Genomic DNA, 144,179 nt, shown 5'->3' with positions numbered 1-144,179 from the left:
AGTCTGGGAAACCTTGGTCGGACTCTACCTTGCCCGGACAACATTGCACAATTCTGAGAAGGAAGGCTCCGCCTTCCTCCCAAAAAATGCGCAAATCTGGCAGGTCAGTGCCCTACAGTCTTGCTTTGTGCAATTATGAGAGGCAACGACTGTTGGCCCAGAAAATTGTGCAATGTAGTCCCTGGGCCTGCATCACTTGCCAACCTCCTGATAGTCTAGACTGCCTTTTGTGTAGTTCTGGCATTCACTCTCCCAACCTCCCAGTGAAAATTGCACAATCCTTGCTAGCAATTCCCTAAGTATGTTCCATATCAATCCTCAAATTTTCTTTGGTTTTAACTGACATATTTATTGCCATGTCTCCAAATATAGTAGGTGATCATCCGTCTCTCAGCAGTTTAGGATCAATGGCCTCCATGAGATCAGGGTCAAAGGACACTGATGGAAGCGCAACTGGAGCAGCAGTTGAGCAAGTGTCTATGAGTTTTCTGATATACAAACACACCAAGCTGATCATAGACAAAGACATCAAGTTGAAATGGCAAGAGGTCAATGATGCAATCTCGAGCATATTTGGGGAAGATCTCGAAGACCTCCAAGTCTATGTGAACATTCATAAGTCCGGCTTGTATCGGATTTCATGCAGGTCTCCCGTGTTTCCATGCGTAGACATGATACATTGGATCGTCTCGCTCACTAATCCTGAGACAATGACCTTGAGCAAGTAACAGATTGCTACCTTCAGGGCATAGGATTATCAACAGATGTACCACTTGTTGAATCCATTGATCACCATGGAGACACCCTTCAGCATACCCAGCAACAATGCCAACTCCAAGGATATCTTGAAGAACTGGGTGAAGGAGCAAGCCAAATTCAGGATGACACCCAACCATATTTAGAAGACAAAGATACTGCAGAAGGTGTATCAGTACTTGGTCGTCTTTGCATGCCGCTTGTATGGCCAAGAGAGCACAAAGACCTTCCCACAAAATTGGGTGATCGCATTGGACCAACTGGATAGTGAAGGCAAAGCATGCAATTGGTCTGACATGTTGGCTCACGGGTTGAAGGAACAGGTAACAGGAGCTTGGCAGCCGCCCAAAGGTCAACAAGCAAAAATCTACATGTTCGCTTACATATTGGATGCAATATGTTCCCGTTAGGAGTTCACGGGCTTGAAGTGGGCATGGACGCCAGCATAAACCTCTATGAACACTTATTGTAGACTATTTTCCGAATGCAACTTTCGAGGAGTCATCACACAACTGTCAGATAATTTTGTCACCCCAGTGTACAAGATGATATTTGAGCATGATCCACCTTGCATGTCGAAGGCAGCAATGGAGGCACTGATCGACATAACAGATTGGTATGCCTCACCCCTTGGCACCTTCATACAGATGTACAACGTGGAGAAGCCTCCACATGTTTTGCTGAATTTTTCCATGGACAAGCTCGTCATGCAAGAAGTATCATACCACATCTCGGCAGGACTATCAACTAGATTGCACCGGAAGAAGAAGGCACCTTGGCCCACTCTTTCATTGCGGATCAGGTTGTACGAGATATGAAATCTCAAGCATGTAGATGCCAAAATAGAAGAGCTCAAGAAATATCCTTTCGGCACCAGAAGCTTTAATCTGTATGACCCGCATTGTTTTGTGAAGGATCACTGCGCGAGAGTACAGTTTCCGTGGATCCACGGGGTGTGTCATTAGGCTGAGGAAGACCCACGGAGGTATTGTCACAGCCTCTCCATGACCAATGAACCGGTCAACATCACTTTGGAATGGTTAGCAAAGAAATGTGAAGCAGCATCCAGGAGAGCACCACCAGCAACAGCAGCAGAGGTAAACATATCGGTGTGCGACAAAGGCAAGATAAATATTATCTTCAACGTAGAGGCAGAACAAAGCTGCAAGTTTAGAGTAGACCCACTTGTGCAGAAAGAAACTTTGGCAATAGAGGCGAAGAGGCAACAACGCGACAAAAGGATCGCGCAAAAGTAGAGAGAAAAACAAAAGATGGAGGAAACAGTGAAGGAGTTGCATGAGTTGAAGGAGCAACTCCGGAAGGAATAGGAGCTGCTTAGATAGGAGAAGGAAGCACAGCAGGGACAGACATAGCAAGGGGCACAACATGCACATATAGATGAAATTGCGCCCGTATAGGTAGTAGACTCATCCAAACAGTTGGCACAAAGCAAATAGGGTGGGCAGTCGTAGGAGCAGGACTTCGCTCAAGAGATTGAATGAGCACTTGAACAGATGGATACGAAGATGGAGCAACCAGAGTTAGAGAAAGACATTGACCTCATGCCTTACCACCAAGAGGTTGACCCACCAGCTTCACCGGATCCAGAAGCAGAGCAAGTCCCAAGCGACCAAGGAGACACTGAGATCCTTGGAGACCATCTGAAAGAAGAGATGCACAACATATCATTTGACGAGTCACAAGATAGAGTTGTGCAATCATGCAGAGTGCCTACTTTAGATGACAACACATCTCCTGCACATTTTGAGAAACGAGTGGTCATTTCTAACTTGTGCAAGAATCCAACAACATTGGTTGATGATACCAGAGCATATGCTAAAGCCACTAGCTCGAGTGTTCACTTCTTGATAGTAGAGAACGAGTGAATGGCTAAGGAGTTACAAATGAAAAAGCAGGGAGGAGAACTGGTTACAACATCTGCCCGAGTAGAGTTGAAGAAGGCGATATTGGATGAAGTATCGTCCCTTGAGATAGTCATGCAGGCATTGTATTCCAGATTTGGTACCATGCATAAGGCAGTTGTCCATCTCAACGATTGGCAGCAATGATGTGCTAGGAGAGCACGTATCTTGTCAAACTTGCATATTGTTGTCGATCACATGCAAACATGGATAATGAGATATAATGTAGCCCCATTACACTTTCCCAAGATGATGAAGCCCAAAGCAGTCGAGCTGAAGGCACACATCCGGAGTCAAATATGGAACTATGAAGAACTCCTGCAACTCATCACTAGTTTGCAGTCTTCCCATGCACGGGTATTTAGAAGAATGGATGTTGTTGTGCGCACACATGCAATCCCATCTATTAGACTCTCGCCGAGGCAAAGACAAAGGCACAAGTCCGACTGGAGCTTGACTCGTACTTTGACGAGTTGATGCGCATAGCCACCAATGAAAACTTGGCGATCAGTGCAGACACCATGCATCAGTATGTCATTGGTCTGCCCTCACTCAAGACAATAATGCGCATGTTATTAGATGATTTGGACAGAGGAGCTAGAGAGTGTACCCAGATGCAACAAAGGCAAGAGTTTGTTTCCAGAAAGATGTCACCACAGAGTATATGGATACCATTGCAGACTACCGAGCTTGGCATCATTTCGCCACCATCAACCATCATGAGGATGTCGAAGAGATGGTCTTCCAACAGTTGTCCGAGTCATAGTGATGTCTTGCATGGCTTGATCAAGCCTATTTTGTCTCACATGGGTACATGTGCAGATTTTATGTAACGTCTTGTCAAGTGGAAGTTCAAGTGTCGATAGTTGGATGTAACAATGATAGAGTAGTTGAAGAGTCATGAGGGTATGTGAACAGTCACAAAGGGGAATGTCAAGGGTCACCCCACCCTTTTTTATATATAGTCCCTCATAACTCATTGTAGAGGCTTTTGGTCAGCCAAGCTTCCGATAGGAGTATCTTAGAGAAAGCTTGGAGAGTATTGTAACGAGCCTTGGCTTCTCCACAGTGTAGAGCTAGTATATCTCTTTGGAGGAGTAGGCGACAGTGACTGTAATGTTCCGTTGTCAGGACTAGTGGTTGGTTATGGTTGTATTGTATGATTGGAACTTTCACTTCTTAATATAATAGAGCTAACACGTTTCATGCATATGTTGTTATTGTATTTTAGCTAACTTGTTTACTCTAATGATATATGTATCTGTTTGCTTACGCATGCATGTATGGACTTTTTCTGTATAATTATGTATGAATCTTACTTAAATGTGTTGTTGGTTTAACCATCACTTTGGATTGCTAGCTTACTTGCTTTCCAGTTTGTGATGCATATTTTCTCATGTGTTCCCTTCTTAGCCACGTTCTTCCACAGGTTTCCAAGGGGCGCACTCACCTCACTCTTCATGTTGTTAGAATCGTTCATGCACCTTCCTTGAATTGTTGCATATGTCACACCCTTACTACCAACATGGATATATTCCCTGCCTCTGCGCGCAACTGCGGTCAAGGCGATACCGTACGACCCACTGCTGGGACTCCTACACCAAACAGTTTGAGGTCTACCTAGGACTTCTTATCAAGGAGATCCCATGACATATTGGCGGGTCTAGCACCATCAACACTTTCTCAAGGAACATGGAAGCTGGGTAAGGGGGATTTTTCTTAGGAAGTTGAGAGTCTTATGGGAGAAAAATCTCAAAAATTTGAGCTCTCTAAGGAAAGGTTAACTTATGATATAGGTCCATTAGAACAACTGCAGAAAAATGGCTAAGGGAGTCATTATGAGGAATCAACATCATCTGGTTTATGGTTTCTGGTGTAATGGAGACCAGAATGTCTCCATTTTGAGCCACAATGGTTCTTTGCAGTGGATTATACCTGGCTTGACACCACATGACCAGATCGGGGAAATAATGGGTCTGAGGAAAGATAAACATAGGCAATAATGATTCCCAAAGGTTAATGTCATCTTGTTGATCAAGATAATTTTGCTTTAACCAGTGATGTAATTCGAACAAGTCGAATTCACACTTGGTGTCAGCAATCTTAAAGTATTGGTCAGCTAAGGGCATATGATCTAAGTCTAGAGTAGCAAAAGTCTTAGGGTTGTCATCGGTTTTGGATTTACTACTAGAAGACTGGGCTTTTCCCTTTGGTGCCATGACTGTGGAATTTGAAAGAGAAAGAATGTCAGAGGACAAAATTTGGCTTTAACAGGTACCTGGATAGACAAATAAATCTATGTCAAGGGTGTCTGGGCTCTGTATTACCGAAATTTGATAGGTGTTGATAGCAAGAGTGTGGAAACTTTGAACAATACCTGCAAATTTAGAACAGTGATCAAAGTAGCTAGGGGAGCCACGCGAAATGTGTCAAAGTGTTTTTATAGGCCTTGATCGATTACCATTAGGATGGAACCATTACCAAACAGGATTTAGGAGCATTAATGGATAATAGGAACATGGTAACGAACAAGGGTGTAATGGGAAAATGATAACGGGAATGTAGTAATGGATATGGACAAGTGGCAGAATATGATTAGCGGAGGGAATGCACGGGAAGTGATGTGTTAACCGTTGGTGGGAGCGAAAGAGAAAATAATGGATTTTGTGGGGGGGGGGCAGAGGTGATGGGAAGTGGTTTAGAATGAAGGGGGTGCGAACTCATGAGAGAGTGCCACGTTGAGGGAGGCCCGCAAAAAGCAATGTCATTTTTCGAACCCCCCCCACCTCCCCCCCCCCTTGATGTTAACGTGAAATAGGATGGGTGGGTGCGAATTGGTTCATGGCCGTCAATAAGTGCACTTTGGATATCGCAAAATGACAAGACATCAAATCATTTCCCGACGGAAAATAAACTCAAGTTTAAAGCTTATTACATAGTGCTAATCATGTTTAAATGACATGATTAGTTTATTTTTAACTAAAATAAATCTATCAAAGCATAATTATAATCCTAAAGGCGCATTTGATCAAGCATGCCTTTTATTTCCTAAAGAAACTCCTAACCCTATTCTATTACAAATATACAATTGACCAAGATTAAATGCTTAGGTCACTTTTTCCTCTAATCTATCCTTTCTTCTAATTTCAACCAAGATTAAACAATTTGGTTGAATTATTTTCTAATCCTAAAACATAAATTTAAACATGTTTGATCATGATTTTACTGTATGATTCAAACAAGATTTATTTCAAGTGGCATTTAAGCTTGCTCACTTGTACATTTGTTTTTCTTTTGATGGGGTTTCTTTTCATATTTTTCACAAATTTTCATATTTTCATTCTTTTATTATATTTTTTGTCTTTTCATTTTTTCATACCTTATTTTATAAATATCTAACTTATCAGCACTATTTATGTTACAACACCTTACTCTAGAGACTCAGATATATTGGCATCTCGGTGACCCTATTGACAGCTATTATGAACCTATATGAGTCTATCCTTGGTCGTCTTCACATGGTTCATGGGATGTCTAATTTCATCCGAAGCACTATTGGGGTTAAACAGGGTTATCCAATGTCTCCTACCTTGTTTAGGATCTATATTGATGAGTTGGAGGTTTTTCTACACGAGCATATCCAGGATACTGATGGTTGCCTTATTCACTAGGTCATGATATCTATTCTACTCTTTGTTGACAATGTGGTCCTCCTCTCCTCATCTCCAGAAGGATTATAGGGGTAGTTAGATGCCTTAGCTCTATTTTGCGACCTTCGACAGTTGATGGTCAACCTGGGTAAAACCAAGGTTATGATCTTCAATCGAGTGAAGAAAACTTCGGACCTTCACTTCCTATTCATAGGGGATGAGGTTGAGATCACCAACATGTATACATACTTGGGGGTGCTATTCTCATGTCCCTACTTCAGTTTTCAACCAACGCTTTAGCCTTAGATCAACCAAGGATATGGATCCTTAGCCCTTCTCAAGAGACAATGCTTTCTACATCACTTCCAGGACATCTCATCCAAGATGATCCTGATGGACCCCTTGGTCCATCCCACTGTTTTATATGGCTTAGAGATTTGGGGACCGTCTTTACTTGAGTCGGATTGGGATTCAGTTGAGAGAGTCCAGACTCTTCTTCTCCACTGCATCATTAGATGAAAACAAACAATACCTCAGCACATCATCCTTGCAGAGTTTGGAGCTCAGCCCTTTCAGCTTGAGACAGTCTTCAGTTTGGTCTCATTCTTGCATTGTGTCTAGGGATTTTCAGACTCAATAAAGAGTAGGGACCATTACCCTTACTTGGCATATTACTCTTCTGAGACTATTGCTTGTTCTACTCCATCAAGTTGGGCTAGATGTTGGTTTACAAGAGTTTCAAATCTCTTAGAGTCAATGGGCATTCAATTGGATCGTCTCCCTCCTTTCTGATATTGCTTGGATGCTCCTGGTCACCTTCTACCTACTAGACAAGAGTTGAACAAGATCATCAAGGAGGACATCTACAGGCAGTTCGTCCAAGTCACCTGGGTCAATCCTCCGGGAGGGTTGCACCCAAAGATGGCCTTTTACACTAAGCACTTCTTGGATTTGAGAGACGGGCTCATTATTCGACCCCAGTATACGTTTCACCACTGGATGCATGCTCTTTGCATTCCTCTAGGCCAGTTTAAAGTACGTTCTCATAGACTTCGGGTAGAGACGAACCACCAAATTGATAGACCAGACAAAATCTACCAAGTATGTCATTTATAGGAAGTAAAGACCAAAGTGAACTTCATTTTTGGATTCCATATCTACTACGAGATCAGAGGAAGGTTCCATTGCTTGTTTAGAGACTCTAAGACCCTCACAAACTTTTTCAGGTGTCCCGATCAAAGATGTTTTTTTTTTATGTGCAAGAGGCTCTCAGGTTACAAGCGCATATTCTTCAACCTTCCATCAGACTAGACCCCACACAGAGGATCACGACATTTTTCAGGGTACTACCTTTAGACAGGGGCACAAAGAGAACGATTGATATCGTTTCATATCTAGACTCTAGACCAGTGAGAATCCATGGGACCTCAGCCTGCCACACGAAACCTCAACAGCTAAACCGTCTCAGATCCATCCCTGGGAGACGGACTAGGTCCTCCAGACCTTAGACCTTAACAGTGCACAAACTCCCCCAGACAACGAGTTAGTGGATAGTTCGCACCTCCCACTGACTCTTCATTAGGCTAGCAAACTTTGTGGAATTTTTTTCAGTGCTCTTCAGTCAGCCTTGGATGTTAGGAGAGATGGGTCTGATCCTCAAACCCATTAGCCCCTGGATATTCTTCTTCGGGGCATTCCACATAGTGTATCTATTATGTTCTTGCATTGTACCTTTTATATTCATGCATTGTATTTTTTATAGGAGACCGTTTGGTTCTCCCGCATTTTATGGACATCATTGTACTCAATAGTCCCTTTGACCCACTTTATGGTCATTAGTTGGACATAAATATAATTATCTTATCTTATCTTATACAGTAAAATTGAAGTAGATTGATATTTAGGAATTGATATTTATTTGAAGGTATTTATGCTTAGTATTTGGGTGTTTTTGCAGAAATGAAGAATGGGGAAGGAGTACAGTAGCTCTCTCAAGTTACACTAGTTAGAATCCAAGAAGAAACGTGTAACTTGGATCCTTGGAGTCATTGGGCTCTGTGCTCTTTTCTACCTCTTGGATGTCAAGAAGAACTCTTGGTCTCCACCATATGAAGCTTCTAGATTGAGCAAGGCCAATGTGGGTTGATTTTTTTTTCACTCTGATAGTTTCTTCCTCTATTTCATTCGACTATGAAGCTCGTCATGTAATTGGGGCAATGAAACTTAAAACGATAAATAACATTTGAGTTTGTCCTATGATATAAGTGTTGGGACAATACTCTCTGTTAGGATCCATTGACATCTTGTAAGTTCAATAGAACTAGGTTGATAGACAGAGAATGACGTTGGCCACACAAGGAGCAGGCGTTAGAAATGTAGAGGTTGCAGAACATATCAAATTAAAAAACACACTCAGAATTTGATAAAGTTTGGATGGTGCTTTTGTTAATAGAAAGATTTTCAATTTTTCTTAGGACTAATGAGACTATGTGCTTTGATTTATTTATATTTGGACACTGTGCTTCTATTTTCAAGTTTCTAGGCCATTTTATCCTCATGAGATGATGGTTTCTTTTTTGAAACTTATGATGCAATTAGAGTAACTATTGTAATTAAAGTAATTATTAATAATGCAATTAGAGTAATTATTAATGGCGATTTAAAGTCTTTAGGTCATTGTTGTAATTGACTGTAATAGTTGAATTGAAATTTACATGACAAGAATGCACAAAGAACAAAGTCATGTTTCCATGACAAGCAAGTATTGAGCTACAAATGTCAAAAATTAATAACCTTAGTCTAAAGAATCCACAAATTAGCCCAAAAAATAATAGAAAATTTGGCAGGATTATGACAAAATATAGTAGAAATTTTTTAAAATCTGGGTTACAGCTATCAAACTTCGGGATTTTGGGTACCTAGGGGTTTTTGATGGTGTTGAATCTATTTCCACCATCAAAAAAATGATTCAAACACTTCAACATTATGATTTTTATTTTGATTTTTTTTTACTAGATTCTGACAAGAAATCTATCACCAAGACAAATTTATGGAGTTGGTAACCAACGCCAAATTAATATACCCAAATGTCATCATCGCAAGTAGCAAAATACCCTTTTTATACTTCGAGGCAATGTATCCTTTCATAACGTTGGAATCTAATATAAGTTAACATATAAAATCCTCAACGCACTATTAATAAGCCTACACTTGGATGACATTGGTCCTTTATTATTCAATGCTTGTTGAGACGGAATGGTAGATTTGTGGTATGAGATTAATAGATCAACAAGGAAATCATAGCTAATAATGTATCAAAAATAGAAAGATGTTTGGGATTGGTTTCATCCAAGTCAGTAGTTTATAAGGTTTTAGTAACGACAACAGAAGATAATTGCCTTGATTTCTTCCAAATCACTAGTTTATGAGATTTTAGTAACGTCAACAGAAGATAAAAACTATAGTTAATTAAATTAATGTTATATAGAATAGTGTTGGTAAACTAAATTAGGGTATGTGAATTAATTAAATATTTTAAAAAAATATTTTGTAGTGTAGTAAGAGCCATTTATAATAATATTTATCATGTAGAAAAATAAATAAGAGAAAGAAATTGAGAAATTATTGGTGAAACTTAATCAAATATCAAAGAAAAAGAAATTGTAAAGTAACAAATTATTTCAAAGCATGTTATCTAGAAATATATGATTGTTTGTTGTAGTATTACTATATCAAGTGTGTGTGATTGGTTAATGAAGTACTATATCTAGAAAGTGTAATTGATTGTTGTGGGACAATTAGTTAGGGGAGGTGATGAGAACAAACATATGTTTTGATTGCGCTATATATGAAACTGTATTTCCATTATCATCCAATTTGTGGGAATTATGTAATATACGCTAAACTACACATTTTCAATAAATAAATGATAAATTAGAAATAATTATTATTATATTAGTTGGAATTATTTTCCAATTAATATTGATATGATAAAAATTGTTATTAATTGAGGTTGGATAACAATTAATTAAATTTGGGAGTATAAACTATTTCTATGTATATTTTGGTTATTTAATATAGTTCTATTAAGTTGAGATTATTTATGATTAAAATGGAACTAGATCTTATTTCTACTGTTAGATCTTATTTTTAGGAAAAAATAATTATGGAGTTTGTTGAATTAATCTCTTTGTAAAAGGAGAAGACTTAGTGTATTATAAATGTTTTTTTTGAGAAGTAGAAAACTAGAATCGGAGATTAATTAAAGAATGATGTATTGAAAACTTTTTTTTTAAATATCAATAACATTATTTCTCATTTTCATTTTAATTATTTAAAAATAAAATAATAATTTAATGTAACTTATATTAATTAATTTTTATTATGTAATGTACTCCTTATTTAAGTGGGGCATGGATATCTCCATATACATTAAAAAAACATTGGTTTGCTTTGCTTGTATAGAGGGTGTAGTGTCCTATCTAGGGTGCTAGACTAGGCTATATTTATTATCGACCAGGATGCGTAGACTTAGAGGCATGCGTCTAAAGTATATAGACATAAAGGATTATTAGCTAAGTGGTTATGATGGTAGGTCACAGGACTTCTTTATGGAAGACTGAGGTATGTTACCTATCACCCAAACACCTAGGTCACTCAGTTAATCTACCTAATTACCACACTGTCACTCAATTCATTTATCAAATTAAAACACTGTGTATCACTTCAAACCAAGATTTCAATCTCCTTACAGAGACACCATGCACGAAACCCCTGTTTAACAAATACTCAGCATTCACTAATATTCATGCAAGCTAAAGACATCTGGAAATTATAAACATACTTTGAAATGAAAGCAGAGTTCATAACATTGCTTTAGAGGACAACAGAGGATCGAATCCCTTACAGGATACGATTCACGATCCCAGTGATGAACTGTTCAAGCGATCTCATAAACATAAACCATACGCATTCGATTGAAATCAACAACCAATTCTAATTACTGTGCATGTCATGTAATACCCTAAGTTGCAAATGAAAAGGAAATAACAGTATACCAGTTTAACGCAGGGCCCGTCCGCGTTCCAGAGGTATACTGGACTGTGTTCAACCGATTATCAAATCAACGCAACAAGACAAAGATCGTAACTGTAACTGTGTTCAACCGATTATCAAATCAACGCAACAAGACAAAGATTGTAACTGTAATTGTGTTCTTGATATTAAGTTCAAACTCTGTTTCAAACGATATAACGATTACCCATGCATTGATTACACAGGACTGTATTTACATATGTGTTTACAACCCTTACATTTCGAAAATGAATGTACATTCATGATATGGTTGTTGCCGCTTTTATCATGTCGAGATTTTTAAAATGTTTCTATCCTAAACTGATTTCAAAAAGGAACAAAACTAAATCAATTTAGAATGCTTTGTTGTTGTTGCCTTTGTCGCCAACATGCTATACTTTGACCATTGTTGACCGCGCATGTAGGAAGGTCGATTCTGCTGTAGGATAGGTATTCGTCCATGCTTGGACATTCTACTTTTCATCCCTACCCTTCTTTCTAGCCCAACTGTCATGCCACATGTCAAACAATGAACCAATTACAGGATGTTGGAACTTCCTATAGCCATTTTACCAAAAATCCCTAATTCTTTAACATAAAACTCCTAAATCAATTTCAATGCATTTTAATAACTATAGGACTATTAACTAATCAATTTCCAAGGGTTCTAAGATATATATGATGGAAAGAAGTAGGCAAATGATACGTTTTAGGAGGAAAAAGGAGGTCATAGGATGGTACCAACATCTCTCCCCGACTTAATGAATTAGCATGTCCTCATGCTAACCCCGAAGTGCTTCCCTTGAACTCTGTCCCTGCCTGGATCTCTGCTGCCTTTAGCAATGTGTCCACATTCTTTTTCACCTGGGCATCTTTCTGACCATGGAGCTCCTGCTTTAATCTTTTGTATTTTTCTTTGAGGGTCTTCTTCTGGTTGTACCACTTGGTGGCCCATTTACAAATATCCGTTTGCTCAGCCTCAAGTTCACTGATTCGCTCCCTTAACTTTTCATTCTTCTGCTGAGTCTCTTTACTCTGCGCTCGGAGCATCTCATTTTCTTTCTTGATAACCTTTTCTAACATATTAGCCTCCATGAGTTCTTCTTTCAATTTCTCAATTTGTTTCTCCAGTTTCTTCTGTTTCTTAATGGGAGGTGGTGAACCTTTTTCTTGCCTGTTATGGCTTTCAACTTCTATATCAGCTCCTGGTCCTGGTGGTGAGTGGTCACTACTTTCAATATCCATTGGTATAGGTGCATTGGATTCAAGCTGGTCTTCTTGTAACTGGGCTTTCGGTGCTCTCCTTGTTCTTCTTGAATAAGTGGTGAAAATTTTATCTTGCTCTGCCTTCTGAGCATCTTCTTTTCTCATTTTCCTAGTCCTTATGCTGCTCATAGGTGGAGGTACCTTGCTGGCTTTGGATACTGGGATCTCTTCATCGATATCCTTCATGAAACCTGAGTTCTCCTACAGTTCTTCTTTGTCTTCCTCATCTTTAATTTGATTAGCAGCTAAGAACTCCTTCCACGGTTTCCCTCTTCTCTGCAATTCATGCTCAATAAGAATTTTAATTAAGCCAAAGTGATATAGGCTCTTGTCCTCATTTCCCTTCTGCTTTTGAATGGTCTTCGACATCTTGGTTAAGCTTTGTAATAGAAAATATGGCAAGCTGATAACACATTGCCTTTTCAAGTGTAGCAGTAACTTAATATGGTATAGATAGACAATACTATAACGGCCTTCGCAGGTTACGAATTTTTGGAGAATATAGACCATCTCATCCCAAGGATGCATCAACCAACTCCTTGGAACACCTTTCTTCCAGTTAACTGATGAGACTCTAGATCTAGACATAAATTGAGTCCACGATTTCTCTTTAAATTGCTTTGTTTTAAAGTACTTCTCCCCTTCTGGGCTAATCCCTATTGACTGGGCTATGGTGTCCTCTGAAACCCTGAATGAGAAGTTACCTATCAGGGATTTCTCTCCATTGAATGTGAAGGCGAATTGTTTGGTAACCTCTTCATTACTTCCATGAAATTTCTCTAAAAAGGGTAACCACTGTGTCTCTCTGAGAATCGAAATGCAATCTTCATGATATTGAGAACTGTCAAACATGCTCGGCTCGACCCTATTGGTCATTTTGGCAGAGGGTCGTGCTCTAGCAATTTCAACAAAGAAATTTCAATTTGTTACCTGGTGTGTCGCTCCCTTAATATCCAGTATGATGCTCGGTCGGTCGACTGTCTTGTGACTTTGGTGGGAGTCGAAACCGAATGGTTATATTCCCCTCTTGTGGCGCTCACTGCTTTCAATCCTTGTCGAAACCAAATGGTTATATTTCCCTCGTTGTGGCGCTCACTGCTTTCAATCCTTACTGTGGAAGTCACGGGAGTCAAATGCTAGCGTAAAATAACTGAGAATGATGGTGAAATAACCACTATACTTACTTCATAGCGTATTCATCCTTTGGAACAGAGGAATGGTTGTACCGCTTGTATAGATGTCATCATAGGAGCGCTGGAAGCGTATATGCAATACTAGGGTATGATTTCAGGGAGTCCTCTGAATCATTTGGCTACGTCGGGTGGTGGAATCATGATTCGGCCGTGTGGAAATAATGAATAGGCCCGCTTTAACATTTGTTTCCTTCCCTTCTTTTTTTTTTAAACACAATCCACCACGTGTCCTGTTTCTATTGGTACTCAGCCAAATGGAAGATGTTGGTATGACTGTAGGGTGCGGTTGGCATAACAAGGTTGATATGAAAAGGGGTAATGGATTTAGAAATATGAAATAAGTTGGGGTATGACAGTGAGATAAGGGATGATGGAAAATGTAGTGCCCTTGAAATCGATCATAACAGTCACAGTCATTAAAATTAACATTAAAAATTAATCTAAGAAATTAAATGTTAGGAATAAGGAACATATTACACTTTTGTTGGTTATTGTTGCATTGACATGCTGAGTAAGATTGGCATTGGTGTTGGCATTGCTGACTATTCTTTGTTGTTCATCACAGGTCGCCTGAATAGATTCGAATGCAACAGGTCCCTCTGAAATCTTGAAGATGTTCATGCAGCTCCTTATATGTATACAGGTTCCTTGAGCTTGGGTTTTTGATGGAGTCTTGGTGCCCAACAACCTGTGAATCCTTGTAGAAACTTGATGAAACTTTGTTGAAGTAGCCCTGAAGTAACAATCTCTTAACAGGTCCCTTCTATGTGTCTTTAAACAGGTCCCATTACTGCTGGTGTTGGTAGCATGTTCTTCTGGACAGAATAGGTCCCCCTGCATAATGTTTATAACCAGGTCCCTCTGAAATAAAACAATGACAAAACAACTTATTTATTGAAATCTGGAATGCTGGAACAAATTGCTTTGAAGATGTACAGTGAGGAGATGAGATAAGAAATCTTTAAGAATTTACAATGGAGAGATAAGAGAACAAAATTCTGATGTTTCTCTCCCCGACTAAAGTTTTGACTTGTCCTCAAGTCATTACTCAGTGGATAAATCAAACAGTGAACAAAAGAAAGAGAATTCTTACCCGCCAACGAATTGGTTTTCAAGTAAGAATTCGGGGTTAGAGTGTGCCAGAAGCTGGTTTTCACATCTAACCCATTGTTATTATATATATATTTTATATATATATATATATATATATTTTTAGTTTTTGTTTTGTGTTTTTGTTTTTGTTTTTGTTTTTTTTTTTTTTTTGAATTTCTAAATTGAAAGGAAATGAACTAAGGCAGGGATACTGCAGCTGAGGGCTGCAATATCTCAACCTCTCTTTGTTGAGATACTGTTTGGAGAAAATCTTGCTTGTTGATGGGCTTAGTGTATAGTTTCAGGCGATGACCATTGACAGTAAAGGAATGACCTTCTCCATCAATAGATTTGAGCTTGATTGAACCATTGTCGTAAGCCTGAATAATTTGGTATGGGCCCATCCAATGGGTGGTAAACTTGGCTTTATGATCTCTGAATTTAGAGTCAAAAAGTAAAGCCCAGTCACCTTCCTTGAACTGCTTCTTCTTGATATGTGCATCATGCCACTGCTTCCTTTGTTTTTGCATGAGGATTGTGGTTTCCTCTGCTTGCTGCCTCATTTCATCCAGCTGGTTTAACTGCTGAATTCTTTCTTGTTGTGCTTGGTCCAAGTCAATTTGCAAATCTGCAGCCAGTTTAAAAGTATGTATTTGAAACTCAATAGGAAGAATTACCTCTTTGCCATACACCAACTGATATGGTGTAAATCCTGTAGTATCCTTCCACGTAATTCTGTAAGCCCAGAGTGCATCTTTGAGCTTCTCTTCCCAATTCTTCCTGTTCATTGCCACAGTTTTAGTAATGATCCCTTCCAAAGTTTTGTTTGTGGATTCCACCTGCCCATTGGCTTGTGGATGGTAAGGGGTACTTTTCCTATGCTTGATTTGGTATTTGTCTGTGATGTCCTTCACTAGCTTTGAGGTGAATTGAGTACCTTGATCAGTCACTATTTCCCTTGGTACTCCATACCTTACAAAAATCTCTTCAAAAAGGAAATTTACCATTGTGTGTTCGGTGGCTCTAACCAGTGCTTTTGCTTCAGCCCACTTTGTGACGTAATCAGTACATACTAAGATGTACTTCTTACCATTGGAGGTTTGGTTAATGGGTCCTGTAAAGTCTAGAGCCCATTTGTCAAATGGCTCTAGGTGAACTTGGGGCTGAAGGGGCATCTCATCTGTAGCTGTTGGCCTGCCCATTCTTTGGCAGCTGTCACAACTCTTTACATACTTCTTGGCATCCTTGAAAATGGATGGCCAGTAGTATCCAAGAGTAAGAACTTTGAATGTTGTCCGCTTAGCTGCAAAATGCCCACCACACGGTTCATCATGGCAAGATTTTAAAATATCAATTACCTCATCATTTCTTACACATCTTCTAATGATCATATCATAACCAGTGTAAAATAAATCGCCATTAAGCCATGAATATCTAGCACTTTGTTTGACTAGTCTCTTCTTTTCCTTTGCAGTAAAGTGTGGAGGTGTCCTTCCTGTAGACAAATAATTGGCCAAATCAGCATACCAAGGATTTACTATAGAAATTGCAAATAAATTTTCATCTGGAAAAGAATCTTCAACCGGAACAACCTCACCTGGATTTTTCAGTCTAGAAAGAAAATCTGCCACCTGGTTCTCTTTGCCTGGTCTATCTAACACTGTGATGTTAAATTCCTGTAACAATAATAACCATCTAGTAACTCTGCCACTAGTTATTGGTTTATTCATTAAATGTCTAATGGCAGAATGATCAGTATGTACAAAGACCTCATAACCAGTTATATAATGTCGGAATTTATTCACAGCATATATGATGGCAAGTGTTTCCTTTTTTGTGACTGTGTAGTTTAACTCTGCAGGTGTTAGATTTTTGCTAATGAAATAAATGGCATAATTACAAGATTCTTCTTTTTTGCCTAATGAGGCACCCACTGCAGTGTCAGAGGCATCTGTAAAGATATGGAATGGTAGGCTCCAATTAGGTCCTCTCAAGACTGGTGCGGTTGATAACTTCTTTTTGAGTAGTTCGAATGCTTGTTGGCAGTTCTCATTCCAGTTGAAAAGTACATCTTTGGTTAGAAGTTTAAACAAAGGTAAAGCTAGTTTACTAAAATGTTCAATAAACCTTCTGTAATAGCTTGCATACCCAAGGAAACTTCTTACCTCTCTTTGATTCTGTGGAATTGGCAAATCAACAATGATCTGGATCTTTGCTGGGTCAACTTTGATGCCTTGAAAAGAAATATAGTGGCCTAATACTATCCCTTCGTTTAACATCATAAAGCACTTTTCATTGCTGAGGGACAGATTAGCTTCAATACATATTTTCAAAACTCTCTCAAGGTTCTCTAATGCATGATCAAATGAATTGCCATATACTGAAAAATCATCCATGTAAACTTCAACACAATCATGAATTAAATCAGCGAAAATAGCTAACACAACTCTCTGAAATGTAGCTGGAGCATTGCAAAGTCCAAATGGCAAAACATTGTAAGCATAAGTGCCCCAAGGACAGGTGAATGTGGTTTTGTCCTGGTCTTCTGAGGCTATCCTGATCTGGTTGTAGCCACTGAAACCATCAAGAAAAGAAAATGATGATTTCCCAGCTAGGGTGTCTAACACTTGGTCAATAAATGGTAGTGGGAAATAATCTTTAAGCGTTGCTTTGTTCAGCTGTCTGTAATCAACACAAATGCGCCACTTACCATTTTTCTTGGGCACTATAACCAATGGGGATACCCACTGACTGTCAGAAATAGGATATATGAAATTAACTCTCAAAAGTTTTTGCAATTCTTCTCTGACAATATCTTGGAGCATGGGGTTCATTCTTCTCTGTGGTTGCCTCACTGGTTTAATGGTGCTATCTGTATAAATATGGTGAGTGCATGTGTCGGGGTGAATCCCATGCATATCGGTGTAGTCCCAAGTAAAGGCTTTCTGGTATTTTCTCAATAGTCAAATCAATTTCTCTTGCTGAGATGAGTCTAGGTGATTGCCTATGATCAGAGTTTTCCCTGGACTAATCTCTATGATCTGACTCTGTGTGTTGGTGATGGATTGAACTGGAAAAATGTCGTGAAATGTGGTTTTCAAAGATTGAATGGTGCATGTTTCCTGAAAGTTTTAGGCCAAAAGTACATCTGCAGCATGATATTGGTCATTTCTCAAATTTTCGGACATATCAGGTTGAGAAAGGAATAATTCTACCAAATCATTATTGTCTTGCTCTTGGAAATCATAGATTTGGTCAATGCTAAAAACATATTGTACTTCTTCTTGATCATTGAATTTATCATCAAACCACAAATTGTGTGTTACTGTTGGTGATTGTGCCGATGGATAAAGAGTGAGTTGTTTTCTTTCGGTCCCTCTGGAAATGATCATGTTGCTCGATCGACATCCTATGAATGCATCAGCAGTCGCTAACCATGGTCTACCAAGGATGATAGGGTGACCTCCTAAATTGGATTTGGGTTGAAGAACTAAGAAATCCACTGGATACTCCCAAGAGTCCAGTGAGACAATTATGTCCTCCAAAATCCCTTCAGGAATCACTTTAGACCTATCAGCTAGTTCTAGAACAATCGTTGTATGTTGCAAATTTATGAGCTGGAGTGTTCTCATGGTTTCAAGAGTCATGACATTGATTGCGGCCCCAAGATCTATCAAAGTGTTTGGAATTTGTATGTTGTTAATGCTGGTGGTCACTTTGGGAATGCCAGGATCAACATACTTTTCCATGGAGATGGTATTGGTCATAAGGCCTGCTAAATGTCCTATAACATGAATGGTTTGAGGATCAATCCTTTTTCTAGCAGGCTTCTTGAGGCATATGTCTTTGATGGCTTTAGTATAGATGGGAATGTCTTTTATAGCTTGCAGCAGTGGAATTTTTATGTAGACATTCTTGAGTTCATCTAAGACATCAAACTGTGGTATAGACAGTGGAGGTTTTATTTGGACCAATCGGTCTGGAAAAGGTGGATGTAGTGGTTGAATCTGCTTATCTTTGGTATCATCGTTTGGTTTTCTTTGATTTGTCATTTCATTTTCATTTTGTGTGTTTTCTTCTTGCTTATCTGTTATTGGAGAATCTTTGTGGAGTACCCTACCAGACCTCAAGTTGATATTTTGCAAGGGTAGTGTGGAATATGAGGTTCCCTCTTCTACATTGTAGGCTGGCCTCTCTGCTCTATTATTTGGATTTGGGACAGTTTGAGCAGGAATTTGAGTGGGTCTGGGAGGTTGTGAGTTAGCTGGAAATTGCAGTTGTGGTGGATTTATTGGTGGAGGAGCAGGCAGTGCTTGTTGAGTAGGTTGAGGCTGATAAACAACTTGCTGAGGATACTGCTGATATGGTTGAGAATGTGATGAATACGACTGTTGGTATTGTTGATATGGTTGTGAATATGGTGGGTATGATTGAGGATATGTATGATAAGATTGAGAGTACTGTTGAGACGGTCTCCATTGTTGCTGTGGTTGGTTTTGGTGCTGCCATGGCATGGGTACATTCCATGAGTTCTGTGCATACATTTGATCATTTATAGGAAATTGCAAATTTTGATTTGGAAACATACCTTGAAGTGCTGGCCTTGGCTGCCATGGTCTCTTTGTGCCCATGTAATACACGTTTTCCATCTCTGAATTGGCTGCCATATTACAGTTCTGCAAAACCTTAACTTTAGGACAGTTAAACATATCATGATGTTGAGTACAGAAAGCACAAACTTGGATGTTTTCTAGTGGGCAGTCTTTTAATGCATGTTTCTTCCGGCATTTTGGGCAGAAGATAGCCATTATCTGATCTTCATCTTCTTGTTTCTTCTTAGCTTTTAAAGTGTCAATTTGGTTCCCTAGGGTGCTTAACAGATCTGTCTTAAACTCTTCTAAAAGATTCCCTATTTCAGCCCTTGTGACACTTGCAGAGGCAGATTTTGTGACTTTGGATGACAGGGTTCTTTTTCCCATTTTAGCTTTGCTCCTTGAATACTTTTCGCACAACTCAGTGATTTCTTCAAAGGGTAAGGCAGAAATGTCACCTTTGCCCATCAAGTTAAGATCATCCATGTATTCCTCTCGGATACCTTTCAAGAATATTGTGCGGATCATATCAAGAGGCATAGTTCGGTGTTTGGATTTTTGTAAGTTGTAGACAAACCGTTCTAAATATTCCTCTAAGGTTTCATCCTCTTGTTGGCTCATTCTAAAGATATCATCTTTAGAATCTTTGGATCTACAATAAGGCTGATATTTCCTTAGAAATATTCTCCTCATGCCATCCCAATCAACTATAGCATGCTCACCAAGCCTCATGAACCATCTTAAGGCTGATGCCTTTAATGTCGCTGGGAAGAGTCTAAGCCTATGGGCATCATCTGTATAGCCATATGTTCGACATACAATGTCAAACTCGAACAAGAATGAGTCTGGATCTTCCGAAGCCATACCATAGAAGTTTGGTAGCACGGATGGGGGTATGTTTTTCATTTTGATCTCATCATCTTCTTATGGTTCATGTATAGGAAACTTAAAATTTGACTCCTCTTCATCTCCCTGTCCTTGATGTGGTACTGATCCAGCTCCTTCCTCAGCCATTCTAATAGGTCTCTCTGTGTCAGTGTCACTTTTTTGAAAGAGGAGATTAAAGAAAGATTGTTCGGTCACTGTGCTACTTTCTCCTTGTGTGGAAGATCTAGGAAAGTGCTTCTTTTGTGATTTATGTGTGAATAAAGTTTGCCTTTCGATGAGAGTAAGTCTCTGTCCTGACTTTTGTTTTTCTTCTAATGCTTGGATGACTTCCTCAGCTGGTGTTGTATTCCCTAAAGAGTCTGCTCCTGATGATGATGGGTTAGTTTTTAGATGGTGGGGGGTTTTTACGAATCTACCCTGACTGTCTCTAAATCTAGGCATAAATGAACATGATTTCTAACTGTGTTTTTGTTTGTTTTTGTTTATTGAATTTTTTTTCTTTTTAAATCCTTTAAGTACGCCTCCCCGGCAACGGTGCCAAAATGTAGTGTCCTATCTAGGGTGCTAGACTAGGCTATATTTATTATCGACCAGGATGCGTAGACTTAGAGGCATGTGTCTAAAGTATATAGACATAAAGGATTATTAGCTAAGTGGTTATGATGGTAGGTCACAGGACTTCTTTACGGAAGACTGAGGTATGTTACCTATCACCCAAACACCTAGGTCACTCAGTTAATCTACCTAATTACCACGTTGTCACTCAATTCATTTATCAAATTAAAACACTGTGTATCACTTCAAACCAAGATTTCAATCTCCTTACAGAGACACCATGCACGAAACCCCTGTTTAACAAATACTCAGCATTCACTAATATTCATGCAAGCTAAAGACATCTGGAAATTATAAACATACTTTGAAATGAAAGCAGAGTTCATAACATTGCTTTAGAGGACAACAGAGGATCGAATCCCTTACAGGATACGATTCACGATCCCAGTGATGAACTGTTCAAGCGATCTCATAAACATAAACCATACGCATTCGATTGAAATCAACAACCAATTCTAATTACTGTGCATGTCATGTAATACCCTAAGTTGCAAATGAAAAGGAAATAACAGTATACCAGTTTAACACAGGGCCCGTCCGCGTTCCAGAGGTATACTGGACTATGTTCAACCGATTATCAAATCAACGCAACAAGACAAAGATCGTAACTGTAACTATGTTCAACCGATTATCAAATCAACGCAACAAGACAAAGATCGTAACTGTAACTGTGTTCTTGATATTAAGTTCAAACTCTGTTTCAAACGATACAACGATTACCCATGCATTGATTACACAGGACTGTATTTACATATGTGTTTACAACCCTTACATTTCGAAAACGAATGTACATTCATGATATGGTTGTTGCCTCTTTTATCATGTCGAGATTTTTAAAATGTTTCTATCCTAAACTGATTTCAAAAAGGAACAAAACTAAATCAATTTAGAATGCTTTGTTGTTGCTGCCTTTGTCGCCAACATGCTATACTTTGACCATTGTTGACCGCGCATGTAGGAAGGTCAATTCTGTTGTAGGATAGGTATTCGTCCATGCTTGGACATTCTACTTTTCATCCCTACCCTTCGTTCTAGCCTAGCTGTCATGCCACATGTCAAACAATGAACCAATTACAGGATGTTGGAACTTCCTGTAGCCATTTTACCAAAAATCCCTAATTCTTTAACATAAAACTCCTAAATCAATTTCAATGCATTTTAATAACTATAGGACTATTAACTAATCAATTTCCAAGGGTTCTAAGAGATATATGATGGAAAGAAGTAGGCAAATGATACGTTTTAGGAGGAAAAAGGAGGTCATAGGATGGTACCAACAGAGGGCCCATGACCCATTAGAGTAGAAGTAAAATATATGTATTTTAATTCATTTCATTTATGCTGATCTATTTTCATTTTGTTAAGTTTTATTTATAATCATTCAGTGGTGTGTAATTTTTGTTTCATAATCTATAGTTGGCATTCATCAAATTACATGATGAATTAGTGAAAATAGAGTACAATGGTTTTTAGTGACACAACTTTGGTTCGTGTGTGAACCATAAAAAAACAACATAGCTAATTTATGGACTAGTGTATGTTAGGTAAATAAGGCTCAATCTTGATGATAGAAGGTGGCATAATTGATAGAAAGTGGCATTTACCTACGATGATGGATCAAACCGAATGAGTTTCACCATGATTTCGTGAGCCCTCTACTACATGTGGCTGCCCAATTGTCCAGATTGGCCACCTGTTCTTCTCTTCAATTTTTGTCTGGTTTAGCTTCTTGCCTCCTATTGATGTTTCTCTCATATAGAAGCTAAAGCCAGCTAAGAGCGAGTCAAGTGACGCTGCTATAGACAACATTCCTATACATTATGCATTCAATTCTTGGAGAACAATCTTAGTTGTAGGCCTATCAAGTATGCTAAACATTTCATAATTTGAGGAGGCCTTACTTTGATTGGAGTCTTCTTTTTTGTTTTATTGCATTATTTAATCCATGCATGTTTATATGTTTTTTTTTTTTTATTTGCTATACAAGGTAGGCTTTTTACTTCATTCCTTTTTCATATTTGTTGTTTTGATAAATGTCTGCCTTATATTCTATGGTTTATAGACTATGTTGCTTTTACATTGAACTTCCTAATAATTTGTAATTGTGACGTTTGTAGACTTTGTGTCGCTTTTACACTGAACTTCCTAATAATATGTAATTGTGATGTTTATGTACTGTGTGTTGCTTTATGTTCATGAATATTATTTGAATTTCATTAATGTTGCTTATTATGTTTTACTATAATCTTCACAAAACTGGGTGGGAAGCGTTTCTGTAAATTGTCTCAAATATGAGGCACTATAACACAGATCAACAATGTTATTAACACCTCAACTATTGTCAGCCATGAATGAAAAACAATATTATTACAATTTGGAGATGTGATATTGGAGCTCTTGATGCAATATTGCATTTCAGATATCAATAAAACCCATTTTTCCTTAATTCTAGTTCATTATATTTTGATCCACACCCTTTTTTGCATCATTTATTGCTACAATTTTTTTCAAAAGAATCAATGGCTTACACGACTATGGAATAAAGGGCTAGACCGTGTTTATGTTGTTGATGATAGCATTGTTTCTTCAGGTGCCTTTGCCTGAAAGCCTCTTCTTTTACTTGATTAGGAGTTTCGAAGACGAAGTATAGAAAGCACCAGCAGTGTAGTATACTGGCCTACAAAATTAAGTTGGCCGGGATTTGCTTCCTCTGCAACCACTCTTGTTTTAATGTTGGAGAGTAAGCATAGAGTGTAGCACAAAACCCCAATGACATACATAGAGGATTTATTCTGGAGGACAATAGAAAAGAGGTTGGGATTTTCTTCCTTTTTACTAAAGAATTAAATGCCATTTTATCAAGTGTATAATCAATCATGCTGGGTTCTTTTGTTTCCTATAATATTTGAATACATGTCGACACATGTTCAAATTAGTAGATTTCATTGTTGGTTATTTTTTTGCTTATGATATTTACTTTTCCCACTATAATCCTATTCTCTATGGACCTTTTTGTTATTCCCCTAGATCTATTCTATAAAGGTAGAGGGGAGATGAAGTGTATTTTTGTATTGTGCAGTTCTTTTTGCTTTGATGTTCTTGTCTTTACACCCATTTTCTAGTTTACCTACTTATGGGAGGGCATAGTTACCATTAAGAGGTAGAGAGTGCTTTTCTTATATCCATGCAATTGCATCTATGGATACTTGTGCTTGGTGTGGATTTGGAAGTGTTTGAATGCCCCTTAGATATTTTGTTGGTGTAATGGATATTAGCCAAACTTTGTGTTTACAATTTTAACTTTTGTTTAGTGGTTACATTTTAGGATCATTGTTATTGATCATTGTATTTTGAAATCTTGAATTAATTAATAATGAGAAGCACACCCTACTAATTTTCTAGACCCCATAGATAGTGGGATTCAAGTATATAGCTCATTATTCATAATTGCATCATATATACTCACAATTTTCTACTTTTTGGCATGCAAATCAGTCTTTTAGAGGCAGATTCTTATGCCGTCACAATAGATTTACATGATCACAAGGTGGGAAATCAATTTTTGGTGTGGATGTGGATTTTAGGTTTGATAATTATAGGTCATTTATAAACTATAAATGTCTTCAAAGTTTCACTTCTAATTGAATATTCAACTGAACATATTGAGTATCTTATACGTAACTATTTTTCCCTCCACCCACTTTTCATAACTTCCATAACCATTAGGTAGGGACCTGCAACTTTGATGTTATTTTGCTTGTTTAGTAAAAGATTTGCCAAGACTTTACAAAGTTTTATAATTTATTGAAAGTTGTATAATTTACAATTTATAAAGTTTCAAGGTTTAATTTTTTTAAGTCTAATTATTTAAAGGGTGCTAGCTCAATGGAAGAGCACTTGCTTTACAAGCAGGAGGTTGGTGGTTCGATTCCATTGTGCCCTGATATTCATATCGAATGGTTATGACCATTTTTTGGTGATGGAAGCTCTTTGACGATCACCAATGATTTTATGGTGATATTTATCGACCCTCACCAAAATATGAAATGGTGGCAGTCGTTGATGAATTTATGGTGATATTTATCGACCCTCACCAAAATATGAAATGGTGACGGTCAACGACCACCACCATATATATGCATCAATAATGACGACCATGAAAGGCCCATTGCCATAAATCGTCGTTGTTCATATGAAATGGTGACAATCACTATCTGTCATTATAATCATTATTCATGACAAACCTTGAATGTCACCACAACACCTATACTCTTGGTGATGCATCCTTTGGTGACATTCAATTTTTGGTGACGTTGACTCTTTTAACTATCACCAATGAGCTTTTGATGACATTTTTTGACCCTCTTCAAAATATGAAAGGGTGACGATCAACAAAATTCGCCATATATATATAGTGACAATCATGAAAGTTCCTGATCCGGATTTAGATAGGAACGCAACAAGTTACAGAGACAACCATAAATACAGTGATGCAAAGGAAATAATACTATTTCATTACTGTAAAATATTGAAATATGCTTACAAACAGAAATGGAAATAAACCAGCTAGGGCGATGGTAGCTTTATCTCTGAGAAGAGATGTGGCGGCTACATGCCTCTGAACTGTATTACAATGAGGCTCGAAGGCCTATTTATTGTCGAGAAACAATGGAAAATTCTAAACATCCAAAAACCTAACCCTAGGAGATGAAATGTCAAACTGTGGGCCCCATTTTGGGTAAATTGGTACATCAAATTCCCGGGGTCGTAACATTGGCATACGATCTTCGTTTGACGCGTATCTGAGCAGTACAACTTTGGGAAGAGCAACATCAGTCCATTCCCCTTGTTTCTCTTGGTTTTCCAAAAAAAACGTCGTTTAGGGCCTCAAAATGGCTCCAGAAGTTTAGGACCATAAAAAACTACTAAAAATAGTAAATTGTGCTACAATTAAGGAAACTGAAAGAGACAGTTGTGGGGGTCCAAGTGGGATAGGTGGGTGGCCACCAACATCCACCTGGATCATTCCTCCCCCCTTAGGAAGCAATGGTCAACATTGCATTGAGTTCCTCCATCTGTTGAACTTAGTCCCTAGTGAGCTGTTCTGCAATCTCGAATGTGTCCAGTAATGGTGGAAAGCATGGTCGAGGGCGGTACACATTGAACACTTGGTGTAGGCAAAGGAATGAGGGAATGTTGTGCTCCAAAGCATTTTTCCCCACAGCCTTGGTATTGGTGTAAGGACCATGTCGAAGTGGTTTGAGCTTCTGATGGGTTTCGGTAAGGCGTTCTTTCTGCCGATGCAACCAGACTTTGTTGCCCACCTGAAACTTGTGTGGTACCCCTGTGGGTGAGGAGAGGGTGTTCCTCTCTACTTTCATGAATGTATCCATCTGCTGTTACTGCTGCGTGGAGGAACCCTTCACGGGTGTCATGGATGTGGCGACGATCTTCCCCTTACTTTGGGAGCGAATTAGACAGAAAATGAATTTCCTAGTCTAGGAGATGAGTTTGTTGCAATTCTTAGCAATGATCAAAGAGGTGGCGATAGGTGGGGCTACCTCTAGTATCCTATATAATGAATTACCCAAATAAATAATGACAGTGCGAGGCCTTGACCCATACATAGCATGTCACCTCCACAAGTATGGTTGGCCTAATAGTACATCACAAACATCCAGAGGTGCAACATCACACAATACCTCATCTGTGAAGGGCTTGATACTGTAGGGAAAGGGGCATTGCTGGTGGACTTGGAGATCTCGTCCTTTGTGAAGCCACCCGATACTGTACGACTGCGGGTGTGGTGTAGTCGGTAGGCCCAACCGCTTCATGACCTCTTCTGAAATGAGGTTCTTTTGGATCCCACTGTCAACAATGAATTGAAGCGGCGAACCCTTCACCCACATCTGTGAGTGGAAAAGACGCTCTCCCTCCCCTGGATCTTCGGGCTCATTCTTCTAGATCTTAGTGGTGGAAACAGTGGCGCTAGGCTCCACGTCAATAATCTGTCTCCATGTAAATGATCTGCCTCCCTTTGCCTTAGGGTCGGAACATGCATCTAATTTGGAAGCCTTCAACTCAGCCACCAACGACTGCTTGTTCTGACACTCACTTGTGTTGTGAGTGGGGCTCTTATGGAACTCACACCACTTTCTTGTGTCTTCTTCGACTTCGTGGTGTTTCTCTTTTCTTGCGGCTTTGACGGGCTGTCTTGGGTCATCCCGCCTTGGCTTTGTCCTTTGGTCTTCGGATTCGTAGATCCAAAGTCTCGCTTCTTCTGTTTAAAATTCTGCTCGATTTTGACAACGTATCGGTATGTCATGCCGAGCGAGGAGATGTTCAGGAACTCCATCTCTTCCTCGACGTATCTATGTAGGTAGCCACGTATTTGAGTAACAAATGTAGCTAAGAATCCTTGATACCCAACTGTGTGCAAAGGGTATGAAAAATGTTTGTGAACTCTGGCACATTTTGGTCCCTTCCCTGCCACAGCATGGTCCACTTTATGTATTTGTCCTCATAACTTTTGACAGGGTATGTTGGGTCCCTATAATATTAGTGATTACCCCATTACTATTGTAGTTATACCCCTTATTTATATTGTTGTGCCCCTATTACCCCCATGTTGTTATTTCTGTGCCCCAAAGAATCCCTCTTTTGTTATTTTTGTGGCTTTATATTATTATTGTTAGGTCGGCTGGATTATATTGTGACTCCTTAGACTCCTATATATAGAAAGGAGGTTTTGTCATTTGTATCATCCAAGAATTGTTCATTTATGTAATGTAAAGGAGGTTTCCCCCTTGAAGAGGCTGAATTCTAAGGCATTGATCTATCTTTTCTATCTTTTCTTGAGCTGGTTTCATAACATTTGGTATCAAAGCTTTGGATTCTAGGGTTTCGCTGCTCCAAACAGGTCATCGTGGAATTTTCGCTATAACTTTTTTTCTGTGACGTTTCAAAAGTCGCAAAAAAAACCCATTTGAGAATAAATCGCGCTGAACCTTGGGTCCGAATTTCAGAGCTTTTCGCGCGATATTTGCGGAGATATGATCTGAGGAAGTTGGTCTTTTTGCAGACTCCTGAATTACATTCAAAACAGGTGACCTAGGGAAAATCGTCATAACTTTCTCTCTGGGGATCAGATTGAAATTTCCTAAGAAGTTACAGAAAGAGGACGGACTGTAGTTTCTTGTATGTGTGTTTCAGATTCAAAGGTTGAAACAGTGACTCGTGGCATGTCGTACAAGTTCGCTCTATTGAACCAGTCTAAAAGCAAGTCACTGTGGGAGATTTCACATAACTCTTCCTTGGAGAATCCAATTTGGCTCAGACTTGTTTCATTGGAAAGAGGACGCAGAAGGCTACTACAGGCAGCAATTTCAGAACTGGATGATCCGAAATTACAGAGATACATCAGATTCAATATCAGGCTTCTATAAAGTGAAAAAAGGTGTGTAGTTTTTTTTTTAATTTTTGCTTAAGCTTGGTTTGAAAATTTATTTTGAAGGAATTCAAAGGGCATAGTAGAGCATTATTATCGGTAACTGATTCCCCGAAAGAAAATGAAAACACCTAGTAAGGAACCTGAAAGCTCTAGCATGACTCATGAAGAAGAGGAAGAAATGCTACATGATATATCAAAATTACAAGAACAAGTGCAACACATGTCACGCTCACAAAAGCTAACAGAAGCTAAGATAAATGGCGTAGAATCTAAGATAAATGGCGTGGAATCTAAGATAAAGGGCATGGAAGCTAAGATGGATGATTCGAAGAGAGACATGGCAGATTTGAAGACAGATTTGAAGACAGACATGGACGAATTGAAGATAAATATGAATAAGTTGCTACAAGAAATGGGCACTAAGGGTGAAAGGGTACTAAAGGAAACTCATGATGAGAACAAAAGAAATGTTAATCATGATTCCATAGACACTAATGTTGGATCGAAGACTCACCATATTCCAAAAATCGATATGAGGAAGTTTGATGGCAAGGATCCTGCCACATGGATATTACAGATGGAGCAATTCTTCGATCTCAATAATGTGCAAAACACACAAAAGGTACGTATGGCAACTTTATATTTGGAACCAAATCAGTTTGTATGGTATCAATGGCTTTGCTCTCGTAAACAATTTATCACTTGGGCAATTTTTACGGAAGAATTGATAGCACATTATGAGGATACAAAAAGAAACACTTTTTTTAGCCAATTGATAAGTCTCAAACAAAAGGGTTCAATAATGGAGCACATTGAGGAGTTCCAAAAATTGAACATAAGGGTAAAAGATATTCCAGAGGAGCATAGGATTGATGTGTTCATAGGGTCTTTAAAGGATAATATCCAACATGATGTTCGCCTTTGGGAACCTGATTCATTAGAGAAGGCATTCAGGTTAGCAAGAAAAATGGAAAGCAAAATTATGGCAACTAGGAAGCATACCACTCACAACTATAAAGACGGAAGTGTTGTTGCTCCTAGTCTTCCACAACCTATAAGGTTGACACCACAACAATTGGAAGAAAAAAGAGCAAAAGGGCTTTGTTACAGTTGTGATAGCAAATACACTAAAGGTCATAAGTGTGCTGAGAAGAAATTATTCTACATAGATTGTGAAGAGGAAGAAGAAAAGGAGCAAGAAAGGTCAAAAGAAGAGGATATACTCCAGGAACAAAGCCTAGATGAAGAAAAAATAAATCCAACCATATCTTGTAATGCATTGGCAGGAATTACCACTCCTCAAACCATCAAGATAGAAGGACAAATCAAGAAGAAAAAGGTAATAGTTTTGATTGATTCAGGAAGCACCCACAATTTTATTCATTGTAAGGTAGCAAAAGAATTGAATTGCTTCCTATATCCAGCACCAGAGTGTCAAGTGATGATTGCAAATGGAGGAACAATAAATTGCTCTGGAAAGTGCCATAATATCAAGCTATCCATGGGAGAATATGTATTGACTAGCCCAATGCTTTCCATTCCAATGGGAGGTGCTGATGTTGTACTAGGAGTCCAATGGCTACAATCCTTGGGTACAATAGCTTTTAATTTTCAAGAACTTTTCATCAAATTTTCTACGGAAGGAAAGGAAGTTGAATTAAGGGGTATTGCAGGGAAACCAGGAAAGATAATCAGCTCTAATGGTATGACAAAGCTTCTAAAAAAGGAGCAAAGAGGTGTAATTGCACAATTATGTTCGCTAGATGTTTCCACATTGGAATCATCTATTTCTCCAGATCTCCAAAAAGTCCTGGACAATCATTCCAAGGTATTTGAGACTCCCAAAGGTCTCCCACCTATGCGTGATCATGATCATGCTATTCATCTGATTCCAGGAAGTGTTCCTCCAAACATCAGGCCGTACAGATATCCCTATGTCCAAAAAAGTGAAATTGAACGTATGGTTGCAGAAATGCTAGAGGCTGGTATAATTCAACCAAGTCAAAGTTCTTTCTCTGCTCCAGTAGTATTGGTGCACAAGAAGGATGGATCATGGCGCATGTGTCCAGATTATAGGGAGCTCAACAAGCTCACTATTAAAGATAAGTTTCCCATTCCTGTCATTGATGAATTACTGGATGAATTGCATGGATCAATTTACTTCACCAAGTTGGATCTTCGTTCGGGATATCATCAAATCAGAATGAAGATTGAAGACATTCCGAAAACGGCATTTAGAACTCATGAGGGTCATTATGAATTTTTGGTCATGCCTTTTGGCCTTACCAATGCACCTTCAACATTTCAAGGTTTGATGAATTCAATTTTCAAACCATTCCTTAGAAAATTTGTGTTAGTATTTTTTGATGATATACTAATCTACAACAAGTCTTGGAAGGATCATGTTGAACATGTTGACAAGGTGCTACAACTATTGGAGGAGAAACAATTATATGCAAAAAGATCCAAATGTTTCTTTGGAGTCCAGGAGGTGGAATATTTGGGTCATATTGTATCTCATGAAGGAGTTAAGGTAGACCCTAGCAAAATTAAAGCCATTAAGGAATGGAAAATCCCCACATCCATAAAGCATCTGCGAGGATTTCTTGGGTTGACAGGGTATTATCGCAAGTTTGTTAAGAATTATGGGAGAATAGCAGCACCTCTAACAACATTATTGAAGAAAGATGCATTTTCATGGACTCCGGAAGCAACAAAGGCCTTTGAACATCTTAAAGAGGCAATGTGCCAAGCACCGGTCTTAGCTACACCGGACTTCACAAAAACCTTTATTGTGGAATGTGATGCTTCAGGAAATGGAATTGGTGATGTTCTAATGCAAGATGAAAGACCCATTGCTTTTGAAAGTCGTCCAATCAAGGGAAAGTTTTTAAGCAAAGCTATTTATGAGAAGGAAATGTTGGCAATACTCCATGCACTTAAGAAATGGCGACCCTACCTAATGGGAAGACACTTCAAGGTAAAAACGGATCATGATAGCCTTAAATACTTTTTAGAACAAAGATTATCCTCTGAAGAGCAACAAAAGTGGGTCACAAAGATGTTGGGTTATGACTTTGAAATCATCTACAAAAAAGGGAAGCAAAATGTGGTGGCAGATGCACTCTCAAGAAAGGATGAGGATGTGGAAGCATTGTTGTGCGCCATTTCTATTATCCAACCAGATTGGATAAATGAAGCAAGGGAGGAATGGAAGAATGATGAAGAAGTGTGGGCACTTATTCGAAAGCTACAACAAGATTCCAGTACGTCTGATACATTTAGCTGGAAAAATGATTCGTTATGGTACAAAGATCGCTTATACCTCTGTAAGAATTCCCAGCTAAAACAAAAGATTCTTATGGAATTGCACACTTCTCCCTTAGGAGGGCACTCAGGATTTTTAAAAACTTACCACAGGGTTAAAAAGGAATTTTTTTGGGATGGCCTTAAATCAGATATTCAAAAGTTTGTGGCGGAATGTTTGGTTTGCCAACAAAATAAAGTTGAAACAATTAAGACACCAGGTCTATTACAACCTTTATCCATTCCAAGCCAACATTGGGAGGAGGTTTCAATGGATTTTATCACAGGTTTACCCAAGTCTGAGGGAAAGAGTGTCATCATGGTGGTAGTTGACAGACTTACCAAGTATGCACACTTTTGTGCATTATCACATCCATTTAAAGCCAGTACAGTTTCTACTGCATTTATGGAAACAATTCAAAAGCTACATGGAAACCCAAAGATTATTGTAAGTGACAGAGATCCCATTTTCACTGGAAATTTTTGGACAGAATTATTTTCTTGTCTTGGTACTCAGTTAGCTCATAGCTCATCTTATCATCCTCAATCTGATGGGCAAACTGAGATAGTAAACAAATGTTTGGAAGGATATCTTCGTTGCTTTGTATCTGATAAACAGACACAATGGGTCAAATGGTTGCCTCTGGCTGAATGGTGGTATAACACTTCCTTCCATACAGCAACAAAAATGACCCCATTTATGGCACTTTATGGGTATCAACCACCATCCATCACATCATATTTAAGAGAAAATTCTAAGGTTCAGGCAGTGGAACATCACATCGAACATCAACAACAAGTCCTCCAACTCTTAAAGGATAACCTCGTGTTGGCACAAAATAGAATGAAACAACAGGCAGATCAACATCGCAGTGAAAGAAGTTTTGATGTAGGTGATTGGGTATTCCTACGGCTACAACCATATAAGCAAATGTCCCTAAAGCAAGCTAAGAAGGATAATAAATTATCACCAAAGTATTATGGTCCATACAAGGTGTTGCAAAAGATTGGTACTATGGCATACAAATTGGAGCTTCCTGCAGCTTCTCGATTGCACCCAGTTTTCCATGTTTCATGTTTAAAGAAGGTTATAGGTGACAAGCTCCCAGTTCAAACAATATTTCCAGAACTTGACGAGGAAGGAAAAATTATATTGGAACCGGAAGCAGTCACAGAAACAAGAACTCGACAGCTACGAAATCGATCAATTTCAGAGTATATTATCAAGTGGAAGAACTTATCCGCTAAAGATTCCACATGGGAGGATGAGAATTTTATGCAGAAGTATCCGGAACTACTCAAGCGTTGAGGACAACACTTTTTTGAAGGAGAGGGGCATGTTGGGTCCCTATAATATTAGTGATTACCCCATTACTATTGTAGTTATACCCCTTATTTATATTGTTGTGCCCCTATTACCCCCATGTTGTTATTTCTGTGCCCCAAAGAATCCCTCTTTTGTTATTTTTGTGGCTTTATATTATTATTGTTAGGTCGGCTGGATTATATTGTGACTCCTTAGACTCCTATATATAGAAAGGAGGTTTTGTCATTTGTATCATCCAAGAATTGTTCATTTATGTAATGTAAAGGAGGTTGCCCCCTCGAAGAGGCTGAATTCTAAGGCGTTGATCTATCTTTTCTATCTTTTCTTGAGCTGGTTTCATAACAGGGTAGTACTGCTCCTTGATGGCATCCCGAAATGAATTCCAAGTGGGTGCGGCTGAAAATAGTGAGCCCATACTTTCATCCTTCTGCTCGCAGTAGGTTTTCCACCAGTCCTTGATGTGCGAGGCTACTTTGAGAAGAGAGAAAATAATGTTTTCCTGACTGGAAAAATCATGAACATAAAAATACCCTTCTATTAGATTTAACCATTTATCTACGACATCTGCATTTATCTGACCTTCGAATATGGGAATTTCAAAATTAACTTGCACCTTAAAGGGTGTGGCGTTTCCAGAGTAGGTGTTGGAAGCCGATGCGTCGCCCCTGGGTAGCCGCTGAAGGATCTGGGCAAAGTTGTCCATCATCGCGTTCCTTTGTCGCTCGAGGGCTTCTTCGAGCAAGATTTTGATAGGATCTCCTGCCCCCTCATATTTATTTTCATCCACCATGGGAGGTCATCGGGATTTGCGAGGCTGGTCTTACAAATGTTCGACCAGTTCAAGCCCTAACTCCTTATATCCCAACTTTGTTGGGGACATGCAAAGAAAAACAGAGAAAGAGCAGACCGCTATGATACCACTTATCCGGATTTAAATAGGAATGTAAAAAATTATAGAGACAACCATAAATACAACGATGCAGCGGAAATAATACTTCGTTTCATTATTGTAAAATACTGAAATATGCTTACAAACAAAAATGGAAATAAACCAGCTAGGGTGATGGTAGCTTTATCTCTGAGAAAAGATGTGGCGGCTACATGCCTCTGAACTATGTTACGATGAGGCTCGAAGGCCAATTTATTGTTGAGAAACAATGGAAAATCCTAAACATCCAAAAACCTAACCTTAGGAGATGAAACGCCAAACTGTGGGCCCCATTTTGGGTAAATTTTTACATCAACTTCCCGGGGTTGTAACTTTGGCATACGATCTTCGTTTGAGACCCACGATAGCTCGTTAAAAAGATATATCTGAGGACTACAACTTTGGGGAGAGCTAAATTGTTGCAACTTCCTTATTTTTCTTGGCTTTCCCAAAAAACGTCACTTAGGGCCTCAAAACGGCCCTGAAAGTTCAGAAAAGACTGCTAAAAATAGTAAATTGTGCTACAATTAAGGAAACTGAAAAACTAAAAGAGACAGTTGTGGGGGTCCAAGTGGGATAGGTGGGTGGCCACCAACATCCACCTAGATCATTCCTCTCCCCGTAGGAAGTAATGGTCACCATTGTGTTGAGTTCCTCCATTTGTTGAACTTGGTCCCTAGTGAGTTGTTCTGCAATCTCGGATGTGTCCAGTAATGGTGGGAAGCATGGTCGAGGGCGGTACAGATTGAACACTTGGTGAAACCGAAGGAGTGAGGGAATGTTGTGCTCCAATGCATTGTTTCCCACAACCTTGGTATTGGTGGAAGGACCATGTCGAAGTAGTCTAAGCTTCTGACAGTTTCTGGTAAGGCATTCTTTCTGCCAATGCAACCAGACTTTGTTGCCCACTTGAAACTTGTGTGGTACCCCTGTGGGTGAGGATAATGTGCTCCTGTCTGCTTTCATGAACATATCCATTTGTTGTTGCTGTTGCATGGAGGAACCCTTTTCGGGGGTCATGGATGTCGCGACAATATTCCACTTACTTTGGGAGTGAACCAGACAGAAAATGAATTTCCTAGTCTGGGAGATGAGTTTGCTGCATTTCTTAGCAGTGATCAAAGAGGTGGCAGTAGGTGGGGCTACCTCTGGTATCCTGTATAATGAATCACCCAAAGAAATAATGACAGCGCAAGGCCTTGACTCATACACAGCATGTCGCCTCCACAAGTATGGCTAGCCTAATAGTACATCACAAACATCCAGAGGTGCAACATCACACAATACCTCATATGTGAAGGGCTTGATTGTGTAGGGAAAGTGGCACTCCTGGCGAACTCGGAGATCTCATCCTTGGTGAGGCCACCAAATACTGTACGGCTGCAGGTGTGGTGTCGTCAGTAGGCCCAACCACTTCACGACCTCTGCTGAAATGTTCTTCTGGCTCCCGCTGTCAACAATGAATTGAAGCGGCGAACCCTTCACCCACATCTATGAGTGGAAAAGACACTCTCCCTCCTCTGGATCTTCAGGCTCAATCTTCTCGATCTTGGAAGTGGCAACAATGGCACTGGGCTCCGCGTCAATGATCTGCATCCCTTTTCCATTACCCTTGTTGGGTTCTAACTCAGGGTTGGAACATGCATCTGATTCGGAAGCCTTCAACTCGGCCACCAGCGACTGCTTGGTTCGACACTCACTTGTGTTGTGATTGGGGCTCTTATGGAACTCACACCACTTTCCTATGTCCTTCTTCAACTTTGTGGTGTTGCTTTTTTCTTGCGGCTTCGGTGAGTTGCCTTGGGTCACCCCGCCTTGGCTTTGTCCTTTGGTCTTCAGATTCGCAGATCCAAAGTCTCGCTTCTTCTGTTTGAACTTTTACTCGATTTTGACTGCGTATCAGTACGTCATGCCAAGCGAGGAGATGTTCAAGAACTGCATCTCTTCCTGGATGTATCTGTGTAGGCAGCCACGGTATTTGAGTACCAAATGTAGCTAAGAATCCTTGATACCCAACTATGTGCAAAGGGTTTGAAAAATGTTTGTGAACTCCGGCACATCTTGGTCCCTTCCCTGCTGTAGCGTGGTCCACTTTATGTATTTGTCCTCATAGCTTTTGACAGGGTAGTACTGCTCCTTAATGGCATCCCAAAATGAATTCCAAGTGGGTGCGACTAAAAATAGTGAGTCCGTACTTTCATCCTTCTGCTCACAGTAGGTTTCCCACCAGTCCTTGACGTGGGGGGTTGCTTTGAGAAGAGCGAAAATAATCTTTTCCTGACTGGAAAAATCATGAATAGAAAAATACCATTTTAGTAGATTTAACCATTTATCTACGACATCTGCATCTATCTGACCCTCGAATATGGGGATTTCAAAATTAACTTATACCTTAAAGGGTGTGGCATTACAGAGTAGTTGTTGGAAGCCGATGCATCACCCCTGGGTAGTTGCCGAAGGATCTATGCAAAGTTGTCCATCATCGCGTTCCTTTGTCACTCAAGGGCTTCTTCGAGCAAGATTTTGATAGGATCTCCTGCCCCCTCGTCTTTATTTTCATCCGCCGTGGGGGGCTGTCGTGATTTGTGAGGCTGGTCTTGCAAAGGTTCGACCAGTTCAAGCCCTAACTCCTTATATCCCGACCTCGTTGGGGACATGCAAAGGAAAGTAGAGAAAGAGTAGACCACTCTGATACCACTGATCCAGATTTAAACATGAATGCAACAAATTATAGAGAAAACCATAAATACAGTGATGCAGTAGAAATAATACTTCATTTCATTACTGTAAAATACTGAAATATGCTTACAAACATAAATGGAAATAAACCAGCTAGGGCGATGGTAGCTTTATCTCTGAGAAGAGATGTGGTGACTATATGCCTCTAAACTGTGTTACAATGAGGCTCAAAGGCCTATTAATTGTTGAGAAACAATGGAAAACCATAAACATCCAAAAACCTAACCCTAGGAGATGAAACGCCAAACTATGGGCCCCATTTTGGGTAAATTGGTAAATCAACTTCCCAAGGTTGTAACTTTAGCATACGATCTCTATTTGACGCGCACAATAGCTCGTGAGAAAGATCTATCCGAGGACTACAAATTTGGGTATAGAAACATCAGTCCATGCCCTAGTTGCCCCTGGTTTTCCCAAAAAACATCGTTTAGGGCCTCAAAACGGCTCCAAAGTCCAAGGCCCGAAAATTGCTAAAAATAGTAAATTGTGCTACAATTAAGGAAATTGAAAAACTGAAAGAGACAGTTGTGGGGGTCCAAGTGGGATAGGTGGGTGGCCACCAACATCTACCTGGATCATTCCTGACCCCTTAGGAAGCAATGGTCACCATTGCGTAGAGTTCCTCCATCTGCTGAACTTAGTCCCTAGTGAGTTGTTCTGCAATCTCGAATGTGTCCAGTAATGGTGGGAAGCATGGTCGAGGGCGGTACACATTGAACACTTGGTGCAGGTGAATGAGGGAATGTTGTGCTCCAAAGCATTTTTTCCCACAACCTTGGTATAGGTGTAAGGACCATGTCGGAGTGGTTTGAGCTTCTGATGGGTTTCAGTAAGGCGTTCTTTCTGCCGATGCAACCAGACTTTGTTGCCCACCTGAAACTTGTGTGGTACCCCTGTGGGTGAGGAGAGGGTGTTCCTCTCTACTTTCATGAACGTATCCATCTGTTGTTGCTGTTGCATGGAAGAACCCTTCATAGGGGTCATGGATGTGGCGACGATCTTCCCCTTACTTTTGGAGCGAACCAGACAGAAAATGAATTTCCTAGTCTAGGAGATGAGTTTGCTGCATTTCTTAGCAGTGATCGAAGAGGTGGCGGTAGGTGGGGCTACCTCTGGTATCCTGTATAATGAATTACCCAAAGAAATAATGACAGCGGGAGGCCTTGACTCATACACGGCATGTCGCATCAGAAATATGGCTGGCCTAATAGTACATCACAAACATCCAGAGGTGCAACATCACACAATACCTCCTCTGTGAAGGGCTTGATTCTGTAGGGAAGGCAGCACTACTAGCGGACTCGGAGATCTCATCCTTCGTGAAGCCACCCTTTACTATATAGCCACGGGTGTGGTGTAGTCGGTAGGCCCAACTGCTTCACGACCTCTTCTAAAATGAGGTTCTTTTGGCTCCCACTGTCAACAATGAATTGAAGCGTCTAACCCTTCACCCACATCTATGAGTAGAAAAGACGCTCTCCTTCCTTTGGATCTTTGGGCTCATTCTTCTCGATCTTGGTGGTGGCAATAGTGGCACTGGGCTCCGAGTCAATGATCTACTTCCCTTTTCCATTCCCCTTGTTAGGTTTTGACTCAGGGTTGGAACATGCATCTGATTCAGAAGCCTTCAACTCTGCCACCAGTGACTACTTGGTCCGACACTCACTTGTGTTGTGAGTTGGGTTCTTATGGAACTCACACCACTTTCCTGTGTCCTTCTTCGACTTCTTGGTGTTGTTGTTTTCTTGTGGCTTCGAAGGATTGTCTTGGGTCACCACGCCTTGGCTTTGTCCTTTGGTCTTTGGATTTGCAGATTCAAAGTCTCGCTTCTTCTATTTAAACTTCTGCTTGATTTTGACAACGTATCGGTACGCCGTGCCGGGCGAGGAGATGTTCAGGAACTCCATCTCTTCCTTGATGTATCTATGTAAGCAGCTGCGGTATTTGAGTACCAAATGTAGCTTAGAATCCTTGATACCCAACTATGTGTGAAGGGTATAAAAATGTTTGCGAACTCCAATACATCTTGGTCCCTTCCCTGTCGCAGCGTGGTCCAATTTATGTATTTTTCCTCATAGCTTTTGACAGGGTAGTATTGTGCCTTGATGGCATCCCAAAATGAATTCCAAGTGGGTGTGGCTGAAAATAGTGAGACCATACTTTCATCCTTCTGCTCGCAGTAGGTTTCCCACCAATCCTTCATGTGGGGGGTTACTTTGAGAAGATCGAAAATAATCTTTTCCCAACTGGAAAAATCATGAACAGAAAAATACCCTTCTAGTAGATTTAACCATTTATCTACGGCATCTGCATCTATCTGACTGTCAAATATGGGAATTTCAAAATTAACTTGTACCTTAAAGGGTGTGGCGTTTCCAGAGTAGCTGATGGAAGCTGATGCATCGTCCCTGGGTAGCTGCTAAAGGATCTAGGAAAAGTTGTCCATCATCGTGTTCCTTTGTCGCTCAAGGGCTTCTTCGAGCAAGATTTTAATAGGATCTTCTGCCCCCTCGTCTTTCTTTTCTTCCATCATGGGAGGTCGTCGGGATTTGCGAGGCTGGTCTTGCAAAGGTTCGACCAGTTCAAGCCCTAACTCCTTATATCTCGACTTCGTTGGGGACATGCAAATAAAAACAGAGAAAGAGCAGACCGTTTTGATACCACTGATCCAAATTTAAACAGGAATGCAGTAATTTACAAAGACAACCATAAATATAGTGATGCAGTGGAAATAATACTTCATTTCATTACTGTAAAATATTGAAATATGCTTACAAACATAAATGGAAATAAATCAGCTAGGGCGATGGTAGCTTTATCTCTAAGAAGAGATGTGGCAGCTACATCACTCTGAATTGTGTTACAATGAGGCTCGAAGGCCTATTTATTGTTTAGAAACAATGGAAAACTCTAAATAGCCAAAAACCTAACCCTAGGAGATGAAACGCCAAACTATGGGCCCCGTTTTGGGTAAATTGGTACATCAACTTCCCGGGGTCGTAACTTTGGCATACAATCTCCATTTGATACCCACAATAGCTCGTTAGAAAGATCTATCCGAGGACTACAACTTTAGGGAGAGCAACATCAATATAAGAATCTTGTTGCTCTCAGTTTTCCCAAAAAACGTCGTTTAGGGCCTCAAAATGGCTCCGGAAGTTCAGGACCCAAAAAACTGCTAAAAATAGTAAATTGTGCTACAATTAAGGAAAATTAAAGACTGAAAGAGATAGTTGTCGGGGTCCAAGTGGGATAGGTGGGTGGCGACCAACATCCACCTGGATCATTCCTCCCCCCTTAGGAAGATATGGTCACCATTGCATTGAGTTCCTCCATCTGCTGAACTTGGTCCCTAGTGAGTTGTTCTGCAATCTCGGATGTGTCTAGTAATGGTGGGAAGCATGGTCGAGGGCGGTACACATTAAACACTTGGTGCAGGAGAAGGAATGAGGGAATGATGTGCTCCAAAGCATTTTTTCCCACATCCTTGGTACTGGTGTAAGGACCATGTCGCAGTGGTCTAAGCTTCTGATGGGTTCTGGCAAGGCTTTCTTTCTGCCGATGCAACCAAACTATGTTGCCCACCTGAAACTTGTGTGGTACCCCTGTGGGTGAGGAGAAGGTGTTCCTGTCTGATTTCATGACTGTATCCATCTGCTTCTGTGTGGAGGAACCCTTCACAGGTTCATGGATGTGGCGACGATCTTCCCCTTACTTTCGGAGCAAACTAGACAAAAAATCAATGTCCTAGTCTGGGAGATGAGTTTGTCGCATTTCTTAGCAGTGATCAAAGAGATGGCGATAGGTGGGGCTACCTCTGGTATCCTATATAATGAATTACCCAAAGAAATAATGACAGCATGAGGCCTTGACTCATACACAGCATGTCGCCTCCACAAGTACGGTTGGCCTAATAGTACATCACAAACATCCAGAGGTGCAACATCACACAATACCTCATTTGTGAAGGGCTTGATGGTGTAGGGAAGGCGACACTGCTGGAAGACTCGGAGATCTCGTCCTTGGTGAAGCCACCTGATATTGTATGGCTGTGAGTGTGGTGTAGTTAGTATGCCCAACCGCTTCACAACCTCTGCTGAAATGAGGTTCTTTTGGCTCCCACTGTCAACAATGAATTGAAGTGGTGAACCCTTCACCCACATATGTGAGTGGAAAAGGCGCTCTCCCTCCTCTGGATCTTCGGACTCATTGTTCTGGATCTTGGCGGTGGTAACAATGGCGCTAGGCTCTACGTCAATGATTTTCTTCCCTTTGCCATTCCCCTTGTCGGGTTTTGACTCAGGGTAAGAACATGCATCTCATTCGGAAGCCTTCAACTCGGCCACCAATGACTGCTTGGTCCGACACTCACTTGTGTTGTGACTGGGGCTCTTATGGAACTCACACCACTTTCCTGTGTCCTTCTTCAACTTCGTGGTGTTGCTATTTTCTTGCGGCTTCAACGAGTTGTCTTGGGTCACCCCGCCTTGGCTTTGTCCTTTGGTCTTCGGATTCACAGATCCAACATCTCGCTTCTTCTATTTAAACTTCTGCTCAATTTTGACAGCATATCGGTACACTGTGGCAAGTGAGGAGATGTTCAGGAACTCCATTTCTTCCTGGCTGTATCTATGTAGGCAGCCGCAGTATTTGATTACCAAATGTAGCTTGTAATCCTTGATACCCAACTGTGTGGGAAGGGTATGAAAAATTTTTGTGAACTTTGGCACATCTTGTTCCCTTCCCTGCCACAGCGTGGTCCACTTTATGTATTTGTCCTCATATATTTTACCAGGGTAGTACTGCTCCTTGAAGCCATCTCAAAATGAATACGAAGTGGGTGTGGTTCAAAATAGTGAGCCCATACTTTCATCCTTCTGCTTGCAGTAGGGTTCCCACCAGTCCTTGACGTGGGGAGCTGCTTTGACAAGAGCGAAAATAATCTTTTCCCGACTGGAAAAATCATGAACAGAAAAATACCCTTCTAGCAGATTTAACCATTTATCTACGGCATCTGCATCTACCTGGCCCTCGAATATGGGGATTTCAAAATTAACCTGTACCTTAAAGGGTGTGGCATTTCCATAGTAGCTGTTGGAAGCCGATACGTCGCCCCTGGGTAGCCGCTGAAGGATCTGGGCAAAGTTGTCCATCATCACGTTCCTTTGTCGCTCGAGGGCTTCTTCGAGCAATATTTTGGTAGGATCTCCTACCCCCTCATCCTTATTTTCATCCGCCATGGGAGGCCATCAGGATTTGTGAGGCTGGTCTTGCAAAGGTTCGACCAGTTCAAGCCCTAAATCATTATATCCTGACCTCGTTGGGGACATGCAAAGAAAAATAGAGAAAGAGCAGATTGATCTGATACCATTGATCTGGATTTAAACGAGAACGTAACAAATTACAGAGACAACCATAAAAACAGCAATGCAGTGGAAATAATACTTCATTTCATTACTGTAAAATACTGAAATATGCTTACAAACAAAAATGGAAATAAACCAGGTAGGGCGATGGTAGCTTTATCTCTGAGAAGAAATGTGGCAACTACATGCCTCTGAATTGTGTTACAATGAGGCTCAAAGACCTATTTATTGTTGAGAAACAATGGAAAACCCTAAACATCCAAAAACCTAACCCTAGGAGATGAAACGCCAAACTGTGGGCCCCATTTTGGGTAAATTGGTACATCAACTTCCCGAGGTCATAACTTTGGCATATGATCTTCGTTTGACATGCACAATAGCTCGTTAGAAAGATCTATCCTAGGACTAAAACTTTGGAAAGAGAAACATTAGTCAAAATTTCATGTTGCTCCCGATTTTCCCAAGAAACGTCATTCAGGGCCTCAAAAAGGCTCTGGAAGTTCACGACCTGAAAAACTGCTAAAAATAATAAATTGTGCTACAATTATGGAAACTGAAAAACTGAAAGAGACAGTTGTGGGGGTCCAAGTGGGATAGGTGGGTGGCCACCAACATCCACCTGGATCATTCCTCCCCCCTTAAGAAGCAATGGTCACCATTGCGTTGAGTTCCTCTATCTGCTGAACTTGGTCCTTCGTGAGTTGTTTTGCAATCTCGGATGTGTCCAATAATGGTGGGAAGCATGGTCGAGGGCAGTACACATTGAAAACTTGGTGCAGGTGAAGGAATGAGGGAATGTTGTGCTCCAAAGAATTGTTTCCCATAGCCTTGGTACTAGTGTAAGGACCATGTCGGAGTGGTCTAAGCTTCTAATGGGTTCTGTTAAGGCGTTCTTTTTGCCGATGCAACTAGACTTTGTTGCCCACCTGAAACTTGTGTGGTACCCCTGTGGGTGAGGTGAAGGTGTTCATGTTTGCTTTCATGATCATATCCATCTGCTGTTGTTGATGCGTGGAGGAACCCTTCGCGGGGTTCATGGATGTGGCAACGATCTTCCCCTTACTTTCAAAGAGAACCGGACATAAAATGAATTTCCTAGTCTGGGAGATTATTTTGCTGCATTTCTTAGGAGTGATCAAAGGGGTGGTGGTAGGTGCGGCTACCTCTGGTATCCTATATAATGAATTACCCAAAGAAATAGTGACAACCCAAGGCCTTGACTCATACACAACATGTCACCTCCAAAAGTATGGTTGGCTTAATACTACATCACAAACATCCAGAGGTGCAACATCACACAATACCTCATCTGTGAAGGGTTTGATGTTGTAGGGAAGGCGGCACTGCTAGCGGACTCGGAGATCTCATCCTTGGTGAAGCCAGTTGATACTATACGATTGTGGGTGTGGTGTAGTCAGTAGGCCCAACCACTTCATGACCTCTGCTGAAATGAGGTTCTTTTGGCTCCCACTGTCAACAATGAATTGAAGCGGTGAACCCTTCACCCACATCTGTGAGTGGAAAATACGCTCTTCCTCCTCTGGAGCTTCGGGCTCATTCTTTTGGATATTGGCGTTGGAAACAGTGGCGCTGGGCTCCACGTCAATCATCTGCTTCCCTTTTCCATTCCCCTTATTGTGTTCTAACTCAGGGTTGGAACATGCATCTGATTCAGAAGCCTTCAACTCGGCCACGAGTGACTGCTTGGTCCGACACTCACTTGTGTTGTGAGTGGGGCTCTTATGGAAATCACACCATTTTCCCGTGTCCTTCTTCAACTTCGTGGTGTTGCTCTTTTCTTGCAGCTTCGATGGGTTGTCTTGGGTCACCCTACCTTGGCTTTGTCCTTTGGTCTTCAGATTCGCAGATCCAAAATCTCGCTTCTTCTGTTTAAACTTCTGCTCGATTTGACAGCGTATCGGTACATCGTGCCTAGCGAGGAGATGTTCAGGACCTCCATCTCTTCCTGGATGTATCTGTGTAGGCTGCTGTGGTATTTGAGTACCAAATGTAGCTCAGAATCCTTGATATCCAACTATGTGCGAAGGGTATGAAAAATGTTTGTGAACTCCAACACATCTTGGTCCCTTCCCTGCCTCAGTGTGGTCCACTTTATGTATTTGTCCTCATAGTTTTTGACAGGGTAGTACTGCTCCTTGATGGTATCCCAAAATGAATTCCAAGTGGGTGTGGCTGAAAATATTTAGCTTGTAATTTCATCCTTCTGCTCCCAGTAGGTTTCCCACCAGTCCTTGACGTGGGCGACTGCTTTGAGAAGAACGAAAATAATCTTTTCCCAACTGGAAAAATCATGATTAGAAAAATACCCTTCTATTAGATTTAACCATTTATCTACGGCATCTGCATCTATCTGACCTTCGAATATGGGGATATCAAAATTGACTTGTACCTTAAAGGGTGTGGCATTTCTAGAGTAGTTGTTGGAAGCCGATGCGTTGCCCCTGGGTAGCCATTGAAGGATATGGGCAAAGTTGTCCATCATCACGTTCCTTTGTCGCTCAAGGGCTTCTTCGAGCAAGATTTTGATAGGATCTCCTGCTCCCTCATCTTTCTTTTCATACGCCATGGGAGGCCGTCGCTATTTGCGAGGCTGGTCTTGCAAAGGTTCGACCAGTTCAAGCCCTAACTCCTTATATCTCGACCTCGTTGGGGACATGCAAAGAAAAACAAAGAAAGAGCAGACCGCTCTGGTACCATTGATCCATATTTAAATGGGAACGCAAAAAATTGCATAGACAACCATAAATACAGCGATGCAGTGGAAATAATACTTCATTTCATTACTGTAAAATACCGAAATATGCTTACAAACAGAAATGGAAATAAACTAGCTAGGGCGATGGTAGCTTTGTCTCTGAGAAGAGATATGGCAGCTACATGCCTTTGAACTATGTTACAATGAGGCTCGAAGGCCTATTTATTGTTTAGAAACAATGGAAAACCCTAAACATCCAAAAACCTAACCCTAAGAGATGAAACGCCAAATTGTGGGCCCTGTTTTGGGTAAATTGGTACATCAACTTCCTAGGGTCGTAACTTTAGCATACAATCTCCATTTGACACGTACAATAGCTCGTTAGAATGGTCTATCCAAGGACTACAACTTTGTGATGAGAAGCATCGATCATCGTCCAAAGTTGATACGGTTTTTCCCAAAAAAACTTCATTTAGGGCCTCAAAACAGCTTCGAAAGTTCAGGACCGGAAAAACTGCTAAAAATAGTAAATTGTGCTACAATTAAGGAAACTGAAAAATTGAAAGAGACAGTTGTGGTTTTCCAAGTGGGATAGGTGCATGGCCACCAACATCCACCTGGATCATTCCTCCCCTCTTAGGAAGCAATGGTCACCATTGCGTTGAGTTCTTCCATCCGCTGAACTTGGTCCCCAGTTAGTTGTTCTGCAATCTCAAATGTGTGTAGTAATGGTGGGAAGCATGGTCGAGGCGGTACACATCGAACACTTAGTGCAGGCGAAGGAATGAGGGAATGTTTTTCTCTAAAGCATTGTTTCCCACAGCCTTGGTACTGGTGTAAGGACAATGTTGGAGTGGTCTAAGCTTCTGATGGGTTCTGGTAAGGCTTTCTTTCTTCCGATGCAACTAGACTTTGTTGCCCACCTGAAACTTGTGAGGTACCCCTGTGGGTGAGGAGAAAGTGTTCCTGTCTGCTTTCATGACCGTATCCATCTGCTACTGCGTGGAGGAACCCTTCACAGGGGTCATGGATGTGGCGACGATCTTCCCCTTACTTTGGGAGCGAACTACACATAAAATGGATTTCCTAGTCTGGGAGATGAGTTTGTTGCATTTCTTAGCAGTGATCAAAGAGGTGGAAATAGGTGGGGCTACCTCTAGTATCATGTATAATGAATTACCCAAATAAATAATGATAGTGTGAAGCCTTGACTCATACACAGCATGTCGCCTCCACAAGTATGGCTGGCCTAATAGTACATCACAAACATCCAGAGGTGCAACATCACAAAATACCTCATCTTTGAAGGGCTTGATGCTGTAGGGAAGGCAGCACTGCTGGCAGACTCAGAGATCTCGTCCTTGGTGAAGCCACCCGATACTGTACCTCTATAGGTGTGGTGTAGTCGGTAGGCCCAACTGCTTCACGACCTCTGCTGAAATGAGGTTCTTTTGGCTCCCACTGTCAACAATGAATTGAAGCGGCGAACCCTTCACCCACATCTTTGAGTGGAAAAGACGCTCTCCCTCCTCTGGATCTTCAAGCTCATTCTTCTGGATCTTGGCGGTGGCAACAGTGGCACTGGGCTACGCGTCAATGATCTTCTTCCCTTTCTGACTCAGGGTCGGAACATGCATCTGATTCGGAAGCCTTCAACTCGGCCACCAGCGACTGCTTGGTTCGACACTCAATTTTTTTTATGAGTGGGGCTCTTATGCAACTCACACCACTTTCATGTGTCCTTCAACTTCGTGGTGTTGCTCTTTTCTTGCGGCTTCGACGGGTTGTCTTGCATCACCCTGCCTTGGCTTTGTCCTTTGGTCTTCGGATTTGCAAATCCAAATTCTCGCTTCTTCTGTTTAAACTTCTACTTGATTTTGACAGCGTATCAGTACGTCGTGCCAAGCGAGGATATGTTCAGGAACTCCATATCTTCCTGGATGTATCTGTGTAGGCAGCCATGGTATTTGAGTACCAAATGTAGCTAAGAATCCTTAATACCCAACTGTGTGCGAAGGGTACGAAAAATGTTTGTGAACTCCGGCACATCTTGGTCCCTTCCCTGCCACAACGTGGTCCACTTTATGTATTTGTCCTCATAGATTTTGACAGGTTAGTACTGCTCCTTGATGGCATCCCAAAATGAATTCCAAGTGGGTGCGGCAAAAAATAGTGAGCCCGTACTTTCATCCTTCTGCTCGCAGTAGGTTTCCCACTGGTCCTTGACGTGGGGGGCTGCTTTGAGAAGAGCGAAAATAATATTTTCCTGACTGGAAAAATTATGAACAGAAAAATACCCTTCTAGCATATTTAACCATTTATCTATGGCATCTGCATCTATCTAACCCTTGAATATGGGGATTTCAAAATTAACTTGTACATTAAAGGGTGTGGCGTTTCCAGAGTAGGTGTTGGAAGCCGATGCATCACCCCTGGGTAGCCGTTGAAGGATCTGGGCAAAGTTGTCCATCATCGCGTTCCTTTGTCGCTTAAGGGCTTCTTCGAGCAATATTTTGATAGGATCTCCTACCCCCTTGTATTTCTTTTCATCCGCCATGGGATACCATTGGGATTTGCGAGGCTAGTCTTGCAAAGGTTCGACCAGTTCAAGCCCTAACTCCTTATATCCTGACCTTGTTGGGTACATGCAAAGAAAAACAAAGAAAGAGCAAACCGCTCTGATACCACTGATCCAGATTTAAACAAGAACACAACAAATGACAGAGAAAACCATAAATACAGCAATGCAGTGGAAATAATACTTCATTTCATTACTGTAAAATACTGAAATATGTTTACAAACAGAAATGGAAATAAATCAGCTAGGGCGATGGTAGCTTTATCTCTAAGAAGAGATGTGGCGGCTACATGCCTCTGAACTGTGTTACAATGAGGCTCAAAGGTCTATTTATTGTTGAGAAACAATGGAAAACCCTAGACATCCAAAAACATAACCCTAGGAGATGAAACGTGAAACTGTGGGCCCCGTTTTGGGTAAATTGGTACATCAACTTCCCAGGGTCGTAACTTTGGCATACGATCTTTGTTTGATGCGCACAATAGCTCGTTAGAAAAAATCTATCCGAGGACTACAACTTTGGGAAGAGCATCATCGGTGCACAGTCCATGTTGCTACCGGTTTTCCCAAAAAACATCGTTTAGGGCCTCAAAATGGCTCCGGAAGTTCAGACCCCGAAAAATTGCTAAAAATAGTAAATTGTGTTGCAATTAAGGAAACTGAAAAACTGAAAGAGACAGTTGTGGGGGTATAATTGGGATAGGTGGGTGCCCACCAACATCCACGTGGATTAGTTCCATCAGAATAAATCGTTTTTGTTCATATGAAATGGTGACGGTCATTATCTATCATTATGATCATTATTTGTGACAAACCTTGAATGTCACCACAAAATCTATACTTTTGGCGACGCCACCTTTGGTGATGGTCAATGTTTTGGTGACGAAGGCTAAGGTCTATCACCATTTTTCATATGAAATGGTGACGGTCACTATTTGTCATTATAAATCATAATTGGTGACGAACCTTGAATGTCACGATAACACCTATACCTTGGTGACGTTCAGTTTTTGGTGACGGAGACTCTTTTGACTGTCACCAATGAGCTTATAGTGACATTTCCCAACCCTCACCAATGTCCTTTTTTCTTGTAGTGTAACACCAAATTTTGGTCTATGTAGGCTTGTCATGGAAATGCCAAACTTTGTTCAAGGAAGAACCACCAAATTTCATTCTAAGGAATCACCAAAATTTCGTTCCAAAGAAAACACCAAATTTCATTCGTGGCCTCCGCCAAGGAATCACCATAACTTTGACAATTATGTATCCATATGGAATTCTCACTAACCTTGACATTAATGAAAACACATTCAAATTATATAGTTTCATTTTTATTTATCTGTAAATATAAAATTTTCTCCGGATAGGAGTATTATGGTTGCACTAATGCAGATTGGTTTTGAAATAATGGGCCCTCCCACCGCCCAATTTTCATGCATGCCACCTTCTCATGACACACTAATGGGATCTCACCCTACAAAGAGGGCGGTAAATCCCCCTTGACACGTCTTATGTTTCATCTCTCAAGCCAAGCTTGTATGCTCTTTTTCTTGGGTAACTTGTTGGTGTTCTTGTTGCTCCTTCGATGCCTCCTCCTGATGTTGCCTTTGTATGCCATGAGTTTTGATTATCATTTGGTTTCCTGAGTGTGGGTTCACTCTCCTACCCCGTTGTCTTTCCCTCCTCCCCTGGTGTATTTTTCAGATGGAGAGGGACTCTCCCTAAGCCCGCCACTAGTGTAACCTACTTGGCATGACATTATGGTTAAATTATTCCATACTAGGCTCTTACAAATTCCCACCGAGCTCCATCCCAGTGTCTATGAAGTTTTTTTTCCTCTAACAACCATGACACACTAGAAAACTCGATGTTGATGCAACGGTGGAGGTTGTGATGCTTCAAAAGGCTCGAGAGTGAGACTATGTGTCAAGTCCTCGACCCATAGCTTTCATGAACACCCCCTCACCCCTCAACTTCCAAGGGGAAATTTGACTTGTAGAGGCAGAAATTCAGCAGGAAAGGCAGGTCACCTTGCATTGATAGGTCATGGTAAGCATAATCTCTTGGGGTACCTAAACAAGTAACTCCAAAGGTCGTAAGAACCATTATCTTCATATAGTGGACATGTACTGGCATGTTAAGTTGTTGCTGGAAAATATTCTTGTGGATAGGAGACAAATTCACGTAAACCTCATGCACAAACTAGACAAGCTTAGGAATCCCATCTTGGATGTGGAAGGGAGGCTTCCCAAGCTTGAGATGGGATCATCACCCAACTCTCCAATTCCATCATCGTGGAAGGTTGAGCATCCCCTCAACCTCGACACTTCATTTTCTTCCCGATGCTCAAGTTTTTTATATTTCATGGTTTCAATCCTTGTTTGTCACATTTTCCCATTTGGGTCGCTAATATCTTATTTTTAGAGTATATGTCTAGTTTCCTTTCCTTGTTAACCTAGATGCCATAGATTCTAAAGGCTGCCCATTTTGGTTCTTGTTGTTGGTTCCTCCAATGGTGGGGCAACATTATCTCTATGCACCTTATAGTTTTGGATTACCAATTATGGTTAAAATTACCCAAGACTCCATATTCTTCTACCTTTGGCCTCATTTCCTAGGTGGCAAGCTAGAGATAGTAAGAATAGTATTTCAAATGTAATCATTTGATATTTGCAATGAAAAATTATATATATATATATATAGAGAGAGAGAGAGAGAGAGAGAGAATAAATTTAATAAATGATTTTATTTTACCTTTTTGAGATAAAATAATTTAAAACTTCATATATACAACTGTAAAATAAACAAATTGTTGCGCCGAGAGGTGCCCTCTAGCCCAATATGGAAGAGATGTTATAATATCCCATAGTGTTATGTAAACATTTTGACTCGGTCAAATTACATAAAAGTAGAAATATAAATTAAATTAAATGAAAGTAATAGTTAAAATAAATCAATTTACCGTTAGGGGTTTTTGGGCTCTAGGTTTTGACAACACACAATTTCCAATGGTATTATTACGTACCATTCAACTTATTTAAGCAAGCACAATATGAAATTGATATGTTTAAAATAAACAAAGTATTAGTATTTCATAATTTATATATTCAACTTCTTTAATCAAACATAATTATAATTTACAAAATATTGGTGTTTGAAAGTTTACCTATTTAATGAAACAAAATATAATTTTATTTTTTATTAGTTTTTTTTACCGAAGGTGGCAAAACCTATCAAACTCAGGTGTCAAACCAACAGTGAGGACAACCATCTCTGGCTGCTATCCGCGAATGTCGATTTGACTCATCACCGTTATCAAGGAAAACCACGCCATCTGTAATAACCCGCTGGTGGTCCGTAAGGGAGCAGGCTTTCACTCCTGCCAGATGCCTCTGGGTCTTGGGCCGTTAACCTGTTTCCTTACGTCCGAGGAAGACGAGCTCTTAGCCAAGCAGAAGCAGTTATTTTATTTTTTATTAGTTATTTGAAAAAACATTATAAAAATTTAAGAGAAAAAGTGTTTAAAATATTAAAATTTTAAACTAGCCAAAATCCATCTTAACTTTGGATCTATTTAAATCTCTTGAGCTGCAATCCTTTCCTCAAGTATTATACTAAAAAAGGTATGGAGCTTGAGACATTTGATCCTACTTGACCCTTGATACATCTCGAGTTAAGATGGATCTAGATTGGTTTATGTGATTTGGTCGTACTCCTTAAGCATGACTCTAGCAATCGATTTTCCTATTGACCATTATTAGTTTAACATTGACTATTGTAATTATAATGTTTAACTTTAGAAATGAATAAAGTATTTTTTATTATTATCCAAAAAATAATTTGTTAACTTTTAATTGAAAAAAAAATTGGATCCCTTATTTCAAACTTCTTGTCATCTCTCCATGTCATCGATAAAGTTTTCCAACCTTGAACACTCCATGTATTCATGGCAGTCATGCTTTTGGCAACAACCTTTTCAAGATGATCATGTAACCCATAGATATCACACATGAAAATTAATAAAATTTACTAACTCTCTTGATTGAAATTGATAAAATTTGCTAACCCTCTTGGTTGAATAAATTTTTAGTTGAGTTCGTTTAGATATCACAAATGAAAATTGATAAAATTTAATAACCCTATTGGTTGTGTAAATGTTCAGTTGAATTCGTTAATATAACTATTTAATTTTATTTTTAGAGGTCTGAATAACCCTGTTAAATCTTTGTTATTGTTCAAAATTATAATCCATCCGATCAAATGTTATCAACTGTTTTTCAAGAATTTTATTTAAAAATTGTTGAGTTTTACATGAAATTTGTTCATATTAAATATCATGGTCAAAATCTCGTTAAAAAATATTTATAGGCTTAATTTACTTTTTGTATTATATTGTCAGGTTTTGTTGTTTTCTTTAGAGTGAATAAACTCAAAATTTGAATACATTCTTAAATTTAAATGGGACGAATGTTTGTTCCATGTGAATTTATTTTATAGTTTTTCCCATTTACACTTTAATTTCTTATCAATCAAAACTTTTTTTAAGAAAGAAAATCATAATATTATATTGAGAATATATAAACAAAATGTTCAGATAGTTCTGAAAGAGTTGGATGAACTCCTGAATACTACCGATAAGCAGCATCTCAAACCAAGAAGAGCAGATTACCATCATGTAATATGAATATGTTCACAACATTATCAGAAGGAAGCAAAATCCATTGCACCATTCAGCTGATTGGAAGATAAAGAGCAGAGATGGAAGAGAGAACAAATTTGGCAGATAAAGAAGAATCCTCAAAAAAATTTAGGTTCCTCCACCTCCAAAGTGACCATAAGGTGATGGGAAGAATGGGCCGGAGAGTCTTTTGGCGCCCCCACCAGGCAAACGCTGCATCAACAGAGATGAAGTTAAGATGTTGAAAAGAAAAAAACTGAGCAAGGTCATACCAGATTTGTTGAGAGACAGAGCATTTGAAGAAGAGGTGGTAGTTTGTCTCCTCCTCCATATTGCAGAGAGCACATCTATTGGGGCCATGCCATGATCGCCTCCTCAAGGAGTCCTAAGATAAATTCTTGTTGAAAAGCACCAACCAGGAGAATAAGATAACTTTGAGGGGGCATCCAAGCTTCCACCAGAAGACTGGAAAGCGATGTTTGGAGGAAATGTTTGTAGAAATGAGATCAGAGTAGATATCCATTACATTTGCATGAGAGACAGAGAAGGGAAGGGACCAGATCAGGTGGTCATCATTTGAGGATCGCTGTATGCCTCCCTGCTGGAGAGAGGAAGATAGATCGGTCCAAAGAGGGAGCAGGTCTATTGGAAGACCAATATCATCAGCATCCTGAAGCATGGGCGAAGGGCCACACCAATCCTTTATGGTACGGTTCCATGTGAAGTAGCAAGATCTGCGGAGGAAAAAAAGAAGTGGGGGAGGAAACTGTAACGTTCCCCTGAATCCAACGAAGGAGTCCAAGCCTATGATAATATTTCTGCCTGTGAAGATTTTCCATTTTAGATTGCTGAGAAAATATCGCTGGACCCTTCTAAAACTGAGCCATATGGCGGAGCCCTGTTGGATGCCAATAGAATCAAATCTGAACCAGACTTAGCACTTTAATCAACGGGTTTAATCTATTTCCTTCCGATCATAATCATGCCTAGCATCTTCCACTCTAATTTCTTATAAATTCTCTTAAAGAACTTTACATGGTATATTTTCTTCAACCGGCTTCGCATTTCTTCTTTATATTACTTTGGATAATTCTTTCAAATAATTTTACATTGTATATTTTTTTCAACTAGCTTAACCTTTTACCTTTGTTTTACTTTGTACTTTTCTTCAACAGACTTTGGCTTGTTTCTTTTGTATTAGGTTGCAAAGTGTTGAAAAATCATATATATATATATAAATATATAAATGTAATGTTTGAATTTAAATATTATTTTTTATATTTTATTGTTAATTTTTTATATTATATATATTTTGTATATATACTTTTATTAAAATTTAAGAATTTATATTATATTGCTCTCTATTTAAGCCTTTGTCATGGTTTGTCTCTTCATCTGGTCCTGATGATGAACCACACTTGTTGGTTCGAAACGGGTTGGCCAAAAAATTCTCTTGTGATTTCTACCGAGAAATTTCGTTTAATTTATATGTGTATAATCATGTAAATAATTAAATAATTTCATGAGAGATTAACAAATTTATCATGTGTAATTAACAAATTTACATATGTGTAAAGAGTATTTTTATAACGGACATAAGATTAAATAATTTAGTAATTTAAATTTTAGTTTTATTTACATATTTAAAAGGCTCATGTAATTATTAACTAGAAAAGTATCAACATTTTTGTTTAATAAAGAAAATAAAATTTCATAAATTTTTAAAGAATTTTAAACATTTCATGATTTGTCATTGTAAAAGAGTTTTTCAGAAATTTATCTTAGAAATAGACACACATTTAAAGTCTTTAATCCAGTAGTATTTAAATTTGTTTTACAGATTTATTAGTTATATTTTTCTATTAGTATTTTGAAGAATTAGATAGATAGGTATGTAGAGGTGAGAGGTTTTTGGTTGTAAGGTATGAGCACTCATTTTCGAGCCGATTAAGATTTGTAAGCAGGTATTCATATCGCATAATTTGTTCGTTGATGATGTCCTTCTTTTTGCAATGTTATCCAGAGCATCATGGATTTGCCTGAAAAATATCCTCGAGAGATTTCAAAGAGCGACGGGGCTCAATATAAATAAGGCAAAATCCTTTCTTTACCACAATGATTCCAACAGGGATATGATTATTTGGATATCTCAGCTCTTTAGTATCGAATCAAGATCTTTGAAAGACGGAATTAAATATTTGGGGTTTCGCCTTAAAGCGAAAGCTTATTCAAAGAATAACTGGTATTGGCTAACTGATAGATTTTTTAAGAAGGTCTCGATGTGGGAACACAGGTCTTTATCTATGGGAGGCAGAGTTATCCTCACTCAATCTGTCTTAATGCAATTAGCGGTCTACTGGGCTCATCTGTATACTATTCCGGCTAGCATAATTCACTCCATGAACAGAATCTCTGCTAAATTTATTTGGGGTGCCAAGGCTGATTGCAGCAAAATACACCTGTCCAAAATGGAAAGCATTTTGATGCCAAAAAAGCTCGGGGGTTGGGGTCTAATGGATCAAAGATTGTTCGGCAAGGCTCTGGTCTGCAAAGCTATGTGGAGAGGCATCTTTGGAGATGGACATTGGAGTGCTATCATCCACCAGAAGTATTTGAAAGGAAGAAGTTTGGAATACTGGTTCAGAACCGGCTCAATGGGAATAAAACAGGGCTCCGCCATTTGGTACAGCTTCAGGAAAAATGGGCCATACTTCTTAAAGAACCTAAAATGGAGGATATACTCTGGTAGGAACATCTTTATTGGCATCGATCCTTTTGCAGGCTACAGGGGGATCCTCCCAATCACACACAATCTTCTTTCCGTTCTTCACAGAATGGGCCTTTTCACTTGGGATAAGATCATTGCGGAATGGCGGGGCTCTCTGCCTATTTTGAAGAATGCGGATGATATTGGACTTCCTGTTGCTCTGCTTTCAACTTGGGATAACGTCAAGGATGCTATTAGGAAAGGAGGGATCAGTCGTGATGGGCAAGAAGATCACCTAGTTTGGTCTTTATCCCCTTCTCATTCAACAGCAAAAGTAAAAGATATCTATTTCGATCTTGTTTCCAAAAAGAATATGCCTGCAAGACAGATATTTCCGATGGTGTTCTGGAAACAGCGATGCCCTCTCAAAATGATAATTTTCTCATGGTTAGTTTTCTACAATAAAAACTTAACATGGGAAAACCTGAGGAAGAGATGGTGGCACGGCCCTAGTAGATGTGTGATTTGTGAAGCTGATGAGGAGTCAAACTTTCATATGTTCTTCAAATGCGAGGCAACCCAACAAATATGGTATGATTTGGCTTTTTCCTTTCATTTTCCTCACCTTGGTTTTATTTCTACTCGTGCAGCTTTCGCGTGGTGGGGAAGGCAGGAAGAATCTAAGCGAATCATTCTTCCCATTGCTTTATGGAGTGTTTGGAATTGGAGGAATCACGAGATTTTCGATGACTCTAAGCTTCCTTTCAAGTCCGTTATGATGAACATCTATGCTCTTTATGAGTCGATCCCGAGGAGGCTGCAGTGTTCTTGAGTGCTCGCAGGCTTTGGTATCATCTATGCAGTTTTGGTTTTTTGTATGCCTTCTTCTGATTTTCTAGATATTAGACTTCCTTGTAGCATGGATCTTTGTATTTCTTTGTGCTTAATGGGTCAATTTGGTTGTCTCTATGTTTTATGGTGAGGTTCACTCACAATATCTGTAAAATTTTGACCCTCCACAGTCTGGCTTCCGACTCTTGGAACCATATGTTATTGTATCCCAACAGAGTTGCTTATATTGCCTCAATATAAATATATTGCTTTTTCTTCGAAAAAAAGAAAAAAAAAAATCCATTTACAATTTTTCTGAAAGCATAATTTCCACTTGAATGACAGGGATTATTTATGTGATTTTGTTAAAAACTTTAAATCATTGGGTCAATGGACTCTTTAAATAGTTTTAGAATTACATAAAAGAATTGAAAATAAAAACATATTTCTCCTCTTAAAAATCTTGCCATCAATTTCAAGATTACGATCCTTTGATTTTTTCAATTTTTTCTATAGCATTTGGTAAAAAAACAAGCAGCTTTGTCTTCATGGCATTTTGTAAACAAAAGTGAATCAACTTTCTCCTCTATTGATTTGATTTTTTCTATTTCTATTTAAATCTAATAATTTATAGTTTAAAAATGAAATATAAACTATAGCTAATAAATCTACAAATGAAAATACAAAATATTGAATACTTAAAAGCTTAGCACCATCAATTGATAGCATTTTTATATTCATATCAACTTTACTGGGAAATTATGACTACAATTTTATCATATCAATTTATCAATGAATAATAATGATTTTTATTTTTTATTTTTTTCGGAGTGGTTCATGGACACCCACGGTCACTGACTGTTACATCCACCGAAATATCTAGGTTGATCAAATATCTGGTTTAATCAACCCCGAAAGGAATCAAGCCCCATGGCCAATAGCTAGGCCTAACCCTAAGGGCTTTGGGGAGAATTGACCCTGTGACCCCCTGATTGGCGAGGCACTGATTTGATCAGTTAAGCTAACCCTTGGGACTAATAACAATGAAATATAACTTCCAAGTTTTCCAATTTATAAAAACAATGAGTAACCTAAATTTTTATTTACACAAGTATTGAAATATATATATATATATATATATAATTTTACTATTTTGAATTATTATAAAATGTTAAGCTATTTTGAAAAAATAAATAAATGAGAGTTATAATTTTTTCGTTTAATTTTTAACAAATTCAAATTTAAGATAGATTTATGTAGGCTAACATATAGCGCAAAGGTTATTGGGTTTATTTTGACAATCTTTAACACTTTATGGACTCAACTAGTAATAATTATCAAAGACATAATGAAGTATTGTACCTAAATTGATGCCTGCCTATTCTTTAACTTAGTTGACTAGAGCATTAGCTTTATAGCTTAAGCAATCTAAGTTATTTCACTCAATTCGTAATACTTGAATGTAATTTTTTTCCATGAAAAAAGTGATTTTTTATTATATTATAAAAAGAAATCATATTCTTTCTCACTATGTGCAGAGTAGTCAATGAATGGGTGCACTATTAAGAGTTTTTTGTGTAATGGTCATCGATTTGAAACCCGTGGGTGTCTCACTAATCTAACTATCAACAAGAGGTTATAGAGGTAGTAGTCGGAATGTCACGTGAGTATGAGATTGACCTAGTTGTTAATTCTTCTAATAAAAAAAATCACATTTTTTTTGCCCAAAGCACAATAACAAAAAAAAGTAAGTACAAGTGCATACAATGTTTTTTTAGAAGAAAAAAAAGACAACTTTTTATTAGATATAAAGATGTTACATAGTCATGCTTATAGCATATATGCCAAAATAACTCTGAAATACATTGCACATGCCCACAAGTATACAATCCAAAGTGACAACCATAGCCGAAGACATTACAAGAACCAACCAATATGCCAAAATCCTCGCCATAGAAGTTGCTGAAACAAAATAGGGCACTCAAGCCCACCATGAAAAAACCCAACATGGAACATACACATATAAGTCCAAAATGTGCCACGAAAATCAAAAGGGGTTTGAAAAAACCCCAAGAAGGTAAAAACCCACAATATATAATGCCTGAGGACAAACTGCCCAGGTACCCTAGGTTGCATAGAAACCCATCACGCCCAGAAACAGGGCTGCATAGAAACAGGGGCAGAAAACCCCATAGGAACCCCAGTTGCAGGGGAGAGGCCTGAGAAACCCTTGTTGTGTGTAACAACGACCAGCACATGCAAGGAGAAACACCTGTGTGTAGTGCCCGCTAGAGAAAAGGAGATTGCACCACCGCTCCTTAATGAAGGACCACAGTCGCGATGACCTCCAACTTCCCACTTGCTTTTATAAGGCAATCATTTTTTCTTGCACCTTCGAGCTCCTTGTCGGCTGCCACAACAGACCCCCCCAACATATGATATCTTTGCCTCGGCTAGAGCAGCAACCAATTCAACAACCTCTAACCAGGTTGCATCAGAGAAACCCCCCTGAACCGCCATTCTAATAAGTCAACACCTTAGAAAAACTCGGTGTTCGCAGAAAACCCACGAAGCCTCCATTTACAAAGACCCTTGGCGCCCTCAAGTCCCCTCACTCTCACAGAAAACTCTCCCACGTCTACATCAAATCCCACAAATTCTCCGGCAACTGACCGAAATGCAAGGGGAAATGGATCAGGCAACCACCCTCAAATGCCAAGGGGCGAGCACATTAAGAACAACAAGAAAATGGTGAGATCAGCCTGCTGCACATTCCCCATTTCCTCTCACAGAAGGCAGTCCCAGGCCACACCGTACCCGCCCTCGAGTCCCTCAAGTGCATACAATGCTTACAAGAGTATAGGTGTAGATTATGTTGTAGTATTTTCTCGTCCTGTGAATTTAATGAAAATGCTTTGAAATTGGTTAGTTTGTTCCTTAGCTAGACTCTCGAGCATATACAAATTTTCTTGGTAAAATGGTTCTTATACATCTTTATCGGCCATGTTTAATAATAATCTTGATTTTAAATAAAGTTTAATTTAAAAAAGAATATATATATATATATATATATATATATATATATTTTTATAAAATTATTTATCTAATTTATTTAAAAAGTTTTTGTTAAAAAAATAATGGTCATCAATTTGAAACCCGTGAGTGTCTCACTAGCCTAACTACAACTAGAGGTTATAGAGGTAGTAGTCTGAATGTCACGTGAGTATGAGACTGACCTAATTATCAATTCTTCTAATATAAAAAAAAATCACATTCTTTTTGTCCAAAGCACAATAACAAAAAAAAATAAGTAGAAATACATACAATGCTTACAAAAATATAGGTATAAATTATGTTATAGCATTTTCTTGTCTTGTGAATTCAATGAAAATGCTTTGAAATTGGTTAGTTTGTTCCTTAGCTAGACTCTGAAGCATATACAAAATTTCTTGGCAAAATGGTTCTTATACATGTTTAATAATAGTTTTGTTTTTAAATAAAGTTTATTTTTATAAAAATATTATTATTTATATTTTTATAAAATTATTTATCTAATTTATTTAAAAAAAAATAAAATCTAATTTTATAAAAATATTATTATTAAAAAAGAAATTATTTAATTTATGTTAAGTTTATTTTTATTTATATTTTTATAAAGTTATTAAAAATTGTCAAATTAATTTCTAATTTTTCTATCCATATATGTTATCGAATGAAGGCAATGCTTTATACACAAGCACCAAGCCGAATGGCGGAGCCCAAAAGAATCCGTACAAGTTGCACAACGAATCGAAATATCAACAATATAAATGTAATATTTATATTTTCTTGTTGCATGCGGGATAAAGGCCATGCGAATACCCAAGTGCCAATTTACATAGAGAATGGTAGCGTTGCTGGCAAGGTGAAGTGACTGCTTATTTGACAATTTCAAAGGCAATGTGTGTCAAAACCCTGTTCCAATTGTGAAATCAATGGTTGTTGTTCCATTGCGGACCTCAGGCATGATTGAATTTTAATATGGAGAGGGCTTCCACAATTAGCTGTTTTCCAAAACCCAATTTTTCTAACGTGGCAACTTCGAGTGAATTGCCACACCCCCCATGAAAACCAGATCCCCTCTGCAATTCAGCTTATGGATTTAAGCAGCATCTGCTTCCGTTCCTCCATTAGCTTCATCATCACAACAACAAAGGCAATCAGTGAAATCTCAACAGGTTGTTCTCCTAAACCTTTCGCCTCGTCAAACATAATTTGAAGCTAGAATAAAACCATCCCCTCAGCTGAGCAAAGGTTGAGTGCAACAATAGGATTAGGCTACTTTTCAACTGCAATTTTGTAGCACCAATCACCACAACAATCTGTGATTTCATACTTGACTTCATTTATGTCGCAAAATGCACAAAAGCGACAACTAAGACACCTGAACCTTTAAAATGATTATGTCTATGATCTACACAAGCAACTTATCTTATTTGACAATTTTAACAGGAAAAATCATAATTCCAAGAATATGATACCGCTTCAAGATCCAAGGCCACTAGTTTCTGCAAGGCAAATAAATGCTAGCGAAGGAGGTCATGCACCATGTCATTCGAGAGATCCACTGGCAAGTGAAAGTCTTGGTATGAATAGCTAGAAAGCTCATTCAGGCAGAGGTATGTGTAATTCATTTTCAAAGGACAGTGACAATTGGACATATAGCTACAGATCTAAAGGCATGGGATCTAACATTATTTCTAGAAATCAATAATATTAATACAGTGACAGGAGAAGTGTTACAAAAATGAAAAAAGCTATAGATGGAAAGGATTTATTGGAATGCTATTTTGCAGAACATAAACAAGGGAAATTTGTTAGAATGAGGGCATCAAATGCTAGTGTGATTCTAATTGCAGGTTAAAAAGATGTGCATAACAAAGATTTGCTACAACAGGGTATCCTTTGCGGATCAAAATTATGCAAGAAAATTAACTTAGATCCAACTTAGTTTTTCTTTCCATAATATCTCAATACACTTGTCAATTGCAGGCACAAATGGTGAGTTCATAATGAACATTGTTTGATCTGATCCATTACAGAAGAAGTTTTAAAAAAAATCTCTTCAAAGGTCGAGAGAACTACAGAGGTTTATGTTGCAGCATGCACTCGTCTAACAAAAGCAATATGAGGACATTATCTATTGGGTTCTCAACAGGTCTTTCAGGAAGAAATATTTTTGCAAGAAAATGGGATTTCATGTTTGAACTCAGGGATTTTGTTAACTTTAATTTGTGTATATTTTGGTAATTATGGACACAATGTAAAGTTGTACAGCAGGTTGTGGTTGCCACATCGCTATTGATTGGCATTATTTGCATGGTTATAGTTCTTCTTATGATGAAATTTTTTTCCATGCTACTACAATAGCCCGAAGAAATTGTTCCCAAGGAAATATGTGGCTTATAAACAACGCATTAACTGTTGGTCAAAATTTCGTAGCAATTTTCGCACAATGAACTTCGACCATGAGGAAGAATTTCCAAAATCTGGAACATGGGTTTTGTTCAAAACGATGTCAATTAGGTGTACCATGATAATTTCTGTGAAGTTTTAAGCTAACAAGAAGATTTTGATGGTTTTATGGTGAGTATATAACCAAAATTCATGACAAAGCATGAGCATTGTTACAGACATTTCGGCACACGAAATTATTGTCTAAATTTTAAACTGAGAAGCAAGTTGTTGATGATATGTTATGGTAGTTTTGATCTATACAAGTATTTTGGGCACTAAGCTAGAGAATGAGCTTCGTTAGAGTCAAATGTGCTTCAAAAAATGGTTTGAAACCCAAAGAGCTTATGCACAAACATTAAATGGTGACTTAAATTTCTAGTTAATTTTTTTAGGCTTATAAGTCCATCAACATCAAAGGAAACTATCACATTCATTGATCTAGAACATAGGTCATCGAATGACATGTTTGTCATTTTTTCTAATGTTTGGGTTGACAAAACAACGATTACAGAAAATCTAACTGCAGTCTTGAATGGATACAAATCAGAGATAAATTGTACCCTTTTTTTAATTCTTCTGGGCAACTTTTGCTTTTAACTATGCAATCTTGCTTTCATACTTTTCTGGACCTGTGAACACAATTTGGCGTCCTTTGCCAAAATATTTTTTTGAAGAGAATATTAATTATGTTAAAAATTTGTTTTGTTTCACCAAAATATGTTATATCTGGTAATGAAGTGTGAGATGTTGGAGATGGGATTAGAGGTTTATTAAGAGAAATTTCTAAGTTGAGTCAGAATTCAATCACAGGATTAAATAATTATGCTTATCAGATATCAAGAAGAAAAGACTCAATAGGTGGCTTAATTGGTTTGTCACAGGATTTCTTTTCCAATTTAACAATTAGCAACTACAGGTTATCTAAGATTAGAAGGCAACATTGAATCTCTCCAAGATGCACTTGGACAATTCACGGCTCCTGAAAGTTGGATAGCTCAAATAAGTATTAATGTGATAGGTGCAAGTGCTATGTGAAGGCTAGAAAACAATTGATTGTTCATGAAGCTCCCAACATTTTTACCATTGCTCTCAAGAGTTTTCAGTTTGGAAAGTTTGGCAAACTTAACAAGCGTGTTATTTTTCTTGAAGTCCTAAACATGAAGCGATACATGAGTGGAATGGGTGACAAACCGCCATCATACCATCTTGTGACAATCGTAAGGTAGCTAAGTTGATTGCAAAATGACAAAGACAGAGTGCACAAAATTGATTTTCAGATTACTCAAGGTAGACAGTGGATATCAGTGACTCAAGCATTTGCAGTAAGAATAGGTGGCTCACTTCATTTTGAAATTACTAATATGGATGACTGATACAAAGGATGCTTAAGGCCAGAATTCTTGTAATTTACAGTTAATAGTTTAGACATAACAATGTTACATAAGTTGAACTATACTGAATGCAAGCCAATTTGGAAAGCTCGAAATCATGTTCATTTTTTAACAAAAGCATTAGCCTCGTTTCCATTCTCCAATCAAGCATTAGAGAATAAAACTTTGTGCATTAAAAAGTTGGATGAGGACGTAATAATGGTTCTTTATTATCTGGTGGTGCATCTATCTTTTGCATACCCTGGGCATCGAGTTTAGTTCACCAAATCCACATTTGCAGCAATAGTAGTGACTAGACAAATGAAACATTTGTTTTGGCACAAATGATATTCAAATGAGAAAATGTAAAGAAACATGTGATGTTGCTCATATATTATCAAGTGTTGCAGTCCATAAGGAAGGGTTGGATCTTATTGAGATGCATGGGAGGAAGTAAAAGTGTTTATCAAGGTCAACCCATAAATGGAAGAAATATTGATGTTAATAAATTTGTCTATTGAAATAGACCTAATACAAACAACGAATTCCTAGTTGAGCTTTTATCCAGGCTTCATCATTTTCGCATGTGGTTACTCATTGGCTATTGCACAAAATACAATGGGTAGGAAGTTCAAAGGCTACCAAAATATGAAAATATGCCTAATGGTAATATTAGGGATTATTTGAATGAAATTGGCAAAAGAATGCAAATGAAAGAAGTGAGTCGGACTCTTTACTAAACACTACTTTAGATATCATTAACTCTGGTAAAAATAGAACAATGTTTGACCATGGATAATAAAAGAATAGTTAGAGGATATAAGTGGCAAAATATCCAGGTTTAAAGGGAGATAAGTGGCAAATAGTTGAACAAAACTAGTAGGTTGAAGATTATTCTCACCCGTTATTGCAAGTAGTTAAGGCTTCATATCAACAATCCATTAAGTTCGAAATTTGAGGGAACAAAATTAGCAGCCAATGAACTAATTTCTAGATATCAAGGCAAAGGATTTTCCAACAGTCCAAGGTTTCGTACAACAAATTAAATATTTTATTTTCTGTTAGAATATTTGTTGAGGATTTTCTTCCTAAAAGTCTGTAACTGTTTTAGGATTGAAATTTTCCTATATATTGTTTTGTTTGTAATGTAAAAGGGTTGCCTTTTGAGGCCAAAACCATGAAATTTTTGTCAAGCTTGAATATTTCATAATTTTATCAAAGGGTTCTGGGTTCAGTTAATGACAGAAATTGTTTACTGTTTTAGTGCTTACTTGTGATTACATATCTCTTTCTACATATGTTTGAGGTTGTATGGGACACTTTGAGTATCAACCTCCCTGGTAGCCTACAACAGAGTTATGTCCTTTATTGAGTGGATCAGGGTAACAGTGTGTCGCTGTAGATCCCTCTAAATCAATAAATTGTTGCTTCTATACAAATTCTTAAATGTATTGTTGTTTGTTGTGGAGATCCTTCCACACACTTTAGTTATTAATTAGATGATTAGATATTTAGGGAGGATATTTACTTGTCTAACTTCTCCATTCCTCCATCAAAATATTTCAAGCTATGTTATTCTGTCATAGTTGAACGTTGGCACTTTGATAAGGCCTCTGCAAGAGAGGGATTTATTTGTTAAGTAGGGATTGGAAACCTGAAGCAACCACCCTATACAACAACCTCTAAATCTAGCCCTTGTTCTTCATAAGTTGTTGTCCAATGACAATGAATAGAAAAAAGCCTCGTAACATTAAGGGAGCCCCTTCTTGTTCGAGGGACAGCGTGAACCTAAACATTGGTTGAATTGGTTTCTCGATGCAGTTTCACAACCAAAAACTGCCTTCGAGAAATGATACAACAGATTGCATTTACAATAATATAATTACAAAATTAATGTTTATGCATTTTATGGCCCTTTAGAAAATAATCTTCAAGTAACCCATTTTTCCCTTTCTTCTTTTTAATCTATTATCACCATGTGATGAAGGAGCCATAGTAACTAACTATAAGTCACCAGAAGAGTGATAAATATTTATAGAGGGAATCAGTTCCTTTTGTAGATCAAAGGTATTAGTATAGTGTGGTCTATTAGTTCCACCTAGAAATATTTCGAGTATAATGATCTCCCTTTGGGAGGAAATATTCACATCTATATATTTTATTATATCCCTCAAGGAAGGATGAAACTCCCCAATCAAACATTTATAATTGATCAATTATTTTCCATACAACTTATAATTATGAAGTATAGTATTTTAAAACCCAATATAATATCACATATAATTTCTTACTTTATTGAAATATACATATAAATAACTTTTTCTTGTTTTTTGTTTTTCTTTTTGAAGAACTGAGAATAACTACTATATTAAAAGACATTAAGCTAAAGCTCATTTTAGATACATGATTTACATGAGAAAATCGAAACCAGTGGACATGGTCGGAATGGAGGGAACAAAATGCTACAACATCTATGGTAATCTTGTACATTGGGTTATATTCATTACAATGGGGTCTCTTATTCCTAATCCCCTCCATGGCTTTTGGAAACCTAACCACCTTCCAATTCACTAGATGAATTTTTTTAGAGTTTTTCTTGCATCCTTTCCAAAGAAACCACCTATGTTCATGAGCCATTTGTTGCATGACTAAGATGGGGGCCAACATAGCTGACAACAGGAATATAGTAATGGATGAAAGGATAAATTGAACTAGAATTAATCTTCTAACTGGATTTAGCTAATGAGACCCCCATTACTCAAATTTGGATTTAAACTTGCCAATAGCATGACACCAAGAAGGATGATGAAATGTTTTGAGACATATGGGTAAGGACCAAATATCTAAAATTGGTTCACTCATCCATTCCTATTATCCCCAAAATTCTTAATATCCTTCCATGTAATAGTTTGTTGACATTTCAAGAATACAAATGGCTTTTACCCTCATTTATCAATCCTCTTGAGACTCAAAAAAAAACATCAAATACATATTTGAAAGATCTTGTTATAATACAAGAATAACAACCAAGAAATATCATGTCATCGACTCACTGGGTATGATTTATGCTCTTTATACCTTTTGAGAATCAGATTATAGGGAGGGAGTGGCATCTTCATTCAGATTCCAGCTTCCTACTTAAGGATTCAACCATGAGAATGTAAATAATGGGGGAGAGGCAGCACCCCTTCGTGAGGCACCTAGAAGCGTCAAAGAAACCGATCATAGATCCATTAAGAAGAGAAGCATTCTGAGTCCCATAAATACAAGCATTGATTCAAGATATAAAAATAGAAGAGAAACCCATTTTTGTTAAAATAGCAAAGAGAAAAGAATGATGTAGAAAATCAAAGGCATTGGCCATATCTAACTTTATGAGCATGCCTTTGTCTCCTCTAGAATTGCTTGAGTGTATGGCCTCATGTACTAAGACCCTCTTATTAATGAACCCTCCTTGATTTTCAAGGATCGGATTAGGAAGAATAGGCATGAATCTCTGAGCATTAATCTTTGTAATAATCTTATATGAGAAATTACAAAGAGAAATAAGTTGGAAGCGAGAGAAATAATAGTGACTTACATGTCTTGGAACCACAACAAGGAATGATGAATTGAGAGCACCCCCATTCGAACAAATGTTTAGATGAAGTCCACGATTTTGATAAGATCATATTTAATTATGTTCCAAAAATTATAACGAAAGTGTCCCGTGAATCCATCAAGATCATAAGCTTCTTCCAGGTCGAAGGACCAAACCACCTTCCAAATTTCTTCTTTTGTGATAGGGAGAAAAAGCTTGGCATTGTCTGATTATAAAATTAGATGGGGAATATGGCCTAAAAATATTCCACTATATCTGGAGGAGTGTCTCCATCTTCTTTATAGAAGGACTCAAAGTGATTAAAAATTATATCATTTATTCCATCCAGATATAAAATAATTGCTCCATTAAGCTCCATATACTTGATTTTATTTTTCCATTCCCTTATTTTTGATTGTTTGTGGAAGAAACTAGTATTTTTATCTCCCTATTCAGCCACAAACTTCTTGATTTTAGTCTCCAAATTTCCTCTTCTCCCTTTAATTTACTATGCAATTATTCAAAGTATTTTTACTCCTTGGCAAGAAAATCCTTAGTGACCATAAACTCCTCCATTTCTAAAAGGATTTCCTCCAGATTAGATCTAATCCACCTCATTCTCCCTTTCTGAGATTTGGACCTTTCCTATGCCCATTTTTTTATTTCCTCTTTTAAGCCCTTAATTTTCTGCTCTCGTATGAAGATAGGAGAATCGTTAACCAACCTCGACCATGCCTAATGCACTAGTGGCTTAAAATCATTACAACTCACCCACAAAGGGTTAAAATATAATGGGATGGGACCCTTCAAATCTTCCAACTCTAAAAGAAACTTGACTAGGTGATCATTTGAACCACCCCACACCAAATGAAAGGAAGAGGGACAATTTTTATGAATCAAAAGACCGCTCCCTACTAGTAAATGATTCGTTCATGCAACAATGTGTCCATAACTAACCCTTTATTGCTCCAAGTAAATTTGGAGAGTATAGGCTTGATATCAACTAGATCCAACTAGAAATCAAATCCTCCATTTGTCTTGAAATTGAGTTCTTACAATACTGCCACCTTTCTTCTCCCACTAGTGAATTCTAACATTAAAGTCTCTTTCTAAAATGAATTTGGAGCTCAGAAGGGTTTCCCTTTGTCCTAAAAGAGAATTCCAACTTTCTATCTTGTCATGATACATATTTGGCTCATAAATGTTTACTATGTTGCAAATTTTCCTAGATGAGAGGTTAATCAATAGATTGACGATCCAATGCTAAGATTTTTATTCCTATATAATATTGAATAAGGACGATCCTCACACAGGGAAAACTCCCCCTAAAGTTCCCTTTTAACCTACCACCACTACTTTACTCCCTTTCCAAATTATTCTGCATTTTGTTAGAGCTTCACGCTCCCCTAATTTCGTCTCTTGGAGGAGGAGGACATGGGGATTATCTTATCTAATTAAGATTTTGATTTCATATTTCCTTTTCCCACTACCCATCCCACTCCAATTCCAAGACATGATATTCATTATTTGCTATAAGCTTTAGAGCCCCACCAGAATGAGGGCCATAGGAACCATATTTCTTTTGATTTTTAGGGAGTCTGAAGGAAGGAACATTAATGATTGATTGAATTCATTTTTCTTTATTCCCTTAACATAAGCCAACCAGAGCTCCTAATTAGATTTTTTTTTCCCACTTTCCTTGCAGATTTCAGGGGATCAAAACATATTTCCATTTTATTTTTCAAACTTTCATTAGCTGAAGCAAATAAATCAACCTAGTTTTCTCTGCATGTGGAGATTCAAAATCTTCTTCCTTTTTCAAACCTACATCTTCCATCAAGACATTTCACACAAGGTCATCTTCTAGTTTTGGAACTTTATTCTCATAATGGGATTTGCCAACTCCCTTTTCTCCTTTAGTTTGATCTGGTTCTTCAACCCCCTGAGCTTCTCCTTCATCTTCTTCATTTTCCAAGACAACAAATTGATTTGCATGTTTATAAATCTTCTTCCCAGCTCCCGGAGATGAATCTTTCCCTACATTATGAAGACTCAAATAAAGGAGTAGTGACCCTTTGGGGGACAACCTAGCTCCTTTAGGGATTTTGGTGTGTTTGTCCTCTTCTTCTCTTTTGTATTTTCCATTGATCCCCGTCCTCATACTCCTTGAGGGCATCCTCAATTTTAGGGAAATTCCTAGCAAAGTCCCCATACTCATGACATTGTTTACACTTAAAAGGGATTTGATCATAATCCACCTGCTAAATGAAAGAGAAGTTATCTAATGTGAGATGAATTTCTTCTGGAAGACCTTTCTCAAGGTCCAATTTTGCACTTATATGAGCACATGTATATATTGAATCTCTCAGTTTTGCTTGATCTATGTATCTTCCCATGACATTTATGATGTTTCTCAAAGTATCCCCATCGCACTAGTGAAGGGGTAAGTGAGGAATTTTTACCCATACTAAAATTATTGAGGGAACATCATTCTAAGGATTAAAATCTATGGTTCAATGATCCAATTAAAGACCTTGAGCACCCATGAAGTAAGGATCGTTCCTGAATGTAAGATATTGATCTTCTTTAAGTTCAAATAAAAAGGTGAAGAAACATTTGCCGTAAAAGGAACATTCAATATGGCCTTTAAACAAGTGTCTCCAGTTTCTTTCCACCCACAACCTTAGAGATATTGGAGAAGGCCAAACCCCCATAAATCAACCAACCAAACCTCTTTCAGCTAGACTGATAACCATTGCTCGAGATTTACCTAGATTCACTTGTACTTTCAAAATCCTATCCAACTTGTTAACAAATTTCTCAACTCTAATTTTCTCAGACTTATATCTAGTTTTCACAAGCTCAATGAAAGCAATGGTCACTGGCGATGGTGACAGGGAAAGAGAAGGAGGTCAGGGGTGGTGCCTAATCTCCCACACAGCGAAAACCATTTTCGCAACCAAGAGCGAGAACAAAAGAAAAAACTAAACGTAATTATAATTAACTATAAATAAACGATTTTTTTAATATTAAAAAATAACTTTTATTTAAAAAATAAAATATACACAGATATATGATGCTGATGATTAACATCCACTAAGATCTATATGGTCTACCAAAGCTTAATAAGGTGAAAGATTAAGGTCAAAAGGTCCTGGACCACCATAGTTTTGTTGAGTTAAAAGGTCAAGAAGGTTGGTAGTACAACAAATATTTTGAAACTTAGATCGAATGTGAGCATAAGATGGAAAATCAAGTGAAAGTTATTTTCATCTTCAACCTTTTTAGGATCACATAGGTTAATAACTCTTTTATACCATAGCATTTTGGGAATTGGCTAACACCTAATTTCACTATTAAGCTCATGAGATTTAGTTCTAATCTTGGCAATGCTCATTTTCTTCTTAACACTTGGAAATGTTCACTTTCTTCTTAACACTAGTCAAGACAAAGAGATAATTTTGGTTTTCAAGATTGGGACTGATCACCTCCTTACAATATTGTAGTTTCTTTTTCCCTCTAGCTTTTTATTTCCCTAAAAATCAAGTAATCATATTAAAGATGATAAGTGTAAATGCGCACTATATTAAACTTGATTATTTCAATAATGGAAATTAGCATATTACTTATATTAATATAATATAATTATCTCTACATTAAATAAAGTTCTTGTATAATTAATTCTTTTATTATTATAAATTATAATCTTATTATTTCTATATTAATATAAATAATTTTTAATAAAAATAATATATTTTGATATCCATAGTGTTTATTGTTTTTGGTTTACATTTTGGATCCATAACAAGATTTATCATCAAAACAAAAAATTGCATACATAATCTATATTCAATACAAAAATTTGCATACATAAGAGGATTCCAACCACTATTAATACATAAACTGCAGAGCTAGTTGATCCCCCCATAGCAACAACCAATTTTGAAACCAAGAGAAAGCACATGAAAAAACCATGAACATACTTATAATTAACTATAAATGATTGTTTTTTAATATTAAAAATCAACTTTTATTTAAAAATAAAATATACATGAATATAGGATGAAGATGATATGGTAGTGTGACAAATATTTTGAAAATTATATCAAATGTGAGTATAAGACGAACAATCAAAGAGACAGTTTTTTAACGTCTTCAACCTTTTTAGGATCACATAGGTGACAAACCCTTTTATCTCACAACATTTTGGAAATCGACCAACACCCAATTTCATTATGGAGCTCACAAGAATTAGTTGTAATCTTGGCAATGTTCATTTTCTTCTTAACACTAGATAATTTTGGTTTTCGAGATTGGGGTTGATCACCTTCTTATAATATTGTAGTTTCCTTTTTCCTTCTAGCTCTTTATTTCCCTACATTTTCTTCTTAAATTTGGAAGCAGTAATATATCTAATACTGTTTGGATTCTGCAAGATAATCTCTTCTTTTTCTTCCCAATGATCCAGCCAAAAGTGAGTATCTTTATACCACCCTCACTTGAACCAAAGTCAGATGCTTTGGCTAGGAATAAAAGCAATTTTTGAAAATTCATTTTTTTAAATATTTTATAAAATTACAGTTGTATATAATTTAAACCCTAGGAGAAAAACATTTATATAATAAAATCCTCAAACTTTACCTTAAATTAAATTAATACTCTCTCTTTAAATATAAAACTCAATCGAGTAATTATATTATAGATGATAAGTTTAAATGCACCATATCTTAAACTTGATTATTTCAATAATGGACATTAGCATATTACTTATATTAATATAATATCATTATCTCTACATTGAATAAAGTTCTACTAATTTTATTTTTATTTTTATTTTTCTTATAATTTATAATTTTATTATTTCTATATTAATATTAATAATTTTTAATAAAATAATATATTTTTAGATCTATTTGAAATATCCATATTTTATTATTTTTCATTTACATTTTGGATCTTGTTGGCGGTGTTGGATATTCCGCCAACATTAGGGGATCTCCCCAGTGTAAAGTCCCACCTAGACCCTATACCATTTGGGATAGGAGTCTCATCTAGTTTACAGGCCCGACTACCATCGTGTGTGTGTTATTCTCCTGGATATCAAACGCAGAGATAAATGTGATACCAAGTGTAATATGTCGAAAGAATGAGGATGAGATCAACTCTCCATTGATGGCTTGTGTAGAATAATATAAGAACACAACAACATAATGAGCAAGAGCATGCCTTAGGAGAGAGCCATATAGCTAAGACTAACTAAGACATACACAACAAGAAAGTGTTAGAAATTAGCTACAAATTAGTTCACAATCAATTACTAATATTAACATTGAATGAAGGACATAGATTCAAAGAAAACACATAATATACATGCAAAGAATTAGTTCATAAACATGTAACCAGTATGTAAACACATAGGCATATATAATTGGAATACCACACAACTAATATAACCAATAGAGGAATGCACATGAATCAATGCATGAATTGAAAAGTTTCTCATTAATACTATGACCCATTCAAATGTATGTACAATACGCTCATTGAAAACAAATAGTGGGATGAAAGAAATTCATATCATCTCCCAAACATAACACTAGCCTCAAAATCCCTCCCTCTACAAGCTACCAAGAGCGAGTGCTTTCAGCTCCTCAAGCACAAAATAACAATCGAATGATTAACCTAACTTATGTGCTAAAACCCCTTTCAAATGAGGCATGAGGTTACATTTATAGAATGAGGACGATGACCTTTCACCTCCTCCTATGACTCTTGGACTTCCTTCATGACCTTTCATCTCCCGCTTGACTCTTCATTTTCCCTAGGACCTTTTCAACTTCCTCGTGACTTTTGATATTCATATGGACCCTTTACGTGATTTAATATTTTTCATTTTATGACAAAGTAATATTTTACGATATATCAAGAGGAAAATGAGCTTTGATGTAACACTTTAAGAAATTTGTTGACATTTTCGTCACGTCCTTGGGTTGCCTTGGTACTGAGTTGACTTTATGATGGTTTCATCTAATCGAAACCATGATTTCATGAAGTGTTTAGATGTAGATGACCATCAATTATCTCGTAAATCCAATCCTGAAACATACAACTAGCAATTAGGATGCATGATAAACACATTTTAATAAGATAATAAAATATAGCAATTATAAAAGTTATCCTCCCATGAGGATTTTCAATGTAAACATCTTGAAAGACTTGAAGGATTTTTCAACCCTGACACATCAAATTAAGACTGAAATTGAGTGATTAATTGCATCATATTATTCCTCCCACAACTCCTTTCTTCGTCATTGGTACCATTCTTTTAGTCATCGCACTACAAATATCGTCTCCCTGAAATCTCACAATCGTTTATTGCAAAAGGTACCTAATTATTTCAATAAAGTCCCTCCTCTATTTCAGTTTCATGTGCATAAATTTCACTGTGAAAACACAGTGTGCTGGGAAAATGGCGCAAGCGCATTGGATGGAGGTAAGGGCTTATGATTGGAGACTATAAATGGGCGACGTGTTGTTAATTTTTTCTTAGGTCTATATTGTTTTTTGCTTTGATAAATGCATTTCATTATTTACATATTAAATTCACCCCACAACATCATAGCATGATCTATATTTACAACATTATTCAACAACATATGAAACAATAGAGAAAGAAAAATATCATCATCAATGTAGCAGAACATAAAGGAACAATAGAAGAAAATCATTCACACATAGAGACACTAGGATTGGTCAGAGACCAGGGCAAAACCCACTATAGGGAAAACCCTTTCAAATTATTCTTCTTATTAGATCATCATTGAATGATTCGACAAAAGAGAGTACAATGATCCATATCTTCAGTCATAATTCTATCCAACAAAATCAACTAAACAACATCCATGAGATGAACCAAAAAATGTCAATAATCAAAACCTTGCTTCAAAATCCTATGGTCAACTATCACTATTTATGGTCAACTACCAAAAGTTGTGGCCAACTGACGAAATCTTCAGTGAACTGCAAAAATTAAACCCTAATTCCCAACCGAACGTAAAGATTTATGTGTGTGTGGTTTAAACCCTCCAACCACACGCATGATCCTGCGTGCCTGTAGTTGTGACCGAAAACTACCTATGTCATGCTTGTTGTTGGAAACCAAAAACCTAAACACACGTGTGAGCCTCAGACGTTGCAATTTCAGACCTGTGTGAACCAATCTTCGAGACCCAACCTTAGACCTGTGTGAACCAAACCCAAAGAAAGAAGAATGTTCATGGTGATGATGTCTAGATGAGGGTCACTTGAATTTTATTTATAGCCATCCATGGGTGTCAAATTTCTCTTTTGGGTCAACCTGTCCTTTTGTGCACGTGTGGGATTTTCTTCGAAAATACACTTTTCCTTGTCTAAATTGAGTGCTCCAATAGTTAAAATTGGTCCTCTCAAAAAGAGGAATCTAGTCCCATTATTGGAATTTGTCACTGAGCTGCCAAATTAACACTCCCTCTCAACTACGGAGAAATTCCATCTGCATCTTGTAATCATTGCAAGTATCCTTCCATCAAATCATATCTTATCTCAAGTATCTCTTCATCAAATGTCGTCACTGCTCATCTTGACTCAACTCTGCTTATCCTTGCTTTTCTCTAGATTGTATCTGCTCATATGTCGAACATTCTCAAATCTAAAAGAAGAAAAAATTAACATCGGAGAGGAGTCCAAGCTACCACCCTCTATTCATCATGGATTCGTTGCTACGACGCAGAATCATCTGCCAAAAGGGAGCTCAATACTACAACCCGGGACACATCATAGAGCTTAACATCAGGGAACAAATATCAACCTGAAACCACATCAAGGAACTTGGTCTCAACCCAAGATCCAATGAAAATGAGGAATATCCTATGGGAAACTCTCACTCCAAGTCATCTCATATGGGAGCAAACATCTTCCACACTATGTGAAGCAATAAGAGTCATAGCATTGGGGAGCAAAAGTCTTCCACCTTAGGTCGATCAACAATATTTCATACATCCTATTTCCCACTGATCTTCTCAACAATGACCCTCAAAAGTCATGTGGTAGAACACCTACATCATAATCATCTTGGGTTGTACACCTCCAAGCACTCTGTTAACTTGTTGGCTAGACAGGGAGTGGTATTCCCAACAAGCTCAACTTGTGGGTATGATGCCAACTGGGGTATACTCTGTATAGACCAAGATAGGGTAGCAACATCTTCGACCCTATGGGAAACATATAGGGTTGATACCATATTGTCTAGAGATCCCTCAATCCCAATATCCCTCCATCGAAATTCCTCACCCTAGGAGCTCATACAGGGGGGAAGAGTTGGCTCGGTGTTCTTGATCATTCCTACTCTTTGTAGATCAAAAACATATCATCGTACTCATATCTGGTACTGCCTTAAACAACTCATTGAAGAGTAAATTAATCATAATGTCTCAATAGAAATAGTCTCATGTTCATGCAAGACATCAAATTAAATATTATATTAGAACAAATATATATCACAAAAAGGATACCTTGTTCATCCTCCCTCTCATGGGGGCAAAAACCACAAGCCTAAGCTTGTTTTGTACAACAACATTGACTCAATGAAGGTATATCAGTCCCAACTATATATGAGATTCTATGCCAATCAGATCCCACTCTTTATTATTGTCACGTCCAAAACCTGTTCAAAATAACTCTCACAACTAGCCATGTTAGCAACACCGTGCTCAACCTCGGTCGTGCTTAAAGATACAAACTTTTCATCTAAAATATCATGGAAGATCTCATACTTAAGTAGCAACCATATGTGTTCATCTCATCAATAATGATCATAAATGACATCATTACATTGTAATGTCCATTCCTAAATAATTTTGTTAAGAAGATTTCAACTTCGTCATTTTTTTCAATTTTGGGCCTTTTGATAATTCGATAATCGATTCTTGTTCTAGTTGTTTAGCAGATTTACATAGCGTTGCTCAGCACAAGAGCTCCCCAAGGAGAAGGTTTGACCTTTCTTCGGTGGACTTCGAGTGCCACCCTAGGAAGGCTATCACATCAGCTTTTGGATTTGGAGAGAGAACCACGCAGGTGGTACAAATTTGGTGTCAGTTGGGACGCAATTCTGAAGCCACGCAATGATAGGAGTGAAGAGCTGGAGTTTTTAACTGTAGTGTTACCAAAGCATTTTCTGATCGATTTCTAGGCAAAGGAGGAGGATTTTCAGGGGCTAAAATCACCACACATCAGCGAGTCGAATTTCTAGAGGTGGGCCTGCATCATTCTGCCCAAGGATTGTGCAATTTTTGCTGAGGTATTTTTGTGGCATGGCTTGTGAAGCGGTTGGATTAGAGTGTATTGTGGGGATTTTTCTAGGAATTTGTGGTGCAACGAACTCCACATCTACTACAGTTCTGATTTTCTGCCTCTGGAGGAGGGCTAGGTATTTTGGGGTCAATTTTGGAGCGTCAAAACTAGATTAAACCCATAATTTTTTTGGAAGTTTGGAGGGGTAAAATAGGGGTCTGAACACAACCAACAATGTAGAATTATAAGGGCCAACACATATTTTCGTAGGGGAAGCTCCTGCAGGAGTTAGGCATTGAAAGAGCATCCACCTAAGGCTTGTAGCTTTCCTTGTGCAAGCCTAGGTGCACTCTTTATATTTCATCTTGTACTCTAGCAGATTTATATAATGAAATTGGCCCATTTTGGCGTGTTTGGAGCATTTCTGGTTACCTGGTGTTTAATGAAAAAAAATTGTGCTAAATTGTGTTGCATGTTTTTGTTATCACTATAAATTATCCATTAGGAATATTATAGTGGTATTAGAGCATGTTCTTGGGTAGATGTGGGCTTGAGAGCAGGTGATGACAAGGCCATTTATAGGAGTAGTGTATCAACATAGAGGCAGAGGCAGGGGTCGAGGTAGAGAAGGGGAAGTAGACCTATTTTCAAACAATGAGGTGGACCATCTTAGAGGCTAAATGGACAATCAGGGAGATGACAAGAAGCCTAGGAAGGTGGGCCAAAACATATTTTGGAAGAGTTTTTTAGGAACAACCAGCAGATGTTGAGGCAAGGGAACTTCATGATGGACATGATGGAACAAGTGATTGGGCTGCAGATGAATGAGAGACGTGAGGGGGAACTCAATGGTGATGGAGGTTTCAGAGCAGGAGGGGGTAACCATACCTATAAACCCCTACACACCCCCCAATGTGGGCAGGTTGGTCGTCCCACTATGCCCCACTTTATGGATGAGCCAGAACTAGAGAGGGAGCCAAATCCTATTGTAGACTTGATCAATGCAGTTGCATCTGGTATTGATGAGTATGAGGGGTTGGATGCCCAGATTAAGCAGGTGGTGCCATTTGGGGAGTACATACATTTCATGGAGAGATGTACTACTAGGGTTGGAGCACACTACCGAGAGGGACCTTCTAACCAGGAGATGCAGAAGATAGTAGGGAAGGTTACACTAGCTAACTTTGATGGGTCATCTAAGAGATCAACTAAAGCTTGGCTTCAGAAATTAGACACATACTTCCACCTGAACCCGATGTGGGAGACTGGTGTTATTCAGTTTGCTACTCTTCACTTGGAGGGGGATGCCCAGGAGTGGTGGTACCATGGGTTGATCACGTTGGGACATATACACATCACTTATTACATAGAGTTCACTTGGAGGTTGTTGGAGAGATTTGAGAGGAAATACCCAGAGTTGCATTTTAGGGAGTTAACCCATCTGAGGCATGCTGGAAGTGTAGAGGCTTACATTACGGAGTTTCAAAGATTGGCAGTGATGGTGACCGACATCTCAGAGGCTCAATTGATCATGTTATTTGTGGAGGGGCTTGCAAAGCCACTTCGTGGTTGGGTGAGGGCCTACAAGCTGACATCACTGAAGGAAGCTATCTATATGACCTGGGATATGATTGACACAGTGCCCAAGACCCGATCCTTTGTCCCCACCAGACCCACAACCCCAGAGGCGAATCGAGACACTATACCACCTCATAGGGATGGAGAACATGGTTAGATGGATGAGGAGACCCAAAGAGACCTCAAGAGGAGGAAGTTGTGCTTCACGTGCCTAGAGCCTTGGGCACCCGGGCACAAGTGCACCAAGGGTAAGGCCCACTACATTGAGCTATATTTAGACAGTGAGCCTGATGAGGAGTTCGAGACGGGAGCAAAGCGGGGATATGAGGGAGGACTTCCATCAGGAGGACCACCACCACCATAACAGCATAGAGAAGGATTGTTTGCCCCATCAAGGGGAGTTCTTGCTTCACTTCAGGGAGTACCAAACTATTTGACACTTAGGATCAGAGGGATGGTATAGGGGCAACGAGTGTCAATCCTGATAGACAGTGGGGTCACCCACAACTTTATTGATGCCCAGATGGTGGATCATAAGGGCATTCACACAGAGACATTTGAGGGGTTCCATGTGTTGGTGCCAGGAGACCGGATAATGCAGTGCATGAAGTACGTCCCCAGGTTTGACTGTGGTGATGGGGAACTACTCAATCACTGAACACTTTTTTGTAGTTGATGTTCTAGACACCAACGTAGTGTTGGGTGTACAATGGTTATACTCACTAGGGATGGTCACCACTGACTAGCAGAAGTTAGAGATGGAGTTTAATGCCTAGATGGGAAGCCAGTAATGCTAAGAGGGATGCACTCTTATCCATCCCAGACAATTTTTTCTTATAAGATGGAGGCATATCTATGACATAGGGACATAGAGTGGGCGGTAGAGCTTAGGATTTCAGAGATATGTACACTGACACAACTTGTGCATCCGGAAATATTATCCTTTCCGGAGAGGTACCAGGGGTTGTTTGGAGAGATCCCTCTGGGTAGACCACCAGACTGTGGGTTCGAGCATACCATTGAGTTGGAGGAGGGGGTGCATGAGGTGATCACTACTCCATATAGGCACCCCAAGGCCTATCGGGATGAGATAGAGAGGGTCATACAGGAGATTATGAGAGTGGGGCTCATCAAGCCTAGTTAGATTCCCTTTTCTTCTTCCGTGGTGCTAGTGAAGAAGAAGGATGAGACACTTTGCATGTGCATTGACTACAAGGCCCTCAATAAGAAAACATTGAAGAACATATATCCCATCCTGCGCATCGATGAGTTGATGGACGAGCTTAGAGGAGCGAGATACTTCTCTAAGATAGATTTGCACTCGGGGTATCACCAAATTGGGTGAGAGAGTAGAACATCCCCAAGACTTCCTTTCAATGATGCTATGGACTCTTTGAGTTCTTGGTGATTTCCTTTGGGCTAACGAATGCTCCAGCTACATTTCAGTCTTGTATGAACCACGTGTTTCATGGGTTGTTGTGATGCTTTGTCCTTGTCTTCTTTGATGACATAGTCATATATAGCCAAACTTCGAACAAGCACCTTCAGCACTTGGAGGTAGTACTTCGCATACTAGAGGAGCAACAGTTCTATGCGAAGATGTCCAAATATGAATTTGGATTGAAAAAGATGTTGTCCCTTGGGCATGTGATTGGTGAGGACAAAGTGAAGGTACACTAGGAGAAGATCAGAGACATCTTGGATTGACCAACACCTAGGAATGTGATGAAATTGAGAAGGTTCCTGAGCATTTGCACTTATTGCAGGAGGCTCATGAGAGGATTCTCACAACTTGCAACACCCCTCACCGATTTGAAAAAAAGGGGGCTTTTGAGTGGATGCAGGTGGCACAGGAGGCCTTTGAGTGCCTCAAGAAGGTTATGAGAAGTTGTCCTATTTTGGCTTTGCCGGATTTCACACGGCCATTTGTACTAGAGTGTGATGCTTCTGGTGAGGGAGTTGGGGTTGTGTTGACACAAGGAGGCCATCCTATTGCATTCGAGAGAAAAACACTTGTTACCCCGTGAGCAGTTGTACTCTCTCTATGACAAAGAGATGTTGGCCATGATGCATATGTTAGCCAAGTTTAGGCAGTATCTGATGGGAAACCGGTTCAAGGTGAATACTGATCACAACAGTCTTCGATTTTTCTTGGAGCAACAACCATTGGAGGAGAGACAATAGAAGTGGGTGAGCAAAATCTAGGCCTATAACTTTGAGATTGAGTACGTTAAGGGAAAGCACAACATAGTAGTAGATGTACTTTCCCGGAGGCCCGCAATATTATATTTGATGGACATTACTCATGATTGGAAGGCTCAAATTTTGGTTGACTACTCCAAAGACAAGTAGGCTTGTGAGATATTGGATGGAACACACAGGGATGACAGGTTCTATGTGATGGATGACGTGATTTACTACAAGGACAGAATATACTTGGTGCCAGGATTTCAACTCAAGGGAAAGATTATTTAGGTAGCTCGTGTTTCCCCTCTAGCAGGACACCTTGGGTTCCTTAAGACATATTGTGCCATCAAGGAAAGGTTCTCATGGTTTGGACTCAAGGGATATGTACTGAGGCACGTGCATGAGTGCGTAGACTGTAAGAGGAACAAGATGGAGTTGTCACATCCTGCAGGTTTACTACAGTTGCTCCCCATTCTAGAGAGGAAGTGGGAGAGCATGTCCATGGACTTCATCACGGGGCTTCCAACTGCTCAAGGCCAAGATTGTATTTACACTGTGGTCGAAAGATTGACCAAGTTCACCCATTTCTTCGCCATCTCATCAAGATCTTTAACCTTTCAGGTGGTCGAGTTGTTCTTTCGGGAGGTATTCCAACTACATGGTCTCCCCAACACCATCGTCAGTGACAGGGAAAATTGATTCATAGGGGATTTATGGTAGGAGTTGTTTTGGTTGGTGGAGATCGAGCTCACACCCAGCACCAGCTATCATCTGCACACCGATGGGCTGACCAAGATAGTCAAAAAGTGGCTAGAAGGGTACCTATGCAACTATGTGACGGGGTAGCAGAGGGAGTGGGTGAAGTGGCTTCATCTAGGAGAGTTCTATTATAACACCACTTATCACATGTCGATCGGTATGTCCCCTTTCTTAGCACTCTATGGATATGGTGCACTTACTTTTTCTAACATGATATTTGGAGATAGCAGGGTCCCAAGGGCAAAGGATTGGCTTCAAGAGAGCCAGGATATTCTCTGAGCTCTCAAGAACAACTTACAGGTAGCCCAAAATCAACAAAAGATGTATGTTGATAGGCACACAGTGGAGAGACAGTTTGAGGTGGGGGGAATTGTGTACCTCCTCTTGCAGCCTTACCGACAATCTTCATTTAAGAAGAAAGCGGCAGAGAAGCTCAAGCCACGCTTCTATGGGCCATACAGGGTGACCAGGAGGGTCAGGGAAGTAGCTTACAAGCTGGAGCTACCTACAGAGAGTCATATTCACAACGTATTTTATGTCTCTTACCTAAAAAGGCATTGGGGTAGCAAGATACAACAACCACCAAGTTTCCTCCGCTAGATGATGAGGGGCACTTAGTAATGACAACAGAGACCATAATGGAGACATGGGAGAGGAAGTTGAGGAACAGGGTCATCCGGGAGCACTTGGTTAAGTGGAGGGATTTGCCAGAGGAGGATGCCACTTGGGAGAGTGAGAAAATTTTGCAACACCCAACTTTACAGTTGCTTGGGGACAAGCAACATTTGGGAGGGGAGGACTGTAATGTCCCTTCCTAAATAATTTTGTTAAGAAGATTTCAATTTTTTCATTTTTGTTAATTTTGGGCCTTTTGATAATTTTATAATCGATTGTTGCTCTAGTTGTTTAGCAGAGTTACATAGTGTTGTTTAGCACAAGATATCCCCAAGGAGGAGGCTCAACCTTTCTTCGATGGAATTCGAGTGCCACCCTAGGAAGGCTATCACATCAGTTTTTGGAGTTGGAGAGAGGACCACACAGGTGGTACGAATTCTGGGTCAGTTGGGACATATTTTTGGAGCCACTTAGTGATTGGAGGAGTGAAGAGATGGAGTTTGGAGTTGTAGTGTTGTCGGAGCATTTTCTAATAAATTTCCAGGAAAATGAGGAGTATTTGTGGGGTTTGAGATCATCACACATAAGCCAATCGAATTTCTGGAGGTTGGTCTGGGTCATCCTGCCCAAGGACTGCGTAGTCTTTATTGAGACATTTTTGTGGGGTGGCTTGTGAAGGGGTTTAGGAGATGGGATTTGTTGGGGTTGGATTGGAGTGTATTGTAGAGGATTTTTCTAGGCATTTGTGGTGCAACAAACTCTGCATCTACTACAGTTCTGATTTCCTACCTATGGAGGAAGGTCAAGTATTTTGGGGTCAATTTTGGAGCATCAAAACTAAAGTAAACCCTTTAGGTTTTTCCGGGTTTTCGACAAGGAATCGAGAAATTATTTAGCAAAATTTTCTAAGTAGTTTGGAGGGTTCAAACAAGAGTATCAGCACAGCCGGCAGTGCAAATTTATAAGGGCCAACGTAGATTTTCCCAGGGGAAGCTCCTATAGTAGTTGGGCATTGAGAGAGCATTCGCCCGAGGCTTGTAGCTAACCTTGTGCAAGCCTAGGTGCACTCTTTCTATTTCATCTTGTACTCCAACATATTTATATAATGAAATTGTCCCATTTTGGCGTGTTTGGAATATTTCTGGTTTCCTCATGTTTAATGAAAAAAATTGTGTTGAATTGTGTTGCATGTTTTTTTTATCACTGTAAATTGTCTATTATGAATATTACATACATCCATGCAGTCATATATCATAGGAGGAATATCTCAGACCAAAAAATGATCATCCCATGCAAATATCTCGAAGTGAGCTTGGTGATAACCTAATGTGTATGAAGCGGCTCAATCATGAATTGACTTAAGTTGTTCTCTGCAAAGCATATGTCTATATGGGTGTTCACAAGGAACATCAATGTCTTAATCAACTGTCGGTTGCCAAGACAGGTTCAACAATATCTTTTGCATCACTTCTTGAAATTCAATCGAAGTGTCAAAGGATTTGCATTTCCACTTTCCAAAACTCTTCAATAGCTTCACGATATATATTTTCTTTTCCAAACTTCATAAAGTAATTCATTATGCCATGATTCTTCATTTCAAACTTTAAAGGCTAATTCCCTCTTACTTTGATCATCAGAGGCTCATTACCTATCAAGAATATATCGTCAGCATATAAAACCAAAATCAAACGCATACCTTGGACCATATTAGAGGTTTGGATTGGTATTGCTTCCAATATTTAGTAATTGTCTATCTAGGTTTGGGGAGCTTGATAGAAACCATACAATGCTTTCTTAAAAACTTCCCTGCTTATATAACTCTTCCGTCATCTTCTCCATGAGTGTAGGTTTTTCATACTCCTAGTGTGATCCTAATCTTGTGCATAAGACTTTATTTTTTGTGACCTACAAGAACAACCACACTCATAAGCATTCTTCCATGTGGTTGTGAGGCCTATAACCACACTCTTAAGCCTTTCTCCCTACAGTTATGGCTTGGAATAGGAGAAACATTTTCTTAAATCAAAACTTGCAAAAAACTTCTTCAATCAACATCAGATGGTTATTCATGTCCATAATACTTTTTTCAATAGTCAAGTACTAGGTGTTAAAATCTCATGAAGTGTTTCTCCCTCTAAATAAGAAGCCTCTTCAATCATCACTATCAACATGTCTATCATAATATTTTCATGCTACAGTAAAATTATTAGATCACAAACTATATCAGGCTCCTAGAAATATATCAAAACAAGTCACCATCATGTTATCAAATATTCATCAAAGGTTAGTGTCATATAAGAGTATCTTAATACTTCAAGGATCATAATAATCAAGTCAGGGCTTCTAATTCTACCACATGTCATATTTGCTAAACTTTACCAAGATCAACAAGAGAATCAATCTTATTGTCACACTTTCATCATGCTTATATCAAGCATTAGCAATAGTATCAAGTTACCATATGTCAAAATCAATGTGCTAGCCTTCTTTATGAGATCAGGAAATCCATCATGTCTAAAATGAAAAATGCTTGCCAAATATCAAGAGCACCAATATATATCACATGTACCATGAATCAAACTTAATTTCATACGAATATATGATTTATTCATGAAGGTGAAACTCCCATCATACCTTAGGGATTACCTTTCCATCCAATATTGCACCTAAAACAATATATTATCCATAACTTATAACATTCATATACCTTTGCACTTTGTATCACTTACTTGTCATGGGAAACTGTAGCTCTTATTTTCATGCACTGGCTATATTTTCCTACACCTTAGATGATCCTTAAGAAGGATCTACTTATCACATCTCATCGGAAGGTTAGAAGTATCTAAATACTCAAATATACATGCAGGAAGTATAATCAATGATCAAATCGATAAATCTAAATGAGAATAAAGACATAAAGGAACAACATAAATAAAAAAAAGTACTTATCTTCAATGAGAGGTGATCATCTACCTCTTGAAGGAACCTTCAAGAGTCATTATTGTCCATGTCCATATAACATTATTGCCTTCATTATATATCATCCAACTTCATCAACAACCATGCCTAATTGAGACTATCCCATCTAGTGCTACATCAAACCTGTCACAAGTGCTTGAACATCTTCACGTTGATAATATTCCATAACTATAAAATTCAAGCCATCATCTTATTCCAGGGTTTCTTCCAAACCCTAATAACCATATTTCCTAGGGTTTCCTTAAAACCTTAGCCTTCTTTCAGGTCTCATCCATATTCTCTTTCTTCCATCAATGGTGTCTTCATAGGGGTGAGCTTAAATGACTTTTCTTCAACCTAGTTCCGAAACCATGTTAAATTTTTCTTTGCTTTGGTAATTTCATTTCATTGTTTACATATTAAATTCACCCCACAACATCATAACATTATCTAGATTTACAACATTATTCAGCAACATATGCAACTATATAGAAATAACAATATCATCATCAAGGTAGTGACACATAAAGGAACAATAGAAGAAAATCATTCACACATAGAGACACTAGGATTGGTCAGAGACCAAGGCAAAACCCACTACGGGGAAAACCCTTTCAAATTCTTCTTCTTATTAGATTTTCATTGAATGATTCAGCAAAAGATAGTAAAATGATCCATATCTTCAATCATAATCTTATCCAGCAAAATCAACTAAACAAAATCCATGAGATGAACCCAACAATGTCAATAATTAAAACCCTACTTCAAAAGCCTTTGGTCAACCACCGAACTTTGTGGTCAACTAAAAAAATCTTCGATCAACTATAAAAATCAAACCCTAGTTCCCAACCGCATGTAGAGAGTGATATGCATGCGGTTGAAACCTTCTAACTGCATGCATGAGCCTGTGTGCCTATGGTTGTGACTGAAAACTACCTGTGTCGTGCCTACGATAGGAAACCAAAACCCTAGACACACATGTGAGCCTCGAACCTTGCAATCTCGGACTTGTACAAATCAACCTCTGCAACCAAGGCTCAGACCAGTGCGAGCCAAACACAAAGAAAGAAGAATAATCATGATGATGTCCAAACAAAGATCACTTGACTTGTATTTATAGCCATCCATGGTATAGCGCTGCCATGCTCTCCAGAGATAGGGTCTTTGGACCTATGCCATTGTTTTGCGCCGACGCGCCATGTTAAAAGGAAGGCCACATGGGCACATTTGCATATTTTAGGCATATGGAGAGGTCTTGTGCTTGAAACATGTGTTAGGATATAAAAGAGTCAAATGAATGGTGACACACTTGCGACCCAGTCACACTTTAATATGTTACCAAGCACAAAGATCTGTGATAAGTCTTGGTGCTTTACTATCACTAAAACGTGCACCCATGCTGGCGAGAAAGAGTGTTTTAGGCTTGCTAACAATGGATCCACTTATTCTTTAAGATTACTTCTAACACTTATTCAAATAGGCTTATGATGAGCAAAAATACTTAAAATATTCTTGAAACTCATTCCTTTAAGGTGCAAAACACAAACCTTTATTGCCAACATTCACCAAAATAATCTTCAAATCATGTATTTCCATATGCTCTTCATTGCTTATGTAGCCTTGGCGCTTATTGACATAGTCTTCTTCTTAGTTCCTTGACATAAGCTCCATGCATGCCTAAAACATTAAAGCTTCATGACATCGCCTTACGATGACTATTTATCTTAGCACATTCTTGAATTGTATCCTTGCACCCAAAACTTTGGGCAGAGAAAAGTCCTTATATGAACAATACAATGATGAGGACTACAACTTGAATGTTGGGATTATTCAGGTGGTCATGCTTCAACTAAATTTATTTTTAAAATTCCTAAATAGACCTTTAAGCAATCATTTTCCTCCAATCAATTCAATGCTTGAGAATCTTTGTAAAAACAACATTGATATGCAGTGCGGTGATAATGCAATAAAGTGACTAGAAAATACATGAGATGCTTCTAGCTTGAAGATCTAAGTCTAAGAATGAGAATCGATGGTGAAGTATAGCCTAACATAACGATTATAAAGCTTTAGGATGCATCATGAAAGCAACAAATTTACAAACCCTTAAGGGTTTAGAAGGATGTAAACTAAGATGAAGCAAGGTGCATATATGTAATATATATCACGGAACTCTGAGCAACCACAAGGTTTGATAGAAACTAGGTCATGAAATATTTGATCCATTTAAGACATATTCATAACCATTTAAACCTTTAAAAGCATAAGGGGGCCCAACTTTGTGGCATGGGAGAAAATTTTGGGTGTTGTTGTAGTAGCTACAACACATGGCGAGCCACTAGTAGAATCCAACTTCCTTGTCTTAGTCCCTTCAATAGATTGACCCTTATGGATGGTGCTACTCGAAACCCTATCGTCTGGTTGTGGTGCCCTTATCATGCTCAAGCCATCGACACAAAACTGAGGTTAACACGCCTGTCTCCCCTTTGACTGCATCCCTCGCCATGTCCGTTCACTTGTTCCGTCAGTGGTGTCGAGACCGTTACTAACTGTCTGGGCAACTGTCATTTTGGCGCATTTCCTTGGGCAGTTACCTCGCGGGCTGTCGGATAACATGAAGGAGGATATTGTGGAATATACTGAGGACCCTCTTTCCTTGGTGCCCATCTGGACAGTTTCCCCTCGCAACTATCGGGTGCATCCTCCAACATTTCTTTGGAGATCCCCCCATCTTTGGTCGGTGAACCACAGGTTTATTCGGTGTCGGACTTTCCTGTTTTCTCTCTTCCGGCTCAGCAGCTAAACCATTTGACTGGTTTGCTATCCTCCTCGCTGTTGTTTTCCGGGGTACCTGACGAGGTTTATTTCCCTCATGAACAGGACTTACCCCCACTCTCCCCGGCTTCTATTCAGTTCCTCACTTCCTGTTTGGACCCCTCCACTGCCTCTTTCTCCTCGGAGCCCCCTGTCATTCCCTGTCTTGGGACTTCTCTTCGACTACCCTACAAGGCACTAGAGAATTATTTTCACCCACCCTCCATTCCCTCATCTTCCACCCCTTTTCCACTGATTTCGAACCTTCCCATCTCCAGACACCTCTCCTTGTTACTCGAACTTGGCTGGGGGTACACAGTTGGGTTCTGGATCCGCCCCACCCCCTGCTCCATCTAATATCCCTACTACTGGAAGGTCGGGTTGACCGGCAAAGCATTTCAAGGGGGTTAAGGCCGAGTCAAAGAATATTTCCCTCACATTTGGTGACGACCTCTAGATGGGCGATGTGCTTGACACCTCTGATCGTGTTTTGGTGGGTAGGGTTAGAGGCAGGGCATACTCGGCTGCTCGTCTGCGTCAATGGATATTGGAGATTTGGGGACAGGTTCTCAACGAGCTAGCATCTGTGGTAACTATTTCTTGTGGTTGGTTTGCACTACGTTTTCAACACCCTATGTTCATCCCCTGGGTACTATCTAAACACTAGCACATTGAATCTGCACCGGTTCTACTAAAATGTTGGAGTCCCCTTTCGATCCAGAGCAAGAACACTTAGGGGCTGGACCTATTTGGGTGTCTCTTCCGTGATTATCTCTCCACTTCTAGTTGGAATACATATTTAAGAGAATTGGGAACGCTTTGGGAAGATATTTGGACTATGATAAATCTTATATAGTCATAGGGAACATGTCTATGGCATGTATATTAGTCCACCTAGATACCAGAGAGGGACTGGAGGAGAACATGCAACTGCACTGGAGGAATACATGCAGGGTTCAGATTTTAGATTATGAAGGTGTTCCCTATCGTTGTCGGAGATGCCACAAAATTGGGCATCTATACAAAGACTGTCCTCTTCTAGCTTCCATCTCTGCATCAATGGCTCATCCTAAACATGCTGATGCAATTCCCACAGCAAACCTGTGTGACAAGAGACCTACATATTCTGAGGACCATCCTGTGGTGGATGATTAGAGGCCAGTGATGCTCACATGACACTGTTCGCCCCCCATCCCCATGTATTACTAGATCTCGTGCGGCTGCGATGGCGACTGCCTCTATTGTGGGTACTTCTTCCTCTTTACCCTCTCTAAATTTTGACATTTCTACTGAATGCATTCCATGTGTATCACTATGCACTTCTGCACCTACATTTTGTCCCCCCTCGGTTTTATGCACACTGGCTCCTTCCTCGCATACTTTCTCCCCCTCCCCCCCCCCCATTCCAGAATTTCTAGGCCTCAACACTTTTGCTGAGCTCTCCTTTGAATCTAGCTAGAGTCATCACTACAACCTCCACTCCTTGGCTTGTATATCTCATGGTGATCATTGTGGTATCGACATTGTCACCCCCTGCAATACAGATCCATTTGGGCACATCAAATCCCAACATTCAGATCAGTGACTTAGGACTCATCAATCCCTAAAATCACTTGTTTCATGCCCTAAAAAAGTCAACCCTTTGAATGCTTCCTTCCCGGATTGTTTCATGACTTGAAGACATATAGAAATTGCCTCTAGAAGGACCATCACAGGTAAGCCCTTATGAAGGTGCGTTGTAGAGCAGCTAAGTCCACTGCTAGGGTGCTCTGCAGAGCACTTACGCTTCCTTTCACCTGCGCTGGGCAAGAATGAGCAAAATTCACATAGGGTTTGGGAATATTCTTATCTTGTGGAATCATCTAGAAGTTTCCCTATCTTATCAACTCCTATGAGCTCGAAAATGGATGAGGAATGAGTTAAGGATCATCCTATCCTCTCATCCCTTCCTCCATGGAACTAATTCTAAGTATGGAAAGCCATTCAATGTCAGCATTAATGACAAAACCTCCTTCATTTTCCTATAAATTGACCACTCATCTAAGTGATCAAGGGCTGGATTATGTTGAATTGTAAGGAGATAATGCTGCTATGAGACTTGACTTTGGAGCAAATGATGTGATGCCACAAGCTTGTCTTGATTTTGATGTGATGTGGATGGGATCCAAGCTGGAGGAATTACTTTGAATTAGACATTGATGGTTGTAACTCCTTCTTCTATCTAATAAAGTGTTTGAATCTTTCTCCATATTTGTGTTCTTCCATAATGCTTATACATATGAATTGCTTCTGATTCCTTTCATTTTTATTCAATGGATCGTATGCTTTGATCAGTTTTCGTCTTTTGTTGTGTTGACAGGGTACTTTTCAAGCGGTTTAAGTATGAGAAGGAGTGACGGAATTGATACAATGGAGACAAGAGGAAAGCGGAACTACAGGTATGCCTTCTATCCTCTCTTCTTATCTATTTCTTATAAGGAAAGTCTAAAACACTTTAAAATGTTGTTCTAGGCACAACTACTTGTCTAGTGAATTAGTGTTTATCCGTAGATGCTAAATTCTCCAAAACACCCTGCCCTCTAGATCTTCTAGGGGTCGGCATTCCAATATGTCAAAGGCCATATTCCAAGCGAGACTGGATGTGATACATGGCCGCCAACCTCCCATTGACAAGGTCCTTAGATGATCAGCCTCACCTGACTCTGGTTCTCCTTTAAGTGGCTCTCCTTTAACTGTCGTGGGCTGGCTAGTCCTGCTAAGAAACTAGCTTTCCATCGCTTGATAGAGGCAGAATTGGTGGATATTATTTTTGTATAGGAAACTCTTGCACCCTGTGCTTTGATCACCCCCATACTTGAGGCAATTATCCTGGGATGGCATTTTCATGCCTTGGACATTCGTGGGCGGTCTGATGGTCTGGATCTGGGTTACAATCCTAGGTCTGTAAAACTACTGAATACCTGGGGAGGGGAAGGAATCATTGGGGCTGATATTTACACTTCTGAATTTGGGATGGAGCTGAGACTCATCAATGTATATGGTCCCTGTATCAATCGAGCACCTTTCTGGCACAAGCTCCTTAATCATACCTATATGCAAGCTGATAATATTATTATTGGGGGAGATCTCAATTTCTCTATAGGTCATGTTGAATCCTGGGGTCACAATGCACAATGTGACTCACTATTTGATGATTTCTGGTCTCTATTGGAGGACCATCATCTATCTGATATCCCTATGGCCCATCTGCAACCTACCTAGCGTAATAAAAGGACTGGAGATGCAGCGCTCGCCAGGAGACTGGAAATATTTTTGGTCAAGGACTCTCTACTGGACCATCTCTCTTTATATCGTCAATGGGTGGGATTTGGGGGATTGTCTGATCACTTACCCATTTACCTTGAATTCGCTTGTGGAGACCACAAACCAAAGGCACCATATAAGTTCAACTCTACCTGGCTCAAGGATGAAGGATACCTTCAAATGGTAACAAAGCATTGGAAGACCTATTCACCCTCTCATGGACAATCGGTCTTTGAAGTCTTTGCCAAAAAATTGCTCACCCTTAAACATAAATCTATTGATTGGGCCAGGGAAAAAAGAATCAAAGATGAGCAGACACTGAGAGACATGGAAATAGAGCTTGAAAATCTGGTGGATCGGGATGGTCATGGATTTGTCTCCACTGAGGCAAAAGAATGACTCAACAAATTAGAAGCGGACCGAAATAGAATTTTGAAGGACCATGAGGAAACCTGGCGACTTCGGAGCCATGCCATTTGGCTACAGGCGGGGGACGAAAACACAAAGTTTTATCACTGATTTTCAAATGGGAGTCGGGTTATCAATACCATCTGGCATCTGGAGGATGATGATGGTCTGCAGGCAAAGACATTTCATCAATTGGCTACCCTCAGTACCTCCCATTTTGGTAGATTGTTTCATGCTTCACAGGATGCAAACCTTGCTGAGATCATTAAGGTGGCAGGCCTTTTCCCTAGTTTTGTGGACCAAGAAGCGAGTGAGAGCCTTCTATTGCCAATTACTTTGGGGGAATTGGAAGCCACCCTAAAATGGTTCAAGAAGGATAAAAGCCCTAGACCTGATGGTTGGTCAATTGAATTTTACCTTGCTTTCTTTGACATCCTTGGGAATGATCTCCTACAGGTCATTGAAGAATGTCGGAAGGGGGGGAGAATGTATGATGCCTTTAACTCTACCTTTATTGCACTAATCCCCAAAACTGATGATCCTCAATCTTTCAATGATTTCAGGCCTATATCACTTTGCAACTGTATCTATAAGATTATTGCTAACTGACTCAAGCCCATTCTATCTGAGCACATTTCCCCAGAGAAATTTGCTTTTCTTGAACACAGACATATCCATGAAGTTGTTGGCACAGCTCAGGAGGCTCTCCATTCCATCAAAACTAAGAAACTCAAAGGTATGGTCCTCAAGATTGATTTGGCTAAGGCATTTGACCGAACCAACTGGCTCTACATAAGGATGCTATTGACTCATCTTGGGTTCCCACTACCTTTCATTCAATGGATTATGTGTTGTATTACAAATGTTTCATATAGTGTCCTTATCAATGGCTCAACATCATCTTTCTTTCATGTTGAGAGAGGCCTCAGACAAGGTTTTCCTCTCTCACCTCTTCTTTTCTTATTGATCATGGAAGGACTGAGTCTTCACATTATTGCGGAAAAAAGACAAGGCAGATTGTTGGGCATCAAGATTACAAACAATTTCATCCTCACCCACCTTCTATTTGTTGATGATATTCTCATCTTTCTGAATGGATCATTGGGGGATATTACTGCATTCGCCTCTACTTTTCGATCCTTTTTCTTTGCCACAGGTATGGAATGTAATCATCTCAAGTCCACAATATCTGCTACTAGATGCTCACCCAATGAAATTCATTATGCACTGCAACACTTCCCTTTTACATCTCTACATTTTGAAGAAGGCCTTAAATATTTGGGATTTCAGTTAAAGCCTACTAATTACAAGATTGCAGATTGGGTTTGGTTGGTGGCCAAAATCGAGAGGAGACTAAATATTTGGCACCATAGATGGCTCTCCAGAGCGGGCTGACTCATTCTCATAAAATCAGTACTGGAAGCTACCCCGGTATACTGGATGTCGCTTGCTTGGATACCAAAAGGCATTATAAGCAGAATTCAAATATTGTATTGTAGATTCATTTGCAGGGGAAAACATGAAGGGCACATTTTTGCTTGGGTTAGTTGGGATAAGATTGCACTTCCCAAAAAATGGGGTGGATGGGGTATGAAAAATCTTGAAATATTTGCTAGTGCCCTGGCTGCAAAATTGGGATGGAATGTACTCACCTCTAGGAATCTCTGGGCAGAGGTGGTATCCCAGAAGTATATATCCCCACTCCACCCCCTTGACTGGATCAGGCTTCCTACCTGGGACAAAGAAAATATATCAATGGTATGGAGGGCGGTCCTAAACTCATTGGCATATATCAGGGATGGACTGACCTGGAAAATTGGTAATGGAAATCTGGTATGCATTGGGTTGGACCCATGGATTGGTTGTGGGAACGCACATCAACTTCCTCAAGAGTTGATACACCATCTCACGACCATAGGTTTCTCTACCTTGGCCCATATTACTGATCTGGGCAACACTAACATCTTTAGACAGGCCTGGAAATCATCTAACACTCTGGGCATCCCTCCCATCTGGCAGGCCATTTGGCAAACATACACAAATTCATTCATGGAATCACATATCAGAATTTTTGATGGGGATGACGAACTTATATGGGCATTCTCACCCAATGGGAAATATTCCCCAAAATTTGGCTATCTACATATTTTCTCAGATCACAAACCACTTGTATCTGATTGGTGGTGGTCTGTTATCTGGAAACTGAAGGCACCACCCCGGGCCAAATTATTCATGTGGTGCATACTTCGGAATAAGGTTCCTGATATGGATCACAAAAGCCTCAATTCAACAATTGAATCCCTGCATGGAGAAGCCATTGCATCCAAGGTTCATCATTTTGAACGAGCACGCTTGTAGGTTTCAAGGTTGAAGTCAGAATAAGGTTCCTACTGGGGATAATTTACAAAAGCAAACCTTTCATGGTCCATCTTGGTGTGTTCTCTGCAAACAGGAACTGGAAACTATTGATCATCTATTCCTTACTTGCCCTTTTACTATCTCTATCTGGATTGAAGTTATTACATTACTACACATACATTCTAGTTGGCATGGGGTGGACATCATGGGGGCCTGACATCTATGGTGGACAAGTGCACACTCTCATAGGATTCAAAACCTACCTATTTTGATTTGCTGGTGTATCTGGCTACAGAGGAACAAAATCATATTCACTGACACTACACCCCGTTGGTCACATGCCACTGCACATCTCATATCTACATTTCATTACATCCCAGAGGATGCCCGTGCACCTACTGCTCGCACCATCACCGCATAAATTATTGACCGTGATACTCCATGGGCATACTTTGATGGCTCGGCACAACATCATGGCTGTGGCGGGGGAATCCTCCTTCATATCACTAATACCCATTTCTATAAGATCCAGATGGGTTTGGGTGCTGGGACAAACAACTATGCAGAACTCATTTCCCTCCGTCACTTATTATTTTTTGCACTTGTAAAAGGTTGTCGTCGTTTACAGATTTTTGGTGACTCATAGATTATCATAAAATGGTTTAATCAACAATCTGCATGCCACACACACACACTCCGACATATTTTGGATGATGCATTGATGTTGAGGACTCATTATGACTATATTTCTTGTCATCATATATACAAGGAGCGCAACAAAATTTCTGACCAGTTATCCAAAGAAGCCATGCTCCAGCCAAGGGGGATCTGGTTGATTAGAGAACAACATGACCAGGAATACTATTGTTACTACCATCGTCCATACATGGATGTGCAACAGGACAGGGTCTTCAGGCTCTAATTTCATGACATTTTTGGAATTAATTTTGATGTAATTAATTTTGTTTATAGTACATCTCATGTCTATATATTACAGAACTTATCATATGTATTTATCATAACAGTCTCCCATACCTGGGATTGACTCATTTTTGGATAGTTCAACACATTCTGTCGCTTATGACCACTTTTACTACATATGCTTCCAACATCTCGAGCATGTAATTTTCAAATATCAGTGAAAATTATGATTTTTCCATGGGAAAAAATAGACTGACCCTTATTAATAAATGCAAGGAAGTATTGAATTAAATACCATTGGAACCACTTGAGTTACTTAACCATTTATAAATAGTCAATTTATATGTTTCCATAGCTAGGTCTTGTTATTCTTTAAACACTAAATCAAGAGGTCACACATGTCAGTCTTCAACAATGATATAGAAAACATGACAGAGGGTTTATGATGTTCAGAATTTGAAAGTAAGTTTATGGTGTTGCTCCGCTACTAGTATGCATGTTCATTACGCCGATAGAGTCACTCAAGAAATGACAAGCATTGCTTCATTGCTAGTAGGCTTGTTCAGTACCCTGGCGAAGTTGCTTACATCACCTCTCTACACAAGAAGCCTTTCTCTTCCTTTACCCTTTATTTAATTAGTTTTCTTTGGGATGCACTTTGGCATAATTTATTAAGGTGTTCATTTCAGGAAGCGGAAGAGGGATCCCAACTTATTTTATGGGCAAGAGAGTTTGTTTCTTGTTTGACAAAAACTAAAATATTTTCCAACTTGGTTTTCCCTCATGTCATATTTCTACGTCACATCTCTAACTTGCAAGTGGACAATGAAAACATACAAGGAACATTAGGACCAGACTGGAAACAAACTTCAGGTTATGGATATAAGCCTTACAAACTTATTAGAGTTCCCCATAAGTATCAAGCCATATTTTCCTTGTCAATAAAGTAGACTCATGTATAGATAACAAGGATTAGGTTTCAATACTAGGTCGACAAGAGGTTGCCTCTTGGAGTGACCACACACAACCATTGGTTCAGATTTCAACACTATGGACATGGTAAGTGAATATACAAAATAATCTTATCACCCATCATTTATGTACAATCTTGTAAATAACATGTAGAATACATGGATCAAATGAGAAGCAAATGCATAATGCAAGGAAATGAATGCGGGATGAGATGAGCTCAACAATGCAATTGGGATGAGGCTAAATGCACAATAAGGCATAATGTGAGAAAAATAGCAATGCCATGAAAGAACAGTAATACATGGAAAGAAAATACAACTATGTACACAAGAAAAATTCATGAAAAACTATACTAATAATAAGAAGAAAAAAACTCATCTAAACCTAAGTCTTAATCTAATTGAAAAGGAGGTTAGGATTATGTAAAGCCAAACGTCCAATGCAGCCAATAGCGCTACTCCCGATCTACAAAAAAAAGGATGTACGCAATTAGTACCAACATAAAGCAATGTGCAGAAGCAAAGAGATTTACTTGAATAACTTGCACATGATAAACAAGGTCACACCTGTATGCAAAAGTGTTAACCAGAGAAGAATGTTCTAGTCAAGCCGTAACTCTATCCTGATAATGAGAGTGATGATCCTGAACACACTGAAGGGATCTCACATATGTGCATTCATCCACATTTTCATTTATAGAAAGATCAAGATAAAACTGGAACCTTTTTATTAGCAGTAGATCTTTCCAGATAAGACTCGTCCAACCAAACAACAATTCAATCATGAAATTCAAAATGGCCAGGTTGAAAATTCTGCAAAGAATTCAAATATGAGGATTCATTTGGTGAAATAATGCTAGGGAAAGAATCTCATGAAGAAATTACAATTTGATCTTGTTCAAGAATCTTGTCAAGATCATGAGTACCTGACATAACCATCAGCGGAAATGGAAGTGCCTCAACATCCTGAAAAGTCTCTAAAATCTCAAATGATGGATCATCAAATTTGGTGGCTCAAAAAAATCAATAATTGAATGTGAACAACTATCATTAGAGGTATCAGTGAAGACATTATGAATAGGATGAAAACAGTTAAAGCCACCAATTTGATCAAATTTGACATTTAACACATGTTACTCTTCATAGATTAAGAATGAGGGTGAATTAACCAAAGGACTTTCTTAAGCTTTCAAAGATATAGAATCTTCCTATTCATCTATGAAATATGCGGATGAAATAGATCATAAGGATTGGATTCCTAATTTTCATCTTTAAATTATGGAACCAAACCATCATGTACCTTATTGCAATCAAGACCAACAACATAAAGATCTAAAGGATTTGAAGACATCATTGATATAACAGATTCATCAAATAAATTAGGGTACAATGAATAGTGTGTTAAGGATGAAAGAAGATGAAAATAGTTAGGTGAAGAAACATCCATTTCAACTAAATCCAATTCAAAACTCACATCCTTCACATTAGTATCAACCTGAGGAATCAAGGGATCATCATGCATGTCATGCTCTAAGGGATCATTTGAACATCCATTGTCACCCAAGACAATGCCTTTGTTATGGCATGGAGGCAAAGGTAAGAGTACATCATGGGAAGATGGAGGATTAACTAAATCAACATAAATTTCATCAATATGAGAATCAAAGGATGGTCTACTAATATTATTTTCAATTTGAGCTTGCTCCATCTCAACAAAGTTTATTTGGAATTCTGAATCAAGACAACTCTGCCCCTTTCTATGCAAATTTTCCTCATTACCTAATTCATTATCAATAGACATTGGGATATTAGTACAAGATCAAGTTCAATTAATGAGGAAGACAAAGGAGGAAAAGGGAAATCAGGGGGAACCATTTCCACTTCTAAAATATGAGGATTCCTTTGACTTGCACCCACAACAAAAGTAGACATAATGAAATTAGGGAACATAATACTGGTATCTTCTGATATTTTACCGTCAATATTAAATTTAGATTTATATTCCCTCTCATAAATTCTAAGTAGATGTGGAAACTCTCTTATTAGATGATACCAATCCTTATATTTCGGTGGGATTTTATAGAAGATGTTAAGAAATCTCTTGGAAAAATCATCCACTAATTCATCGGGGCTCATCCTGAATTCATCAATTTCTTTAAATAAATCCTCAACAGTAGGCTCTTGAAAAACAAACACAAACTCATCAATGAACTATTTAAAAGAATAAATATAATCATACGACAAGGTTTTACACCATGATTTGACACGACCTTGAAAGGTGAAAAAGAAAAGTTTGCATAGGACATTGTCATCATGAACATCTTTATCAACACAAATATCAAGAAATCGCAAGATATGCTTAGACGTAGAGATTTCCCCTTCACCATCAAAATTATTCTTTGATAAGAAATGGACAATTTCCACAAGGATCGAAACCTCAAGTCTTTTAACAAAAAATCCCAGGATAATGATTTGGGGAGAGACCATTTTGAGATAAAATATTGAAAACTACGCTTCACGGGCTCAGCTTGTCATCTGGCCCTCCTTCTAGCACCAAAATGTGTTGACAATGATGGATATTCTGCAAATACTTGGGGATCTCCCTGGTGTAAAGTCCCAACTAGACCCTACATCTTTTGGGATAGGATTCCCATATGGTTTGCAGGCCTCACTGCCATCATGTGTGTGTTTTTCTCCTGGATATTGAATGCATAAATAAATGTGAGACAAAGTGTAATATGTCGAAAGAATGAGGATGAGATCATATCTCCATTGATGGCTTGTGGAACATAATATAAGAACTCAACGAAAATGTAATGAAAGAGAGCATGCCTTAAGAGAGAGTCAAATAGCTGAGACTACCTAAGACATACACAATGGGAAAGTGCTAGAAATCAACTGCAAATTAGTTCACAATCAATTACTAACATTAACATTGAATGAAGAGCATAGATTCAAAGAAAAAACACAAGTTGAATGCAATGAATTAGTTCATAAACATGTAACCAATATGTAAACACACATGCATACATAATTGGAATACCAGACAACTAATATAACCAATAGAGGAATGCATGGGAATCAATGCATGAATTGAAAAAATTCTCATTAATATCGTCACCCATTCAAATACATGTAAAATAGGTTCGTCAAAACCCAATAGTGGGATGAGAGCAGTTCATATCATCTACCAAACATAACACTAGTCTCACAATCCATCCCTCTACAAGCTACCAAGAGTGAGTGCTTTTAGCTCCTCAAGCACAAAATAACAATCCAATTACTAGGTCAGCTTAAGTGCTAAAAGTCCTTTTGAATGAGGCATGATGTTACATTTATAAAAATGATGAGGGTGATATTTCACCTCCTCCTCTGACTCTTGGACTTCCCTCGTGACCTTTCATCTTCTGCTTGACTCTTCATTTTCCCTAGGACCTTTTCAAATTTCTCATGACTTTTGATATTCTTATTGACCCTTTACATGCTTTAATATTTGTCATTTTATGACAAAGTAATATTTTACAATATATCAAGAGGAAAATGAGCTTTGACGTAGCACTTTAAGAAACTTGTTGAAATTTTTTTCAAGTCCATGTGTTTCCTTGATACTAAGTTGACTTTTTAATGGTTTCCATTAATCAAAATCATGCTTTTTTGAGATGTTTATATGTAGATGACCAACAATTATCCCACAGATCCAATCCTGAAACATATAATTGGTAATTGGGATGCATGATAAACACATTTTACTAAGATAATAAAATATAACACTTATAACAATTATCGTCCCATGAGGATGTTCAATGTAATCATCTTGAAAGACCTGAAGGATTTTTCAGCCTTGAGACATAAATTTAAGACTTAAATTGACTCATCAATTTTAGCTTGTTATTCATCCTATTAATCCTTTCTTTGTCAGTGGTACCATTCTTTCAATGGATGATGGAATTCCATCGCACTAGAAATCCCATGTCCCTGAAATATCACAATCATTTATTGCAAACATACCTAATTAGTCGAGTAAAATCCCTACTCTATTTTTGTTTCATGTACATAAATTTCAATATGAAAATGTAATGCGTTGGGTGCATGGCACAAGTGCATTGGAAAAAGGTAAGGCTTACGACTAGAGACTAGAAATGCGTGATATGCTAGCTCTTGGTTAGAAATCATATGCTAGAAGTAGGTAGAGTTTGGAGAGATATATATTCAAGATTGATCTTATGAGACGTGCGAGCATAACTCAAGAGATGTGCATTCAAGGTATAACATTGTTGCAATTTCCAAAGATAGAATATTCGAACTTATGCCTTTGTATTGCATCAGCGTGCCAATTTAAGAGGAATTCCACATGGGCACATTCACAGATTTTAGGGATAGGGAGAGGCACTATGCTTGAAATGTGCGTTGGGATCCAAAAGAGTCAAATGAATGGTGACGCACTTGCGAACCAGTGACACTTTGAGATGCAACCAAGCGCAAAGATTTGCGCTAAGTCTTGGTGCTTGATTGTCACTAAAAGGTGCACTCACACTAGTGAAAAAGAGTGTGCTAGGCTTGCTAACAATTGATACGCTTATTCTTTAAGATTGCTTATGCAGCCTTGGCACTTATTGACATAGTATAAGCTCCATGCATGCCTAAAACATTAAAGATTCATGACATCACCTGATGAGGACTATTTATCTTAGCGCATTCTTGCATTGCATCCTTGCACCCAAAAATTTGGCTAGAGAAAAGTCCTTATATGAACAATACAATGATGAGGACTACAATATGAATGTTCGACTTATTCAAGCAATCGTGCTTCAACTAAATGTGTAAAATTCCTAAAGAGACCTTTAAGAACTTATTTTCCTCCAGTCGGTTCAATGCTCAAGTATTTGAGTAAAAATGACATTGATATGCAGTGCAATGACAATGTAATAAAGTGACTAGAAAATACACAAGATGCTTCCAACTTGAAGATGCAAGTCGGAGAATGAGAATCTATGGTTAAGTATAACATAACATAAAGAGTATGAAGCTTGAGGATGCATCATGAAAGCAACAAATTTACAAACCCTTATGGATTATAAAGGATGTAAACCAAGATGAAGCAAGGTGCATACATATAATATATATCATGGAAGTCTGAGCAACTACAGGGTTTGATAGCAGTTAGGTCATGAAATATTTGATCCATTTAAGACAAAGTCATAACCATTGAAACCTTGAAAAGCACAGGGGCCCCAAAATTGTGATATGTGCGAAAATTTTGGGTGTTGTTGTAGCAACTACAATAGATCCATCACAAGATATATCATCAAAACAAATTTTGCATATGTAATCTATATGCAATACAAAAAGTTTGATACATAAGAGGAGTCGAATCAATATTAATACATAAACCACTTAGCCACATCTTAAGTCTTTAATATTATCTCTATATTTTTTATATTAATAGTGGTTTTACTGTTCTTGTCTATGTGGCTATTTGTCCTTATGACAGACCATGTTATGGGTTCAAAACATAAACCAAAAATAATAAACAAGAACCATTGTTGATATTTCAAATAGATTTGAAGATCTCTCTCATTGTATAAATCTTAATCTTAAAAAAAAAATCTTGTTTAATTATAATTCACTCCTCTCCAACCCAATATGGTAGAAGTGTTATAACATAATGTAATGTAATGTCTTGTAAACATTTTTACTTGGTCAAAATTAAATAAAAATAAAAATAAAAGTAACCCTATGTTAAACATTTTTACATGGTAAAAAAAAACATATAAAATAAAAATAACTCTAAACTAAAATAATAAGGTAAACATGACTTGGTCAAGTTACTGGTGGTTCTTGAGCTCAAGTTTTATGAGAACCCATGGTATTCACGTGGAATATAATCTATTTAAAGGAGAAAATTAAACCAGCCTAGATCCATCTTAATTCCAGATCTACCAAGTGCCTAGAGGGATCAAATATTTTCACTCTAAAAGAGGTTTGCATCTCAACATAATTGATCTCTCTAGGTGCTTCGTAGATTTGGAGTTAAGATGGAGCTAGTATTTAATATAAATACTAAGTTTGTATCAATATATCTCTAAATGATATCATTTTTATATATATTTTTAGAGGGTGACATATTTTATTTTAATTTTCTAATCAAAACAGAATTATATATTCATTCAAAAATACCCATATCGAGTGTTGGGGAAGGGAAAGGTGGGGGAAGGCATGATTATTGTCTGATCAAGAATAAATTGTTAGGATATTCCGACACATAGGAAATACTTAAGAACAACTTGGGATAGGATTGAAGGATTTACAAATATGACACAATAGGAGAAGGAAGGAGGCACTAGAGCCTATCCCCCCTTAGTGACAACTTCCTGAACTCCAACCATAAATCGAAGTTTAGTGAACTTCGCCTCTGTGAGAGCCTTTGTGAAGATGTCTGCAACTTGATCATCTGTTGAACAATATTGCACTTCAAGAACATGGTCGTGAATGAGCTTTCTGATGAAGTGCATGTGCAGTTCAATGTGTTTGCTGCGCTGATGTTGGACTGGATCTTTGCATAGCTGAATGGCACTTTGATTATCACACCAAATCCTACAAGTTGACGGTATAAGGTAGCATCAACTTCAGGAGAATTACAAGTGACTGAAAGCAGCTCCTCTATTGGTTGGTTTCACTGATTCCGATTGGGCTAGTGACCCTGATGATCAGAAGTTTACTGCCGGTTATGTGTTCACTCTTGGTTCATGACCTATTACATGGGCTTGTAAGAAACAAGCTGCCATTTCTCTTTCATCAGCAGAAGCAGAGTATCGTGGTGCCGTAGAAGCTAGTAAGGAAGCCTTGTGGCTTCGTCAGATCCTGTTAGAGTTTGGCCTTCAGTAGCAGCATCCGACTACACTTTGGTGTGATAATCAAAGTGCCATTCAACTATGCAAAGATCCAGTCCAACATCAGTGCAGCAAACACATTGAACTACACATGCACTTCATCAGAAAGCTCATTCACGACCATGTTCTTGAAGTGCAATATTGTTCAACAGATGATCAAGTTGCAGACATCTTCACAAAGGCTCTCACAGAGGCGAAGTTCACTAAACTTCGATTTATGGTTGGAGTTCAGGAAGTTGTCACTAAGGGGGGATAGGCTCTAGTGCCTCCTTCCTTCTCCTATTGTGTCATATTTGTAAATCCTTCAATCCTATCCCAAGTTGTTCTTAAGGGGGGATGTTAGGATATTCCGACACATAGGAAATAGTTAAGTACAACTTGGTCTAGTGTAGAGTTAGGTATAGAGTTAGGTAAAGTGTGTTTCTTTACCGTTTTACATTTTGTAACTTAAAATCTGACGGTTCATTCTCTCCTCTGTATTACCGACACTTGATCCGTGGCTTGACACCCGATTGGTCCATGAATTCTATTTAAAGCGCATGGAGGGTCATTTGTAGGGTAATCCGTGCATGAGAGAAACATATGTAAATTTTCATTCTTTTATTAATAAATTGCCTGAAGTGGCCGCGTTGGCTCAGGCCGTGGACTGTTTCCCTCTTTGAGGGTTTTAACCACGTCAAAATACTGGTGTATTGATCTGCGATCTAGTTGTGAGCGGTGTCCTTTTGGTGTTCTGTCTGAGGAACTTACCCTATAAATTCCTACATAAATGTGGGAGATGTGGCTAAACCTCCTCCCATATCATTAACAATGGAGTAGGTTCGAGAGGTGGTGGAGAATTTCAATTTGTGTGCAACCCAGGATGCTTCATAAAAGGTTAATGTCGTGGGTCATGGAATTCAGGATGATGCATGGATTTGAAAGTGGAGGGCTCAAGATGAGGACTTGGGTATCATTTTAGGCCCCGTGTATCATGTGAATTCGTCATTTAGGGAGGTGGAGATCCTACAACCTAGAGTCCAATAGGATTTGGCATTAGTCAGCTTTGAATTCTCGATTTTTTTTTTTGGAGATCCTACAATCTAGAGTCCAACATGATTTGGCATTACTTAGATTTAAATTCTTGATTTTTTTTTTTTTTTACAACAATCTATTACTGATGTTCATGGGTGTAGGGTCCAACATTGGTTTTCTATTGTATGGAAACTCAAATTTGGTTATAAATTCTAATCCTACCAAGGCCTATGTTTATCAAACAAACATTTCTATTTTGAGCAAGGCTCCACCCCGACTTTCCTGTTTTTCTTCCAAATTCTTCCCTCAAGCCATAGAGCTTGGCTCCTTCTTGGGCTTCCATCGTGTCACTTCTTTGGTCCACCCCTCCCTATCTCGCGTCCCTCCCTTATGTGTATTCTCAGCCCCCCCTTCTCAATTCTTGGTTATTTCCTAAATTTGGTTTAGGTGAGGCTACAAAAGCTTGGTGCATCACTCCCTATTTCATCTCACCTCCTAACCAGACACAATTTTGGCCTACCCTCTCTCGACCCCCCTTGTCTTGCATTGTTGGATGTCCATATCTCTAAAAAATTCTTCTCTTAGCCTCCCCAAGATCTGTTTCCCTCGTGACCTAACCTTATTGTGACTGAGTTTTGACCTTGACATTCTAAGGTAGCCAAATAATACTTAACATAGATTCAAATCACGTAAGGGTGTTGCCTACTATTGTGAGATGAACTTCTGAGCTCAAAAAAGCATGGAAGCCTCAAAAAGTATATACTGAGACCACACCCCGCCATAAATTCATGAAGAAATTTTTGAGGTAGAGTGTGGCATAATAATGGAGCAGGAATGCCTATCTGACATTCATATTGCATGTGGCTTCGCGGAATGGATACTAGCTATTTGGAATACCAAGGAAGACTCAATCAATACTTGCACAATATTGATATCTACTGGCATATGAAAATGTTGCTTGGGAGAGTGCTTCTCGACAAAAAATGAAACTCGTCCAGATATTTTGATGATGTTGTATGAGTTACAACTTATGAGAAAAGGATTGGATCGACATCTATAATGGATTAAAGGCCACATGGACCACCCTCTAGATTCACACTGCTCACGGGGGACTATAAAAGATCCCATTACTGTATAAGAATCAAATTCTCCTAAAGCAGGTTGAGGCACGTTGTCTACTCTATTATTAATGACCTCTATGTAAGTTTTTTTAGTTATTTGGAGGCACCAGTGTTAACAGGCCTCAAGCCTCTTGGGTTTTCTGTAGTAATTTTAATTTCCAGAAACAATATAAATTTTTGGATGCATAAAAGGTTTTGGTTCTGCCACTAGTCCGATTTCCCTAGTGGCAAACCAGGGCAAACCAAAATGTATATTTTCTTCTGCTCATAATGAAATGAAACTCTTTTACCCCGCCCCCCTCACACACACACACACACATATATCCATTCAAAAAAGAGTTATGCTAAAGCTTGGGCTTGTTTCTAGATAACGCTTTGTAACTACAAATAAATTGCATTATAAATCATGTGAAAATAATTCCATTTTTATTTCTATCCCAATTCACAAATTTCTAACATGGGTAAATTCAAATAAACTCTCCACATAAAAATATACATAAAGAACACATAGTCATATTTTTATGTTGATTTCTTCCTCTACTATTCAAGATATTGTCCAAGTTTGTTGACTTCTCTTTATGATTTTAGACTTCACCTCTTTTCATCCTCTTTCTTAATTTGATTTCCTTCCCCTTATAGGTGAGGGAGAGAGGACACAATGAAAAATATCTACCCTCAACATACAACAATGGAAACAAAACGGACTCCGTGATGTTGCGCCTCGGGGCCTAGGGTAAGTTCACGGGTTCCCTCTATCAACACCTTCCTATCTTCTACCTGCGGACTTCCCTGTGTTACGGTTTGTAGCCTGACCCCAACTTTTTCGCGTAGCTGCTACCATCCCTTGACCTCCAACTCGACTGCCGGTATGGAAGAAGACGTTGTCAACTATTCAGTGGACCCAACTCCCTATGAGGAGATATGGTGACACCCTCGCACCGTGTCAGGTTTTGACTCCTTTGGCTTGTATTTCTACCCGTTGTTTGCTCAGAATCCTATCCTAAATTGTTTTGGGCCATCTGTTCCCCACCTGCCTCCCTCTATTGCACTGGACGCCGCTTCTGGTTTGGACTGTCCTCCTCTCTCCCCGGCAACCCTCAACCTCATCGGGGCATGCCTTCCGCCATCACCCTCATTCGACTCCCTGCTTCTTGACCTTCCTCATACTGCTGCTCCTTCCGGCACTCCCTTCTCCTCAGGCATCTCACAGCTTGGGACATCAACCCCTCACTTTTCCTCTCCGACTGGATGCGTTATCCCAAACCCTAACTGCCCTCCACACGGTTTCCTCATTCCCTCGGGTTGCTTCAGCTCGCCTGTCCCAAACCCTAAGAGCACTCCTCCATCCCTGCAGGTGGTTTACCAGGGCATCAGGGGACCCTTCCGGGACTACCCGACGACACCTAGATCCAACAAGGTCAAGAAAGGGAGGTGCTTAAAGGTGACAGACAAGGACATTAATCTCTCTTTGGGGGAAGACCTTACGATGGGTGAAGTGGTGGACATGACCAACAGGGTCTTGGTGGGATGTGTTAGAGGGCAGAACTACTCTGTGGAGTGACTGCGACTTTAGACCATGGAAATATGGGGTTCACTTCTCAAAGAATTACCCTCGATCAGAGTCCTCACGCGGGGGTGGTTTTCTCTCAGATTCCACAGGGAGGAGTATACTGATTGGATCCTCTCGAGATTTTGGCACATCGAACTTGCACCTGTTCTGCTTAAAAGATGGAACCCCCTTTTTGACCCTGAAAGGGAATAGCTTGGCACTGGGCCAATTTGGGTTCACCTACCAGGGCTTCCTATGCAATTTTGGTTGGAGGATGTCTTCAAATGCATTGGTAATGCACTGGGAACTTATCTGGAACATGAAAAGACCTTTGAATCCTCCGGCAACATGACCATGGCTCGTATACTGGTTCATCTAGATACAAGGGAAGGATTGGAGGAGAAGATAACCCTCCACTCGAGTCATTATTCGCGCAGACAAATCCTTGACTATGAAGGAGTTCCCTTCCGGTGCAGGAGATGCCACAAGGTTGGGCACCTGTTCAAAGAATGTTCGCTCGTCTCGCCTTCATCTCCTCCTGCTTCAAAGGGTAAGAAGCACATGCAGACTGAAGACCCACTAGTGGATGAGCAGCCCTCACGTCTAGATAGTCCATCAGAAGCGGCTGGGGACACTATTCAACCATCGTGCTCTGCCTTGGTTCCGCTTGTCTCCCCACCCATGATTGGATCCCGGACTGCTGTGGCGGCTACTCCATATACGGGTATTGCTCCTCCTCTCTGTTCCTCTACTTTGGATTTTAGTAATTTCATTTTATCTCTGGTTGTATCTGCATCTATTCCTTGCATGAATACCACTCCTATCAATTGTTCGCTTGACCCCCCTTTGGTTATCTTCTCCACAACACCCCCGGTTGTACACTCTTTAGGAAATTTTGACCCCCCTGTATCCTCCTCTACAATTGGATCACATTCATACAACCTCCGATCTCGTATCCCGGTTCTCCCAAAATCGTTTGGATTAGGTATCTTTTCCTCACTTGCAGAGCCCAAACCTTCCCGAGGGAGGCCCTCTAAGATTTCTAAAGTCATCAAGCTTGTGGGGGCTGAGGTGGCCCTGGGAAGATAGAACACTATTGAAAGGGTAATTAGAGCACAGGATACCCTTGTGAGGGTTCCCCCATGAAGTGGGTATCTTTTAACTATAGGGGCTTAGCTAGCCCTCCCAAAAAATTAGCTCTAAAGCAGATTTTGGATTTTGAGCCCTGTGATATCATTTTTCTTCAAGAGACTCTCAATATGCCTGAGTAGATAACTTGGATCCTACAATCTCTGCTGCCTGGATGGAGATTTCATGCCTTGGATGTCTTAGGGCGTTCGGGGGGTATCGCTCTGGGGGTAAACCCCCGTACCATCAAAACTATCTCTGCTTGGGGTGGACATGGGTTCCTGGGTATGGACATTTTCTCTGCAGAGCTGGGAAGGAATCTCCACATTATTAATATATATGCTCCTAATCATAAAATACTAGATTTTTGGGATAAGAGATTAGGGCACTCCCTGATAGACAACTCTACTATATTAGGCGAAGACCTAAATTTTACCATTGGTCATGAAGAATCTTGGGGACATCATTCTCATTTGGACCCCCTCTCGGACCAGCTGGAACTACTACTAGAGCAGCACCGCCTTATTGATATCCCCAGGAACAAAAAATTGCCGACTTGGCACAACAGAACGACTAGAGATGCAGCACTAGGAAGAAGATTGGATCATTTTCTCATTCATGAACACCTGTTAGCATTCTTCACAAATTATAGGCAGTGGGTGGGTTATGGCGGGATTTTGGATCATTCTCCCATCTATTTGGATCTAGCAGGTCCATCAAGAAAGCCCAGGTCGCCCTTTAAATTCAACTCGACCTCGTTAAAGGACCTTGATTACCTCAGGTTAGTATTGAAGTATTGGAGAGACCATCCACTATCAAATGATCCTTGTGTAGCTAAGGGTTTATATCATAATCTGGTGAATATTAAAAGACTCTCCATAATCTGGGCAAAGGGTAAAAAGGCTAGGGAGGAACAGACTCTCTGTGACATTGAACGATATTTGGATGCACTAACAGATGACCATGGCAAAGGGTACACCTCAGTTGAAGCTAAAATTCATTTGACGGGCTTGGAAGCCCAAAGATCTAAGATTCTATTGGATCGGGAAGAGACATGGAGACTCAGAAGCAGAGTGATATGGCTTCAAGCTGGGGATGACAATACTAAGTTCTTTCATAAATTTGCCAATGGAAGGAGGGCCAACAATACCATATGGCAAATGCCTACAGAACATGGGCAGACGGCCAATACCTATAATCAGCTGGCACAGATGGGAAATACACACTTCAAGAAACTCTTCAAAGCCCCACCAGGTGCAACACTTGCAGAAATTATTCACATTGTAGGGAATTTTCCTAGATTTGTGGAGCCAAACTTTGTGGAGGATCTTATCAAACCCGTAACAATGGGGGAACTAGAGAGTACATTGAAGTGGTTCAAGAAGGATAAAAGTTCGGGCCTGGACGGATGGTTAGTAGAATTCTATCTATCCTTTTTCGACATCATTGGCCTGGACCTTCTCAAGGTGTTCGAGGAATTCAAAACATCTGAGAGAAAGTATGAAGCCATAAATACTACTTTCATTGCCCTGATTCCCAAGACGGACTCCCCTCAATCCTTCAGCAACTTCCAGCCCATCTCTCTCTGTAACTACCTTTACAAGATTATTTCCAAGATCATTGCAAACTGAATCAAGCTGATCATATCTGACAATGTATCCTCTGAACAATTTGCCTTTCTCCATAACCGTCAAATCCATGAAGCAATTTGCACGACCCAGGAATCCCTCCATTCCGTCAAGCTGAAGAAACTGAAAGGTTCCATTCTCAAAATAAATCTCTCTAAGGCCTTTGATCGAGTCAATTGGCTTTACATCAGGATGATTTTAACTCACCTGGGCTTCCCTATCCCTTTCATTAGATGGATCATGTGTTGCATTACATCTGTCTCATTCAGTACTCTCATAAATGGATCAACTTCCTATTTATTTCATGTAGAGAGGGGACTTAGACAGGGATGCCCACTCTCCCTGTTGCTCTTCTTGATTATTATGGAAGGAATAAGAAGGCTAATCTCATCAGAAAAAGGGCAGGTAGGCTAATGGGACTCAAGATCACGGATCAATGCATTCTCACACATTTGTTGTTCGTGGATGATATTCTTATCTTCCTCAATGGTGGCATACAAGACTACAACACTCTCTCTGAGGTGTTGCGTTTATTTAGCTCAACAATGGGGATGGAAATAAACAGACCCAAATCCACCATCACCCTTTCGGCTTGCTCCCCACAGGAACTCCGTCAAGCATATCAAAAATTTCCCTTCCAGAGATTACAACTGGAGGATGGATTGAAATACCTGGGCTTCCGTATAAAATCTCATGGATACAAAATAGCTAATTGGACTTGGTTAGTGGCCAAGGTCGAAAGAAGATTGAACAACTGGAGTCATCGATTGCTGTCTAGGGTAGGGCGTCTAGTTCTTATAAAATCTGTTCTTGAATCCACCCTGGTGTACTAGATGTCTCTTGCCTGGATTCCTCAAGGTATCTTATCCCGGATTCAAAGGATATGCTGCAATTTCTTATGGAAGGGGCACAAGGAAGGAAAACCCTTTGCATGGGTTAAATGGAGCAGAATTGCAGTCCCAAAAAAATGGGGGGGTTGGGGCCTCAAGGATCTCCCAACATTTGCACAGGAACTAGCGGCCAAATTGGGTTGGCTTCTCCTGAAGCACAAAAGCTTATGGACAGAAGTTGTTACCTATAAATACATTTGGCCTCGCAATATCATGGAATGGGTCTAACTACCATCTTGGAACAAACAAGGAATATCGGTGATATGGAAAGTTGTCATACAAACTCTCCCCATTATCAGGAGTGGGCTCACTTGGCGAATTGGCAATGGTTCGACTGTCCGCATCAGGGCTGATCCATGGATTGGTTGCGGCAACATGAACAATCTACCTTCGGAACTGATAGCATTCCTAAACAGAAGAGGTGTGGCCACCATTGCCCATATAGGGGACCGGTTGAATACTTCCATTTATCAACAAGCTTGGATGTCTGCTGATGATCTTGGTATACCCGATCAGTGGAGTATGGAGTGGAGGCACTACACAAATGCATTAATTGAATCTCATGTGAGGCTCAGGGATGATGAGGATGAACTGATTTGGGCTCCGGCTGTGCGGGGGGCATACACTCCTAAAGATGGATACCCCATCATCCATGCAACTCATAAACCCAACTCACTGGAATGTTGGTGGCGTATGTTATGGAAACTCAAAGGCCCGCCATGCACTCATCTCCTCATGTGGAATATCATCATGGACAAGGCTCCTACTGACACTAATCTCATGAAAAGATCTTTCCAGGATCCATCCTGGTGTGTTCTATGTCGACAAGAGGAGGAATCAAATAAACACTTATTCCTAACTTGCACCATCACTTAGCAAATTTGGGAACAGGTGTTGCCCGTGCTAAATATCAATCAGCGATGGGAAGGGGATTGTATAAAGGATGCGTGGAACAGTTGGTGGATTGCTGCCCCCACCATGAAATCCCGAAACCTCCCATTAATTCTATGTTGGAACATATGGCTCTGCAAGAACAATATCATTTTTAACAACAAACACATTAGATGGCCTCTTATTGTCTTGAAAATTTGCAACAGTTACAATGAAATACTGGATGAGGAACAACCTGCCACGATTCGAACAATCATCCCGGAGGTTATAGATCATGCTCATCCCTGGGCCTACTTTGATGGCTCTGCACAAGAACAGGGGTGTGGGGGGGGGATTCTACTACACCTATCTGAGACACATATCTTCCGCATCCGTATGGGATTGGGTGCTGGCACAAACAATTTTGTTGAGCTCCTTTCGCTTCGCCATCTATTATACTTTGCATTAAACCAAAACTATCGACAATTACAAGTCTTTGGGGACTCTAAGATTGTCATAAATTGGTTCAATTGCATTACTGCATGCCATGTTCACACACTCAGGAACATTTTGGATGATGCATTGTTTTTAAAATCACATTTTGATCAGATTTCATGTACTCATATTTACAGGGAGCGCAACAAATTTGCGGATCAGTTTTCTAAAGAGGCAGTGCACCATCCCAGAGGAGAATGGTTGATACAGGAGGAAAGACAGGGACATGCCTATCAGTACTACCACATGCCATATATAGAACATGATCAGAAAAGGGCTGATAGGCCCTAATTTATCATAGTTTTTTGAGACATCTGTACAGTGACTCACAAATTTGTTTGGTTTTTTTGAAATTTTGTAACATATATGTACATGCATACAGATACATGATGGTACACCCTACCTGGGTTTTATGTATAGACTTACTACTTTTTGATGACTTTGGTCACTCATACGGCATATGCAATGGCATCTACAACATGTAATTTTCCATCATAATAGAAAATTACGATTTTTCCCCGGGGGAAAAAAGTTAGGGATAGGGAAGCGAATCATTTTAATGACCTCTACAATGAAAGTGGAGATAAAGTTCTTTGCTTCTCCCTTATCTTTTTCTTCTTCTAATCCATGATCAACTACTTCTAGAATATTCTTTTCGAAGGGTGTCAAAACCACAAGTGTAGATGCCTTCAAATTGTTTTATGTTGAAATATATGCTCTTTTAATTGAAGGCAATTACTAAGATTTTGGAATTTCCTCTACCACGTCCTCATGGTCCTCATGGGCTTCGATTCTAGTGGGTTCCTCTTGATCTAGTGAATCAATTTTATTTATTTCCACCATTTCTTCCTCATCTTCTTTCTCAAGTACACTAAATATGATGTTTGTTGGGAGGTCTTTTTCACACTGATATCCCTTGGGTTGTCGCTTCTTACACCTTCTAGATACTTGTTTATATGATTCATGTTCTTTGTTTCAAGAAACAAGCCCCTACTTCAAATGGTGTTGTGTTCCTTGGATTTTTTAACAACCTTTTGCAAAGTGACCATAATCATGGCAAGAGTTACACCTAAAGAGAATATATTCATCATCAAGGGTCTATGTATAGCTCCAACCCTTTGTATTGAATTGAATTGCCTCTGGCATACCCTTTTCTAGATCTATTTCTACAAAAATTCTAGCAAAAGAGTAAATATTCCTTTTAAGATAAGCCCAATTTCTATAATGACCCAAATTGTTTCCAATGGATTTAAGAGAATCTTTGTCTTATAAAAGGATGGGGAGATGTGGCAATCTCACTCATACTAGGATAGTTGATATTTCCATGTATGAATAAAAGTACAAGGTCCAGTTGGTAAGGAATAATCCCTTGGAATTGATGAACTAGGGACCTTATTTGAAGATTTTATCGCTTTCCTCCTTATTGTCACATAAAAACAAATAATAACCTTGGCCATAATAATGATTAGAGATGTGGCATGGGACAATAACTTGGTGCTTTGAGATCCATACTTTAACTTCTTAAGGGTGCAACAAAGACTAGTAAACTTCCCAATAAGAGCTTCCTCGTGCAACATTATGGCTTTCCTCATTAGATTTAGAAGCATATCCAACTCGAGGATGGCTTCAATTCTTTTCACAAACTTATTCTTCTTCAAGCATTTTCCACTAGTAAAAGATATAAACATAGAAGCATAGGGTTCTTCCTTGTGGTTATCAAAAACACCCATGGTGATTTTGGACCTTCAACATAGGTTTGAGGAAGCGAGGACAACCAAAGAGACCATTAGTGAGCAAGAAACACAATCTAGTGCTATTGATGTCCCTTCTCTAGGAAGGGTACACAAGTCCTTCAACTGACACAAGGGGAGGAAGATATATTACCAGAAAGGGTGCTTGAATAAGTTTCAAAGGTTATCGATGGATAGGGTTTTCCCTAGCCACCAAAAATGTTACAATCGAGGCAATTCACTAGAAGGTGATAAAACTTATCATAACTATTATATACTATATATTCATAGTAATATATTGTGTAGTTGTATATTAATATAACTTCCACTTTTAAATTTCATATATTTTGTTACATTATTTTTTACTCTCTTTATATCCTTTTTACATAAGTGAATAATGATTTGATCTTCTTCTCTTCTTAGTCCCATCCTTTAAACTATGAAATAGAAACCTTAAAAGCTATGACTAAATTTATTGCAAAAAAAGAAAAAACCATAATAAAGAAGTAAACCAACCATTTTGTTTGTTAAGAAAAGAGAAGGAACAAACTTATGTGCCTACATGTGAGATTCCTTAAACCAATGCCCTTTTATTTGCCAAAATAAGTAAATTAGGTACGATCATGTCCAAAAATATTTTGAGGCATGGATTCAAGCTCAATGGTTTCCACTCACACAAGGAAAGAGAAATCACTTCTACTATGGTAAATGTTTTTTTTCTCATTTCTATTTAAAGTAAAATTAAACAAAGATAAAAAATTTAAGGAGGGTTTTGTTCCTCATAGATAATAGGTTATACCAAAAACATGAGCCATTGGATTTTGATCTTGAAGAAGAAGTCCCAACTAATTCATCTTACACTACGTTTCTTCCCTTACAACCATGGAATGAACAACCTTATCCCAAACAAAAAGATGTTTGGAAAATAAATAAACATATATGAAGCCATTATGGATATGTGCATGCACTCAAATATCTGTTGAAGTAGATTTATAAAAATGGCTTATTTGTGATTAAAATTAAAATATGATATTAGATCCATGTCTAAAAACTTGATTATGAGAGAATATCTTTTAAGTGTGACTTTTGTCATGAGTACAAACATTTTCCAACAATTCTATAGGAATAATCTAACAACCTCAACTAGTCCATAGAATGAAGAAGGAGATTGCTTAAAAAAAGTTAGAAGTCCACAAAAGAAAAAGGAACAAACTTATACACAAACTCATGGAAAAATTTATGACGTCTTATGAATTTAGAATTATGTATTTAGAATAAGTATCACTGTTCTAAAAATTTATAATGTCTTATGTATTTAGAATAACATATAGAAATTGTTTTAAATAACTTTTAAGATTATGGATCAAATTACGTCATGCCAAAAGTTTCAATTAGTTAAATATTGATTTTCTTTTAACAAGAATTTTAAACTTTTAAGAATTATGTCATTTTTGTCAATATATAGAAGAATTATTTGTACAAGATTCTCTTGAATGAGAATTGTTGAAGCTCAATGGAATACGTGTGTAGGCAATTATGTTAAGAAATATTAGATGCATGGCTCCCCTAAGAAATGTTTACTAGATAAAAAAACAATTATTAATGTAAATGAATATTAAGATGTAAATAGATAATAATAAAAGATAAAATCTTGGTTCATTGCTTATGTCCAACTCATTTATATAACTATGATGATGTCCTCTTTTGGGAGGGTTAAACATAACACTTTGCTAGACTAACTATAAACCTCAATTCTTGTTGATATTAAACTCTACACTTGAAACGAGATCACACATTTTGTTTTATTTTTGTTGAATATTAAAACTTATGAATAGCAATGGTAAGTGCATCCCCTCTTGACCTTAATGTTTGGGACCAAGTTGTGGTTGGAGAAGTTGAACATTTGATCATTAGGTTTGAATTCTTCAAGCACTTAAGCACAATATTTAACTATTGCAAAATGTTATAATTCTCCTATAATATTAAAAGAAATATTTTTAAAATGTAAAAACATTACCCTTCATATGTACTATTCAAATTGTGTTAATTATATTTAACTATTGTAAATGTTATAATTCTCCTATAATATTTAAAGAAAACATCCCAAAAATGTAAAAACATTACCTTTCAACTGTATTATTCAAATTGTGTTAATTAAAAGTCGATATTTATTATAAAATGTATGAATATAATTTTATCTTCATTAAAGAGATCAATTATTTTGCAAATATCACATCAAATCATAATATTAATAAGTTATGTATAATCTATTTGCACATTTTTATTTGATAAATATCACTCACTATAATATACAAATTCATATTATTTATAACATCAATATACAAACCCATATTACATTTTTTCTTTATAAAAATTACATTTTAATAAAAATCCCAAATAAACTCATTAATAAAACTCTCTAAAGTTTATGTGTCTCAACTTTAGATACGTTTAAATCATATTTTTTTTTAAATATATAATTTAAATTAAAAAATACCAAATTAATTTAAATTTCATAAAAAACACTATCTAAATTTTTATACATATCAAATGTTGTAATTTACATTGGAGAAAAAACATTCACTGACATTTATAATTTACATTCCAAAAAAGACACCGACTTGTAAAAAAAATATACTACAATTAAGTATAATATTTAACTATTATAAAATGTTGCAATTCTCTTAATATTAACATTTTAAAACATAGAAACATTACTTTTCAGTTATGCTATTTACCTTGTGTTAATCAAAAGTTAATATTTATTATACAATGTATAATATAATTTCATCTTTTTTGAAAAAATAAATTGTTTTGCAAATATCACATAACACATTATAATATCAATAACATTACATAAATAAATTATACGTTTTTATTTGATAAATATTCAAATTTTATTAATATATAAATTCATATGATTAAGCGAGAGACTCATTTTACAATTAAGTTTTGAGGTGATGTGTAACTATGCCTGTCCACCTTCAAATAAAAATAAAATATCATTCTACAACTAAGTTTTGAGGTGATGTGTAACTATGCCTGTCCACCTTCAAATAAAAATAAAATATTCTCTAAATAGAAAAGTAATGTCAGCTATAATAAAAAAGAAAAAAAAATGCTATGCATATTTAATTAGTTGTCCATATGACCTAATATAATTTCATGTAAAGTAATTAGAAGTAAAAAAATAAGTATGTGAGTAAGATGTTTAAATCTTATACTTTTCAAAAATATTTTAACACGTGATATCAACTTCATATATATCTATATATATAGAAAAATGTTAAAATAAAATATTTTAATGTTGTATAGAATAAAATGAATAAAATATTTTAATATGAAGCCCACATTCATCTCCTCCTGCTTCAAAGGGTAAGAAGCACATGCAGACTGAAGACCCAATAGTGGATGAGCAGCCCTCACATCTGGATAGTCCATTGGAAGTGGCTGGGGACATTGTTCGGCCATCGTGCTCTACCCAGGTTTCGCCTATCTCCCCACCCATGACTAGATCCCGAACTGTTGCGGTGGCTACTCCATCTACGGGTACTGCTGCTCCTCTATGTTCCTCTACTTTGCATTTTAGTAATTTCATTATATCTTTGGATGTGTCTGCATCTATTCCTTGCATGAATACCACTCCTATCAATTGTTTGCTCAACCCCCCTTTGGTTATCTTCTCCACAACGCCCCTGGTTGTACACTCTCTGGGAAATTTTGAACCCCTTGTATCCTCCTCTACATCTGGATCACATTCATACAACTTCCGATCTCGTATCCCAGTTCTCCCAGAATCGTTTGGATTAGGTATCTCTTCCTCACTTGCGGAGCCCAAACCCTCCCAGGGGAGGCCCTCTAAGATTTCTAAAGCCATCAAGCTTGCGGGGGCTGATGTGGCCCTGGGCAGACAGAACACTATTGAAAGGGTACTTAGAGCACATGATACCCTTGTGAGGGTTCCCCCATGAAGTGGGTATCTTTTAACTGTAGGGGTTTAGCTAAGCCTCCCAAAAAATGAGCTCTGAAGTGACTTCCTTTGGATAATGAGCCCTCTGATATCATTTTTCTTCAAGAGACCCTCAGTATGGCTGAGCAGATAACCCAGATCCTACAATCTCTGCTGCCTGGATGGAGCTTTCATGCCTTGGATGTCTTAGGGTGTTCGGGGGGTATCGCTCTGAGGGTAAACCCCTGTACCATCAAAACTATCTCTACTTGGGGTGGACATGGGTTCTCGGGTATGGACATTTTCTCTGTAGAGCTGGGCAGGAATCTCCACATTATTAATATATATGCTCCTAATCATAGCAAACTAGATTTCTGGCATAAGATATTAGGGCACTCCCTGATAGACAACTCTACTATATTAGGCGGAGACCTAAATTTTACCATTGGTCATGAAGAATCCTGGGGACATCATTCTCAGTTGGACCCCCTCTCGGACCAGCTAGAACTGCTACTAGAGCAGCACCGCCTTATTGATATCCCCATGAACAAAAAATTGCCGACTTGGCACAACAAAAGGACTGGAGATGCGACACTAGGTAGAAGATTGGATCATTTTCTCATTCATGAAGACTTGTTAGCATCCTTCACAAATTATAGGCAGTGGGTGGGTTCTGGCGGGATTTTGGATCATTCCCCCATCTATTTGGAGCTGGCAGGTCCATCAAGAAAGCCCAGGTCGCCCTTTAAATTCAACTCGACCTGGTTAAAGGACCCTGATTACCTCAGGTTAGTATCAGAGTATTGGAGAGACCATCCACTATCAAATGATCCTTGTGTAGTTGAGGGTTTCTGTCGTAATCTGGTGAATCTTAAAAGACTCTCTATAATTTGGACAAGGGGAAAAAGGCTAGGGAGGAACAGACTCTCTGTGACATTGAACGACAGTTGGATGTGCTAACGGATGACCATGGTAGAGGGTACACCTCAGTTGAAGCTAAAATTCATTTGACGGGCTTGGAAGCCCAGAGATCCAAGATTCTGCTGGATCGGGAAGAGACATGGAGACTCAAAAGCAGAGCGATATGGCTTCAAGATGGGGATGGAAATACTAAGTTCTTTCATAAATTTTCCAATGGAAGGAGGGCCAACAATACCATATGGCAAATGCCTGCAGAACATTTGCATATTACCAATACCTATAATCAACTAGCACAGATGGGAAATACACACTTCAAGCAGCTCTTCAAAGCCCCACCAGGTGCAACACTTGCATAAATTATTCGCATTGCGGGGCATTTCCCTAGATTTGTGGAGCCAGACTCTGTGGAGGATCTTATCAAACCCATAACCATGGGGGAACTGGAGAGTACATTGAAGTGGTTCAAGAAGGATAAAAGTCCGGGCTCGGATGGATGGTCAATGGAATTCTATCTATCCTTTTTCGACATCATTGGCCCAGACCTTCTCAAGGTGATCGAGGAATGCAGAACATCTGGGAGAATGTATGAAGCCATAAATACTACTTTCATCGCCCTGATTCCCAAGACGGACTCCCCTCAATCCTTCAGCGACTTTCGACCCATCTCTCTCTACAATTGCCTTTACAAGATTATTGCCAAGATCATTGCAAACTGAATCAAGCTGATCCTATCCGACAACATATCCTCTGAACAATTTTCCTTTCTCCATAACTGTCAGATCCATGAAGCAATTGGCACGGCCCAAGAAGCCCTCCATTCCATCAAGCTGAAGAAACTGAAAGGTGCCATTCTCAAAATAGATCTCTCTAAGGCCTTTGATCGAGTCAGTTGGCTTTACATTAGGATGATTTTAACTCACTTGGGCTTCCCTATCCCTTTCATTAGATGGATCATGTGCTGCATTACATCTGTCTCGTTCAGTACTCTCATAAATGGATCGACTTCCTATTTCTTTCATGCAGAGAGGGGACTTAGACAGGGATGCCCACTCTCCCCATTGCTCTTCTTGATTGTTATGGAAGGATTAAGCAGGCTAATCTCATCGGAAAAAAGGGCAGGTAGGCTAATGGGACTCAAGATCACGGATCAATGCATTCTCACACATTTGTTGTTCATGGATGATATTCTTATCTTCCTCAATGGCGGCATACAAGATTACAACACTCTCTCTGAGGTGCTGCGTTTATTTAGCTCAGCAATGGGGATGGAAATAAACTGACCCAAATCCACCATCACCCTTTCGGCTTGCTCCCCACAAGAACTCCGTCAAACATATCAAAAATTTCCCTTCCAGAGATTACAGTTGGAGGATAGATTGAAATACCTGGGCTTCTGTATAAAATCTTATGGATACAAAATAACTGATTGGACCTAGTTAGTGGCCAAGGTCGAAAGAAGATTGAACAATTGGAGTCATCGACTACTGTCTAGAGCAGGACGTCTAGTGCTTATAAAATATGTTCTTGAAGCCACCCGGTCTACTAGATGTCTCTTGCCTGGATTCCTCAAGGTATCTTATCCCGGATTCAAAGGATATGCTGCAATTTCTTATGGAAGGGGCACAAGGAAAGAAAACCCTTTGCATGGGTTAAATGGAGTAGAATTGCAGTCCCAAAAAAATGGGGGGGTTGGGGCCTTAAGGATCTCCCAACATTTGCACAGGCACTAGCAGCCAAATTGGGTTAGCTTCTCCTGAAGCACAAAAGCTTGTGGACAGAAGTTGTTACCTACGAATAAATTTGGCCTCACAATATCATGGAATGGGTCCAGTTACCAACTTGGAACAAACAAGGAATATTGGTGATATGGAAAGTTGTCATACAAACTCTCCCCATTATCAGGAGCGGGCTCACTTGGAAAATTGGCAATGGTTTGTTGTTCGCATCGGGGCTGATCTAAGGATTGGCTATGGCAACATGAACAATCTACCTCCAGAATTGATATCATTCCTAAACAAAAGAGGTGTGGCCACCATTGCCCATATAGGGGACAGTTTGAATACTTCCATTTATCAATAAGCTTGGATGTCTGCTGATGACCTTGGTATACCTGATCAATGGAGTATGGAGTGGCGGCACTACACAAATGCATTAACTGAATCTCATGTGAGGCTCAGGGATGATGAGGATGGACTGATTTGGGCTTCGGTTGTGTGGGGGGCATACACTCCTAAAGATGGATACCCCATCATCCATGCATCTCATAAACCCAACTCACTGGAATGCTCGTGGTGTATGTTATGGAAACTCAAAGGCCCACCACGCACTCGTCCCCTCATGTGGAATATCATCACGGACAAGGCTCCTACCGACACTAATCTCATGAAAAGATCATTCCAGGGTCCATCCTGGTGTGTTCTATGTCGACAAGAGGAGGAATCGAACAAACACTTATTCCTAACTTGCACCATCACTCAACAGATTTGGGAACAGGTGCTGCCTGTGCTAAATATCAATCAGCGATGGAACAATTGGTGGATTGCTGCCCCCACCATGAAATCCCGAAACCTCCGATTAATTATGTGTTGGAACATATGGCTCTGCAGGAACAATATCATTTTTAACAGCAAACACATTAGATGGCCTCTTATTGTCTTGAAAATTTGCAACAGTTACAATGAAATACTGGATGAGGAACAACATGCCATGATTCGAACAATCATCCTGGAGGTTATAGATCATGCTCATCCCTGGGCCTACTTTGATGGCTCTGCACAAGAACAGGGGTGTTGGCGGGGGGGGATTCTACTACACCTATCCGAGACACATTTCTTCCGCATCCGTATGGGATTGGGTGCTGGCACAAACAATTTCGCTGAGCTCCTTTCGCTTCACCATCTATTATACTTTGCATTAAACCAAAACTGTCGACAATTACAAGTCTTTGGGGACTCTAAGATTGTCATAAATTGGTTCAATTGCATTACTGCATGCCATGTTCACACACTCAAGAACATTTTGGATGATGCATTGTTATTAAAATCACATTTTGATCAGATTTCATGTACTCATATTTACAGGGAGCGCAACAAATTTGCGTATCAATTTTCTAAAGAGGTAGCGCACCATCCCAGAGGAGAATGGTTGATACAGGAGGAAAGACACATACAGGCCTATCAGTACTACCACAAGTCATATATAGAACAGGATCAGCAAAGGGCTAATAAGCAAAGGGCTAATAGGCCCTAATTTATCATAGTTTTTTTAGACATCTAAACAGTGACTCACATATCTTTGGTTTTTTTGAAATTTTGTAACATATAAGTATATGCATACATATACATGATGGTACACCCTACCTTGGTTTTATGTACAGACTTACTACTTGCCAATGACATCTACAGATACATGATGGTACACCCTACCTGGGTTTTATGTACAGACTTACTACTTGCCAATGACATCTACAGATACATGATGGTACACCCTACCTGGGTTTTATGTACAGACTTACTACTTGCCAATGACATCTACACCATGTAATTTTCTACATAATAGAAAATTACAATTTTTCCCGGGGAAAATAATAAAAATATTTTAATATGAATTAATGTTGATGTATATTTAAAAATATATTAATAACAAGAAAATATGTTTCATGTTGATAAAATAGCTTAATGCCCATGTTATGTAATCTCTACAACATTCAAAAATACAATTTAAACACTAAAAAATTTCTCATTATCTTTTTGCACTCTAAAATAAATTTGTAACCAAGAAATTTAATCCCTCTTGAAATTCATGTTAGATAAATAGTTAAGATAAACTTATACTAGTAACAAATAAACTGGTATTATTATAATAATATAAATATACATACCCATATTATTAAATATAAAAATACCCATATTATTAACTATAAAAATAATATAATATAATATGTTCTTTTTACATAAATTGCATTGTAACAAAAAAAAATCAAAATTAACATATTAATAAACTCTATAAAAGTTATTCATATCTCAATATTTTCAATAACATTATGTGCGTCACGTGCATTTTCAATAAAATTATATAATATACATTCAAAAGAAACCAAACTTTATTTACGTTTTACCAAAAGCACTTACTAAATTTATATATGCCAGAAAAACAGTTACTAAATTTATATATCCACTTTTGTAATTTACATTCAAAAAAACCACCAACTTAGTTTTACATTGCACCACCTAAATTTGTAAGTCGACCCCATTGGTTAAAAAGGTTTTTACTGCTCCAGTTTTCATAGGGCGAATAGAATATTGTATTGCTATGTGGTGTGTAAATTGTAATTCACTGTGCCTGAGGGCGAATAGAAAATTGTATTGCTATCTGGTGTGTAAACTGTAATTCACTGTGGGTGCTGCCGTGAGAAAGCGACTGGCACTGTTCAAGGGTGTTTGATGAGATAACCAAGAAAAAACTCGCGCGGGGTAGATGGATTTTTATTGTAATTAAATGCAACGGTTCAACACGTAGTGGAAGAAATATTTTCTCACGTGTAAGCCAGCCAGATGATAATCGCCGTTGGATTGGAGAGTGGGAGCACAATTATGGAGTAAGGGAGTTTGGAAAGAATTATGACCTTTTAAGCGGAGAAAAGCTTTTTGGGAAAAAAGCCATGCTCTGTCTTTAGAACATCGTTTGCCCACACTGTTCACCAAATTAATTCAAATCTCTACCCTGTTTTGGCGTGAGGAAAATGAAGGAGTCGAAGTATGGGAGCCTCTACCCTGTTTTGGCATGACGAAAATGAAAGAGTCGACTGCAGGAATTAATGCATTCATGGAGGCCTTCTATGGTTAATCAGCGATATGAATTCTTTCTTTTCTTGTTTCCGCGGATGCACAGGCAGGTAATAGACCCTGAAATATGGCTATAGCTTTTAATTGATATGGATAGGAATGATAGGAATTATTATTTTTATGGACGCACAGTCTATCTAGTGGGTTTCTTGGAGGTTTATTCACAGCTTAATTTGGATGTATATCTGCTTTTTTGTATGTAATAGTCTCGGTTGAATTTGTTTAATTTTGTAATAGTCTCTGTTGAATTGGGTTTCTTGGAGGTTTTTTCACAGGTTAATTTGGATGTATATCTGATTTTTTGTATGTAATAGTCTCGGTTGAATTTGTTTAATTTTGTAATAGTCTCTGTTGAATTAATTGTGTAATAGTCTGTGTTGGATTTGTTTAATTTTGTATTCCAGCCATTTGATTTGTTCTCTGCCCTTATGTTATGTTATTTGCAGTGTAAGGCAACGTGATAAATTTGCATTTAAGACAAAATCGATGGATCAATCGGAGAAATTTCCGTTTACTCGGATGTACAGCTCGCGGATTCACTGGAGGGTTCATTTCACTGCATTTTTTACCGGTATTTATTATCTTTTGGTTTTGTCAGACAATGATATACTTTTCTGTAACAAGTATATCATTGTCCATTGTTTATATGTATATATGAGACAATGGACAATGATATATTTTTCTGTAACAATAGTGACTTCTAGATTTGTGGGGTAACCCCAGGATTGTGGTACGATATTAGATATTTCTATACCAATTTTTTTCTCACCAAAAACTCTGCATGAACGATTGATTTATACATTATAGACTTCGGCCCACACGCAGTTCAGGGCTTAAGCAATTCAGCGTTTGAGTGTAAAGAACTTTGGCCAACACGCAATTCAGGGTTTAATTTTACAGAACTTTGGCCAATATGCAATCTAGGGTTCGATTTTCGTAATAAAAAAGAATTAAGTATGCCAAGTATCAACTCCAACACCCCTGATAATTTCGACGGCATTGGAGATATTTGTGCATATAGGCACCATAGGTCTTTGACCAAAGCGTGCCGCATGCGTTTTGTCGGTAGACACTCTGGGCTTTCCCATGCGCCTGGGAACTCTACCACTGATGCTGCTAGGGATGATTAACTGCCTTCTATGCTTTTGCATTTGTAGTTTTCCCCATCGCTGTTTAATCGGATGCGTCCGCAAAGTGGTAAAAATACATAGTAATTAAGTCGGTGGTTTATTTGCTTCATCAACTGGATCAAGTTCAGCGGGTGCTTTCACATTCAATCCCACATAAAGCATAAGGAGATTGAATTTAGAAAGAATAAGATATTGATTTTAAGGAATGGAACCTGTTCCCTTCTATTTCTCTATCGAATTCCCTATAGAATCGATATCTTTCCAATGGGTGCGCTTAAAAAGTTCGGCAGAATTGGAGATGTCTGTATATGAACAGGCAGCCAGCTTACCGTAAACGTGGGGTAAGCTGGGCAGCCAGTTTACCGTAAACGTGGGTTAAGCTGGGCAGCGGCAGAATTGGAGATGTCTGTGTATGAACAGGCAGGCAGCTCACCATAAACGTGGGGTAAGCTGGGCAGCCAGCTTACCGTAAACGTAGGCCGTGATTGTTTTAGCCACGGCTAAAGCGTCAGACACACTGTAACCGGTCGACGTTTTCGTTGGAGAAAAAATTAGTAGCTCTGGCGCCCACCTGAGTCTTAATTGTTGGTTGGTTTTGGTAGTCATCACCAAATTTTATTGGTGAAATTTTCAATTGTGTGGGTTAGTATAATTTTTCATAGGATGGGACCAAATTTTATTGGTGAAATTTTCAATTGATGTGTTGTGGGTTAGTATAATTTTTCATAGGTTGGGTTAGGTTAGAAGAATATAATTTTGTTTTGGAATGAAAGGGTAAGAACTTTTGGAGTATTTTTTACATTTCATGGATGGTAAACTGGGCAAACCACCCGTTCTTATTATTAGGCGTAGCTTAAGAAAATCCAAGAGAGTCAAACCCATCATCAACAACAACTAACAACAATATCAAATAACTTCATAACTTCATGCCCAACTTCACGTCGAACTCTAAGTGGCTTGAGCTAACCCTTGGGGCTATATATATAAATAAAAAATGTTATAAAGTTTATTTTTAAAAAATTGCGAAATTTGCTTTAAATTTGTCAAAATAATTGAACTTAGGTTTATGTCTCATTGTTATGTGGTCATTGTAGAAAATAGAATTGGGTAGCATTCTACATGGATTTTGTAAAGTTTGTATTAGTGCATTTTTAAAACAATATCAATAATTATGTTGATTTATGTTCTGGTCACCTCCCAAGTTCTACCCATTTGCTGATTCTTGCCATATCTAGATATGATAGGATAGCCTTTCTCCCATTCAAGAAAAACCGACATAACCATTTTCTCGATAGTTTTTTTTTCTTTTACTATGAGAGAGCCTACCTTTCTGTTGAGTGCACACCATCTAGTTTCTTTATTGATGGAAGAATCGGCCTTAATCACCTAAGAGGGATTACAAAACCCTTTTCTTTGTTTTTATGAAAGGCCCTTAACCACATAACTAACCCGGGTGGTGGGGCTATAGTGTTTGCACTGCCCTTAAGGGGCTCACTATTCCTCTCTACTTTCTTTTGATGCCAGTATATTTTTTATTATTATATATAGTAAAGAAATTTTCTTAATAAAAATAATAAAGAAAATTATTAATAAAAAAGGTATCTTATGATGCAAGGGGCTCACTATTCCTCTCTATTTTCTTTTGATGCTAGTATATTTTCTTTATTATATATAGTAAAGAATTTTTCTTAACAAAAATAATAAAGAAAATTATTAATAAAAAAGGTATCTTATGATGCATGTTAGAATGTAACATTTCACATTCTAGCATCTAAATTTCAGTATTGTTTTTGCTACAGTTTATAAAAATATATATATTCACTAAATTGAGATATTTATACATGTGAATGTGTTGTAATGTGAAATTTGTTCAAAACAATTGAAGATTTTATGGTCATTAGGATATTGTGTCATTAGACTCATTACTAAATTTATAAGTTTATGATTCAAGGAATAAATATTTTATTCAATAAAATCACTCTTTAATTTTTACATAATAATAAGTAGTACAAGTGATTTGTCAATTGGGTTTAGTCTAACTCATTAGGAGGAATGATTGTTATCCTCCTCACCCATGGACAATTCCTCCAAACAACATATGGGGAAAAAGTAGTAAAAGTCATTAAAGATTTTTAATAAGATTAGATGAGAGGAAAAAAAATATATATAGTGTGAGTATCTTAATAACATTCAAAACACTTTTTTGAAATACAATGGGAGTATCATCTTCCAATTTGCATAAATGATAGTGCTATGTAACTAACTTCATATAAAATTCAAGATCTCAAACTCTAGGATTTCCAAACATGTGATAATATATATGGCCAATTTCATAATAAATTCAAGAAGAGAAATGAAATGTTTGTTTATTTTGAACTCATTGTTTTATATTTTCATAATAAACCAAACAAGACAAACGAGTTGTTTGTTTAATTTAAGTTCATTGTTGTTTAAATTATAAATATGTTGGTCACAAGGTATGTGATGGTCAACACAATCATAAGTTCATGAGAAAAAAAACCTTAACTGCCCAAGACTAGATCAAGAGTTATAAGAGTTAGCCAAAGACTAGAGCAAAATCTGTAAGAGAGTTGGCTCGTAAGGTCATTCAAAGATATGATAGAATTATTCTCAATCTAGAGATAAGGAGTTAGCCCCTAATATATGCTGAAGAGATGATATAAATCATTTTCTTAATGTAAGTCCAATAATAATGATGGAGTTGAGGAGAGTGTGACTCTCTTGGTGAAATTCAAGTATATCTACGATGCTAAGTCACCTAACACGGGGATTCGGGATTTGTAGGATTCCGGATTCGTGGTGTCGGATTCGGACACGTTGACCCCCCAGAACATGACATGTAGGATTCGTTATATATTATTTTATTAATATATATATATATATATATATATTAAAAATTAGATATTTCTTACACAAATTCTAATTAATGATACAAATTTATTGATTTCAAACATAGATCTTCATCTATAGCTATTAGCATGCATAGTACATACAAAATTCAAATACATGTCAGTGGTACTAGTCACATAAATCATGATTCATAACTCGTAACTGAAAGACAACTTACAACTACAAGATAGTAAGATAAACACACTGACAACTGTAGTTTTCTCATTAAGTCATCAAATCAAAATGTGTTACATAGGTAGTGCTGGTGCAATGCCAATGGCAAATAGAAATAGAAAATATAAAACAACTACAGGTATACAAGCCTCAAGGCATTAATTAGCATCAGAATCAGCATCAATGTCCTCATCATCATGGTCCCCACTGCTCTCCTCTGCATCCTCCTCCTCCCCTGTATCCATAATCGCCTCTGTATCTGCTTGTGTGGAGGATGACCCCTCTAAGTCATCAAATCTAACAGGCTCTAGCGCTGGATAATTGAGATCCATGTTGGCCAATGCCAACTCAACACTAGTGTCCAGACCCATATCATCAGGAATAGTGTTACTTGGGAGCGGGAGAGAAAGCGGGGAGCGGGAGCGAAAGCGGGAGTGGGAGCAACATTTTTAGAAGCTCTTGGTTTGGTGCTCTTGATTAAATACGAGTTCCATACCCTAATACATGACAAAATTCAATGGAAACATTGCAATCCCCCAATCCTAAAATCCTGAAAAACTGATAAGTCTGCTGGATTTTGAACGAAATCTAAAATTCTACTTTCTCCATATGAAACCCAATGAGGCCGGAACCACTCTCAAACATCCTGAGTCATTTCATGGTAATGTTAAAAATTTAAGTAAAAGGATGAAAATGAAGATTAAGGAGAATGTCACTTTTACTTTAAGAATTTAACATTACCATGAATAGCATATCAATACTAGGGCCTAGACTTGATCATTAAGCTGCCAAAACGCTTGCCAAATGAAAATATGCGTGGCTGTAATGACCAAATGCGACCTTTTCATAGCCGTGCAGGTCACATTCGCTTCCTAACGAGTCTTGGAAAACAGGACACGATTTCCAAAATTGTGACACACTGCCAAAATCGTGACACGCTGGGGGATTCGACGTGTCGAAATAGGACACGACGTGTCATATTTTTTGGACACGAATTTCGAGAGAATCATGTCGGACACGACGCATTCGGATTCGTGGGCCCTATAGAACGAATCCGGTTACTTAGCTACAATGTCAATTAAGTGCTTTATAGTAGTCGCTAGCCCTTTATATATCCCTTTTCTTTTTTTCATTTAGAGAGAAGCATGTCCTCCCACTTGAATTAATCAATTTGAGTGGGTAGAATTGCTTGGGTGTTGGCATTGGGAGAAGGTTCTTCTTATGAAAATAATCTCTCATTCTAATTTTTCTTATGCTATAATTGTTGTAAGGGTATCTCTTGTATCACCATAGTATTAAGATAGAGGTGTTGGATAGCGGAAGTTTGTTAATATCTTAGCCAAATTAAACAATGAAGAAGAGTCCTAACTTTCTTCTATTAATATTATTGATAGTTATGCTTGGCTAAATACATGGAAGATTGAAGTGCAAGATAATATTTTTATTTAATAATACTATACTCAACCAGGCAACAAAGTTGATGCGAAAAGGTGATAACCTGAAATAATATAATGGTGAGAAGATGCTAGATCCCAAATTCTACAAAATAATAACATGAATGATTGATATCTTAAATCTAATTAATTTGGAGAATATTAAGATGAAGAATCTCAAAATATGGCCATTCACTATCAAAGGAAGAAAGGCTAAACATATTAAATCTTCAACCTTTTCCAATATGTGTAATCAAAATTTTCCCCAGCAACCATTTTTGTCAAATTGCAACTTTCTATTGCTTAAATTGCTATTTTCAATGCAAAAATGGATTTAACAACGTTGAATGCCTTTATTGCATGTTGCATTTGATATCTGCAATTCCATAAATAGAAAAATGATTCTTGTAAGAGGTTAAAACATTGATATCTCTGTTAATGATTAAAAAAAATCAATTCATAAAATGCTTAGACTATGACTTATCCAAACGATAACCTAAATCTCACATTTACACAACATATGTCCCTAATCCTTCTCTTTCTCCTCTTCAAAGCCAACGAAAGATTTATAGTGGAGGATCTTCTCCTTGAATCCTCCTAAAGTTTGTTTGTATTGCACTAGGAAGATTTGTTCAGGTTTGTTGTGGATAGCTCTAACCATCACCTTAGGTTCACTTACATTTTATCAAGAGGATCCTTAGCTGAACCTATACGCCCCCCAAAATTACTAAATAATAGTCTTTTCTTGTCTAGTAAATCATAAAATCAAAGTTTATTTATTTTTTACTTTTGTTTTAGGGTAAACCTAAATTTTTGTAGCTTGCATTTGAGTTTCTAACTAAAGAATCTTATATGTATTGGCTCTTTGCATGTATTTTGGATTGGAAAATCATCTTGCTGGTAAAAGTTGTCTTGTTGGTTTATATTTTTTTATCCATAGAGTAAAAAGCATTTGTTATTTGTTCTAAAAATTTCAGAATTAATGTTATTTTAATTCTAGATTTACTTATACTTTTAAACCTAGAAATCACTCATTAAAATGTTTTTAAGTGGCTGAAACATCATGTTGTTTATTACTTTTTTATTGTTGCAATTTCATCTTTTTTTAGGCCAGTTTTATGACAGCCTTTAGTAGATCTAAGATTTGGACTATTATAGGAGAATTTCTCTTTGGACAACCATCTAAAATAGCCCCAAAAAAGTATCTAACTTAAATCTAGATTTAATTTGAGTAACTAACATAATGTTAAATTTCCATGAAACTCTGCAACTACTTAGATGAATAACTGAAAATTGAAAACTAGTTTACTTTCACCAAGATACAAGGTTTCTTAACATTTCATAAGCAGCAGAATAAAAACACCAGAGATATAAAAACACATCACACAAATTGGCACTCTTGTTTTCTCAAGAAACCCAACAGGGAAAACTTGCTTCTTTGTTGTGGTCTATTATTGATTGGTCTTGAGCAATTGGATCTATTACAAAGCAATGCATCTCTTGAGAAAGCGTTTTTCTTCTTCTCACAAATCTCAGCTGATACAATTAATCTCGACTTGCCTTGATCACTGATTGATCTCAGTCCTCTAGCACACAATTGTTCCTCTGCTGCCTCCTTGACTTGCTCTGCAAAACTTGCTCTCTTCTGCACACTAAAAGCCTCCTAAATCCTTACGCACTAGGTCCCTATTTCCTAGCGCATAGGAGGCCCCTAAATCCTAGTGCAATTCCTCCTATCTCCTTGTGCACTTTCCACCTCCTATTTTTTAGGATCCCATCTCCTCAAAACCTGTGCACAACCAATTCTCCTAAATTATAGTGCACTTGTGATCTCCTATTTCTTAGGACACAAGTTATGAACTCTGCACAATCAAAGACTCTCTCATAAACTCATGAGCTATCTTGTCTCACAAACCTTGTGCACAAAAGTATCATTTCTTGTGCCTTCGTCCTCCTCTTTGTAGGCCCAATTTGAGAATGCAAGGAGACCTAGTTCAAATTTAGAACTCAAGTATTGTTCGACGAGTTAATTGCGAGTGACATTTCTTCTCTCTCCAATCAACAATGAAGTTCTTAACTCGTCCTTCCTTCAATGAAGACTGAAGACTAACTCCCTCTATCTGAACTTGTAACTACCACCACGTTCTGTAGTCAAACTAATGAAGAATCCACTTGACTGAAGCTCCAACTCTATGCATGCTAACTTAATGATTACTTTAGGAAACTTGAAATAACTCATCCTAACTGAAGTCTATCTCATTAGCTAGCACTCATACTGGGAGAAGGACAATTCAAGGTCTTCACTAGCTAAGGCACAAGCTAGAAGGCCTTGCTTGCTACATTTTCAACACAATTCACAACACATATATCATAATAAATTGGTGATAGTTTGGGTAGTAACATAGGTAACCATAAATTTTATTTGTCTTGTCCTTGGAACCCTAGATTCTATGAGGGAATGGTCAATTCTGTTGGATTTGTCCTATGCGAGAGTGGTAACATTTCGGTGTTTACCCTTGTCCTTGTACCTTTGTGAGGGCTTTGCATTGGGGTGTGTTTCCACAAAATCTAGTAGGCCCTGGATAGGGGTACCCTACGAGGCTAAAAGTAGACCAAGTGACAACAAATGAGGTGAAGTCTCACTGTCACCACAACCAAAACCCCTTTGCTCTTTACGAATTTTCATCGATGGGAGGAATCTCAGTATGTGAGAAGGTCATCTAAGATAAGTATTCTAATGTTAAGGCACAGGGCGACTTAAACGACACTTCTACAAGAAAGACACAATAATAGTTCAAGTCTCCAAATAGAGGCAACTCACTTTCTATGTAGAGACCCAGGGAGGGAAATCTATGACCTAGGGTTCGATTAATTGGTTGAGTGTTGGCAAGACCCAGGGCCAATATGCAAGGAAAGGCTCTCTAATAGTGATTTCAAAGGAAATAAAGGTGCATGAAACCCTCAAAAAAGCCTCTAAGTTGAAGCAACACAAACTAGGGTATTATTCACAGCGCTACAAACTAGGGCAAAGAAATTTATGGATGGGATTGAAGTGGATGCTCATTAGAAGTAGAGATTTTGTGGCAAATGTCCTCCTCTTGATGTTTAGGCACTCCAATCCCCTAAATGTTCCTTGCTTAGGGTTCTGCACTAGGCCCTAATTTCGTGAGCTTATCCTTGAAGAGGCTGAAATAAGAAGAAGAATTTATGGATGAGAAAAGAGATTGATCACCAAAAAAGTAGGCCAGTGCCTTATTCGTTGGGATTATGGAGTCTATGATGCATTAGATTAGCCAAAGGTTTTGTATGGAGGCCGAAATATTGATGCCCTAGCCACAAGATTTCAAACAATTATAAATGCAATGGAAAATGGATTTGTCATGGGAGAGCTAGAACAAAGTTCACCACTAGGACATTCAATTCACATGTTATGTATGGGAAATGCATGCAATAAATGATCTAGATAACATTCAATATATCTTTAACAAGTTAGGGCACAATTAACATAACCTAGAATCAACATTATTCCATATATTAGACATGCAAAAGATTCCATCCATTGATCCAAAGAATAGCTCCACAGATAAACATTTTAGCTCCAAATGCCAAAATACATCAATAGATCCGAATTCTCCAAAGAAAAGGGGCAAATTACTCAAGGAGGCCAAAATTCTCAAGTGTGTGGTCATGAATGATGCAAATGAACCCTCCTCTACTTATATTGATCCTTACATTTGGTAAGTCGGGTATCTCAACCAAGCTCGGATTATGATGCAGGTGTTCTAGCACATGACTCTTGAGGGTCATTGTTGGGAAGATCGGTAGGCAATAGGATGGATGTGATCCTTACCTCTTATATAGAAAGTGGTATCTCACCCATTGATTTCATAACGAGATGGTTGCGATTCTTGCTTGGTAAGTTGTATCTCGCCTATTGCTTGGTATAAAGGGTGGTAGCTAAAGTTTCCCTACGATTCTTCTTCTTTAGATTCGAGAATGATTCAACAGATAGAGTTGAGCAGAGATGGGATATGATTTGATGATAGGGTACTTGTGATGATCATGATGCAGTTGGAATTTATCCCTAGCTGAGAAAACGTGTTAATTTGATAGCTCAGTGGCAAATTCCAATCATTGGACTAGATTCCTTATTTCGAGAGGACCAAATTTGATCTTTGAAGCACTGGATTTGGATAAGGGAAAGTGTTTTTTTGAAGTGAAGCCCACAATGTCAGATTTGATCAAGTCAACCTAGAGGACAAGTTGTCCCTCCTCCAATGCCTATAAATACAACTCAAGGAGCCTCATTTGAGACATCATCATCACATCATTCATTCTTCTCTTCTTGGGTTCGATATCTTTGAAATTGTAGGGATCTTCTTACCATGTGCAAGCAAGAGGAAAGGAAAATTGTAGGAGGCCGAATTATGTTTTGACCAACACTTTGACTAAGGTTTAATTTTGGAGATTGGGCATGGGTTAACCGATTTTGACTTGGGGTTTTGGATTGTTTTGGAGGGCTGAATTTCTTGGCACAAAAATCGAGAATTTATGGGCACTTTCATTGTGGTTGACTTCAGACTTGCAACTAGGGTTTCGGTTGCCTTTGACCGAGATTAAAGATGAGTTTTGGGATTGTTTTTGTGGCACTTTGACTAGCTAAGTAGGTCGGATGCTTTGATTGCTGACTGAGTACATTTGGAGTACTGTTGACCATTGACCACTTGCTGCTGTGATAGCTGCCGTTGACTTTGACCAAATCTGATCATTGGCACATATTTTGGATTTTTGGTTGGTTGATCTATTGATAAGTCAAATTCGGCTCATTGTACTCTCTGTTGAACATTTGAAGATAATCTAATAGAAGGAGAATTTTAAGAAGTTTTCCCCCTTGTGGGGTTTTCCCTTGGTCTTTGACCAAATCGGTGTCTCTTGTTGATGTGTTGATCGTCTCCTATTGTCATTGCATTTACTGTTCTATCTTCAGTTATTGAATTGAATTGGAAGAATTAATTGTTATTGAAATTTCTTATTAAAGAATTGAATTGGGCTAAAGTAATTGAAATAGCATAGAGCAATGGTCAAACTTAACATATATGAGGAGGTTGAGTTTTTTAGCCTAATAGCCCCCTAAAATTATAAAATAATATGCAAAGAATAATCTAGGTCACAAACCGACCTAATAGCCTATGAGAAAACATAAAATTCGTCACACACATGTGAGCTGCAAGGGAAGAAGTGATGGTGTCATTCACGCGTGAGATTGCTTAGGGCAAGCGTTGAGTGCTTAAGGTGCCAAGATGTCAGTTGAGGCCCTCTAAAATCACCTCCTAGGGGTTGGCCCCTAGGTCTATGTCAATCTCCATTTGTGGATCCCAATTTTGATTTTGTTGGAATTTCTAAGTTTAACACATTAGAAATTCTTCCCGTACTATCTGATTTATTTCTTCCTACTTGTTCAATTACTTAACAAGTTATTTACCATGTAAATACTGAAAATAAATACAAGTACAATATCTACACATACAGTTCATCAACTGAAAGTAAACAAGCACATAAGCGACACCGTTGTTTTTGGACTAATGTCCTCAGAAAAACCCAATGCGAGAAAACTGGTGCAGCTATTCAGAGGGTTTTATTATTATGCAGTTTCAAAATACAACCCGGGTGCCAGAAATGGCTCACCCAACAGAGAATGCCCTCGACAGTAGTACCTCTCAGTCGAAGACAGATATTCCGGCTAAATCACCGGATGAACGATCCCACAACAACACTGCAGCTTCTACTGCTCTGCGTCACTCTGATAGGGACTGCGTCACCCTATCCAGCTCTCCAGCTCTCAGTCTGTCCCATGAAATTCTCCCAGCGCTGCCTCTAGGCCCTGCGTCAGCCTCTCTGGCCCTGCGTCAACCTCTCTAGGCTTTGTGTCAGCTTCTGGAGCCTTTGCGTCAACCTTTAGACCCTCTGCGTCTCACACGCTGGCCCTCTCTGGCTTTGCGCAGTGCCTGGCTGCCTCTACGTAGCCTCTAGCTGGCTCCGCATCAACCTCTCCTAGCGCTGCACTGGTCCTCCTGGTACTAACTCTGCCTCTCTGCTATGTATTCACTGCCCCTCAGCTGCAACTCATATCACTCACTCGATTTCCTCGACAAACCCAGCCCTAGAAAATCGAATTCTTGATCTCTCATGGTGTGTTCTCCAACTAACCCTCAAGCCTCCTCTTATACTTTTCTCGTTGGTCCACTAGCGATTGAGATTAAATCTCTAATCAACGACTAAGATTAGATTTGGCTTGACCATGACTTTTGGAACCTTCTAACCCAGTTTTACATTAATACCCATTAATATTTTATTTTTCCCAAGTTTAGACGTAGGAACTCCATTAAAAATATTAATTATTTTAATATCTCCCAAACCGGTTAGTATTTGCCCAAATCATTTATGGGTCTTGGAGATCTCATGTGCTTTAGCCTCTCCACCAATTTTCATGGCTAGAGCACATCCGATGCTACCCCAAATCAACACTCCCTCTTAGCAAGGACTGTGCTCTAGTAATACTCCTCACTGAGCATTACTCTGATTATCTAGCATTGGTACTCGCGCTGATGCTAGGCCTCCTTGACCACATACTCTTCACTGCTGCATCCTGTACTGCTGCCCATGGCCTTGCCACTGCTACTACTACATCTGTATGGTAACTCCCCCTGCATCCGTGCTGTTGCCCATGGCCCTGCCACTGCTACTACTACATCTGTATGGCAGCTTCCCCTGAATCCGTGCTGCTGCCCATGGCCCTGCCACTGCCACTATTGCATCTGCACTGCATCCCCTTCTCCTCACGCTGCATCATGTTGCCCATAGCACTGCCACTATTGCATCTGCACTGCATCCCCTTCTCCTCACGCTGCATCATGTTGCCCATAGCACTGCCACTATTGCATCTGCATTGCATCCCCTTCTCCTCACGCTGCATCATGTTGCCCATAGCACTGCCACTACTAACTACTGCACTGCAACCCAGTTACTGAGAAGGAAGTAACGGATCCACCCACCTTTGACATCCCTGTCAGGCTAGAGGCTCTCCCGACGTTGAAGCTCCCTCTGCTGCTAACAAGTGCTCCCTCAACTGACCTCTGCGGTGCTGCAACAACTCCATGCATCTCGCACTGTTGCACACCTCTCCGTGCCATCTTGCACTATTGCAATACTTTCATGCTTCTTGTACTGTTGCATCCTGCCAGCCTCTGCGCTGTCCCGAGACTCCTGCACTATAGCACTGCCACTACTAACTACTGCACTGCAACCCAGTTACTGAGAAGGAAGTAACGGATCCACCCACCTTTGACATCCCTGTCAGGCTAGAGGCTCTCCCGACGCTAAAGCTCCCTCTGCCGCTAACAAGTGCTCCCTCAACTGACCTCTGCGGTGCTGCAACAACTCCATGCATCTCACATTGTTGCACACCTCTCCGTGCCATCTTGCACTATTGCAATACTTTCGTGCTTCTTGCACTGTTGCATCCTGCTAGCCTCTGTGCTGTCCCGGGACTCCTGCACTATAGCACTCTCTGCTGCTTCATCCGCATCCGTCTCTACCGACATCTGCCAGTCCTGCTACTCCTCTTCGGGGCTCTCGTAGCAAGGTATAATCCAAGAGGTTGGGTACCTCGAGGATCCTGCCCCTCATCGCCTGTAGTCTGTCTGACTACAGCTCGATGTCTCCCCACTTCCTCTCAAGTGGCACATGAGCACTCATGGCACAGTTGTCATCCTCCTCGACTTCTTTCTCCGCCTTTGCTGGCGCTGCCTTTGAGTCAGAAGCCTCTCCCTTACTCTTCTTCCTCGGACACTGGTTCGCATAGTGACCCAGTTCCCCACAATGGAAGCACTTGACCTTGGAGAGGTCCTTCTTCTTTCTTTTCTCCTGCTTTCCCGTAGATGCGAGAGCCGCATCTTCTTCTTCCTCCTTCTTGATTCTGACCCCTTTTCCGCTACTCCCTACCTTGGTCACCCGTCTGATCTCTTCTTGATGAAGAGCTGCCCACAGTTCCTCCCAATCTGGAAGGCTCGACCTGCCCAGTATGCTCTGGACAAATACCTCCCAATCCTCTAAGACTGTGTTCAATACGGTCCTCACCATTAGTTCCTGATCCGGTGTGGCCCCTATGGAAGTTAGCTGATCACGGATCTCCTTCAATCCACCGAGGAAGACATCTATTTGCTCTCCCTTCTGCATTTGGTATGACCGCAACTGATTTTCAAGTAACATCTTCTTCTGCACGGAAGTATGCTGGTACAATTTCTTCAGGGCCTCCCACATCTCATTTGTCGTGTCCTTCAGAAATATGCGGCACCACATGATCCTTGACCCCATCAAGGATGATGCACTTTGCCCTGGCCATTGCCTCCTCGTACTTCTCATTTTCAGCTGGGTCAATTGGGATCGCTATTGTTTTCAAGGCGAAGTGCTTGATGCGATACCTGTCTAGAATGGACAAGATCTTGGCCTTCCAGACTACGAAGTTGGAAGCTCTGTCCAGTCTATCTTGATCTCTCAACCCATTCACTGACATCTTGCTGCTCTTCTTTTGACTCCTTTAAGTCTCTTTACTTCCCTCCTAGAAGTCCTCGGTTCGACTCCCTTTGAGTTTCGATTTCCTTTCAGGAAATCCCTCCTCCTTGGTCTTGCCCGGTTAGGCACTGTTCTGACCATAGTACTCCACCAGCTTCGCTCTGCAAATTATCTGCAGCCTCCTATACCTCAGCAACTTGAAGGACTGAGCCTCTAGGCTTTGCGCAATCTCGGCACCGGCAAAATCTGCACCTCCTAGCCACATTGTTGATCCTTCCTGATTGAGAAAGATGATCGGGCACTGTGTAGATTAGGTCTACTCCTCTCTGGCTTTGCGCTGATCCTCCTCTTGGCTTGAACTAATGACGCAGGCCCTCTGCGTCACTCCTTCCTTGTTGCTTTCTGCTAGGAACAACGTCTGTCACTCGTGACAATTGTTTCTGCTGCTACTGATCTACTCGGCTGGTGCTTTCAGTTACCCTGTGATCTACAACCACGCTCTGATACCATGTTGGAATTTCGAAGTTTAACCTGTTAGAAATTCTTCCTGTACTATCTGATTTATTTCTTCCTAATTGTTCAATTACTTAACAAGTTATTTACCATGTAAATACTAAAATAAATACAAGTACAGTATCAACACAAATAGATCATCCACTGAAAGTAAACAAGCACACAAGTGACATTGTTGTTTTTGGACTAACGTCCCGGGAAAAACCCAATGCTGGAAAACCGTTGCAGTTATTCAGAGGGTTTTATTATTATGTAGTTTCAGAATACAACGTGGGTGCCAGAAATGGCTCACCCAATAGAGAATTCCCTCGATAGTAGTACCTCTCAGTCGGAGACAGATTTCCGGCTAAATCATCGGATGAACGATCCCACAACAACGTTGTAGCTTCTGTTGCTCCGTCACTCTGATAGGGACTGCGTCACCCTACCTAGCTCTCCAGCTCTAAGTTTGTCCCACAAAATTCTCCCAGTGCTTCCTCTAGGCCCTCCGTCAACCTCTCTGGCCTTGCATCAGCCTCTGGAGCCTCTGCGTCAGCTTCTGGAGCCTTTGTGTTAGCCCCTAGACCCTTTACGTCTCACACGCTGGCCCTCTCTGGCTCTACGCAGCTCCTGGCTACCTCTGCGTAGCCTCTAGCTGGTTCTGTGTCAACCTCTCTCGACTCTGCCTTGGTCCTCCTGGTACTAAATTTGCCTCTCTGCTATGTATTCACTGCCCCTTAGCTACAAGTCAAATCACTCACTCAATTTCCTCAGCAAACCCTGCCCCAGAAAATCGAATTCTTGATCTCTTTTGGTGTGTTCTCCACCTGACCCTCAAGCCTCCTCTTATACTTTTCTCGTTGGTCCATCACCTGCCGAGATCAAATCTCTAATCAATGGCTAAGATTAGATTTGGCTTGATCCATGACTTTTGGAACCTTCTAACCCAATTTTATATTAATACCCATTAATATTTTATTTTTCCTAAGTTTAGACTTAGGAACTCCATTAAAAATATTAATTATTTTAATATCTCCCAAACCAGTTAGAATTTGCCCAAACCATTTATGGGTCTTGGAGATCTCATGTGCTTTAGCCTCTCCACCAATTTCATGGCTAGAGCACATCTGATGCTACCCCAAATCAACAGATTTTGGGGCACAAAATGTGGTTTCATGGGTCTGCAGGTGCTCAAAATGTTGGTCTTTGCTCCAACGCTAAGGGCTCGCAGGTGGTGCTATCCCTCTCATGTTTGAAGATGTGAGACCATCCTCCTTTAGGCCCTGGATTAGCTGCCAATACCTCATGAAGTGCCAAGCCGACTAGGGGCATGCTGGGTCTAGGTGCATCATCCCATAAAAGTCATCAATGTAGGGCAAAGTGCTGGAATATTATGGGTGTTGGAGGTGTCCATATCTATGTGTGATTCTTTATTGTTATTTGAAGACGTAGGGCTCTTAGTGCCTCACTTGTGGAACCACTTCACAATTACAAACAATGTCCAATGCTAACATCTACATCATTAGGTACATTTAATCATTTTTGCATCTAAGTGAATCGAGCTTGAAATTAATGGGCAATTTGACACTTCAAACAAGGATTCCCTTCCAAAATTAAGGCTTTGATCTCGAAATAGTGTTACCTCCCTAGGTAGTAGTGGCTAATAGATTGCCCTATTAGGTGTTTCCATCCTATAAGGGGAAATGACATGTCCTTGGTCCACCCTTCAGTTGATATGTGTCATGTGAATAATGATGGAATAGAGGGGAGAAGATTTCATGGCTAAGTACCATGGTCAAAGGGACTAGCTATGACGGGCTCCTCATCCTGAGCATATAGATGTGGGGAGGGCGCAATCGTGAATGCATGCGTTACCAACTCGACCTTTGTTTTTCCACCCCTCTTGAGCACCTTTTACTTTTTTCTTGTTTTTTCTTTGTATTACTGCTAGTAGCCCAAGGGTTAGAGCTTGCTTTGTATGATGTATAATATTTATTACCCCCTTAATGGTGAGGCAACTCATCACCTACCAGGGGATGGGATACACAAGGGTTCCTTCTCATAATATGAAGAGCAACGTATGCTTAAGAACCAAGTTTTGGTCATATTGAGTGAAGTAGAGTTTATGCTAGGCTTTTGCCCACTGCTAATGTGTATGTACTGACCATGTTTTGCATTTTGATCTTCTTTTGTTTTTTCTTGTGATAATCATATGCTTTTTCTTGTTCCTTTAGCTGCATCAACCTCCTAGGGTCAAGTTTTGGGCCTTACCAAGGTATGAAGATGTATGGTGCCAAATCCCAGAGAACTAATGGTCAGTTGAACTTGAAGAAGGGAGGTGGTACATGGGGCTTATAATGTAAGATGGAAAGTGGTAAGTATGGAATAGGGAAAGATGGGACTACACTATCTCAATCGAGGTTTCCCAAGTAGTGCTCCTTCTATACCTATTAGGCCATTAGGGGAGGTCCCATTGGACTAGGATGAAAGATTAACCTCCCACTTAAGGTGAAGAAACAAAATGACGGTCAAAACCCCTCTTCCTTTTAGGTTAACCCATAATCCATGCCAAATGCTCAAAATACAAACAAGCATAAGCACTCGATTGCAAAATGATTAAAGTATCTTTTGATTGGAAGCCCACCTTTCAATGCGTGTTATTGCCAAATTGGCGAGAAAATATATGATTGATGTAGGTGGCAGAGATATGAATGGCACATCATTATCAACTACTGGTGGCTTTCAGGGGTTGCAGGCTACTGGTTGGAAGAGATGGTACGAGAAAAAATTCTCCCCTGGGGTCACCCACTTTTGCTGGGTAACACGGTGCAAAATTGTGTGATAACAATTATCTTACAATCTCCATATTATATTACATTTGAAGTTTTGAACATCAATAGTCATAAAATAACGAATATTCTATCTCCATGCTACTTAGTCTTGTTGCTTCTTATCTTATATCTATACTTACATATGATAGTTTAGTTGATCTTTTAATATTATGGTCATCAAACTTGTTTGTCTCCTCTCCCACTGTTCTCAACTTGACATATATATTTTCTTCTTCCATTTTCCTTGCGTTTGTTTGTTATCTTATCACTTACAAATACTCTAGTAGTTTTGAATTATAACGATTATTAGGTTGTGCAAGGTGTGTTAGTGTTTCCATCTGTTACCTTTGTGGGTGCTTTTATAACATTGAGTCCCCCTTTCTCTTTTTAGCTCTACATTGGCATTGATACTTCTTGCATTCGTTGGTGCCTCATCAAAGTAGCTGCCTCTTTTGCTTTATTCTCTTACCTTTAGCCACTTCTTTCCCTTTCTTTGGAGTTGGTGTTGCCTCTGCCACTACTTGAGTCAAGCCAAAAGTATTACCGTTGCAAGTATATTTCTTGCTTAGAGAATGAGATTACCATGTTCACATTTGTTTGCATGCCATGGTAGTTTCCCACCTGTGAATTAGTCATGGAAATTGTGGGAATTAGTCTTTACCATATTTTTCCTTTTTCCTCTCTCTCTCTATCTTTTCTCCTTGTGTCTCCTCTATTTTTGTTCGCCTCATTAATTCCCACTAGGCCATTGTTCTTACTAGGACCTGACTTGAGATACTTCTTCACAGATGGGACTAGTCATTGTGCTCCTTCGTCCTTGTCACTTCTTTGGAGTGTTGGTCTTGGTTGTTGCATCTTGGAGACTACAACTTTTCGATTACTTACTCATCTATCCAACATATCCATCCTCTAACCTTTTCACTTTGTGACTTAGCTAGTACTACCCTAGTGTCGTAACCGATTTTTTTTTCTTTTTCTATGTCTAATCTTTTTCGTTATGCTTTTCTCATGTTCTCACTAGCTACATACTCATGTTAGATATTTTTTTCTTGATTGCTATGTCATTAGGATCATCACCACTCACCCCCTTACCTTCTCTCCTATAGGTAAAGCTATAACATGATATTTGCAGGATTGTAACTTATTTTAGTATTGAGATCACCATGTTCAAATCTTTCACGTCCTTCAACAAGCTCCAACATCACGACATCTCTTTTGCTCAGTGAATTATAAATATTGTAATTCCAACTATTCTTCCTTGGCATTTTTGCATTTCTTTCCTGCTTCTTGCTTAGTAGTACTCTTATCTAGCTTGTTAAGCATGGACCCCCCTTATATGTAGTTGACATGTTTTGTCTTGGGAATCTTGGAGACGATTCTATGATTGTTCATGTGGCATCACATTTCATGGGGCAATTTCATAGTTGACATGGTAGTACACATATCCCAAGAAATTGGTCAAATCATTCAAGGCCCATTTGGGCAACTTTTGCATCAATGGGCATCCTCTTGACATTCCATGGTGAATATTCTTGAAAAACCTCCTATTTCATCATATTTCTAGCTATTTTGCACTCGAATAGAGGGACAAACCTTTTGGAGGACACATCTACTTTCTATTTGAGAACATGTGGCATCATTTCAAATTGAAGAGGGTCATTTCATCATTTTTGAGGTCACTTGCATGATTGTGAGGATATATTCTAACATTTGAAACCTCTCCTTGGACTTATGAGCTGTTTTATAGGATCTCTCAACCTATTTGGCCCTTTTCACTTCATGTATATGGACCTCACACCTTTGAGGCTAGACTTTGGCTTGCTTGAGGGAAGTTCTTTATAGGAGGGCAACTTCACCATGTTTTGAGGCTTATACCATGCCTTCAGGAGCGAAATTGAGCTTCTTGATTTTAAACGACTTCATCTTTTAGGGAATGATCCCCTCTCTTCGACTGTTTTGTGTACATTGGGCATACCTTGAGGCTTGCATATTGTCTTCATCACTTTCTTGTAATTTTTCTGGGCTAGATATATGAGGATAATATTTTTATACTGAGATAAGATTTAGCCTCTCTTTCTCAATAAAAGGGGAGGTGTCTCTCACTATTATTTATTGCTAGGGATTTTGAAGAAAACTCGTGTACTTTACGGATATTGCTAAGGATGGCTAACTAGGGAGCTCTCTTGGAACATGCCTTTTGGATGCTTGAAAATTGATGGATATTTTTGGATTAATGATTTTGGATGAATCAACTTGATCAATTAGTGGTCTAATTGAAAATTTGTCATAATTTATTTGAACTGATGTAACTCTAGTTTTTCTTCTCTAGTGTTGGTTGTGCTCCCTCTTCCTTCTCTTTTTATAGGTCCTTTATTCAAAGGCAGTAAAAGATTTTTAGTGGAGGATCTTCTCCTTGAATCCTCTTGAAGTTTGTATGCCACTAGGAGGATTTGATTAGGTTTGTAGTGGAAAGCTATAACTATCACCCTAGGTTCATTTATATTTTAGTAAGAGGATCCTTAGTTGACCCCATGTGGCCCCCAAAAAATAGTAGGCAACTATCTATTTTTGTCTAGTTATCATAAACTCAAAATCCAAATTTTTAACTTTTGTTTTAGGGTCAATCTGGTTGCATTTGAGTTTCCTGCTATAGAAACTCTAGTCTTCCTGGTTGTTTACACGTGTTTTGATTTGGAAAATCATCTAGCTTGTAAAAGTTGTCTTCCTAGTTTATATTTCTGTATCCATAGTGTAAAACACTTGATTCTATTGGTTGTGTTCTGTTTACAAATTTCAAAAGTTAGCAAGTTACGTTACTCCTAGATTTACTTATGCCTTCAACGCAAAACATAATTAATAAAAATATGTTTAAGTGGCTAAAACATGTTATTATTTATTACTTGTTTATTGCTGCAATTTCTTCTTTTTAAATGCAAGTTTTATGATAGGATTTAGTAGATTTAAAATCATGACTGTTTTGGGATAATTTCTCATTGGATAATCATCTAATGAACCATCTAAAATAGCTCCAAAAAAGTATCCAACTTAAATATGGATTTAATTTTAGTAGTCACCATAATTCATAGCACACATAGTAATAAATTGATGGTCATTTTGGTAGTAACATATGTGACTGTAGATTTCGTTTGGCCTCTCATTAGAATCATAGACTCTACCCGGTAAAACTGCTCTATGTTGGACTTCCCCTTCATTAAAAAGAGCGAAGTAGTTCCCTAGGTGAGAATGGTAACATTTCGGTGTTAGACTCGTCCTGTACCTTTGTGAGGGCATTGTATTTAGGTGCAAGATTGTGCGATAACAATTATATTATGATGTCTATCTTACATTATGTTTCATAATTAGGTTATTCTATCTTGAGGCAACTTAGCCTTGTTGCTTCTTGTCCTATATCTATACTATTACTCACATATAATAGTTTGGTTGATGCCTTAATATAGTAGTTGTCAAACTTTGTTCGTCTCATCTCCCATTATTCACAACTTGACATACACATTTGCCTATTCTAGTTTATTTTTCTTCGCTACTATTTGTTATCTCTTCACATACATATGTTCTAGTAGCTTCGACTTATATCGATTATCTAGATGTGTAAGGTGTGTTGGCATTATCACTTGTTACCTTTGTAGGAGTTTCTTTAACATTGAGTCCCCTTTTCCTTTTCTAGCTCCATCATTGCTGCTTCTTTCCTTTGTTGGTGCTTCAACAAAGTAGTTGCTTCTTTTGTTTTCTTCTCTCACCTTCTGTCACTTTCTTGTAATTTTTATATGCTAGATCGAGGAGGATGCTTTAGGATAAATATGAGCTTTTGTAGGTTGCATTTGAGTTTCCCACCATAGAAACCCTAAACATTTTGGTGGTTTGCAGGGGTTTTGACTTGGAAAATCATTTTGCTTGTAAAAGCTATCTTACCTTTGGATTCTATTAGTTGTATTATGTTATAAAAGTTTCTGAAAGTACACAGAACATTAATTCTACATTTACTTATGCCTTCAACCCTAGAAATCACCCACAAAAATATGTTTAAGTGGCTAAAACAGGCTGCCGTTTTTTACTTTTTTATTGCTATAATCTATTTTTTAAAAGTTTTATGACAGGGTTTAGCAGATTTAAGATCATGACTGTTTTGGAATAATTTCTCATTGGATAATTATCTAATGAATATCTAAAACAACTCCAAGAAAGTATCTAACTTAAATATAGATTTAATTGAGTAATGACTATAATTCATAGCACACATATCATATCGTGATAAATTGATGGTCATTTGGGTAGTAACATAGTTGAACATTGATTTGTTTGGCTTTCCCATGGAATCCTACATTCTACCCAGTAAAACTCCTTTTTGTTGGAATTCTCGTTCATTAAAAAGAGGGAAGTAGTTTTTTAGGTGAGAATGGTACATCAGTGCTAGACTCATACTTGTACCTTTGTGAAGGCTTTGCATGTAGCTGTAAGATTCTGCGATAACAATTCTCTTACGATGTCCATCTTATCTTATGTTTCATAAACTAGCTAGTATTCTATCTCCATGCTACCTAGGATTGTTGCTCGTCTTATTTCAATACTCACATATGATATTTTAATTTATGTCTTAATATTGTAGTCATTAAAATTGTTTGCCTGCTCTCCCATTATTCACAACTTGACGTACACATTTTCTTCCTACAATTTATTTTTCTTTGCCTCTATTTGTTATCTCATCACTTACATATGCTCTAATAGCTTCGACATATATTGATTATCGAGGTGTGCAAGGTGTGTTGGTGTTACCCCCTGTTACCTTTGTGGGAGTTTCTATAACATTGAATCTCCCTTGCCATTTCTAGCCCCATTTCTATAACATTGCTGCTTCTTTCCTTCATTGGTGACTCAACAGAATAAATGCTTCATTTGGTTTCTTCTGTCACATTTTGTCACTTAACCTTTATATGGAGTTGGTGTTTCCTTTGCCTCTACTTGAGCCAACCCAAAAGTATTATTAGTGGAGGTATATAGCTTTCTTAGGCAATGAGATTACCATGTTCGAGTTTTAGCATGCAATACTAGTCTATGACCTGTGTATCATTCGTGGAAATGGTAGGAATTAGTCTTTTTCATTTCTTTTGCCTCTCCCTCACTCCTACTCTCTCTATATATTCTCATTTTGTCTCCTCGTTTTTTGGTCATCGCAGTAATGATTGATTCCCTCTAGGTCATTGTCTTGAGTTGGGCCCAACTTGAGATACATCTTCCTAGATGGTTCTAGTCACCATGCTACTTCCTCCTTGTCA

This window comes from Pinus tabuliformis, chromosome 4_1, assembly GCF_031772625.1.
Source record: "Pinus tabuliformis cultivar Carrire ecotype Pingquan chromosome 4_1, CPIR1, whole genome shotgun sequence".
NCBI classification, from domain to species: domain Eukaryota; kingdom Viridiplantae; phylum Streptophyta; class Pinopsida; order Pinales; family Pinaceae; genus Pinus; species Pinus tabuliformis.
This window is presented reverse-complemented; position numbering follows the sequence as displayed.